General features: G+C 38.5%; 6 protein-coding genes and 1 long non-coding RNA gene across 8 annotated transcripts; 1 reads left to right on the top strand and 6 right to left on the bottom strand.

Moving 5' to 3' along the window:
• Positions 1-18721: 18721 nt before the first annotated feature.
• Positions 18722-19732, top strand: LOC135748788 (uncharacterized). The gene is made up of 2 exons (XR_010532204.2): positions 18722-18890; positions 19038-19732. It is a non-coding gene; the product is annotated as an uncharacterized lncRNA (long non-coding RNA).
• Positions 19733-32598: 12866 nt separating this feature from the next.
• Positions 32599-42826, bottom strand: LOC135753355 (myosin heavy chain, fast skeletal muscle-like). The gene is made up of 39 exons (XM_065271420.2): positions 42620-42826; positions 42395-42538; positions 42156-42312; positions 42039-42066; positions 41744-41849; positions 41518-41610; positions 41355-41418; positions 41164-41262; positions 40973-41076; positions 40750-40888; positions 40518-40636; positions 40209-40358; positions 39956-40126; positions 39568-39868; positions 39377-39447; positions 39184-39271; positions 38973-39090; positions 38771-38894; positions 38530-38666; positions 37703-37958; positions 37390-37632; positions 37121-37297; positions 36892-37037; positions 36720-36810; positions 36249-36638; positions 36044-36170; positions 35735-35853; positions 35457-35653; positions 35188-35371; positions 34904-35069; positions 34644-34768; positions 34239-34547; positions 33892-34095; positions 33689-33814; positions 33421-33591; positions 33171-33275; positions 33000-33095; positions 32787-32918; positions 32599-32690 (listed from the first exon to the last, which is right to left on the bottom strand). Exons 1-39 carry the CDS (start codon positions 42824-42826, stop codon positions 32670-32672), a joined length of 5805 nt encoding a protein of 1934 aa, XP_065127492.2. The 3' UTR covers positions 32599-32669.
• A 20104-nt stretch (positions 42827-62930) lies between these two features.
• LOC135748722 (myosin heavy chain, fast skeletal muscle-like) lies at positions 62931-73740 on the bottom strand. The gene is made up of 41 exons (XM_065266992.2): positions 73676-73740; positions 73397-73435; positions 72961-73179; positions 72736-72879; positions 72497-72653; positions 72380-72407; positions 72085-72190; positions 71859-71951; positions 71696-71759; positions 71505-71603; positions 71314-71417; positions 71092-71230; positions 70850-70968; positions 70541-70690; positions 70288-70458; positions 69900-70200; positions 69709-69779; positions 69516-69603; positions 69305-69422; positions 69103-69226; positions 68862-68998; positions 68033-68288; positions 67720-67962; positions 67451-67627; positions 67224-67369; positions 67054-67144; positions 66583-66972; positions 66378-66504; positions 66070-66188; positions 65792-65988; positions 65523-65706; positions 65239-65404; positions 64979-65103; positions 64574-64882; positions 64227-64430; positions 64024-64149; positions 63756-63926; positions 63506-63610; positions 63335-63430; positions 63119-63250; positions 62931-63022 (listed from the first exon to the last, which is right to left on the bottom strand). The coding sequence occupies exons 3-41, from the start codon at positions 73165-73167 to the stop codon at positions 63002-63004; spliced, it is 5805 nt and encodes a 1934-aa protein (XP_065123064.1). The 5' UTR covers positions 73168-73179; positions 73397-73435; positions 73676-73740; the 3' UTR covers positions 62931-63001.
• Positions 73741-78526: 4786 nt separating this feature from the next.
• Positions 78527-88765, bottom strand: LOC135748624 (myosin heavy chain, fast skeletal muscle-like). The gene is made up of 39 exons (XM_065266865.1): positions 88559-88765; positions 88334-88477; positions 88095-88251; positions 87987-88014; positions 87692-87797; positions 87466-87558; positions 87303-87366; positions 87116-87214; positions 86925-87028; positions 86703-86841; positions 86461-86579; positions 86152-86301; positions 85899-86069; positions 85509-85809; positions 85312-85382; positions 85119-85206; positions 84908-85025; positions 84706-84829; positions 84465-84601; positions 83608-83863; positions 83294-83536; positions 83024-83200; positions 82793-82938; positions 82623-82713; positions 82152-82541; positions 81947-82073; positions 81640-81758; positions 81362-81558; positions 81093-81276; positions 80809-80974; positions 80550-80674; positions 80151-80459; positions 79798-80001; positions 79579-79704; positions 79310-79480; positions 79072-79176; positions 78901-78996; positions 78682-78813; positions 78527-78585 (listed from the first exon to the last, which is right to left on the bottom strand). The coding sequence occupies exons 1-39, from the start codon at positions 88763-88765 to the stop codon at positions 78565-78567; spliced, it is 5805 nt and encodes a 1934-aa protein (XP_065122937.1). The 3' UTR covers positions 78527-78564.
• An 11440-nt stretch (positions 88766-100205) lies between these two features.
• LOC135748554 (myosin heavy chain, fast skeletal muscle-like) lies at positions 100206-110613 on the bottom strand. Its single transcript, XM_065266767.1, has 40 exons — positions 110186-110613; positions 109778-109996; positions 109553-109696; positions 109314-109470; positions 109206-109233; positions 108997-109102; positions 108771-108863; positions 108609-108672; positions 108418-108516; positions 108227-108330; positions 108005-108143; positions 107697-107815; positions 107388-107537; positions 107136-107306; positions 106746-107046; positions 106565-106635; positions 106371-106458; positions 106158-106275; positions 105956-106079; positions 105715-105851; positions 105291-105546; positions 104959-105201; positions 104689-104865; positions 104459-104604; positions 104287-104377; positions 103814-104203; positions 103604-103730; positions 103325-103443; positions 103047-103243; positions 102778-102961; positions 102512-102677; positions 102223-102347; positions 101815-102123; positions 101487-101690; positions 101271-101396; positions 101006-101176; positions 100776-100880; positions 100605-100700; positions 100389-100520; positions 100206-100278 (listed from the first exon to the last, which is right to left on the bottom strand). The coding sequence occupies exons 2-40, from the start codon at positions 109982-109984 to the stop codon at positions 100258-100260; spliced, it is 5805 nt and encodes a 1934-aa protein (XP_065122839.1). The 5' UTR covers positions 109985-109996; positions 110186-110613; the 3' UTR covers positions 100206-100257.
• A 1771-nt stretch (positions 110614-112384) lies between these two features.
• Positions 112385-117369, bottom strand: hspb15 (heat shock protein, alpha-crystallin-related, b15). Its single transcript, XM_065271470.2, has 3 exons — positions 116752-117369; positions 116602-116665; positions 112385-116077 (listed from the first exon to the last, which is right to left on the bottom strand). Exons 1-3 carry the CDS (start codon positions 117113-117115, stop codon positions 115924-115926), a joined length of 582 nt encoding a protein of 193 aa, XP_065127542.1. The 5' UTR covers positions 117116-117369; the 3' UTR covers positions 112385-115923.
• A 321-nt stretch (positions 117370-117690) lies between these two features.
• Positions 117691-130918, bottom strand: dab2 (DAB adaptor protein 2). Of its 2 annotated transcripts, XM_065271453.2 has the most exons (15): positions 130445-130918; positions 127267-127556; positions 126982-127121; positions 126651-126749; positions 126397-126528; positions 125485-125568; positions 123990-124016; positions 123825-123875; positions 123668-123730; positions 122451-123089; positions 120715-120850; positions 119977-120615; positions 119690-119895; positions 119503-119580; positions 117691-118102 (listed from the first exon to the last, which is right to left on the bottom strand). In XM_065271453.2, the coding sequence occupies exons 2-14, from the start codon at positions 127427-127429 to the stop codon at positions 119521-119523; spliced, it is 2439 nt and encodes an 812-aa protein (XP_065127525.2). In that variant the 5' UTR covers positions 127430-127556; positions 130445-130918; the 3' UTR covers positions 117691-118102; positions 119503-119520. The 2 variants fall into 2 exon arrangements, with proteins under 2 accessions (XP_065127525.2, XP_065127526.2); XM_065271454.2 differs by lacking the exon at positions 122451-123089 and having other exon boundaries at positions 130445-130908.
• Between the last annotated feature and the right edge of the window lie 1568 nt (positions 130919-132486).

The following is a 132486-nucleotide window of genomic DNA, read 5'->3' as shown; positions in this document are numbered from 1 at the left end:
ATGCTGATCTGACATCAAAATCCAATGTTGAGCTGACGTCAAGACCCAACTTTGAACTGACGTCAAGACCAAACGTTGATCTGACATAAAATCCAACATTGATCTGACGTCAAGTCCCAATATTGATCTGACGTCAAAATCCAACATTGGCCTGACGTCAAGACCCAACGTTGATCTGACATCGAAATCCAACTTAATCTGACGTCAAAATCCAATGTTGATCTGACTTTAAAATCCAATGTTGATCTGACTTCAAGACCCAGCTTTGGTGTAAACGTCAGGATCCAACATTGATCTGACGTTACACTGCAACAATGATCTGACATAAAAATCCAACCTAACCTGACGTCAAAGTCTAATATTGATCTGATGTCAAAATCCAACAGTGATCTAATTTTTAAAGGGGGGGGGGGGGGGTCAATGGTACTTAATGGATTCTGACTTATTAACACAGTTATAGAGTTGTTTCCTCATGCTAAACGTAGGCAATGTGTCAAAAAAGCAGTTGGACATGTTACAGAGTATTTCTGTGCTGAATGGACTTCGCCAGGGTTTGTACAAGTTTCGGAAAGTTTTTTTCGATTACAGGTCCAACTGACGTTTCAGGGGTTTTCTATACGTATCACTTCTTTATATGGGCACTTCCCCTGGAAAACCCCGCCCACCCGTCAATCAGCGGGAGATGCTAGAGCTTGCAAATATCTTATCACGCCACTCACCTTTGTTTAATTTCAAAACTCAACAATGGCACGAAAGATGAAGTGTGTTTTTGGATGTAAGGAGAAGAAATCCAGCCTTATGAAAACAATGGATATAGTTTATTATCCAAGGGTAGCAGCGGAGTTTTGCATGTGTGTTTGATGCGGTGGATTTTCCCAACCGGGTCATGAGTTGCACGCGGTAAGTAAGACTTCTGTTTTATGTTGGAAATAGTCGCGTGCATATTATATAAATGACACGAACCTGTAGTGAATCATAAGTTAAAACAGTGTTGTATAGTGTTGCATGACTCGTAGGGATGGGTATCGTTAAGGTTTTAACGGTATTACTACTCTTACCGGTACTGCTTAACGGTCCGGTGCTTTAACGGTATTCTTATCGGTACTTTGGCCAATGTTAACATTTGATCACGCACCTATGTTCACATGATTAAGTTAATTATGTGTCTGCATTTCATTATTACAAATTAATTTCTGCATATCATTTCTAAATAGTATACATATATTTATTAATGCACCAGTGTGAAAGCTGCAGAAAAAATACTCTAAATAGGATATTTAGGCTAAATAAATGTTTACATGCTGATTTTTCTTTATTTGGGATTTTAAAAAGAAGTAGAAAATATGTTGAATGCATAACGTTCAGCATTTCTCCCAAAAGAAATCAACAGAATTTCAACGTAAGGTAAGCAAACCAATTAGGGAGATTGTACATTTATTTTAAATGACGTGAACAATGTTGATTCAACATGGTTTTAGCATACATGCCTGACGTTGATGCGGCAACCACCAGAGATGATGGTTGAATTTTGCAGGCTGCGACCTTATAAGGACGTATTTTAAGACCGATTGCGTCACAGCAGCGCGACTTGAGGCTGTGACTTGTGTTAATATTATTCTGTTTATGTTGCGTATTTCTAAGGTTGATTAATTTTATATACTGTTGAATAGTTTAATCTACATCAACGTGTCATATTTTCTAAAATAAATGAATATTTTTCTGATTCCATATTTATTTAAATAAGTCAGAAACGTCTCCGCTGTGTCCTGCTGACAGGCACGGTGGGCGCGTGCAACAGGTGACGCAAATTATAGGTCCTCCGAGGGTTAGACTGTCTCATTTCAGTTCTCTTCGCGGACTTCTGAGGCTGCCACCTTGAAAGACAGAGTGCTCCCCTTTTAAGGTTGTATGCTTAGAAGGTCGCAGCCCTTGAATTGGGACACAGCTTCTTTCTGCACGTAATACACTTTTGAAAGATGCTTTGACAGATTGCTTGTGTTTCCGCCCTTACATGCAAACATCTTGTTGCACTTACCTGTATGACAACGAGCGTTGTCTGCATCAACTCTAGTAAAGTATAACCACACTTTTGAATGTTTTGCTCTATCCGCCATCATCACTCTTTGTATTAAGCGGTAGTTTTCGTGCTGTTATGCGTGTGCGTGCGCCGCGCTCGTTGTTGTGGTTGTGTTTGACAGACAGCCAGCCTCCGCGGCGCGCATGAGAGATCTCGCAGGTCTCACAGACAAACGTCTTAATCGCAAATTAGAAATGTTTGGTGAGATAAAATGTGCACGAAAACATTATTAAGCAAGAATACATAGTACATTTATTTTTATTTTTTTCTCCAGGACCGATAGCAGAACCGATAGCGTCAGATCTTACTGATACTACGGTCTTTCATAATTTAGCCCCGGGGCCAGTTTAATACCGGGTTTCGGTACCCATCCCTAATGACTCGTACTCGCTCCTCCCACGGTATAACTCCTCCGTCTTCATTTTTTCGTACGTTATCGGAAAGATTCGGTAAAGCTAATCTTTCTTTTATAAATCTGATTAAACTAAAGACTCTTCGGATATATAAAGGATGTCATATTACTCTATGGGTACTCCAGATTAACATCAGAAATGCAGAAACAGCGTGTGTTATGTGAGCTTTAAGACCCAGTGTTGGCCTGATGTCAAGACCTAACGTTGATCTGACATCAAGACACAACATTGATCAGAAGTCAAAATCCAACTTTGATCTGACGTCAAAATCCAACTTTGATCTGACATCAAGATCCAACGTTCATCTGATGTCAAGACCCAACGTTGATCTGACGTCGGGACCCAACGTTGATCTGATGTCAAGACCTAACGTTGGCCTGACATCAATATCCAAAGTTGATCTGAAGTCAAGACCGAACGAACGTTGATCTGACGTCAAAATCCAATGTTAATCTGACTGGAAAAAAACAATGTTGGCCTGACTTCAAGACACAACGTTGATCAGACATCAAGACCTTACATTGGCCTGACGTCAAGTACCAACGTTGATCTGATGTCAAGACCCAAGGTTGATCTGACGTCAAAATCCAACGTTGATCTGACGTCAATACAGGCCCGGCTGCAGGATGAGGCGGCATGTGAAATTGTTGAGGGGGCTTAACTTTATACCATCAATGATACCCTGAGATCTCGCTTTGGAAAGACATATTTTAAATGCAGTGGTTCATAAAACACTTCATATCCAACTGCACAGCACAGGTAACCAGAAACTCATTAATGATGATAGATCATGAGATAGACTAGTAAGTGTGGATTAAGGATGTTTAAAATCTCTAGCGTGTGGTCAGGACATAAATGGATTAAATCAGCAGATTTGCAAAGGTTTATTTATCTCCGCATATAAATTAAAATTAGCAGTGTAACTGTGCAGTATACCACATTATATTGTCATGATTTCGGTCTTACCGGCCACTTTGTCTTTGTTTCCTTATGTGTTGTGTTTTGTTTTGACAGCTCCACACGTGCGTGCCTCCCACCTGGTGATCTCAATATCGCTGACTCTTCTCACTGGCGTCACACACCTGATTCTCATTTTTGCCCATTCCGGTTTGATTTAAATTCCCCTCGTTTCCTCTGTTCTTTGCAAGTTCGTCATTGTATGTTCATGCCCACTAGCCCTGGCTAGTTCTTGTCTTGTCGTGTCTGAAACTTTGCTAATTATTATCCGTGCTCTCTGCTGCCTTTGCCCCTTCAGATTTCCCCGTTCAGCTGTGATTCTCCTGTGGATTGGTTCCCAGTAATCGCCTTCTGTCTGCTGGATTTCATCTTATCTCTGCTCTCTCGCTCGCTAGGCTGGAGTGGCAACAGCCGAGTTTGCACTCCGTCAGTCAGTGGATTTCTCTGAGCGCTGTCCAACATCAGAGCACTGTCCTGCATTAGAGCGCTGTCCAGCATCTCCACCAGCTGAAGGCGTTGTCTGTATTTATCTCTCTCTCTCTGTGAGCTCCGATGCACGATCTGTTCAGCGTGACGTCTCTCTCTCAGTGTGTGCGCATGCGCGTTTCATCCACCTCCACAATAAATTGAGCAGCAGGATCTGGAATAGAGAGAACAGGAGCAGAGATAAACCGGGACTTTAAATGATCAAAGGCCTCCTGAGCTTTAGAATTCCAGACAAACTTCTCCTTAGTGGAAGTGAGAGCAGTAAGAGGCTGAGCAACCTGACCTTAATTTCTGATGAATCGCCGGTAAAAATTAGCGAAACCTAAAAACCTTAACAAATCCTTACGGGACTCGGGGACTGGCCATTCGGCAACCGCTTTAAAGGTGCCATTTGTAATAATTGAGGTAAAAGATTTTAAAATCCCCCCGAGAGGATACTGCTGTGGCCCGCCTCTCTAGTGTTTTCTCCTCATCTCATCTTTTCACACGGACACTGAGTGTTATCTCTTCTACATACCAAAGGATTTCTAGTGTTTTCTCCATTTCTATCTACTTACACATTGAGTGTCTGTCTCCTATACATTTTGTGAATAAACACCTCTGCGCTGGGATTCCTGTGTTCTGTTGTACGTAACAGGACGAACTTGCCATTATAGATCCCGCAGAGGTTAACACACTCCGGAAGGCGCTCGCCCAGCAGGGCTCATGGTTGGGCCAACATTCTGCCCGTCTCACTACCACTTCTCAGGAGGTTGAGGATCTATCCTCCCGCATGGCTGATCTTTCCTCCCGTCTCGACCAGGTCCGTCATGACGCCTCCCAACCTAGTCAACAATCTGAGACGGAGCCTCATGCCACAGCTCCACCACCTTATGATGGCAATCCCGCCTCCTGCCGGGCGTTTTTATCGCAATGCTCCCTGGTTTTTGCCCTCCAGCCCCGCCACTATTCCTCTAAATGCTCCCGGGTTGCGTATGTGATTACCCTTCTGGTTGGCAAGGCTCGCGAGTGGGCTACGGCCGTGTGGGATGCCCGCGACCCCTGCTGCCGGTCTTTTGATGAGTTCCGCGAGGAGATGGAAAAGCTCTTCGACCGCTCAGTGCGTGGGGACGCCGCTGCGGCTCGGCTGGCACATCTGGTTCAGGGAAGACACACAGTCACCGAGTGCCGCTCTCTTTGCCAGCGAGTCTTTATGGACGAGACCACCGCTTCCCCCTCTTCCTCGACTTCACCAGCTGTCGAGCCGGAGCCCATGCAACTGGGGCGTATGCACCTGTCACAGAGAGAGAGAGATAGGCGTCTGCAGAATGCCTTATGCCTCTATTGCGGGAAACCCGGACACTTTACTAGGACCAGCTCGCTAAGAGCCGCTGCCCATCAGTGGGTCCGGGAGTCCTGGTGGGCGTCACTTCTTCTAAACTCTCCCCTGTTTCCAGTACCCAACTCCCCATCATGTTGTCCTTCGCTGGGCGTGATCATCCGTCCACTGCCCTTCTCGACTCTGGAGTGGAGGGCAACTTTATTGATGAAGCTCTGGTTCGCACCTGGGGTGTCCCGGTTTTCCCTCTCCAATTCCCCTTGGATGTCTGGTCCCTTAAGGGGCAGCAGATGGCGCGGATTACACATTGCACCTCTCCTGTGAGTCTTTCTGTGTCTGGTAATCATCATGAAGAGATTGTGTTGCACATCCTTCATGCCTCTATATCCCCTATTATTTTAGGGCATGCATGGTTGGCGCAACACAATCCTCACATTGATTGGCAACGTAATACTATTTTATCGTGGTCTCAGTCTTGTCATGTCTTGTCTTGGTTCTGCTGTTTCTGGTTCGGTTCTCTCTCATCCTCAGGTTCCGGCGGTCGATATGACCGGGGTCCCGGCGGAGTATGCTGATATCGCCCAGGTGTTTAGTAAAGCCCGGGCCACCTCCCTTCCTCCCCACCGGCCATACGATTGTGCTATCAATCTCCTTCCCGGCACTTCTCCGCCTAAAGGTAGACTTTATTCTTTATCGGGTCCTGAGAGAGAGGCTATGGACCAGTATATTAATAATGCCCAGCGTGCCGGTCTCATCCGTCCCTCCACCTCGCCCGCAGGGGCGGGGTTTTTCTTTGTTGAAAAGAAAGACGGCTCCCTGCGTCCTTGTATTGACTATAGGGGTTTGAATGACATTACTGTTAAGAATAGGTACCCCCTTCCTTTAATGTCTACGGCTTTTGAGCTCCTGCAGGGAGCGCAGTTCTTTACTAAGCTATATTTACGCAATGCCTATCATCTGGTAGGTATAAGAGATGGAGATGAGTGAAAGACAGCATTTAACACCCCTACCGGACACTTTGAGTACTGCGTTTTGCCGTTCGTGCTTTGTAACGCTCCATCTGTCTTTCAAACTCTGGTCAATGATGTGCTGAGAGACACATGATTAACAAGTTTGTCTTTGTGTACATAGATGATATTCTCATCTTTTCCCCCTCTATGCAGGAACACACTCTGCATGTCCGCCGAGTCTTACGCTGGTTGTTAGAGAATAAACTTTATGTGAAGGCGGAGAAGTGCGAATTCCATCGTAGGTCAGTTTCGTTCTTGGGTTTTGTTGTTGCTGCAGGTGAGATACGTCCCGACCCAGCCAAGATTAAAGGGACCATTTAACATGTCCGCCCAAAAAAAAATCAATTCATACTCCACACTCCAAACAGACGGGGGCAGTATACCTCCAGAAAAGTGAGTTGGTCTATTTTAATTTAGCAGCTGCAAATTTAGCAGCATATATCAAGTTTGATTTACATTAGCAACTAAGTTATCATTAGTCACAAAAAAAAACATTTAGTCTCATTAAAATTGCAATGTTTTCCGCTATGTTTCGTGCATCCATTTGGTGTTCATTATAATCGAAGACATTTCAAGCTTCTTAGCTAATGTTACATTTTAGCATCAGCTTGGTAGATAACGGGTGAAAACCGGATCAGATCCGTGGGTAGGGCTAACTATTAAACGCTAACAGCTAAGGATGCGCAATAATTTGCATGCGATAGTCATTGCGCTTCTCGTCAGTGAAGCCGGTTTCTTGATTAAAAGTGAATCGCCATCAGCTGCTTTCAGATGGAGCCATATTTACTGCACAAAGCTGTAGTTCATGTACAAGCTGAGCATAGGTTATCGCAATGCATATTATAAGTGAACTTCTAGCGAAATACTAACAGCATCTTACTTACCAATCGAAAAGAAATGTTGTCATTTCGGAGTCGAATCTCATTTCTTTCATGTCCATTAGTTGTCTCCAGCGATGAAAAGCAGTGCCAGTATTTACTCTGGTTCGGTTCCTTTATTTATCATATTTTATTTGTGATTCCGAGCGCGTTGTTCCCTTCAGCAAATGTTTGTGGTAGTGGTAAATGTCTCTTGCTTTAGCCATTCTTCCGCTCTCTTCCCTGAACTGAAATACGTCCGAAACCCCTATTGCAAGGCAGGAAGGCATCAAGGCATGTCCGAATCCATGGCTGTCCGAATTGCATTTCTCTGAGCTACCTTCATGAATCTTAAGCCAACAAGTCAGCTGCCTTAGTTTTCGGACGCAGCGGTAGTAGTAGAGGGCTGTACTCTCACACATGCGACTTATTCGTGTATTGCAGTTTGGCTGGCGGTTATGTGCGTGGCCCGCATACCGCCTCCCATGGTCGAAACTGGTATTACAACACCAGTCGGGCTGTAGCTAGTAATTTAGCATGCTAATTCAGATTGATATTTCTGCAGCACTATACCTTGTCATTTTTTTAATGACATCTTTGCCCTTATTTCTTCTCATTCTTTTGATGCGTGTAGCTAATTTTTAAAAATCTTTTACCTCAATTATTACAAATGGCACCTTTAAAGCGGTTGCCGAATGGCCAGTCCCCGAGTCCCGTAAGGATTTGTTAAGGTTTCTAGGTTTCGTTAATTTTTACCGGCGATTCATCAGAAATTAAGGTCAGGTTGCTCAGCCTCTTACTGCTCTCACTTCCACTAAGGAGAAGTTTGTCTGGAATTCTAAAGCTCAGGAGGCCTTTGATCATTTAAAGTCCCAGTTTATCTCTGCTCCTGTTCTCTCTATTCCAGATCCTGCTGCTCAATTTATTGTGGAGGTGGATGAAACGCGCATGCGCACACACTGAGAGAGAGACGTCACGCTGAACAGATCGTGCATCGGAGCTCCGTCGAGTTCATCATCTAAAATCCTTTTTTTACCATCTTATTCCTATTTATATAATAAAACTTATTAGTTTTAAATAGGAATAATTTACCGTGACGATTATTGAGCAGTACTACCACGTGAAACTATTTATTACTAATAAACACCCAGTGTTAGCATATAGCCCGCTAGCATCAACAAACGGTGGAGGCTGAAGCTAGCATTTTCCGATCTAATGGCGGATTCATCTGATATATGCTTTTCTGACCTGTCCTCACCTGAGCGGGAAGCTGTGGAGGAGTTGTTACCCGGTTTTAGCAGATCCAACGCGAGGTACAGCGCCCACTTCACCGTGTCTTCGGACGTCCACAAGCGAAAGAGGTGTGCAACGAACGAGCATTCCACGCGATGCAGCTTCACGGACCGTGAACGACTGAACGGAGACGCCATCGCCCAACATGAAAGCGATCGGGAAGCTGTGGAGGAACCGCTGCCCGGCTTTCGCAGATTCAGCATGCCCCACATCACCCTGGCCCCAGACGTTCGCAGGCGACCGAGGCGCGTCACAACCGAACACCCCACGCGATGCAGCTCCGGGGACCGCGTTTGGGTAAACAAAGACGCCATCGCCCAGCATGAAAGCGGTAAGACTCCGCTTGTTATTGTAACATGTACTACTTGCCACATGTATAGTTTAGCTTCTGCTGTTAGCATAGATGGGTTTACATGCACTAAGTGTATCGAAGTATTAAGGTTAACTGAGAAGGTTGCTGAACTAGAATCGCGCATCCGAACGCTAGTTGAGGATAGCAAAACCGCTAATGTTATTGTTGCAAATAATCTATCGAGCGAAAAGACTAATGGCTCGGTTCTGACATCAGATGCTAATGTATATATTACAAATACTGTATTGAGCGCGCATGGTGTTTATCAAAATACACATGGCTCGGTTCCAACATCAAAGTCAAGTCGGCGGTCTAACTGGGTGACTGTCAGGCGGCATAGTCATAAACGGCGTCCTTCTAAGACCCATAACGTTACGGTAATTTCTAACAGATTCGATCCCCTAAGGAGTACACCAGCTGAAACACCTTTTAAAAGTGCCCTGGTCATTGGAGATTCCAGGGATGGGCAGTATTTCAAATACATGTATTTAAAATACGTATTTGAAATACAAAATAGTATTTTGTATTTTAAAGCCTTTGAAAAAAATGAAATGTAATTTGTATTTAAATACATTTAAGATGAGTATTTTTGTATTTTTAAAATACTCAAAATACTTTGAGCCAGTCAACCAGTCAGGGTGCTGTTTTCATGCATCAACTAGTTCAGACCAGACACCAGAGTTCAGGTAAGCAAATATATCTGTGCAGCTTTTAGTGGGCAATAATTGAAATGTTGGAGTGGGAAAAAAAGCAAGGGCGATTGAATTATTGGGTGTGATGTGATTTGTGTTATTATAACTGTCGCGAAAGGAAATTCAAATTCACACTTGCACGTTGGCAGGCAGTTGCACGTTACAGTTGCACGACTGAGACAGACTGTGGAACGCTGACAAATAGGCCTACACTTTTGACTTAAAGGAAAACACCATTTTTTAATATTTTACTATGTTCTTACTCAACTTAGACAAATTAATACATAACTATCTATTTTCAATGCATTGAGGAAGAGCACTTAGTTTGCAGCATTTCGACCTCTTCACAGGAGTGATGATGTTACTGCGCCAGAGGTTGAAGTGCTGCAAACTAAGTGCTCTTCCGCCATACAATATAGTTCTCATTTTTTATTCACTTAAAAATGGTGTTTAATTTTGTGCCACCATACTTACTCGTGTAACTACTCATGTAACAGTCTTTGAATGGGGAAAACATGGAAGTTTTTGGTGGCTTCTGAATTCTTCCCTGTTTGGATCCTAAGGAATAAATGGGACTAGGTTAAATGCTAACACATTCATGACACACTCTGCAAAGATGAAGTGCACGCATTGAAAAAAGATAGGCATGTATTCATTCATCTAAGTTGAGGTAAGAACATAGTAAAATATTGAAAAACTGTGGTGTTTTCCTTTAAAGGCCCTTTTTTACACGTGACGCGGCAAGTGGTGGAATCAGCACACAGTTGCTGATTTCTTTTTAGCTTTGTGCAGTTGAAGCCTTGTTTACACTTTTGCAATTCGCATGGCTCTACTCTACGGCGTGAACCTGCTGAACCTACGGGCTCCTCAGTAAACCTACAAGACTTTTATGCTTGACGTGCTCTCCGTTGTATAATTCTGTAAATGACAGAGGGCGACTCGTGAGTAATTGTTCTCAAAACCATCAAAAAGCAGCGATGAGAGAAAGTTTGCCGATTAATTTGTCAAACACTCGTCTCGTGAGAAGTAAATACGTGGATTTCTTCACATATAAACTGTTTAGGTTGTGGGTCGATGACACATGAAAAAGTTTTTATGATGTTTTAATAAAACATCACTTAACTTGAATGGGTGTTCATAAGGCTGACATGACACATTCATAACCATGACATGTGTCCTGCTCCAAGTTTACTTGTCACTTGTATTGTATGTATAGTTGTTTGGTTTGGTGCCCCCTAGTGGCAGTTCTCCAGATAAAATAAGTGATCACATTTCTCATGCAGTCAGCTCCTGAATCTTCAGATGCCATCCTTTGTTTTGTGTTTGTAAAAGCATCATCTTTTTACTCTTAATTCATAATTTACCTGGCATCTTATTAAACGTCAAAGACTAAGATGAATCCTGACTCGTCTGTACTTTATGGATGGAGTTTGGCTGGCTGTTAAATTGCATTGGTAGTTGCAATGAGAACAGTACAGTAAAAAGATGATGATCCTACAAGCAAATCAAGTTACATGGCAGAAGATTGCAGTCACATTTGTACCATGAACCACGACAAGAAGCCTACAGCCTCTGCAGAGGAAAACGCAGAGGAAACCATGAGCGTAGTAGACCGAGCTTCTGAGGCGGGCTCAAAACGCTCCCATTCATTATGATCGTCACGAAAATCACAATTCTCACGCTCATCGCGGTCATCAAGAATGTCAGCTAGCATGGCATCAGCCACTGCACGGGCTCAAGCAGAAGCGGCACGAACTCGTGTATCGTTTGTAAAGAAAGAAAATGCAATCAAACTGGACAAGATTAAATTAGAAATGTCCCATAAACTGGACAAAGCCAAAATGGAGGCAGATTTGGAAGTCCTCCAACATGAAAAAGAACAAGCTGCTGCTCTGGCCCAGGCAGAAGTGTTAGAAGCAGCTGTAGCAGCAATTGAGGATAGTATTTCAAGTGCTAGCTTCTCTGTGTCTTCACATAGCAAAGTGGAGCGCACCAAAGACTATGTTGAAATGCAAAGCGGGGTGGAACTAAATAAGCCAAAAGAAACAGACATTCAGAATTCAAATTGCAGCAACAAACTGTATCCTGAGACCTCAGACCCCAACTGTTCTGCTCATAGTCTCATTAAAATGAATTCTGAACAGGATGCCTTCGCTGAACTGCCATCTCAGCCGCTTGATCAGTCATTTAGAGATGAAGTTAAACAGGAAATATATAATCCTCATGCATCATGTTTCTCTCAAAGGACACCTATCCCAGGATGGTCACATTCAGTTCCGTTTCACCAGCCAGAATCCTCAGGTATGCTAGACTTAGCAAAATATTTAGCACGTCGTGAGCTTGTAAATACAAGTCTTGTCAAGTTTGATGACAGACCTGAGAGTTTTAGAGCATGGAAATCAGCCTTTGTTGGAGCCACAGATGGTTTGGGCCTGACAGCCGGTGAAGAGCTGGACCTGCTTATTAGATGGCTCGGCAAAGAATCATCTGACCACGTGAAAAGGTTACGGTCAGTTTATGTCAGTGATCCCAAGGCAGCGCTACACGATGCCTGGGAAAGATTAACAGAATGCTATGGTGCACCTGAGATAATTGAAAATGCACTTCTGCAAAGGCTGGAAAATTTTCCCAGAGTTCTTAATAAGGACTTCATCAAGTTGAGAGAGTTAGGCGATCTCCTGACTGAACTACAGGCGGCCAAGCAAGATGGCTATCTGCCTGGCCTTACCTATCTGGATACTGCTAGAGGAATAAATCCCATAGTGGAAAAGCTACCATACTTCCTTCAAGAGAAATGGCTCTCTCATGGCATGAAATATAAAGAACAGTATAATGCCACCTTTCCTCCTTTCTGGTATTTTGTTAACTTCGTCTGTTACGAGGCAAAGGCCAGAAATGATCCAAGTTTCATGACTGCTGGTCCTCCTAAAAGTGAGAAATTCTTGAGCAAACAAGCACAGAGGATGCCCATTTCTGTTCATAAAATTGACGTCTCTCAAAAGGCCTACCCCAGCAAGGACTCGAGCACCAGTGATGAAAACCCCAAGATCTGCCCGGTACATAATAAACCACATCCACTGAAAAAGTGTCGTGGTTTTCGAATGAAGCCAATGGAGGAACGAAAGGCCTATTTGAAGGAACATGGTATCTGTTTTCGATGTTGTGCATCTTCTTCCCACATTGCACGCAATTGTAAAGTTGCAGTAAAGTGTATGGAATGTGACAGTGAAGACCACAACACTGCTCTCCATCCAGGACCCGCACCATGGGTCTCCAAAAGCTCTTCAGATCATGGCGGGGAGGAAGAAGAACGTTCATCGCCTCCTGTGAACAGTGCCTGTACTAAAGTCTGTGGGGAAGGATTGCCAGCTAAATCTTGTTCTAAGATATGCTTAGTTAGAGTGTATCCCAAGGGCCGTCCAGAAGCCGCTGTAAAAATGTATGCAATGCTCGATGACCAGAGCAATAGGTCACTAGTAAGATCAGAGTTTTTCGAGTTTTTCAGCATAAATAGTCAGACTTCTCCATATCTCCTCAAAACCTGTGCCGGAACTATTGAAGCTTCTGGACGGAGAGCCGATGGATTTCAGATAGAGCCTGTTAGTGGTAATATTAGCCTGACACTACCTACTCTAATCGAGTGCAACAATATTCCAGATAACAGGGCAGAAATACCTACTCCAGAGGTTGCTCAAAATCATCCTCATCTAAGAAGAATAGCCTCTGAGATTCCAGAAATGGATGATAGTGCCCAGATCCTCATGCTGTTGGGTCGTGATGCTCTAAGAGTTCATAAGGTGAGACGCCAGATAAATGGGCCTCACAATGATGCCTTTGCCATTAAGACAGATTTAGGCTGGCTTATAATAGGAGATGTGTGCTTGGGTAATTCTCACAAGCCAAGTGTGTTAAGTTGCAAGACACATGTGCTGGACAATGGTAGAACCTCGTACTTTCCCCCATGTCAAAGTCACATCAACTTGAAGGATAGCTTATGTCTCACAGCTGAAGCACAAGGTATCCCTCATATCTACAAGGGTGCATGTGCAAGCAGAGAAAATCTCCTTGGCTGTTCCGTGTTTAAACGCACAAGAGATGACGACAAACCTGCTCTGTCTGTTGAGGATCATATCTTCCTGGAGATAATGGACAATGAGTTTTTCAGAGACAGCGACAATAGCTGGGTGGGTCCTCTTCCCTTCAGACACCCTAGACCTCTTCTTCCCAATAACAGAGAGCATGCTCTTACTCGTCTCTATTCTCTTCGTCGGACTTTGCTGAAAAGACCAGAGATGAATCAGCAGTTCACAGACTTCATGCAAAGGTTGTTTGAAAACGATCATGCAGAGTATGCTGCTCCCCTAAGCATTGACCAGGAACGCTGGTATTTACCATACTTTGGGGTTTATCACCCAAAAAGCCCAACCAAATTAGAGTGGTGTTTGATTCTAGCTCTCAATATCAGGGTCTCTCACTAAATAGCGTCCTTTTGACAGGACCAGACTTAAACAACAGTTTGTTAGGTGTGCTGATTCGGTTCAGAAAGGAGCTTGTTGCTGTGACTGCCGATATACAGCAAATGTTCCACTGTTTCACAGTGAGAGAAGATCACAGAGATTATTTGAGGTTCCTGTGGTTCCGTGATCATGATCTCGAAATGGATGTGATTGAATGTAGGATGAAAGTCCATGTGTTCGGAAATAGCCCCTCCCCTGCAGTGGCGATTTACGGACTTCATCGGGCTGCCAAAGAAGGAGAGCTTATGCATGGAACTGACACCTACAACTTTGTGAAGAGAGATTTTTATGTGGATGACGGTTTGAGGTCATTTCCGACTGCTGCTGAAGCTGTCGACTTACTTCGCAGGACACAAGCATCCCTGGCGGAATCAAACTTAAGGCTCCACAAGATAATGTCAAACAGCCCATTAGTGCTGGCAGCCTTTCCACCTGAAGACTGCGCTAAAGGTGTCAAAGATCTTGATTTTGGAGATGAAACCATACCAGCTCAACGTAGTCTCGGGCTGAACTGGGAAATATTAACAGACACCTTTACATTCCACTCACCAGATAACAGCAAACCTCTGACACGTCGTGGCATTCTCTCCACTGTTAATAGCTTGTATGACCCTTTGGGCTTTGCAGCGCCTGTCACAATTCATGGTAGATTCTTGTTAAGAGAGCTGTCAAAAGGAATAGAAAACTGGGATGAGCCTCTCCCTGAAGAGAAATGCAGGGAGTGGGAAATGTGGAGAAATTCATTGCAAGACCTGGAAAGAGTTCATGTTCAAAGGACATATAGCTTGAAGTCACTCTCAAAGGCAAAATTTAAGGAGCTGTGTATATTTTCAGATGCCTCCTTCAAGGCTATTGGAGCAGTAGCATATCTTAGGATAATCCATGAAGATGGACAGATCAACATTGGTTTTGTCTTGGGTAAAGCTAAATTGACACCTCCAGACGAACCTACAATTCCTAGATTAGAACTTTGCGCAGCTGTATTAGCTGTTGAGATATCAGATCTAATCTTGGACGAGATTGATTTCGAACCAGACTCTGTAAAGTTCTTCTGTGACAGCAAAGTCGTATTGGGTTACATACACAATGAAAGTAGGAGGTTTTACGTGTATGTGCACAATCGTGTTCAAAGAATCAGGCAATCCTCAAAGGCTGAGCAATGGCATTATGTGCCTACCGAGCACAATCCAGCCGACTGTGCGTCCAGGTCTGTTCCAGCTTCTCTTCTTACAGACTCCATGTGGTTGACAGGACCAGACTTTCTTTATAAACTTTCGGAAAGTGAGCTAACCTTGCAAGAGAACTTTGAGCTGGTGAACCCAGAGACAGATTCAGAGGTTCGTCCTTTACCTCAAGCAAGCACTGCCGTCACTAGTATAACTGAGAAATTACTTAACCCAGAACGTTTTGAACGCTTTTCAACATGGAAGTCACTGTTGAGAGGAGTGACATGCTTGATCCACGTTGCCAGTTCCTTTCACTCTGAGTCTAAAGGACAGACATGCACACATATAGGCTGGCATAAGTGTCATCAGCCTTACTGCCAGAGTGAGTTAGCCCAAGCTAAAAAGGTCATTCTTCTATCTGTCCAAAAGTCTGTTTTTCCTGAAGAGTACAATGCTCTCTAATTTTGAAATCTCTCAGAACAGTCCTCTGATCAAGTTGAATCCTGTTCTGGGTGAAGACGGACTAATCAGAGTCGGGGGTCGTCTAACACATGCACCTGTGGTCAGTAATGAGAGAAACCCCATAATCTTACCTAGACGTCATCATATCTCCACCTTACTAATTCGTCACTTCCACGATCAAGTGAAGCATCAGGGACGTCTTTTCACTGAAGGAGCTTTGCGCACTGGAGGATACTGGCTGACTAATGGAAAGAGATCTATTAGTAGTGTCATACATAAGTGTGTTGTGTGCAGGAAGTTACGTGCGAGTACAGAAATTCAGAAAATGTCTGACCTTCCAGAGGAACGTCTCAGTACATCCCCACCTTTCACTTATGTTGGCTTGGATGTGTTTGGTCCTTTTTCAGTATCAGCTCGTCGTACAAGAGGAGGTCACGCAGAGAGCAAGCATTGGGCAATTCTCTTCACTTGTATGTCCACACGTGCTGTTCACATAGAGATAATTAATTCCCTTGACACCTCCAGCTGTATAAACGCACTACGGAGATTTTTTGCCATTAGAGGGCCTGTGAAACAATTTCGGTCCGACTGTGGAACTAACTTTGTAGCTGCAAGCAAAGAACTGGGATTCTCCAAAATCATGAAGGACCCAAAGATCCAAGAATACCTCACAAACTGCTCTTGCTCATGGGAATTCAATCCGCCCCATGCTTCACACATGGGGGGAGCTTGGGAGCGTTTGATAGGTGTAGTAAAGAGGATTCTGGACTCAATGTTGCTGCAGTACAAATCTCGTCCCCTTTCACGTGAAGTCCTATGCACTTTCATGGCTGAAATTTCTGCAATAATTAATGCAAGGCCCTTAGTTCCAATCTCCTCAGACCCTGACTCTCCTCTCATTCTAACTCCTGCAATGCTTCTGACTCAGAAGGTCGGTGTTCCACCATCTCCTGGCAACTTCTCAGGTAGTGACATGTTCAGGCAACAGTGGAAGCAGGTGCAGAGCCTCGCTGACAACATTTGGTATCGCTGGAGACGCGAGTATCTCCCAACACTACAAAGTCGTCGCAAGTGGACTAGTACTCAACCTGGCATTAAAGAAGGTGATCTTGTCCTTCTTAAAGACAATCAGAGCCCTCGTAATGAGTGGCCTATGGCTCTTGTGTCCAAAGTTTTTCCTAGCGCTGATGGGAGAGTACGCAAAGTTCAGTTGAAAGTTACAAAAAGTGGATCTGGAAAGGATGTAAAGTATCTTAGACCAATTACAGAGGTTATTCTTCTGTTGTCTAATGACAATTAATACTTAAATGAGACATCCTTAGGATGTCTGGCGGGGAGTGTTCTGCTCCAAGTTTACTTGTCACTTGTATTGTATGTATAGTTGTTTGGTTTGGTGCCCCCTAGTGGCAGTTCTCCAGATAAAATAAGTGATCACATTTCTCATGCAGTCAGCTCCTGAATCTTCAAATGCCATCCTTTGTTTTGTGTTTGTAAAAGCATCATCTTTTTACTCTTAATTCATAATGTACCTGGCATCTTATTAAACGTCAAAGACTAAGATGAATCCTGACTCGTCTGTACTTTATGGATGGAGTTTGGCTGGCTGTTAAATTGCATTGGTAGTTGCAATGAGAACAGTACAACATGTGAATATGAAGGAGATTTTATGGACGTTTATGACAGCTGTCATTAAGTGTCATTTGTTCAATTATGTCATTTTTATTGCAAAGATGACATTGTTTGAGATGTCTTTGTTATGACAACTTGACATTAACCCATACATCATAACTTGTCATGACAACTTGACATTAACCAAGACAACATAACTGACCACTTTTTACCAGTGATACAAATTGAATTTGTCATTAAAATGTCATTAAGTGTTAATACTCTGTTAAATAGTTTTATAACAGCATCATGAATATTCTTCAGTTCATAATGTTTATTTGACCGAGTATTAATAATATTTGACATAGTATTAACACATAATGACATTTAAATCACAGTTTAATGTAATGTTAACCCACAAACCCTTGTGAAAAATTAGCGTACTTAAGTGTATTGAAAGCATACTTTTTGTGTGCTTAAAATAATAAAAGTATACTTTTTGAGAAGTGCACTTGCTGATAATATAATATAATATAAATTAAAGACCACTTAAGCGTACTTAAATGGAATACACTTTAATGACACTATTTATTAACACACTTAAGTGCACTTTTTACAACTGCACTTTGTAAGAATATGTATTTAATTTTAACTTATATTAAGTACACTTTCATCATAATATTTATTAACACACTTAAGTGCACTTTTAAAAATGCACTTTTAAATAATGTCTAATTAAGCTTAACTTAAAGAAAGTACACTTTCATCATAATATTTATAAACACACTTAAGTGCACTTTTAAAAATGCACTTTGTAATAATATCTAATTAATTTGAACTTATAGTAAGTACACTTTCATTATAATATTTATAAACACACTTAAGTGCACTTTTAAAAATGCACTTTGTTATAATATCTAATTAATTTGAACTTATAGTAAGTACACTTTCATCATAAAATTTCACTAACACACTTAAGGACACTTTTTAAAAATGCACTTTGTAATAATATCTAATTAATTTTAAATTATAGTAAGTACACTTTCATCATAATATTTATAAACACACTTAAGTGCACTTTTAAAAATGCACTTTGTATTAATGTCTAATTAAGCTTAACTTAAAGAAAGCACACTTTCAACATAATATTTATAAACACACTTAAGTGCACTTTTAAAAATGCACTTTTTAATACTGTCTAATTAAGCTTAACTTATAGTAAGTACACTTTCATCACAATATTTCTTAACATACTTAATTACACTTTTTAAAAATGCACTTTGTCTAATTTAGTTTTACTTAAATGTAACCCTGGTTAAATAATTAAATATTATTATTTTAAAAGTGTGCTTAAATATAATAGAGACTATTCATACATCTACATTTATTTTATGAGGAAATACATGTGAATAGTTCAATCTGAATTATAAATCTGAAATGAGTAAACCAATCGGAGTGTTTAATTGTAAGCTCCGCCCCTTTTTGCCTTCGGATCGCGTCTCAGTTCATAGGAGAGATGCAGAGCGACAGAGGCACTCGATCTAACGCGAGAGTGTTTAATTTGATTAAATATGACTCCTAAGTTCATATTAATTGAAGAAATCAGAATTTAACTTGCATATATTCAATGATACAGCGTGATTGTGTGGATTGAGCACTTTTTGAGCTTTCATTTTGACCTGGTGAGTTTGTAATAATTACCAATGTTATAATTAGCCATAAAAACGCATGTCAACACTTTAAATGTCATATCATTTTATTTGTTTAATCCATACGAGACAAAATAGTGTTATATTGTGATGTTATATGGGTTGGATTGTTCATTGCAGTGTGATTATGTAAAACCACATGGTGCGTTGTGTTCACTGCTGTTCGCTGACGCCATTTTGGTTGCACGTGCCTGTGAAAGACAAAAAGAGAGAGAAACACGTGAATGGACAGGTATTTGTATAAATTGTCATTTATTATGATGATGGCACTTATGTATGTATTTTATTTGTTTCCTGTATTATGTACAATTGTTAATCGTTATTGATACACAATATTGAATGTTTTTTCCTTTCGTATGAACATTCCTTGAGCTGGATTTTCCTAATTGATGGGGAGCCTCCCATTTCGACCTGATTGGATCACGAATCTAGAGGAAAGGACAATTTTCTATTTTAAATATTTTTCTTCAGACAAGTAAGAGGATACATTTCAGAAACTGTTTCCTTATTTTGTTTGTTTACTTTATTGAACTGAAACATTTCAGAAGCACAATTCTGATAATTTAAGACTGATCAATACTCCAATTGATGAGAACTTTGAACTTGAATACTGATTTCAGTGTGTTACATATATAATTTGTACCATCTTTGTACATTGATTGTGACTGCGATTTCTGTAAATGAGAAGTAATTTAGAGGGTGAACCCATAGTATATATAGTTAATTGTATTTTCATTGTTGTTTACTATTTTTGTGATTAAGGAAAGAAAAAGAAAGGTTTCTCAATACTCAAAGTAAAATAATTTATTAATCAACTTACCTTCTGTCTTTGCTTGTTGCTCACTATCACTGCTACCTCCTCCTTCGTACGGTGCACCCTTCTGATCTTATTATTATGCCTGGTCCATAAGTAAGTGAGTTAATACCCGCTACATAAAGAAAGTACACTTTCATGGCAATATTTCTAAACACATTTAATAAAAGATCATTAGACTGATGTGACCTACCAAAGACTTGTTAATTTAAAGTTCATGCAGTTCTTTTTTAGTTGTCTGTTAAAATGTTAAAAAATAATAACTTTGAGTTTATTTTTTTCTAAGGGATGTAATTATTCAATATTGATAGTTGCTTGTTTGATTCCAATTTAACAATATTAAAATGAGTTTTTTTGTTTGGACATATACAACTCATAATTAATTTATTAAATGTACTTTTGCAAAACAAAAAATCTGATTCATAATTTGACTACCAAACTGTTTTATTGTCAGTGTAAGCATTGTGGTTTTTGTTTGTTTGCAATGCATTAAACTGAAATGAATACATTTAATTAACTAGATTTGTTTTTCAGTATTTTGAGAAGTACATAACCATATTTCACATACAATAGAAGTAGTTAAAGTACATACTGTCGAAAGATGCCATTAAATCACTTCACTGCACTGAAATCACAGTTCAACTGATTGCATTTAATTTTATATATTGGAATTTATTTGGCAAACTTGTATTTGAAACATTACATTTAATGAGTAATTAAATGTACTGTTAATATACATTAACTTATTTTTAATTTCACATTAATTGCTTGACAGTAGATTGAACAGTGCAATTTAAGTATATTGTAAAAACGCTAGAAGCAATTATGAAAGTAGATATAAAGTTGTAATAAAGTACCAATTAAGTTGTTCCAAAAAATCACTCTTAATGGCAACTTATTACACTTTATTTCAACTTAATATATGATATATGTTAAATTAATTACACTTAATGTGCATTCAGTGCGCCGAAAAGATTGCATTTAATTCACACTTAAGAGTATTGTTAACAGACATTAAATTGCATTTTAAATCACATTAATTTCATGTCATTATATTGTGTAGTGCACTTTAAGTATATTTTAAAAACACTAGAAGCAATTATGAAAGTAGATATAAAGTTGTAATAAAGTACCAATTAAGTTGTTCCAAAAAATCACTCTTAATGGCAACTTATTACACTTTATTTCAACTTAATATATGATATATGTTAAATTAATTACACTTAATGTGCATTCAGTGCGCCGAAAAGATTGCATTTAATTCACACTTAAGTGTATATACTTAAAGTGTATTATTTATGTAATAAGTACACTTTATAAAAGTACACTTAAGCACACTTTTTTTTCACAAGGGAAGCTAGGTAGTTTCTTAAGTTTGGTAATTATTGTTTATGATTTATAACAAGTTGTGTTGTATTGGTTTATGTATCAAGTTGTCATAACAAAGATATCTCAAACAATGTCATCTTCGCATTAAAAATTACATAATTGAGTAAATGACACTTAATGACAGTTGTCATAAATGTGCATAAAATCTTCTAATGTTCATGACACATGTCATGTTATGATTATGAAGGTGTCTTGTCAATCTTATGAACACCCCTTCAAGTAAAGTGTTACCAAGTTTTTTTTCTAGTTTTTTATTTCCTACAGGGCAGGGGAAAGCAAGAGGTATGTAAAATAAAATGAAAGTTTCTAGCAGTTGCACACATCTAAATGCTTTTTGGCATTCAGAAATAGACCCAGATAGATTTCAGCCTAATAGGGATACTTGCACTGAATCACCAATTTCACATGTATTTTGTGTATTTTCAAAATACAAAATACTGTATTTGTATTTAAATACATTTTTCCTCACAGTATTTTGTATTTGTATTTAAATAAATTTTTCGACACAGTATTTTGTATTTGTATTTGAAATACATTTCCATGTATTTATGCCCATCTCTGGGAGATTCTATACTCAGGAACACTAACATTGAGGCACCAAACACCATAGTCGACTGTATACCGGGAGCCAGAACGTCTGACATTAGATCCAAACTTAAAGTGCTGGCTAATGCTAAGCATAAGTTTTCTAAGATTGTTATTCACGCCGGCACGAATGACACCAGACTCCGACAGTCGGAAATCACCAAAGATACTATTAAGGAGATGTGTGAAATTGCAAAAACAATGTCAGACAATGTAATATGCTCTGGCCCCCTCCCAGCCTACCGGGGAGATGAAACACATAGTAGATTAGTCTCTTTCAATGACTGGATGTCAAAGTGGTGCCCTCACCATAATGTAGGGTTTATAGACAATTGGAAGCATTTCTGGGGAAGACCATTCCTCCTAACCCGAGATGGCCTTCATCCGTCATCGGAAGGAAGTGCTATACTCACTAGAAATCTGATCAATAGTCTTAATTCTGATATAGTCTGACTAGCCAGGGCCCAGGTCAGGAAACAGACGGATCGGCTTAACCGTCCGTCTGTTAGCTGCCGTGATGTGTCAAGACCACTTATATCCCAGCACTTCGAGTCAATCTTACCGAAATATCAGCACATTTCAACTGTATCTGTTCCCCGAACAAATAAATACAGAGCACCGCTTGTTACATCTGGTACAAATCTGATTAATATAAAATTAGAAAACAATACATTAACAGATGAACCTCGAATGTTAAAATTCGGCCTTCTTAACATTAGATCGCTTACCAATAAAGAACCTATTGTCAATGAAATAATTACAGACCAAAACTTAGATGTACTCTGTTTAACAGAAACCTGGCTTAAAGCGGATGACTACATTAGTTTAAATGAATCCACCCCACAAGACTATTATTATAAACATGAACCTCGATTAAAGGGGAGAGGGGGTGGTGTAGCTACAATATACAACACAATTTTTAAAGTAAACCAAAAATCTGAACTAAAATTTATATCATTTGAACTAATGTTTTTAAATATGGAAATAACTGATCGTAACCACAAACAGCTTTCTATTGCCTTAGCGACAATCTATAGACCTCCGGGCCACCATGCAGATTTCCTTAAAGAAATAGCAAATTTCCTGTCTGAGCTTGTAGTCACTGTAGATAAAGCTCTTATTGTTGGTGATTTTAATATCCATATGGATTAGTGTTGTGCCGATAGACGATAGTATCGTGTATCGACGATCGTCCGACATATCGCCAATGGCAGGCTTTCATGGCGATAGTCATGACGATAGTTGGCGAATGGTTGTTATTATCATCATCATCATAGTTTTGCATGCTTTTCCTCGCATGAGGGTTTGTGCTTCACTTTACGCGGAGAGCTTGTAGAGAGAGAGTTCCTTCTTGCACGCAGATGCACTTAATGCGCGCGTCTCGGACTCGTTCTAGCACCTAAATCCAGCGCGTGGATGAGCAGCTACGCTTCCCTCTGTCTCACATGCACGCGCTCTCGCATCTGTCCGAAGTCTAAACATAAACTGAAGTAGTAATCCTTATGTATTTGTGCGGTTTAATGCGTTTCATGCGAGCTGAGGCAAACTATTCCTTTTGTTTAAAATATAACCCGCTGCATATTGGCGCCACTCTCGCTTACGTGCAGATAGCTGCGCTCTGTCTGAACTTGAAGTCAGATAGTAATCCTGTTTATGATATGCTTTTCAAGGAGTTTTAGCAATACATCCCTCGTGTTTAAAATATGATTGTGTTCCGCTGGACCAGTGTGTTTAAAAAGGCACCTCTGAGAGCACCACTGCTTGACACGTGTAACCTTCTGCAACAGCACTAAACAAATGCATTTAATTATTTTTATGTGCGCTGCGTGTCTGCGCAGGTGCATGTTTTTACAGTCATTAAGTAATCGTGTTAAAAATCAGGATTATGATTTTTCCCATAATTGAGCAGCCCTATCTCTGACATTTCCTTGCACTAGAGAGGTTGTTAGCGCGCAGAGGGTTAAAACCAGCGCGTGTCCTGTTCTCGCTCTCTGGCACGCAAAGAGCGTCTGGGCTTTAATGACGCACTCAGATTAATGGCATTAGTTTTAAGAAAGATGCATTCATGACGGTGTTGCTCTTGTTCTTTTTTCCACCAATCAAGTCTTGTCATAAATGAACAAATAAATAAATGAGTAAACTACTGCCCCGCCCCCCGATACTATCGTGTATCGCCGATCTCACAGGCTGACGATAGGACGATCTCAAAATGGGGCATATCGCCCAACACTAATATGGATAACCCAAAAGATGCATTAGGACGTGCGTTTATGGATGTTCTAAATTCTCTCAATATTAGACAAAACGTGACAGGGCCAACGCATACTCGTAAGCACACATTAGACTTAATTCTGTCACTCGGACTCAATATTAATGACGTCGAAATATCACCTCAGAGTGATGCAGTTTCTGACCATTACCTTGTGTCATACACTGTACTTCTAGATAGGATCACACAAACCACAACATGCTACCGACTAGCCAGAACAATAATTTCCACCACTAAAGATAGCTTTATTAGCACTCTTCCAGACCTGTCCCAAATGAAACATGTAGCAGATAACTGTGACGATCTAGATATTGTAATAGAAAACCTAAACAATGTCTGTTCTAACACATTGGATGCCGTTGCTCCCATTCGAAAAAAGAGATTCAAAGAAAAACCGCCAGCTCCATGGTATGACCATCACTCCGCAGCCCTTAAAAAGGCAGCTAGAAAAATGGAAAGAAATTATAGAAGCACAAAGTTAGAAGTATGGCGTGCAGCATGGAAAGAGAGTGTTAAACACTACAGACAGGCTATTAAAACCGCCAGATCTACATATCTTAGCAAGCTTATAAATGAGAATCATAACAACCCTCGTTTCCTCTTTAGCACAGTTGCGAAACTGACTAGAAACAAAGAACAAACAGAAACCAATAGTAAACTTCAACACAATAGTAACGACTTCATGAACTTCTTTTCTAACAAAATTTCGGCTATTAGGGAAAACATCGTAGCTATCCAGTCAGCCACCACTCTACCCATTAGTTCAATTAACACTAGACTACCATACGAACATCTTGATTCATTTAAACCTACTACAATAGATGAGCTCTCTAAACTAGTCACATCATCCAAATCATCGTCCTGTATATTAGACCCCGTTCCCACAAAACTACTTAAAGAGGTATTCCCTGTAGTGTCAACCCCGGTTCTAAATATCTTTAACTCATCGCTAGAAATAGGATACGTTCCAACAGCTTTCAAACTAGCAGTTATTAAACCGCTGATTAAAAAACCACAGCTTGATCAAGGAGAGCTTAATAACTTTAGACCAATCTCAAATCTCCCTTTTCTTTCGAAAATATTAGAAAAGGTAGTGGCAAGCCAGTTACGCACATTCTTGACAAATAATAGTACATATGAAAAGTTCCAATCAGGATTCAGGCCCCACCATAGCACAGAGACAGCGTTGCTTAGAGTTACAAATGACCTCCTATTAACATCCGATCGTGGTGAAATCTCAATTCTTATATTACTAGACCTTAGTGCAGCCTTTGACACAATAGATCACACAATCTTACTCAATAGACTAGAAAACTATATTGGTATCAGTGGTCAGGCGCTAGCCTGGTTTAGATCATATCTAACCAATCGCTATAATTTTGTTTATGTAAATGATGAAGAGTCATATCACTCCCTGGTAAAATACGGTGTACCGCAGGGATCAGTTTTAGGTCCTATCCTGTTCTCGTTATACATGTTACCCCTAGGAGACATTATCAGGAAACATAACATAAGTTTTCACTGCTATGCGGATGATACCCAGCTTTACATCTCCTCGCATCCCAGCGAAACACACGTTTTCTAAGCTAAAAGACTGCCTTATCGATGTTAGTGACTGGATGGCACATAACTTTCTTAAGCTCAACTCCAATAAGACAGAGATACTTATTATTGAACCAAATCGCTACAAACATAATATGTCAGATTACAAATTGCACATAGATGTCTGTACTGTGGTGCCATCTTCCACGGTTAGGAACTTAGGTGTAATGTTCGACAGCAACTTATCTTTTGATAGTCATATCGCCAACGTCTGCCGCACAGCATTCTTCCATCTTAGAAATATCTAAAAAATACGCCATATACTGTCTACATCTGACGCAGAGAAGCTTATTCATGCTTTTATGACCTCTAGAATAGACTATTGTAACTCGCTACTCGGGGAATGCCATTCAAATCAGGTCAACAAGCTTCAGCTAGTTCAAAACGCTTCTGCAAGGGTACTTACTCGATCTAAGAAGTATGACCACATAAGCCCAATTCTGGCATCTTTACACTGGCTACCAGTTAAATATCGCATACAATTTAAAATATCACTAATCACCTACAAAGCTTTAAATGGCTTAGCACCCTCATATCTTAGAGAATTACTATCACAATACAATCCATCAAGCACACTATGGTCGAAAAATTCTGGTCTATTGATTATCCCTAGACTATCAAAAGTGTCTAAAAGTGGAAGATCCTTTTCCTACTTAGCCCCTAAGCTCTGGAATGATTTACCAACCGATGTCCGAGAATCAGACACAGTCGATCATTTTAAATCTAGACTTAAAACTTTTCTCTTCAACAAAGCATTCGCATAACTTGTCTAGTAAAGGTACTTAACTCGCAATAGTTATTTTCACGGAACAAAGCACTCACGGTCATAACACAGACCAACCAAATAAATAAATAAAAACCTTTTCTGCATGAACACTTAAAAATGAATTGCATTAAATAGTTTGCCACCGTTTGCCACTGAACCTGCATTAACGACGATAGTGGGGCTTCAGGCCTTAGTCAAACGGTTTGGCACATATGGTTGGGTTGCGATTTTGGTGCTTGTGTGTGTCTTGTGAATAGTATGCCATACCGACCCGTTTGCCACTGAACCTGCATTAACGACGACAGTGGGGCCTCCAGCCTTAGTCAAACGGGTTGGCACGTATGGTCGGGTTGCGATTCTGGCGCTATCGTAAGTCTTGTGAATAGTATGCCATACAGACCCGTTTGCCACTGAACCTGCATTAACGACGACAGTGGGGCCTCCAGCCTTAGTCAAACGGGTTGGCATGTACGGTCGGGTTGCGTTTTTCGCGCTTTCGTGTGTCTTGTGAATAGTATGCCATACATACCCGTTTGCCACTGAACCTGCATTAACGACGACAGTGGGGCTTCCGGCCTTAGTCAAACGGGTTAGCACGTATGGTCGGGTTGCGATGTTTGGCGTTTTCTTGTGGTCTTGTAAATGGTTAACAATATAGACCCGTTTGCCACTAAACCTGCATTAACGACGACAGTGGGGCTTTAGGCCTTAGTCAAATGGATCGTCAGGTTTCATTTTCTCTTAAAGATCGGAAGGTGACCCTTATTTACCATATATACTATAATTTGCTAAATCCTCAACTGTGGATAATATAATTATGCCGCAATAGTTAGTCTGTCTGGAACTAAGCTGAGTTAAACCACATCACTGTGTGACACTTCAATACATATGAACGGCCGCTACGCTAATACGATTTTGTTTTTCTCTCCCTGTCTCGTCCTCGACCCCGAGGACAACGAGACAAACAGACCCAGTCCCGGTAGATGTGAAAGTCGGCACACCTCTGATCTACTGGCCGTCCTTCAACCTGATGCCCAGCTGATGCCTGACCAACGATCACCGGCAGAACCCGCTTAATCTCCGCTAAATCTCCTTATCCGTTCTCCCAAGGGTTTTTCCCTCCTAGGACTTATTTTTCCTCGGATAAAAGCACGGGTTTTTTTCTCCTAGGGGGTTTTTCACCCCGGGAAGGCAGCCTTTTTGGGCTTTATTTAGCTTCCTCTTCTAGATGTTACTTTAGTAATACGTTCGTTTATAATATTGAGTCATAGCCGCAGCAAATTTAACTGCTTATGCTATCATGTATTTTGTTGTGCTATCTGTGGTTTTTCTGTGCTTTTCACTGCTTCTATTTATGTAAAGCTGCTTTGAAACAATTGACTTTTGTGAAAAGCGCTATATAAATAAAATTGAATTGAACTGAATTGGATGCTTCGGATGTCGGGGTAGGCGCCGTTTTATCTCAGCGGTCTGCTAAGGATGGCAAGGTACATCCCTGTGCCTTTTTCTCCCATCGGTTCAATCCAGCAGAGCGAAATTATGACATAGGTAATCGGGAGCTGCTGGCGGTCAGACTGGCTTTGGGTGAGTGGCGTCACTTGTTAGAGGGGACATCGGAGCCCTTCCTGATCTGGACAGATCATAAAAACCTTGAATACATCCGTTCAGCCAGGAGGTTATCTTCTCATCAGGCTCGTTGGGTGCTCTTCTTTGACAGATTTAACTTCACCCTCTTGTACCGGCCTGGTTCCAAGAATACTAAGCCGGATGCTCTCTCTCGTTTGTTCGAAAGCCCCTGTTCCGCTGGGGACGAAACCATCCTCCCGGAGGGGCGGGTGGTGGGTGCCCTGCGCTGGGGAATAGAACAGCGGGTGAGACGGGCCGGCCGGGAGGGGGAAGTGCCAGATGAGTGCCAAGCGGGTCGATTGTGGGTTCTGGATTCGCTTCGCTCTGAGGTCATCCGGTGGGGTCACGAGTCCAAGTCTGTTTGCCATCCGGGGGTTCGGAGAACATTGGCTACCGTTCGTCAACATTTCTGGTGGCCCTCCATGGGTCCCGATGTCAGATGTTTGTGTTAGCCTGTCAGGTTTGTGCCCGGAATAAGGCCTTACATCAAGCCCCTATTGGTCTGCTTAAACCTTTACCCATTCCCTCTCGTCCCTGGTCTCATATCGCCATTGATTTTTTGACCAATTTGCCTAATTCTAAGGGAAACACTGTTGTTTTGACCATTGTTGACCGCTTCTCCAAGGCGGCTCACTTTGTCCCTTTGCCCAAGCTTCCCACTGCCAAGGAAACAGCCCAAGTAATGATCGAAAACGTCTTTCGCTTACATGGTCTGCCCACAGACGTAGTTTCAGATAGGGGTCCTTAGTTTATTTCTCGTTTCTGGCAGGAATTCTGTAGAAAAATTGGCTCCACAGCCAGCTTGTCTTCGGGTTATCACCCTCAGACCAACAGGCAATGTGAACGGGCTAACCAAGATTTAGGTAGAGCTCTCTGCTGTCTGACATCCCAATATCCGAGCTCCTGGTGCCAACAGCTACCCTGGGTTGAATACGCCCATAATTCTCTCCCGGTGTCTTCTCTTAATATGTCCCCATTTGAGGCGTCCATGGGGTTTCAGCCTCCTTTATTCCCGTCCCAAGAACCTGATGCGGCGGTTCCGTCTGCGCTGGCTTTCGTCCGTCGTTGCAAACGCATCTGGAGGAAAGCTAGATCTACATTACGCCAGTTTTCCAGACGAACCAAAGCCGCGGCCGACCATCACCGTAGACCCGCGCCCCGTTTTATCTGTGGGCAGAAAGTATGGCTTTCTTCCAAGGATCTGCCTCTCCGTGAGCCTTCTGGCAAGCTGGCTCCACGATTCCTTGGGCCATAGAGCATAGTTAAGGTTATTAATCCCGTGACGGTCAGGCTCAGATTGCCCCCAGCACCCGGTTGGGTTCACCCTGTATTCCATGTGTTCAAGCTCAAGCCCGTTTATTTTTCTCACCTTAATCCCGTTTCCTCTGCCCCCACCCCTCCCACCCCTCAGCTTGTAGATGGCGCTCCCGCTTATGCGGTTAAGTCTTTACTTGATGTGCGTCGCCGGGGCAGGGGATTTCAGTATCTCTTAGACTGGGAGGGCTATGGTCCGGAGGAGAGGTGTTGGGTACCGGCCCGGGACATCCTGGACCCTGGGCTGATCGAGGATCTCCGCCGGCGACGGGGTGAGCCTCCTCATGGACCGCCCGGTGGCGGTCATGGGGGGGAGTCTTGTCATAATTTCGGTCTTACCGGCCACTTTGTCTTTGTTTCCTTATGTGTTGTGCTTTGTTTTGACAGCTCCACACGTGCGCGCCTCCCACCTGGTGATCTCATTATCACTGACTCTTCTCACCGGCGTCACACACCTGATTCTCATTTTTGCCCATTCCGGTTTGATTTAAATTCCCCTCGTTTCCTCTGTTCTTTGCAAGTTCGTCATTGTATGTTCATGCCCACTAGCCCTGGCTAGTTCTTGTCTTGTCGTGTCTGAAACTTTGCTAATTATTATCCGTGCTCTCTGCTGCCTTTGCCCCTTCAGATTTCTCCGTTCAGCTGTGATTCTCCTGTGGATTGGTTCCCAGTAATCGCCTTCTGTCTGCTGGATTTCATCTTATCTCTGCTCTCTCGCTCACTCGGCTGGAGTGGCAACAGCCGAGTTTGCGCTCCGTCAGTAAGTGGATTTCTCTGAGCGCTGTCTAACATCAGAGCGCTGTCCTGCATTAGAGCGGTGTACAGCATCTCCACCAGCTGAAGGCATTGTCTGTATTTATCTCTCTCTCTCTGTGCCCCGCCAGGATTCCATCTCAGTGACATCGGAGATTGTAGATGTCCTACAGCCTCGCTGTTTTTCCCACCACCGTTATCTCCCGAGAGGATACCGCTGCGGCCCGCCTCTCTAGTGTTTTCTCCCCATCTCATCTTTTCACACGGACACTGAGTGTTATCTCTTCTACATACCAAAGGACTTCTAGTGTTTTCTCCATTTCTATCTACTTATACATTGAGTGTCTGTCTCCTATACATTTTGTGAATAAACACCTCTGCGTAACATATATATCCTATGTCCTATGTGATTTCGCATATTATAGACGAGAGTATTCAACTGCAATAAACCTCTGCAATAAATATCCTTACTACATTATTTCTCAAAACTTTGAAAAAAAAAACTATGTTCAAAGGAACTGTATTCTTAGTTATTCAAAGATGCACACATTATTCCGCATATGATTTGAATAATAGACGAGAGAATTTATATAAAGCAATGGACATCTCATATGGCAATAAATATCCACATAGGCTATAACTTAACATAACAACATAATGAAATTAATAAACAGAGAAGGAAGCAGGATTGACATGTAAATTGGATTATTATTACCAGAAAAACAGCAATACAGTATTACTGAGATAGGCTAAATGCACCAAACACGCTGTTAACCGCAAGTTTAAATAAGCAATAAAAGTGGATAAAACATTATTATCTCTTAAAACTTTATATGACAAAAATGACATTTAAAGGAAATGTATTCTTAAAGTTATTCAAAGATGCACAAATTATTCCATATATTAATTCCTGTTTAAGAGCACGTTCGTCTCTGGCCTCGCTCTGTTATGTAATAGCTGATTGACAGGTGCGCATCCTCGTCTTTCAAACAGGTATCATTATAACCTTTATAACAATAGAGTAAACTTTATAGTTGCTTCCACTGTGTTTATCTGATATGAATAACACACGTCGGCAAATTATTATTATTTGAAAATAACTTTTATTTATTATTTGCAAATTATTATCTTATTGTAATAGATTTTTATTGCTGCTTCCACAGACATCAGGGTGTATTTTACAAACTATAGGCTATTGTTTTACCAGTGCTTATGTGTATTTAAATTTCTAAAATCTAAAAGAAACATTATGAGGTTGAAAACACTGCATAGTGTTGATATATGACAGCGCTGACTGAGCTCGTCCGACTCAGCGTCGACCAACGCGAAAGACGTTTGAATCTGGCAGTAATGTCATTCTAAATGAACATTCTAAATCCCATATGGGGATAAGGTTAAATTATTATTTAACTCAAAAGGATGAAAATTTTATTTGTAACCATGAATACAAAAATAAAACAGAGGGTGCACAAATCAGATCTGAGGGGGCAATGCCCCCTTTTGCCCCCTTGTGGTGCCGGGCCTGCGTCAATATCCAACATTGATCTGATGTCAAAATAAGTCTTGAATATGTCTCTAGACATTCATAATAAAATATAAGCTTACAACCTACAGGGTTTCTTCAGGTCTTAAAAAGTCCAAATTTGCCTTGAAGTCTGCCTAGTATTGGGCCTTGAAGTCAGATCAATGTTGAATTTTGACATTAGGCAACTGTTGATTCATGACATCAGGCCAATGTTGATCTGACAACAAGACACATTGATGTTCTGATGTCAAGACCCATGTGGTTCTGACGTCAAGACCTAACATTGATTTGACGTCAAGACCAAACATTGATCAGACGTAAAATCTAACGTTGATTTGACTTCAGAATCGAATGTTGATCTGATGTCAAAATCTAACATTGATCTGATGTCAAAATCCAACATTGATCTGATGTTACAATGCAATGATGATCTGACGTAAAAATCCAACTTTGATTTGAAATCAGGATCCAATGTTGATCTGACGTCAAGACCTAACATTGGCCTGTTTTAATGAGTTTTAATGAGTTTACTATTATTTTAAAATGAAGTGTACATTCAGTACTTACAGACTATGTTAAACTTTTAACTTTCTCATTGCAAAACAAGTTGACAAGGTTTGTCTACAAACTTTAATATCTTGTTTTAAAACCATATTAATGAAGTTAATTGAAAGACATTTCATGTTATTTCTTTTTGTTTATTGTTATTACTTGCTTACAAAGCCACAGATTGAATGCTTAAGTCAAACTAAGACTTCTAGTGGCCTGTTGTAATGCGTAAAAATTCTGCATTGTTTTTTTCCTATCTTTGTGATTTTGGTAATTGATGTGATCATTTGCAGTGTGTCGGTGCTTTGTTGCAAGTTTTAAACCACCCAAACACTATAATTGATATTTTTTGTTAAATGATTGAGGTATTTTCTAACAGAAACCTTTAGAGCTGCAGTGATATTTTATGCATGTCCACAATTTGGATAAAATGTAAAATAAACCATTTGCATATGGTGAAAAAATGATATTAAGGTATAGACCAGTTGATGATTACAAAATGTTTATTATGTTTTCAGAATAACCATTGTAAATTATAAGTCAAGCTTCTGCTGTGTTCTCTATTCAGCGGCCTCTTTGCCCTTGAAAAACAAAGAGATAATGTCAGTCTTTGATTTGTGCTGGCTATCATAATTAAAGACAATTTAAATTGACATTTATCAGTTATTAAAAGTTACCTTTCCAGCATCGCGGCTCTTGGCTCTGAGTTTGTTTACTTGAGACTCAGCAATGTCAGCACGCTCCTCTGCCTCCTCCAGCTCATGCTGCACCTTCCTCAACTTGGACAGGTGAGTGTTGGCTTGCTCGTCCTGCAAAGTTAAGAACAGTTAAAAAGGGTACTAGAGATCTCAAATGTTGGGTTCTTTATAATTCTCAAATCAGATACTTACAGCTTCTTCAGCCTGTCTCTTGTAAGCCTTGACCTTCAGCTGAAGCTTGTCAACAAGATCCTGCAGTCTGTTGAGGTTCTTCTTATCCTCCTCAGTCTGCAGGAAATACGAACACGTTAGACTAAAATATAGCCAAATTATTTAAAATTATTGTTTTTCCAGATTCTTTACCTGGTAGGTGAGCTCCTTCACTCTCCTCTCATATTTGCGGACACCTTTAACAGCATCAACTCCACGTCTCTGTTCTGCCTCAACCTCAGCTTCAAGCTCACGGACCTAAGTAAGAGATATTATTAGATTTATGTTATGCAAAGAAAACATCTTTGTTAATCAACAACATAATATGCATTATTATACTATGACATACACTTCACAACGCCTGTATCATTACTATGAAAATTGAAATGGAAAGAAAACTCACTCTGCTCTCCAGTTTCTGGAGTTGTTTCTTTCCTCCCTTCATGGCCAGATTCTCAGCCTCATCCAGACGGTGCTGCAGATCCTTAACTGTGACCTCTAGGTTCTTCTTCATCCTCTCCAGGTGAGCACTGGTGTCCTGCTCCTTCTTGAGCTCTTCTGCCATCATTGCAGCCTTTTACATAAGTACAAATATATATTAAAATAAAATGTATGAAAGTATGCAAAAAATATTTGTGAGTGTGAAACATTTAGGAGTTACTATTGCTCACATCAGTGATGGCCTTCTTGGCCTTTTCCTCTGCATTTCTTGCTTCCTGCACAGTGTCATCAACTTCACCCTGGATCTGAACAAGGTCAGCCTCAAGCTTCTTCTTGGTGTTCAGGAGACTTGTGTTCTAAAATAAATGAGGGTTAGATTAAAACAAACATATAAAATCTGTAGCATTTGGGAAAAAATTTGCTTAAAGATTACCTGGGAGTGCAGCAGCCCAACACGCTCACTGGCATCCACCAGCTCTTGTTCAGCCACTTTGCGACCTCTCTCTGTCTGCTCCAAAGCAGCTCTCAGCTCCTCAATCTCTGACTGCATCAGAGTATTTCTGCGCTCCACCATGGCCACCTGCTCTTTCATGTCTTCCTGTCCTCTCACGGCCTCATCAAGGTGCAGTTGGGCATCCTGAACATAACAATACTTTTAAAATATGCTTTTGTGCTAAAACCTTTACATAACACACTTAGTTTAGATTATACAGTAAATCAACATTCAGGCATCGAAAAGTATCTACTTAGAGTAATACCCGCCAAGCGATGGTCACATACCTTGAGTTGTCCCTGAACATTCCTCAGCTGTTTCTGGGCCTCAGCAGCCTGGCGATTGGCATGGCTCAGCTGAATCTCCATCTCATTAAGGTCTCCCTCCATCTTCTTCTTGATTCTCAGAGAATCGTTTCTGCTCCTGACCTCAGAGTCAAGTGTGCTCTGCATGGATTCAATGACTTTCTGGCTGTTTCTCTTGATCTGCTCGACCTCCTCATCCTTCTCTGCAAGCTTCCTGTCAACCTCACTCTTCAACTGGTTAAGCTCAAGCTGGACACGAAGAATCTTGGACTCTTCATGCTCCAGGGTGCCCTTTTAAATTTTTTATGACAGAATATTTTAGAATTTCAATGTTCATTAATAATGTTCTGATAAGAAATTGAATTAGTCTAATCTCCAGATACTCACTTCAGCCTCCTCCAGAGCGGTCTGAATCTCAGCCTTCTCAGTCTCTACTGCTTTCTTGGCCTTTTCAAGCTCATGGATGCTCTTACCAGTGTCACCCAACTGCTCTGTCAGATCTGAGATCTCCTCTACATGCGAGATAGGAAACACTTTTAGTATATAGTAAACAATACACATTCTGTGATTTACTAATGTTGATTTTATATTTTTGTAAATTTTAATATATTCAGATGCCTATATTCATTCAACAATTTATTTCTTACGCTGGAGATTCTTGTTTTCTCTCTTGAGTGTCTCCAGATGATCCAGAGTCTCCTCATAAGAGTTCTTCAACTTGAACAGTTCAGTGCTGAGTGAGCGAGCTTCTTTCTGTGCACCCTCCAGCTCTGCCTGGCCTTCTTCATATTTCTGCTTCCATTCTGCCAGAATCTTGGGTGAGGAAATTTCAGGGTGAAGGAAATGTTATTAAATGTAGAATGCTGAATTGAGTTTTTATTCAAGTGTTAAACAACAACTGTGTACCACACAGGGACTCAGAATTGCTTACCTTGTCAAAGTTCCTCTGTTTCTTATCAAGGTTGGCAGCCAAACCATTGGCTCTCTCCACATCAATCATGAGGTCCTCCACCTCACCCTGAAGTCTCTGCTTGGTCTTTTCCAGAGAGGCACATTTGGAGTTCACTGCCTCAATCTGTTCCTCTGCCTCCTGCAGGCGCTGAGTCAGCTTCTTCCTGTAATGCATTTCATAACCAGTAGTCAGAACAAGCAAGCAATTTTATTAACAGATATTTTATCAGGTTTTGTTCATATTCGTACTTGGCCTCTTCAAGTTCTTCTGTGCGCTGGATGGCATCAGTTTCATATTTGGTTCTCCATTGAGCAACCTCACTGTTGGCTTTAGACATTCCCCTCTGGAGCTCAGCCTTTGCCTCCTGCTCTTCCTCAAACTGCTCACGGAGGAGGTCACAGTCATGGCGAGCTGACTGCACTGCATGGGCCAGAGCGTTCTTAGCCTAGAAGATGAAATCCGATGTTGTTACCTTTGCCCTGCAATAACTGGCAAGTGTGCAATCCCAATGATTGTTTTGTTTTACCTTAACCTCCTCTTCAATCTGCCTCTTAAGCTCCTCAATTTGCTGAGTGAAAGCTTGTTTGCCTCTGGTGAGCTGAGAAACAAGAGCCTCCTTCTCCTCAAGCTGACGGCCAAACTCACCTTGTAAGATTTAGATACACATGTAGTGGATTCGTGCTATATATACTAAACTGTTTTTGAAACAAGCTCTATGAAGCAAGTGTGTAGCAAAAATTTATAAATTACAATATTTCATTTAACAGTCTAATCTAAATAGTTAATTAAACAGGACTGTTATGTGCAACATTTTTTAAACTTTGTTGTTTGTTACCATTTTCGGTTTGAAGTCTTGCTCTTTGAGTACTGAGGTCATTCAGCTGGCGAAGGTTCTCATCATTCTTAGACTTAATTTCACTAAGTTGGTCCTCCAGTGTGCGGCTCGTCTTTTCAAGATTTGCCTAGAAAAACAAAGTCATTAAATCTTTGATAATCCTAATCATATTCACATTTATTCTTCTAGAAATAACAATTTCAACCTTTGCTTTGGCAATAGCCTCCATGTTGCTGGAAAGATCATCAATCTCCATTTTGTATTCACTCTTCTCTTTCTCAAGCTTCTGCTTGACACGCTGGAGGTTGTCGATTTGCTCTCCCAGCTCAGCCACACTGTCTGCTTGTTTCTTGCGGAGAGCAGCAGCGGTAGCTTCATGCTGAAGGGTGGATTCTTCAAGATCACGACGCAGCTTCTGGAATTCAGCTTCACGCTTCTTGTTCATCTCAATCTGAGCAGCAGTTGCTCCTCCAGCCTCCTCAAGCCTCTCACTGATCTCCTCAAGTTCTCTGGAGAGATCAGCTCTCTGCTTCTCAACCTTTGCACGAGCAGCACGCTCAGCCTCAATCTCTTCCTCCAGTTCCTCAATGCGAGCCTAAAGTGACAAGAAATCAAGCACACTATAACAATCTTGAATTTCCATTTTAAACAATGCTAAAAACATCCAACTAAATACCTGAAGCTCCTTGATCTTCTTCTGAAGTTGAGCCCCAAGAGATTGTTCATCTTCAATCTTGCTGAGCAGCTGGCTAGTTTCAAAGTCTTTCCTGATATATGCAAGAAAAACCATGTATGAAAAGTCACATTACAACAAGACAGTTTTAATAACATCATGTATTTTCAATTACTTCTTCAGCTTCTCATCAGATTGCTGCTTGTCATTCTCCAGGTCCATGATGGACTCCTGGGCCAATTTCAGGTCTCCTTCAAGCTTTCTCTTGGCTCTCTCAAGGTCCATACGGAGTTTCTTCTCTTGTTCCAGGGAACCCTCAAGCTGTTGGACCACAACAGTGACCATGTTTTCAAATTAGATGTATGGAAACAATTTAGTTAAAAAAGTTTGAAAAATGAACTCACATCATCAACTTGTTGCTCAAGCTTTGTCTTTGCTTTGGTCAGAGTGTTGACTTTGTCTTCTTCTGCCTGGAGGTCATCCAGAGTTTGCTGATGTGCCTCTTGGAGGGCTTTCTTCTCCTTTGTGAGCTTGCCAATGCTCTCATCCTGAGTTGCCATTTCCTCAGTCAGGTTCTTCACCTGTGAATTTTTCATAAATGAGCTCAGAATGAAAAAAAATTGACAGAATAAAACTAAATTTATGAAATCTAATGTTAAATTATTGCTCAAACCTTATTCTCAGTGGCATGTTTCTCTTTTTCCACTTTAGCCAAGGTGAGTTCCAGGTCATCAATGTCTTTCTTCAGCTCAGAACACTCATCCTCCAGTTTCCTCTTCTTGGCTGTCAGTTCAGCATTGATTTCTTCCTCATCCTCCAGTCTCTCAGTTGTCTCTTTGAGTTTAGCTTCGAGTTGGATTTTGCTCTTGATCAGACCTTCACATCTCTCCTCAGCATCTGAGAGATTCTCAGTTTCCTAAAAAAACACAATTAGAACCAGAATCCAAAGCATTCCATTTACTGAATTTACAGTAAAGAATACTCACAGAGGCCACTTGCAGCTGCAGATCATTTTTCTCTTGCAGCAGGGAAACCATCTTCTCTTCAAGCTCCTTCTTTTTAGCCTCAGCCTTTGCCAAAGCTTCTTTGCATTTTGTATAGTCCTCTTTCATGTTTGAAAGCTCCTTCTCAGTCTCAGCACTCTTCAGCAGAGGCTTAATCTTGTAGTAAACCTTCATCCATGGCCAGTGTTTGACATTCATGAATGAGCGAATGTTGTATTGAATGGTGTAAATGGAGTCCCTGATAAACAATAATTTTATACACAAAAAATATGGAATGTCAACATGATTCTTTGTGCTGTGCATAATTTACTTTTCATTTATATTTGTCACAGACTTAAAATGGATGCTGCTTCTTAAATCTAGTAAGATGTTGTGTTGAGAATACTGTCGTATTCAGTAGATATGCATTTGTTTTTGTATAGGTCATTTTTCAATCTTAAACTGAACTAAACAATGTAATTACCAGACATGGATGTAAACTGTTTAAAGGGTAATTATGACAGTATAATTATTTGCCATTGACAATTAGATATTTAATGTAGTGTACATTTTAATGACCATTTTTAGCAATTTTAACTATATATAATATATAGATTTATGCATTTGGCAGACACTTTTACAGGATACTTTTACTTAAGTTATATTTTTTTAGCAACATGTGTGTTCCCAACGATCAACCAATGACATTTTCATTGCCAACACAATACACTACTAACTGAGCTACAGGAATACAAGAAGATACAGGTTTATAACGACTGGATTATTTAAAAAAAAACAAAGAATGTTGTATTATTTCTAACATTACTCACCTCCTCTCCATCATCGTCACAAACTCTCTCCTCATGAGGAAACCACGGCACGCAGCCTGAGTCATTGTGACCAAAGCAGCCAGTTTTTCATCACGCATCTCCTCAAGAGTACCCAGAAGACCAGCTTTGAAGAACACCTGCATTCATGAACAATAATACAAATATTAATATCTATTGCATGTGTTCAAACTAAACATCAAGATTTCTGAATCTGTGAATCCTTGTCAACCAAAATATGAACCTTTGTGTGTCCAAATCTATACTGGTCATGGTCAACATCGATGGATCCCAGGAGTTTCTCAGAGGCCTTCTTGTTGTCCATAAACTGTCCCTCAGGGATAACACTGGCATTCAGGACCTTGTATCTGTTAAACAAGTATGAAATTGCATTAGATCTCTGAATAAATTTACAAAACGCACTATTTTTATGCAATCCCATTTACCTCTGTTTGAAGTCAGCATATAGGATTCTGCTTGGGAAGCCCTTTCTGCAGATTCTGATACCTTCCAGTACACCGTTACACCTCAGCTGATGGATGACCAGGTGGTTCTCCATAAGACCTGTAAAATGGAATAAGTTAAGATTTCAGATATTTACCATCATTGCATGTTTTTTCAGTTGTCTCAATATCTTTATGTGCTTTTTGTCTTCACCTGGAGTCTTGGACTCATTGGGAATCAGGCAACGTACAAAGTGAGGATGGGTGCTCCTCAAGTTGGTCATGAGTTTGCCCAAATTCTCCTGTAAAATTATTAATCACTTTCATTTTGATGATTCAGTCAAATTTTTATCATTGCTGTAGAATTGTTGTATTATTCACTTTCATTATCTTAGATAATGACGTACCCTGAACTGAGAAGACACGGTCTGCATAGAACCACCCTTCTTCTTGCCTCCCTTCTTGGCACCACCAGTTTCTTTTTAAATATATAAAGAGAAAGACATTAAATGTAATGGCAAGGCCGGAACCAAAACATGAATAAGAGTTTTCTTACATTGACAAACATAGTTCTATTAACACAACATGTTTATATTACCCTCAACAACAGGTGGGTAGAGAGTAGCCAAGAGTTTGACAGAAGACTTCTGGTACAGCTGCAAAACAGACTCATTCAGTGGATCCTTGTTCTTGTCCAACCAGCCAGCAACGTTGTAGTCCACAGTGCCAGCATAGTGAACCAGGGAGAAGTGAGCCTCAGCCTTGCCTTTGGCAGGCTTTGGTTTCTGGAAAGCATTGCACTTGCCAAGGTGCTGATCATACAGCTTGTTCTTGAAGGTGGTGTCTGAAGCCTTAGGGAACATGCACTCCTCTTCAAGGATGGAGAAGATACCCATGGGCTATTTAACAATGAATGAAAGGTATTACTATCACAGTTATGTGTTTGGAAAAAGAGAGAAATAAAGAGATTAGAAACCAGTAGGAACCTTCTCAATGAGCTCAATGCAGGCAGCCAAGTCCATGCCGAAGTCAATGAACTCCCAAACAATGCCCTCCTTCTTGTACTCCTCTTGTTCCAGCACAAACATGTGGTGGTTGAAGAACTGTTGCAGTTTCTCATTGGTGAAGTTGATGCACAGCTGCTCCATGCTGTTGAACTGGAGAAAAATATTAACATTTACTCAAAACTGATTATGAACAATTGAAGTTTGAGAAGAGAGAAAAATAAATCATTCTTACATCAAAGATCTCAAAGCCAGCAATATCCAGCACACCAATGAAGAACTGTCTGGCTTGTTTTGTATCCAACATCTGGTTGATACGTACGACCATCCACAAGAACATCCTCTCATAGATAGATTTGGCCAAGGCGCTAACAGAGTTGTAGACCTGGAAACAGAACACAAGTTTACATTTTATTAAAACTTTCTGTACTTGGGTTATAATACTGCAATCATACGCAGAGTGTTTCACATGTACTGCACACATATATACTGCACATTATATTGAGGCAAATAATTAATTGGACATATTTTAAGGCCTACATACCTGTGGCACAGTCTGACCTTTGGTTACAAACTCATTTCCGACCTTCACTCTTGGGTAGCACAAAGCTTTGAGCATATCAGCAGAGTTCAAGCCCAAAAGGTACGCAACTTTGTCAGCGTCTGAAATTGTTCAAATTGAAGAAAAATAATTATAACTTGATGCTGTGAACACTAAATCAAAGTATTGACTTAAAATACTATTCGTGACATAAACTAAAGCTACTTATTCTCACCCTCTGTGCCGTCAGGCTCAGCCTGCTCCTCACGCTGCTTCTGCTTGAACTTCATGTTACCATGATGCAGCACTGCTCCAGTGAATTTATAGATGCCCATCTTCTCCTCAGCATTGAAGCCCAGAATGTCAATGGCAGTCTGAAAATTACAGAAAGGGATGACCTTTAGGAACTGCCATATTTATGTAAAACCAGTGCCATTAATAAAATAGCAATGACTCACATCAGTAGCAACCAACTCCTCTTTATCATCAATGCTTGCCACTGTGATCTGACCCATACTGCACATGGGGAAGTCGTAGGGGTTGGTGGTGATGAGCGTCATTTCTGTAAAATACCAGATTGCATTAATGACAGAGAAGTTTACTACATTCACTGGCATTTTAAAGCTTTAAATGAAATACGTGCACCTACCAACCAGCTCAGGCTTATGGTTGGTCATCATCTGGTAGAAGATGTGGTAGCCTCTCTCATCTGAAAGCTGGAATGTCACTCTAGACTTCTCCAGCAGATCTGTTCAGAGGATGTATTTACAGTAAATCACAAACATCTAAAGAGATACAGACAAAGACAAGTGTGCAGGATGTATGATTTAGTCCACCTACATGTCTCAATATCAGCACTAGCAAGTTTCCCACTTGTGCCAAAGTGAATTCTGATGAATTTACCCTGTTCAAAGAAACATAGTAACATTTGAGTCAGTGTTGTGCAATCACACTGAGCTTCATAAAATTCAAACAGGTGTCACTCATGTAAATAAAAACTTACGAAACGAGAGGAGTTGTCATTTCTCACAGTCTTGGCATTACCATAAGCTTCAAGCAGAGGGTTGGCAGCAATGATCTGGTCCTCAAGAGATCCCTGTGTGGATAAAGGTTATTATGGTTATTAACACTTTGATAATATTTTGCATTAGACAAATTAAATGTAAAAAAATAGGAAGTAGTTTTAAGTTTCTTTGATGAGGTACAATTTATAGTATTATATAGAGTACCTGGATTTTGCTGGACTCTTTCTTCTTGTCACCACACACTGCAACTGTAGCAAAGTACTGAATGACACGTTTGGTGTTCACAGTCTTTCCAGCACCAGATTCTCCACTGGTTTATGAGAGATGATAAGAGAGACAGCATAAGAAGTGGACATTTTATAAGCCAACATTAATATTCTTATATTCTTATTCTATTTATTTCTAACATAGGCTAGGTAAATCCATATTTCTCTGAAATCTACTTCATAGTTCGAAACTCTTTCAAGAACTCTGTGTGAACTGTAGATTTAGTACTTACGTGATGAGGACAGACTGGTTCTCTCTGTCTGTAAATTGAATGGTCATTTTGTTTAAATAATTGCTTTATTAAAACAAAACAAAAAAATCATCTTGTGATTCAAGATTCTGATCTTACCAGTAAGCATGGACTGATAGGCATTGTCAGAGACAGAGAAGATGTGGGGTGGGGCCTCCATACGCTTTTTGCCTCTGTAGGCAGACACCACTTCTGCATCGTACACTGGGAGCCACTTGTAGGGGTTCACAGTAGCACAGAAAAGTCCAGAGTAGGTCTGAAAGCAACACAGAAATGATCAGATTGCAGCCTCACAGCCATAATGAACTTGAATGCTGCTTCACTTCTGCTTAACTTACATAGATCATCCATGCTGCATAACGCTCTTTGAGGTTATAAAGCACAGAGGGTTCATTGAGATGGGTCATCATGGCCATGTCCTCAATCTTGTCATACTTGGGAGGATTCATTGGGTGGACATCATCCTCCTTAACAACTTTCTCCTATAAAAGTGATTGAGCGGACATTAGATAGTGGGTAGCGGAATGTGAATCTAGGTTTTTCAGAAAATGTGGAAACTTTACCTCCTTAGTGTCAAGGGTAATGACAGTGACTTTGCCACCATCTTTACTCTTGATTGTTCCTTTGACGTACAGCTCTTTGTCATCAACCACATAGCAGGCAGTCTTAGCATCAAAGGGTTTGTTCTGAGCCTCAACTCTCTCCTTCTCAGGCTTACGGAGGTAAATGGCAGCCTTGCCATAAACGGCCATCTCAGCATCCGTACTCATGATGGCGGCCTTCTGCTGAAATAAAAAAAAATTCATGAGGTACATGAACAGGATATAAATTACATCTTTTTAGGTCTAATCATATAATTCTACTGTATGTTGTCCAGAAATTAAGTCAAAACTAACCTAAATGTCATCATACATTTTTATACTTTTGATGATTTGTCCTAGTCTGAAGAGTATAGAATGTAGGTTATTGTGTGTCATTATTAAATATCATCATCTTACCTTTTCACACTTCCTCAAATGCTGACAAAGATCCTCACACTGTAATACACATAGGAAGGTCACTGCCACATACATGTAAATACTGTACCATTTTTAAACTATTCAAAGACTTTGAAATAAAACATTAAGTCCCAAACAACATGACTAAAAAATAGTGAAATTGCACTATTGGTGGATTTGAGACACTCCATACTGGTTTTTTTACATCTAGTTTTTATCTAGTAGTTTCCAAGTGTTTCCCTAAGTGTTTTTTTCAAAGAAATGAAAGTTCATCTTACCACACAAACTCGACTAGCTTCCGGACGCAAATGTCTCCAGGTCTGCCTCTGCTCTTTATACTGTATTGACTTTGCTAGCAATGCAGAAGTTATATATGGCTTTCTCCAAATATGGCTTTACCCTAGATGTGAGTTAAGAAAGTGATCGGTTGGACCAATTGGTACTGCTGCCCAAAGTTCAAATAGCAAAGATGTAAATAGCCAAGCCTTTAGCATATCTTGTTAACTTGTTAATGCATTTCATTTACAATGCATAATGTTAAATAATAATGTCATTTGAGAGTCATAAAGATGCTTTGCTTTTGATTGCCTTTACTAATAGATTATTATAAGGTTTTTACTTAAAACATTGTTCAATATGTTAACATGTCATTTAAAATAAATTTGGGGTAACACAATTCACTGACATTGCTTCATTTGTAGATTGTACACTCAAAAAAAATATTTTCTATTTTGTTTATTTGTATTACGTCAATGTAATAAAGCTATGTTTGAGGACATTGGCATTGGTTCAATGTCATTATTGATTAATCCAGCAGAAAGAGTTTAATTGCATCCAAAAAACATGATAAGATACAAATATATTGTAACGTAATTATTTTACATGGAAATTAGCCACACTATTAAATTACATTTAGCATATATGGTGTTTGATTAAAAAAAATACATTAGATCAATGTAATATAATCATATTTAGAAAATTACATTGGTTTAATATAATAATGTGGAAATTTGACACATAATTATATTACATACATCTGATGTGGTGTTTGATTGTAATAAAAAAAATTACATTAGGTCAATCTAATAAAGTCATCTTTAGAAAATGACATTGGTTCAGTGCAATATTTTTACGTGGAAGTTTGCCACGCAATTAAAATACAATTAAATGATGAGCAATTTTTTAGATTGTATACAAAACGAAAATGATAATATTTTTAAGTAAGTTATTTTCAGCAAATTCATGTAGTTAAATTACAATTAATTCTAACTATTAGAATAACATTCCAACTGTCCTTTGAAATAGCAGTAATATTTTATAATACAGGTAGACAATTTTTGGTATAAGCAAGTCAGTACCACTGGAATTTTTTATATAGTTTTATGTATGTTCATTTTACAAAACAATTATATCCCACTGATTGCTGTGTTCCATGTTATGACCAAAACAAAGAAATTAATTGATTAATTTATAACATGTTTTGCAGACTCTGAGTGCATGATGCCAATGAATGGCATGATGCCAATAATGGCTTGTTTTGAAAATATGCATTTTGTACACTGTATTTAGGGTTTTGGGGATAAATAGATAGATTACATTATATATTATTTTTTTAATAGATTTAAAATATATGTGACCCTGTTTTGAAAAAACGAGTCTCAAAGTTTGATTTCAGACATTAATTTCAAATTGATTTCAATCTTTGTCACCACAATATTCCAATCTTGATCTGACCTCAAGATCCAACCTTGAGAACACAAACAAACCTACCTTTGGGCAGATGTCAAAACCCAATCTTGGGAACATTCAAAACCCACGTTTGGGCAGACGTCAAACTTTAAACTTCGCTTCCACAGATGACTGACAGGTGAAGAAGCACAAATCGGCATCTTCTGCACACTGTTCAATGAGTGTTTAGCTATCTCATCTAACCACAAGGTACACCTTCTCTTCACTTCAGCAAAGGTAGACGGCCCTTTGAAAAGCAAAAGAAAGCTGATAAAAATGAGAAACCTACACTGAAATAAATTGGAGTAGGATTTAGACTACTTAACAAAATCTAAACATTTTTCACTCAGAAAATGCTAGTAAATGTAAACAAAATTATCAGCAGCTTTAACTTTATTACTTTTTTAATTTTAATCACTCTTTGTTTTAGCGATGTTTATAAATATACTATTTTTGCATTTTGATGACAAACTGTTCTACACTGAAAAGAAACTAATGTAATCTTCCTGATTTAATCACGTAAAACACAAGTCTAACACAAGCACTACTTTTCTGAATGATGATAATCACAAACATCCCAGAGTTTGTAAACCAATTGTTTGTAAAACATATTTAATGCTAACTTTACTTACAAATTCAGAAAATATTTTTTAAATGTAAACGACATGAAGGAAGTTTATTCCAAAATATAATTAATTGTACATGGTTTAGCCGCTAGTTTAGCAGCTACCAGTGACACAGAGTCAAGAAATTAAAAACCACCCACCCCCAGGTCTGCCAATTCTTTGCCAACCCCCAATGCCAATCGATCACCTCATCATCAGGGTATCAAAAGAAAACCGGTTTATCCACTTTTCATCAGCGTGTTGGGTTTTTAGCAAAATGACCCAAGAAAATAAGTCTAGTTTTTAGACCAAACATTTTAAATTTAAGTGATTTTGTGCATAAAACAAGCAAAAAAAAATCTGCCAATGGGGTAAGCAAAAATTTCTTGAAAATTTTTCTTAAACACTAAATGCAAGAATTTTTTTGCTTGTTTTATGCACAAAATCACTTAAATTTAAAATGTTTGGTCTAAAAACTAGACTTATTTTCTTGGGTCATTTTGCTAATCAAGAAAAAACATATTATTTTAAGAATGTTTAGATATTTTTATTGAAAACAAGACAAAAATACTAAGAATTTTTTTTCTTGAAAATAATTTTTGCAGTGTATAATTACAAATACCACCCATCTTTGCACGCCTTTAAATATGTATAGCAATAGCAACTCCAATTCCACAAAAGCACTAAACCCAATTAATAGCAGGTAGAAAAGAGTGAGAGTTGACACAACAAACACTGCTAGAACGTGTTATTTATTAATGCAATAAAACTGTATAATCCACACTTATGAATCCTAAAACAAGCTTCATGCAATTGGCAAAATTTGCCATTGGATTGCTGACTTATTACAAAATACAAGTGCTGCTTACATTAATATTGAAAACTGATTATTACTTACAGGAAAGTATTCACTACATTCACTGAACTAAACTAGTGTGATTACAGTAATAGAGATTTTTAACATTATCTGTCAAGTGTGTTGTTATACAATAAACATATATTTTTCTGTAAGCAGATCTCCTCGATTGTTTGATTTTGCTTGAAGAGAAATGATAAGTTTTGAAACAGACAATCAACGAAAAATCTACGAATCAGATACACTCGTAGCGACAGAGCAAAGAGTGCAATTCGTTTATTGCAGCTTTATCACCATATTTTGTGTTTTTGACTCAGCTTTATCAAGGGGTATCCATCTAAACTTGTGTTTTGAAAGCAGTTCTGCTTACCGCAGGCACTACACTCACTTCTCCCTCGTCTCTCTCTCCCTCTCCTCACTGACCCTTTGCGTGCTGGTGCTGCCAGTGCCACCACCGCCACCATCATCATCACCAGCGACGCGAGTTGAAGGTCCTGCTGCCGCAGAAAACATTTGTGTTTTTTAACACATTTTGCAGCGTCTGCCAGAAGAGTCTGCTTCTTTTTGTCGCGCAGTTTTTCTTGCGTTTTCTCTCTCTCTCTCTCTCTCTCTCTCTCTCTCTCTCTCTCTCTCTCTCTCTCTCTCTCTCTCTCTCTCTCTGTTTTGACACGTGAACTGACTGACGATTCACGCTCGCTTGCACAGAGATCAAAGCGGTGATTGGGCCAGCTTAATGTCATAAAAAAAAAATAACCAATGGGCTGCTGCTTAAATGTGAGTGGGCCGGTATATATAGGAAAAGAAAGGATGATGACTGTGCTGGTCAGTCATTGGGCCAGCTTAATGTCGTTTAAAAAAATAACCAATGGGCTGCTGCTTAAATGTCAGTGGGCCGGTCTATCTAGAAAAAAAAGACGCTAACTGGGCTGCTCAGACAAATATAGTATGAGATGTATCGGCCCAAAAAGTACGTCGGCCCACCGGGAAACTGCCCGGTTTGCCAGATGGCCAGTCCGCCCCTGCAACATATAATACTATAACAACATATAATATTAATTAAACTTCACAATTTTCAATGTCCATGCGGACGAACATATTTTACTTTCGTTTTTAAGTTAGGATCACACGTCGATTAACAGTGGTAAAATATTCTCACATTAACATATTTATATATATATATCTTTTTTTACTAAATATTACTATTACTGTCTTTTTTTAAACTTATAAATAATTCATAATTTGAACAAAAATAATGATGGGTTTAGTTCTGATATTGTATACTTTTATAAAGAAATACATGTTGTATAATTACATTTATAGAATATATTACACTTATTATAAGGTTTGTACTGTAAAAATACTTTATTTGTTACAAACAAAAGATAAAGAATTTACAAACATGCGGAAAGCCATTTCAGCACTTGGACCGCGAAATGTTTTTTTTTAAGCATTACTTAAAATGTTTTCTCATCTCACCATATCCACAGGTGCAGAGTCATTATATACAATAAATCCGTTGGGTAGCATTTAAAAAAAAAAAAACATTTAAAAGAAGATGTATTTGTTTAAAGCAAAGCATTTATTTACTTAGCTACAGAAGAAGCAGCTCTTTAAGCCTTCTAACGTCTCATAATTGGTCATCATTTATGTCCAAGAGAATCAATAATAATCTGTTACATTTTATTTTTCATATTAAAAAGCGTTTTTGTGCTGCTGCCCATCCATGTATGTGATAAACAAACCCGCGTTGTCATTCCGTTACTATACGCATATTATCAACGCGCTCTTTACTCTAGCAGAAAAAACTTGCGTCGCGCATTGCGCCGGTTGTATGATAGAGAGTCCACAGTCTCTCATGAGCTAGAGGACGAATGTCCAGGGAGTTCAGTATTTCTGTGTGGGCATGTATCAGCGAAAGGTGCCTGAGTCTTTTCTGGGTCATGGTGCTGCGTACACTGTAAAAACATATTGTGAAATTCACAGTAATTAACTGGCAGCAATTGACAAGTAACTTACTTTAGAAAAAGCACAGTAAGTTACTTGTCAATTGCTGCCAGTTAACTACTGTTTTTTTTCTATAGTAAGTTACTTGTCAATTGCTGCCAGTTAAATACTGTGATTTTGCCGTACTGTAAGTTACTTGTCAATGGCTGCCAGTTAACTACTGTGATTTTTCCGTACAGTAAGTTACTTGTCAATTGCTGCCAGTTAACTACTGTGATTTTTCCGTACAGTAAGTTACTTGTCAATTGCTGCCAGTTAACTACTGTGATTTTTCCGTACAGTAAGTTACTTGTCAATGGCTGCCAGTTAAATACTGTGATTTCTTTTCCACAGTAAGTTACTTGTCAATGGCTGCCAGTTAACTACTGTGATTTCTTTTCTACAGTAAATTACTATTGTCAATGGCTGCCAGGTAACTACTGTGATTTTTTTCCACAGTAATTTACTGGCAGTCATTGACAAGTAACTAAGCAGAGATTATATGTTTTTAATATATAGTTCATTGTGGTTTTCCCTACAGCATTTGATTGGTTAGTTATTTTCTGTAAACATTCATCAATGTTAAAATAAAGTTGTAACGGCCAGCCTTAAAGGTTGAGTTACAATTATTTAAAAACTCAAGACTGTTAAAAGAAGGAAATACAAAAAACAAATCTAAAAAAATATAAAAGTCCAAGCGTGTTAAAAGTCCAAATGTGCAAAGTTTCCACTGTGTATATAAAATCCAAGAAAGTGATATCCAAAGTCCATAAAACGTAACTGGACAGGTAAGCCCAAATACACAAACTCCACAACCCAGCAACCGCTTGTTTTAGCTATAGCGTCAGCTAACCATGTGCTCCTGCTCCTTCCTTTTATACAAAGTTCCATGTGATGTGACCCCTCACATGACAGGCAGACGAAGCAAAATAAAAGACATACACACATAAAATAGCAAAAGGATAAAATGGCTAAGAAAACATGTAAAACTAATTTAAACTCAAATATACATAAGTCACAATATAATGAGTGGTAAAACATGTATCTTGTGTGATCATGTCACAACGTTAATGATCTAATTTAAATATGCTAAATTACAAAACAATACAATAAGTTTTCTGATTTGAGGGAAAATGCTACTGTTTCACAGATATATACTAAATTAAAAAAAATTTTTTACAGTCAAATACATTCAATAAATGCATGCTAACATTTGTAAAATAACATTTTAATTTGGATGAAAAGTATGAATTCCCAAGAAATGTATCTTAAAACATCTTAAACTTTTGTTACAATCTAAAAATATCTAAATATAATTCAGTACAATCTGTAAATAAAACAAAATCATTAATTATAAATCAAAAGTACACTTCAAGTAAACTGTTAAAGTTTCCTCCAATTTTTATTAAACACAATATTACTGTGAAGTATAATAACTGAAATGCAAAAAAATTTATGTCTACAATATTTTCACTCCAAAATAAATAGTTCTAGTGCACAACACAACCATTGATTCTAAAAATGATTCTAAATTCAGAATCCTAATTTTACAGTGTATAAGTAACATTAAAATATGCCCAAAAAGGTCAGTGAAACCATACCACAACAGACAATGTTAAGAGATTGAAAAGCTGTTTTCATTTAAATTGCTAGTAATCTACTGGATCCTACAGTATGAATAAACATATTTACAAGATTTACTAAAAGTTAGAATTTATGTTTAATTCTATTCAACATGCTTAAACACATTATTGTTTAATTTACATTAAACGTGCCTGTATTGACATTTAAGTACGAAATAATATCAGCTTTGAGTGGACTAGTTATCAGATGTTTAAGTGAATCACCAAAACATGACTCCAAACAATGGACCTTTTCCAATAGATTATGTATCATATATGTGAACAAAGTTATTTATTAAGTTATTTATACACACTTCACTTTGATGAAACTGTGCAATTTTATTTCCTGTGTGCAGGTTTAGCCACTGGTAAAACTCTAATGGGCATGACTGCTCTCCATTCAGATGGCTTATGTGTTTTCATGTCTCACCAGCATATGGCCAAGATGATTTCAGTGTAATACTGTTTAAAGTATCTATTAGCCTACCATGTGTATTTTCTCTAAAATTAAATATTTTAGCAGCAAAAGAAGTCACAGAAGAAGAAGCTAAGCAAGTTAACCCACAAACGAAGAAGAAACAGCAACTTGTTGTGTATAATTTGAGAAGACCAGTAATGATGGAAGTAAATAAACATCGACTTTTGATGCAATTTGAGTTAAATCACTCCTCACCTTGGCTCATTTTTGTTTTCACCATCACAAACGGAAATACCTATGACACAGTTTTTTTTACCTGACGGGAGGGGTTCTGGTGGACCAAGCTGACGCGCTGTAGATAAACGCACGTCAGTATATCTGATGCGCTGTTAAAAATTTTGTGAGGTGCGCGTCAGGCTACGCAGAGCTATGCACAGGCTACGGACCTATGCACGACTATAAATCGCCCTTTAAACTGACATACTGGGTGCATCCCAATTCAGGGGCTGTGGCCTTCCAAGGCCGTATCTGAAGGCAAATGACATCACCGGGCTGTGACGAAGGCTGTCACAATTCGAAGGCTCATTCATATAAAAGCCTCTTACTGTGGCCTTTTCCCCACTGATTCCGAGTTAGGGCTGTAACGCTATAGCTTGTCCCATTATAAAGACCTGCCTGATTATGCATCAAAAATCATAATCATTCAAAATAAAAAAATCATTCAAAATATTCTTTATTATCATGAAAATACCTGAAACTATTTGAAGAACAGCAATATAAATATTCTTGTAGACATTTCCTGGAACAGCGTTTGCAATGCTAGCCTACTTCTTCTGTGGCACAAAGTTAGTTTCTGCACGAGAGCGCCCCCTGGCTTTTGGATGTGGCGGCATTTCACCGTAATTCATGCAAATCAGCCCTACCGAGGATCCATAGATGTATCCTTCACAGCCTTGGCTATCCCAAAATTCAATATGAAGTCTGGGTATTTTGAAATAAACATTCAAAACTGTAGTTAAATAAAATTGTATATTTTGCTAATTAAAGGTCCTTGTGTCTGTTTTACTATTATAAATGATGTAAATTAATATTATTGCTGCAATGTTGTGTGTTGCATTTTGCTTTTGTATATTTCTAAGGTTGGTGAATTTTACATACTGTTGGATAGTTTAATCTGCATCAATGTGTTATATTTTCTAAAGTATACAAAGAACAATTCCCGCACACTATCTGCTTGCTGAAAAAATGTATTTAATGAAAGTTGCGTTGCAACGTCTCGATCAACTGATCTTCATCAGGCAACTGATGAAGATCATGTTGCTCTTCATGTTGCCTGATGAAGATCAGTTGATCGAAATGTGCAACGCAACTTTCATTAAATACATTTTTTCAGCAAGCAGATAGTGTGCGGGAATTGTTCTTTGTATATTTTGAGACTTTTTGTCGTCTTATCCTACGCACCCATCTATTGACTTCAGGTGTGCGACGCTAATTTGTTTGAATATTTTCTAAAGTAAAATAAAAAAATCTGCCACCATATTTATTTTTAAAAGTCTGATAGGTCTCAGCTTTTGTGTCCCAGTGACAAGCGTAGTGGGCGGGAAAAGCAAGTGATGCCCCCGTAGGCTAGACCGTCTCATTTCATTTCACTCCGTGGCGTTTAGAGGCTGCTGCCTTCAAATATTGAGCCTTGCCTTCAAAGTCCGCGGCCTTAAAAGGATCCAGACCCTAAATTGGGATGCACACTTAGTTTGTTCAAACTAAACCAGTGCTCACACAGCAGTCATTGGCCAGTTTACTGAATGACAGTCATATTAACCAATTATACTCAAAGCAACATGACGAGTCAGCCAATACAATTTGGTAACACTTTTTTTCGATAGTCCACTTTAGACATTTTACTAATTATAAGTAACTTTGCAACTATTTATCCTACCAATCTTTACCGTATTAGTAGACTGTCTGCTTAATATCTATTCACACTTTATTGTGATGATATTGTGATAAGTATCTTTGCAGGTGCATGTCAACTTATTCCACTAACCCTAACCTCTTCCCTAACCCTAACAGTCTACTAATACTCTAAGGACAGTTAGACAGTTAGTTGAGATATAGTTGCAAATTAGTGAAAGTTGGTTCACATAGTTGAAAACTTATTTATAGTTGTATAAGTATTAAGTGTAACCTACAATTTATTTCAGTGTGGTAGCATATTTAATGGAATGTTGTGTGTACCATATTGTAGACAAAACAATAATCATAGTGACTTTCTCCTTTAAAGAAATAGAAAATAAATCTAATTTGTCATTACTAGCATAATACTCAAATATAATATAATAAATATACTTTAAAAAGGAATTCCCAACAAAGATTATTGAAGAAATAATTTTCTTCAGTTTATTTTGTGTATCCTGAATAAGATTAGACATCAGCATGTTGCTAACAAAAATTGTTGTTGACTGGACTTAAATACATTTACTGTAAAATGTGCTGTAACACATCATGAAGTTTGATTTCTCAGAGTTTTTAAAAATAAAACTCAATCGGGTTTAAATGTCAGGAGTTCCTGTCGGGATGAAAGTAACACTTGTTACTCTTCTCCTACTGTCAATACTGTTGCATTATGTTGAAAATGTATATTTTTTTATTTGATTTAATTTTATTGTGTTCAAACTGTTAAAAATGTTTTTTTTTTCAACAATTCAAGTTTGTACTGTCAGGTTGCTTTAGAAACATTTGATGAAACCAAAATTTAACCGAAAATACATATAAACAAGATCATAGTCATGTTTATTTACTAAAAACAAGTGTAACACAAAAATCTATCTTGTTCTGTTCTGCTTTTGAGCCACCTATGTGTTACTTTCGTCCCTGCTGACAGAGTCTAAGGCCATTTTGTTTCCAAAATTTCACCTGGAATTCATAGTCCACACTTGAGTTACTGATCACAGCAAAAACAGCAAAAATATATCTGTTTAAAACTTTATCTTTTAAAATTAAGTTTTTCTGAAAAATTGTACTTTCGCCCCTGGTCACCCCTACTGTGAGTCTCTACAGTACAATGTTGGTTACTGTGAGTCAGGGACGGATTGGTAATCTGTGCGTTCTGGAAAAGTCCAGAACGGCCGTTCAAAGGAGGGCCGTCGCCCGGCCGTCGGCAAAAAAGTCTAATAATAACACAATATGAACAGCCAACAGCAGGGGCACTAATACGATCACTTATATGGTGCTACGTGTAAAAAAAACGAGGAAGAAGAGTCTGCCTACTAGCTAGCCGTGATTGGTCCACGGATTCTTGGAATTCGCGAGCCTGAGCATCCACAGCCTGGTCATGATGAGGGACTGACAGAGTTAACTTCACATCAGCAAGAGTAAGTGCCAGTAGTAGCAGGACACGTGACATTATAATATAATATACACGATATAAAAATAAATAAAACTTGCGTGAAAATTAACGTAATGCGAAACTACTGTTAGAGAGAGACGTGATGAGAGTGTGCCCGCGCGCGTGCGTGTGTTAGAGAGAGAGGCGCGGGCGCGATTGAACAGTAGAAACTTAAAAACAATGCATACTCCGTCATTTTGTTCATATGGGACATCATTCATTTGTATACAGTCGAAATAAAACAAAACATTGTGCTTTTGTCAAAGTGTAAACTCTTGTCAAACTGTATTATCTACAACTGTCATCCTAACCAAAATCACACACACCAAAGCAAAAAATATTTATCCAACCCCATTTAAAAACATGGGTGGACATTCATCGAATTGCATTGGTTTTCATTTCTTTCATTGACTTTATTGTATATGAGAGGTTGTAGTGAGCTCACATATTCTGTTACAATGAAGACTTTTGAATTAAATGGGAAAATATCAGGCATGCATTGCTACCACTCTAAACGTGCTAATAAGAAAGAGGGCTAAATAAATGACCAAATTTTAGTTTAAACAAAAAAATCCTAGCTTACACTTTCTGTCTATCTTCCATCAGAGTGCAGTTTTTCTTTGTCTTTCATATTTGTGTTTAGTATTGTGCAATTGGCAAAGACCTGGTGGTTGTTTGTGAAAGCTTTACAGACAAAATGTATAGGGCCTCGCCATTTTCATTATTTCACAAACTTATTATACATCAAAGTGTAATTTGACATTCACAAAATATTAAATAAACTTGTCTGATAGTCTGACAGTATTGTGTCATAGTATCAGGACATCCTTGTGTCTGTTGCGCACAGGCTAGGGGCGAAATCTGGCCGGATGATGGGCCTATTTGGGAGAAAGTCCAGGGCTGTTTTTTAGCCCCAGTCCGTCCCTGCTGTGAGTCTCTACAGTACAATGTTGGTTACTGTGAGTCTCTACAGTACATTGCTGGTTACTGTGAATCTTTGCAGGATATTTTATTTACTGTGATTTTCTACAGCACATAACTTTTTACTGTGATTTTTACAGTGTAAAAACACTACTGTGATTTCACACTGAATGCACTGTAATCCACTGTGAACTTTATTACAGTTATTTGCTGTGCATGAACACAGTTAATTACTGTAGATTTCACAAGCATTTTTTACAGTGTACCCATGTCTTCAAAAGACGCAAGGCAAAGAAAGTGCGCTCGGATGAAGCAACGGATGGGTAGGCACAGACAGTAATGAAATTAAAATCCAAAATACACATAATAACCTACGTGTGTCAAAAATAATTTCCTAAAATATTCATAAGTAATATATAAATTGTGCAAAATATTTTTACTTAAAAAATATCTTTCTTGCCTTCCCGCGGCCATGCGTCAAGGTCTGAAGGAAAAGGATACCTGCCCGGATCCCACGCACGCAGATACCCTCAGAAACGGCAGATTTATTCCCTCACCCGCATGTGCATATTTGTTGAAGCCTGCGTGATGTTTGCTGTGACAGTTTTTAATAAAAATATAAAAAATCTATTAACAATAATATATTTATATACAAAATAAACTAAATAAAAAAGATATTATATGCCGAATGAGCATGTAAGCATATGTTTTCTTGTTCGCTCCACGGGTTTAAACGCCGTTTTTTCTCTAAAGAATAATGTTTAAACTTTATTGGTGGTGGTTGAGAATAATTTATATTGCAGAATAATGTATATTGCATTTTAGCGCAATATAAATGTATCATATTGTTATTCTTAATATAAAAGAATACTAATATATATTTTACAACATTTTTAACTTTAAAACATACATTTAAAGATGCTTAGTACAATAGCTTTGCTTCTGACAACAATTTTCTGTAATAAATCAGTAAATCAATCACAAAATGTGTTGACAGTGGCGAATAAAATGCTTGTCAATTCAAACAAAGCGAAATGTGTATAAAACCGCTTTAATTAGCAATAATTAAACTGTGCTCTTTTGCATACCTCTACTTTTCTCATGTCTTTCTTTATACCACCTTTATCTTTTTAAAATCTTGCTACTTTTAGAAATAATTTGTTTGCATTTTTTGTATACTGCACACTTTATTTGCATCAACTATACCAATAATAACATTTTTTATGTTTTTCTTTCAATAAAGATAAACATATTTATTATTGTCTAAACTTAACACTTTGTTTTTTAATTTATAAATTAGATTTTATATAAGTAAGTTTTAAAAAGTGGTGACTGCGAAGTCTGAGATATCTGGAAGGACCTATAATATACGCCTATAATATTTGTACATTTTAAATTAAAATGTCTGTTCTATTTCTAGCCATTTATTTTGGTTTGACCAACTAAAAAATACATAAGTGACATTAAGAGATTTTATAAAGTTACTTTAATCCATTATTTTAGTGATATTTACAAAGCCACTGAATATTTTTACAGTTATGAATTACGGCTGAAAGGATTAAAAAAAATCATAACACTGACTGCTTATATGCGCAAGAAAGGTATTATTAAAGGTATAATAAATATAAATATGTAAAACTAAATAAAGATATCATATGCCCACTGTACATTATGTAAGCATAGGCCTATGTTTTCTTGTTCGCTCTGCGTGGGTTTAAACGCCGTTTTTCTAAAGAATAATTTTTAAACTTTATTGGTGGTGGTTGAGAAGAATTCCTCTTTCCATATGTAAAGCATTTTAACGCAATATACATGTGTCTGTCATATTATTGTTCTTAATATATTAAGAACAAAAATACTAATATATTTTTACAACATTTTTAACTTTAAAACATGTATTTTTATACCACATTAATCTCTTTAAAATATTAATACTTTTAGAAAAACTGACATAATTATTAATATTATGAACAAACAATGAAATCAATGGTGTCAAAATTCGACAACACAAATAATTAAGATATTCATTGTAAATAGAGTTAAGTGTATTAGGCTCACACTAAATTCTCTGTTGCACTTAGTATTAATGCCCATTGCACGTACAGTCATCTTAATAGATGTATGCGCTGTTATGCTGGCAAGAAGGGGTTGACGTCACTTTGCTGTTTTAATAGAAATGTTAAATATTCAGCAATGCCCTTATTAACTTCTGGAAACAACCGCAATGACAACACATATAAAAATTTAGTTTTTTATGCGCCACCTGGTGGATTTTCTGTGAAGCGAAACACATTAAGGGAACAGGGAAAGTGGCTCCCCCGAAAACACTTGCAGAATTCTGCGAGACTCCGCAAGATGATTTGGCGAATGCCGCCGGGAGAAAACGCGCATTTTTAAAGGCCACATCTGCCCTTCTCGACTCTGGAGCGGAGGGCAACTTTATTGATGAAGCTCTGGTTCGCGCCTGGGGTGTCTCGGTTGTCCCTCTCCAATCCCCTTTGGATGTCAGGTCCCTTGAGGGGCAGCAGCAGATGGCGCGGATTACACATTGCACCTCTCCTGTGAGTCTTTCTGTGTCTGGTAATCATCATGTAGAGATTGTGTTGCACATCCTTCATGCCTCTCTATCCCCTATTATTTTAGGGCATGCATGGTTGGCGCAACACAATCCTCACGTTGATTGGCAACGTAATACTATTTTATCGTGGTCTCAGTCTTGTCATGTGTCTTGTCTTGGTTCTGCTGTTTCTGGTTCTCTCTCATCCTCAGGTTCCGGCGGTCGATATGACCGGGGTCCCGGCGGAGTATGCTGATATTGCCCAGGTGTTTAGTAAAGCCCGGGCCACCTCCCTTCCTCGCCACCGGCCATACAATTGTGCTATCAATCTCCTCCCCGGCACTTCTCCGCCTAAAGGTAGACTTTATTCTTTATCGGGTCCTGAGAGAGAGGCTATGGACCAGTATATTAATGATGCCCTGCGTGCCGGTCTCATCCGTCCCTCCACCTCGCCCGCAGGGGCGGGGTTTTTCTTTGTTGAAAAGAAAGACGGCTCCCTGCGTCCTTGTATTGACTATAGGGGTTTGAATGACATTACTGTTAAGAATAGATACCCCCTTCCTTTAATGTCTACGGCTTTTGAGCTCCTGCAGGGAGCGCAGTTCTTTACTAAGCTAGATTTACGCAATGCCTATCATCTGGTAGGTGTAAGAGAGGGAGATGAGTGGAAGACAGCATTTAACACCCCTACCGGACACTTTGAGTACTGCGTTTTGCTGTTCGTGCTTTGTAACGCTCCATCTGTCTTTCAAACTCTGGTCAATGATGTGCTGAGAGACACATGATTAACAAGTCTGTCTTTGTGTACATAGATGATATTCTCATCTTTTCCCCCTCTATGCAGGAACACACTCCGCATGAACGCCGAGTCTTACGCCGGTTGTTAGAGAATAAACTTTATGTGAAGGCGGAGAAGTGCGAATTCCATCGTAGGTCAGTTTCGTTCTTGGGTTTTGTTGTTGCCGCAGGTGAGATACGTCCTGACCCAGCCAAGATTAAAGCGGTTGCCGAATGGCCAGTCCCTGAGTCCCGTAAGGATTTGTTAAGGTTTCTGGGTTTCGCCAATTTTTACCGGCGATTCATCAGAAATTAAGGTCAGGTTGCTCAGCCTCTTACTGCTCTCACTTCCACTAAGGAGAAGTTTGTCTGGAATTCTAAAGCTCAGGAGGCCTTTGATCATTTAAAGTCCCGGTTTATCTCTGCTCCTGTTCTCTCTATTCCAGATCCTGCTGCTCAATTTATTGTGGAGGTGGATGCTTCGGATGTCGGGGTAGGCGCCGTTTTTTCTCAGCGGTCTGCTAAGGATGGCAAGGTGCATCCCTGTGCCTTTTTCTCCCATCGGTTCAATCCAGCAGAGCGAAATTATGACATAGGTAATCGGGAGCTGCTGGCGGTCAGACTGGCTTTGGGTGAGTGGCGTCACTTGTTAGAGGGGACATCGGAGCCCTTCCTGATCTGGACGGATCATAAAAACCTTGAATACATCCGTTCAGCCAGGAGGTTATCTTTTCATGAGGCTCGTTGGGCGCTCTTCTTTGACAGATTTAACTTCACCCTCTTGTACCGGCCCGGTTCCAAGAATACTAAGCCCGATGCTCTCTCTCGTTTGTTCGAAAGCCCCGGTTCCGCTGGGGACGAAACCATCCTCCCGGAGGGGCGGGTGGTGGGTGCCCTGCGCTGGGGAATAGAACAACGGGTGAGACGGGCCGGCCGATAGGGGTCCTTAGTTTATTTCTCGTTTCTGGAATTCTGTAGACAAATTGGCTCCACAGCAAGCTTGTCTTCGGGTTATCACCCGCAGACCAACAGGCAATGTGAATGGGCTAACCAAGATTTAGGTAGAGCTCTCCGCTGTCTGACATCCCAATATCCGAGCTCCTGGTGCCAACAGCTACCCTGGGTTGAATACGCCCATAATTCTCTCCCGGTGTCTTCTCTTAATATGTCCCCATTTGAGGCGTCCATGGGGTTTCAGCCTCCTTTATTCCCGTCCCAAGCATGCGGCGGTTCCGTCTGCGCTGACTTTCGTCCGTCGTTGCAAACGCATCTGGAGGAAAGCTAGATCTACATTACGCCAGTTTTCCAGACGAACCAAAGCCGCGGCCGACCGTCACTGTAGACCCGCGCCCCGTTTTATCTGTGGGCAGAAAGTATGGCTTTCTTCCAAGGATCTGCCTCTCCGTGAGCCTTCTGGCAAGCTGGCTCCACGATTCCTTGGGCCATAGAGCATAGTTAAGGTTATTAATCCTGTGACGGTCAGGCTCAGATTGCCCCCAGCACTCGGTCGGGTTCACCCTGTATTCCATGTGTCCAAGCTCAAGCCCGTTTATTTTTCTTACCTTAATCCCGTTTCCTCTGCCCCCACCCCTCCCACCCCTCAGCTTGTAGATGGCGCTCCCGCTTATGCGGTTAAGTCTTTACTTGATGTGCGTCGCCGGGGCAGGGGATTTCAGTATCTCTTAGACTGGGAGGGCTATGGTCCGGAGGAGAGGTGTTGGGTACCGGCCCGGGACATCCTGGACCCTGGGCTGATTGAGGATCTCCGCCGGCGACGGGGTGAGCCTCCTCATGGACCGCCCGGTGGCGGTCATGGGGGAAGTCCTGTCATGATTTCGGTCTTACCGGCCACTTTGTCTTTGTTTCCTTATGTGTTGTGTTTTGTTTTGACAGCTCCACATGTGCGCGCCTCCCACCTGGTGATCTCATTATCACTGACTCTTCTCACCGGTGTCACACACCTGATTCTCATTTTTGCCCATTCCGGTTTGATTTAAATTCCCCTCGTTTCCTCTGTTCTTTGCAAGTTCGTCATTGTATGTTCATGCCCACTAGCCCTGGCTAGTTCTTGTCTTTTCGTGTCTGAAACTTTGCTAATTATTATCCGTGCTCTCTGCTGCCTTTGCCCCTTCAGATTTCTCCGTTCAGCTGTGATTCTCCTGTGGATTGGTTCCCAGTAATCGCCTTCCGTCTGCTGGATTTCATCTTATCTCTGCTCTCTCGCTCACTCGGCTGGAGTGGCAAAAGCCGAGTTTGCGCTCCGTCAGTCGGTGGATTTCTCTGAGCGCTGTCCAACATCAGAGCGCTGTCCTGCATTAGAGCGCTGCACAGCATCTCCACCAGCTGAAGGCATTGTCTGTATTTATCTTTCTCTCTCTGTGCCCTGCCAGGATTCCATCTCAGTGACTTCGGAGATTGTGGATGTCCTACAGCCTCGCTGTTTTTCCCACCAACGTTATCTCCCGAGAGGATACCGCTGTGGCCCGCCTCTCTAGTGTTTTCTCCCCATCTCATCTTTTCACACGGACACTGAGTGTTATCTCTTCTACATACCAAAGGACTTCTAGTGTTTTCTCCATTTCTATCTACTTATACATTGAGTGTCTGTCTCCTATACATTTTGTGAATAAACACCTCTGCGTAACATATATATCCTATGTCCTATGTGATTTCGCATATTATAGACGAGAGTATTCAACTGCAATAAACCTCTGCAATAAATATCCTTACTACATTATTTCTCAAAACTTTGAAAAAAAAAACTATGTTCAAAGGAACTGTATTCTTACAGTTATTCAAAGATGCACACATTATTCCGCATATGATTTGAATAATAGACGAGAGAATTTATATAAAGCAATGGACATCTCATATGGAAATAAATATCCACATAGGCTATAACTTAACATAACAACATAATGAAATTAATAAACAGAGAAGGAAGCAGGATTGACATGTAAATTGGATTATTATTACCAGAAAAACAGCAATACAGTATTACTGAAATAAACTCTGAGATAGGCTAAATGCACCAAACACGCTGTTAAGCGCAAGTTTAAATAAGCAATAAAAGTGGATAAAACATTATTATCTCTTAAAACTTTATATGACAAAAATGACATTTAAAGGAAATGTATTCTTAAAGTTATTCAAAGATGCACAAATTATTCCATATATTAATTCCTGTTTAAGAGCACGTTCGTCTCTGGCCTCGCTCTGTTATGTAATAGCTGATTGACAGGTGCGCATCCTCGTCTTTCAAACAGGTATCATTATAACCTTTATAACAATAGAGTAAACTTTATAGTTGCTTCCACTGTGTTTATCTGATATGAATAACACACGTCAGCAAATTATTATTATTTGAAAATAACTTTTATTTATTATTTGCAAATTATTATCTTATTGTAATAGATTTTTATTGCTGCTTCCACAGACATCAGGGTGTATTTTACAAACTATAGGCTATTGTTTTACCAGTGCTTATGTGTATTTAAATGTCTGAAATCTAAAAGAAACATTATGAGGTTTGAAACACTGCATAGTGTTGATATATGACAGCGCTGACTGAGCTCGTCCGACTCAGCGTCGACCAACACGAAAGACGTTTGAATCTGGCAGTAATGTCATTCTAAATGAACATTCTAAATCCCATATGGGGATAAGGTTAAATTATTATTTAACTCAAAAGGATGAACTTTTTATTTGTAACCATGAATACAAAAATAAAACAGAGGGTGCACAAATCAGATCTGAGGGGGCAATGCCCCCTTTTGCCCCCTCGTGGTGCCGGGCCTGCGTCAATATCCAACATTGATCTGATGTCAAAATAAGTCTGGAATATGTCTCTAGACCAGGGATGGGCAACTTCGGTCCTGGAGGGCCGGTGTCCTGCAGAGTTTAGCTCCAACCATAATTATACACACCTGAAGCAGCCAATTAAGGTCTTACTAGGCATACTAGAAACCTTTAGGCAGGTGTGCTGAGGCAAGTTGGAGCTAAACTCTGCAGGACACCGGCCCTCCAGGACCGAAGTTGCCCATCCCTGCTCTAGACATTCATAATAAAATATAAGCTTACAACCTACAGGGTTTCTTCAGGTCTTAAAAAGTCCAAATTTGCCTTGAAGTCTGCCCAGTATTGGGCCTTAAAGTCAGATCAATGTTGAATTTTGACATTAGGCAACTGTTGATTCATGACATCAGGCCAATGTTGATCTGACAACAAGACACATTGATGTTCTGATGTCAAGACCCATGTGGTTCTGACGTCAAGACCTAACATTGATTTGACGTCAAGACCAAACATTGATCAGACGTAAAATCTAACGTTGATTTGACTTCAGAATCGAATGTTGATCTGATGTCAAAATCTAACATTGATCTGATGTCTAAATCCAACATTGATCTGATGTTACAATGCAATGATGATCTGACGTAAAAATCCAACTTTGATTTGAAATCAGGATCCAATGTTGATCTGACGTCAAGACCTAACATTGGCCTGTTTTAATGAGTTTTAATGAGTTTACTATTATTTTAAAATGAAGTGTACATTCAGTACTTACAGACTATGTTAAACTTTTAACTTTCTCATTGCAAAACAAGTTGACAAGGTTTGTCTACAAACTTTAATATCTTGTTTTAAAACCATATTAATGAAGTTAATTGAAAGACATTTAATGTTATTTCTTCTTAACTTGCTTACAAAGCCACAGATTGAATGCTTAAGTCAAGCTAAGACTTCTAGTGGCCTGTTGTAATGCGTAAAAATTCTGCATTGTTTTTTCCTATCTTTGTGATTTTGGTAATTGATGTGATCATTTGCAGTGTGTCGGTGCTTTGTTGCAAGTTTTAAACCACCCAAACACTATAATTGATATTTTTTGTTAAATGATTGAGGTATTTTCTAACAGAAACCTTTAGAGCTGCAGTAATATTTTATGCATGTCCACAATTTGGATAAAATGTAAAATAAACCATTTGCATATGGTGAAAAAATTTATTAAGGTATAGACAAGTTGATGATTACAAAATGTTTATTATGTTTTCAGAATAACCATTGTAAATTATAAGTCAAGCTTCTGCTGTGTTCTCTATTCAGCGGCCTCTTTGCCCTTGAAAAACAAAGAGATAATGTCAGTCTTTGATTTGTGCTGGCTATCATAATTAAAGACAATTTAAATTGACATTTATCAGTTATTAAAAGTTACCTTTCCAGCATCGCGGCTCTTGGCTCTGAGTTTGTTTACTTGAGACTCAGCAATGTCAGCACGCTCCTCTGCCTCCTCCAGCTCATGCTGCACCTTCCTCAACTTGGACAGGTGAGTGTTGGCTTGCTCGTCCTGCAAAGTTAAGAACAGTTAAAAAGGGTACTAGAGATCTCAAATGTTTGTGGGTTCTTTATAATTCTCAAATCAGATACTTACAGCTTCTTCAGCCTGTCTCTTGTAAGCCTTGACCTTCAGCTGAAGCTTGTCAACAAGATCCTGCAGTCTGTTGAGGTTCTTCTTATCCTCCTCAGTCTGCAGGAAATACGAACACGTTAGACTAAAATATAGCCAAATTATTTAAAATTATTGTTTTTCCAGATTCTTTACCTGGTAGGTGAGCTCCTTCACTCTCCTCTCATATTTGCGGACACCTTTAACAGCATCAACTCCACGTCTCTGTTCTGCCTCAACTTCAGCTTCAAGCTCACGGACCTAAGTAAGAGATATTATTAGATTTATGTTATGCAAAGAAAACATCTTTGTTAATCAACAACATAATATGCATTATTATACTATGACATACACTTCACAACGCCTGTATCATTACTATGAAAATTGAAATGGAAAGAAAACTCACTCTGCTCTCCAGTTTCTGGAGTTGTTTCTTTCCTCCCTTCATGGCCAGATTCTCAGCCTCATCCAGACGGTGCTGCAGATCCTTAACTGTGACCTCTAGGTTCTTCTTCATCCTCTCCAGGTGAGCACTGGTGTCCTGCTCCTTCTTGAGCTCTTCTGCCATCATTGCAGCCTTTTACATAAGTACAAATATATATTAAAATAAAATGTATGAAAGTATGCAAAAAATATTTGTGAGTGTGAAACATTTAGGAGTTACTATTGCTCACATCAGTGATGGCCTTCTTGGCCTTTTCCTCTGCATTTCTTGCTTCCTGCACAGTGTCATCAACTTCACCCTGGATCTGAACAAGGTCAGCTTCAAGCTTCTTCTTGGTGTTCAGGAGACTTGTGTTCTAAAATAAATGAGGGTTAGATTAAAACAAACATATAAAATCTGTAGCATTTGGGAAAAAATTTGCTTAAAGATTACCTGGGAGTGCAACAGCCCAACACGCTCACTGGCATCCACCAGCTCTTGTTCAGCCACTTTGCGACCTCTCTCTGTCTGCTCCAAAGCAGCTCTCAGTTCCTCAATCTCTGATTGCATCAGAGTATTTCTGCGCTCCACCATGGCCACCTGCTCTTTCATGTCTTCCTGTCCTCTCACGGCCTCATCAAGGTGCAGTTGGGCATCCTGAACATAACAATACTTTTAAAATATGCTTTTGTGCTAAAACCTTTACATAACACACTTACTTTAGATTATACAGTAAATCAACATTCAGGCATCGAAAAGTATGTACTTAGAGTAATACACGCAAAGCGATGGTCACATACCTTGAGTTGTCCCTGAACATTCCTCAGCTGTTTCTGGGCCTCAGCAGCCTGGCGATTGGCATGGCTCAGCTGAATCTCCATCTCATTAAGGTCTCCTTCCATCTTCTTCTTGATTCTCAGAGAATCGTTTCTGCTCCTGACCTCAGAGTCAAGTGTGCTCTGCATGGATTCAATGACTTTCTGGCTGTTTCTCTTGATCTGCTCGACCTCCTCATCCTTCTCTGCAAGCTTCCTGTCAACCTCACTCTTCAACTGGTTAAGCTCAAGCTGGACACGAAGAATCTTGGACTCTTCATGCTCCAGGGTGCCCTTTTAAATTTTTTGTGACAGAATATTTTAGAATTTCAATGTTCATTAATAATGTTCTGATAAGAAATTGAATTAGTCTAATCTCCAGATACTCACTTCAGCCTCCTCCAGAGCGGTCTGAATCTCAGCCTTCTCAGTCTCTACTGTTTTCTTGGCCTTTTCAAGCTCATGAATGCTCTTACCAGTCTCACCCAACTGCTCTGTCAGATCTGAGATCTCCTCTACATGCGAGATAGGAAATACTTTTAGTTTATAGTAAACAATACACATTCTGTGATTTACTAATGTTGATTTTATATTTTTGTAAATTTGAATATATTCAGATGCCTATATTCATTCAACATTTTATTTCTTACGCTGGAGATTCTTGTTTTCTCTCTTGAGTGTCTCCAGATGATCCAGAGTCTCCTCATAAGAGTTCTTCAACTTGAACAGTTCAGTGCTGAGTGAGCGAGCTTCTTTCTGTGCACCCTCCAGCTCTGCCTGACCTTCTTCATATTTCTGCTTCCACTCTGACAGAACCTTGGGTGAAGAAATTTCAGGGTCAAGGAAATGTTATTAATTGTAGAATGCTGAATTGAGTTTTTATTCAAGTGTTAGACAACAACTGTGTATCACACAAGGACTCAGAATTGCTTACCTTGTCAAAGTTCCTCTGTTTCTTATCAAGGTTGGCAGCCAAACCATTGGCTCTCTCCACATCAATCATGAGGTCCTCCACCTCACCCTGAAGTCTCTGCTTGGTCTTTTCCAGAGAGGCACATTTGGAGTTCACTGCCTCAATCTGTTCCTCTGCCTCCTGCAGGCGCTGAGTCAGCTTCTTCCTGTAATGCATTTCATAACCAGTAGTCAGAACAAGCAAGCAATTTTATTAACAGATATTTTATCAGGTTTTGTTCATATTCGTACTTGGCCTCTTCAAGTTCTTCTGTGCGCTGGATGGCATCAGTTTCATATTTGGTTCTCCATTGAGCAACCTCACTGTTGGCTTTAGACATTCCCCTCTGGAGCTCAGCCTTTGCCTCCTGCTCTTCCTCAAACTGCTCACGGAGGAGGTCACAGTCATGGCGAGCTGACTGCACTGCATGGGCCAGAGCGTTCTTAGCCTAGAAGATGAAATCCGATGTTGTTACCTTTGCCCTGCAATAACTGGCAAGTGTGCAATCCCAATGATTGTTTTGTTTTACCTTAACTTCCTCTTCAATCTGCCTCTTAAGCTCCTCAATTTGCTGAGTGAAAGCTTGTTTGCCTCTGGTGAGCTGAGAAACAAGAGCCTCCTTCTCCTCAAGCTGACGGCCAAACTCACCTTGTAAGATTTAGATTCACATGTAGTGGATTAGTGCTATATATACTGAACTGTTTTTGAAACAAGCTCTATAAAGCAAGTGTGTAGCAAAATTTATAAATTACCATATTTCATTTAACAGTCTAATCTAAATAGTTAATTAAACAGGACTGTTATGTGCAACATTTTTTAAACTTTGTTGTTTGTTACCATTTTCGGTTTGAAGTCTTGCTCTTTGAGTACTGAGGTCATTCAGCTGGCGAAGGTTCTCATCATTCTTAGACTTAATTTCACTAAGTTGGTCCTCCAGTGTGCGGCTCGTCTTTTCAAGATTTGCCTAGAAAAACAAAGTCATTAAATCTTTGATAATCCTAATCATATTCACATTTATTCTTCTAGAAATAACAATTTCAACCTTTGCTTTGGCAATAGCCTCCATGTTGCTGGAAAGATCATCAATCTCCATTTTGTATTCACTTTTCTCTTTCTCAAGCTTCTGCTTGACACGCTGGAGGTTGTCGATTTGCTCTCCCAGCTCGGCCACACTGTCTGCTTGTTTCTTGCGGAGAGCAGCAGCGGTAGCTTCATGCTGAAGGGTGGATTCTTCAAGATCACGACGCAGCTTCTGGAATTCAGCTTCACGCTTCTTGTTCATCTCAATCTGAGCAGCAGTTGCTCCTCCAGCCTCCTCAAGCCTCTCACTGATCTCCTCAAGTTCTCTGGAGAGATCAGCTCTCTGCTTCTCAACCTTTGCACGAGCAGCACGCTCAGCCTCAATCTCTTCCTCCAGTTCTTCAATGCGAGCCTAAAGTGACAAGAAATCAAGCACACTTTAACAATCTTGAATTTCCATATTAAACAATGCTAAAAACATCCAACTAAATACCTGAAGCTCCTTGATCTTCTTCTGAAGTTGAGCCCCAAGAGATTGTTCATCTTCGATTTTGCTGAGCAGCTGGCTAGTTTCAAAGTCTTTCCTGTTATATGGAAGAAAAACCATGTATGAAAAGTCACATTACAACAAGAGTTTTAATAACATCATGTATTTTCAATTACTTCTTCAGCTTCTCATCAGATTGCTGCTTGTCATTCTCCAGGTCCATGATGGACTCCTGGGCCAATTTCAGGTCTCCTTCAAGCTTTCTCTTGGCTCTCTCAAGGTCCATACGGAGTTTCTTCTCTTGTTCCAGGGAACCCTCAAGCTGTTGGACAACAGTGACCATGTTTTCAAATTAGATGTATGGAAACAATTTAGTTAAAAAAAGTTTGAAAAATGAACTCACATCATCAACTTGTTGCTCAAGCTTTGTCTTGGCTTTGGTCAGAGTGTTGACTTTGTCTTCTTCTGCCTGGAGGTCATCCAGAGTTTGCTGATGTGCCTCTTGGAGGGCTTTCTTCTCCTTTGTGAGCTTGCCAATGCTCTCATCCTGAGTTGCCATTTCCTCAGTCAGGTTCTTCACCTGTGAATTTTTCATAAATGAGCTCAGAATTTAAAAAAATTGACAGAATAAAACAAAATTTATGAAATCTAATGTTAAATTATTGCTCAAACCTTATTCTCAGTGGCATGTTTCTCTTTTTCCACTTTAGCCAAGGTGAGTTCCAGGTCATCAATGTCTTTCTTCAGCTCAGAACACTCATCCTCCAGTTTCCTCTTCTTGGCTGTCAGTTCAGCATTGATTTCTTCCTCATCCTCCAGTCTCTCAGTTGTCTCTTTGAGTTTAGCTTCGAGTTGGATTTTGCTCTTGATCAGACCTTCACATCTCTCCTCAGCATCTGAGAGATTCTCAGTTTCCTAAAAAAACACAATTAGAACCAGAATCCAAAGCATTCCATTTACTGAATTTACAGTAAAGAATACTCACAGAGGCCACTTGCAGCTGCAGATCATTTTTCTCTTGCAGCAGGGAAACCATCTTCTCTTCAAGCTCCTTCTTTTTAGCCTCAGCCTTTGCCAAAGCTTCTTTGCATTTTGTATAGTCCTCTTTCATGTTTGAAAGCTCCTTCTCAGTCTCAGCACTCTTCAGCAGAGGCTTAATCTTGTAGTAAACCTTCATCCATGGCCAGTGTTTGACATTCATGAATGAGCGAATGTTGTATTGAATGGTGTAAATGGAGTCCCTGATAAACAATAATTTTATACACAAAAAATATGGAATGTCAACATGATTCTTTGTGCTGTGCATAATTTACTTTTCATTTATATTTGTCACAGACTTAAAAGGGATGCTGCTTCTTAAATCTAGTAAGATGTTGTGTTGAGAATACTGTCATATTCAGTAGATATGCATTTGTTTTTGTATAGGTCATTTTTCAATCTTAAACTGAACTAAACTATGTAATTTCCAGACATGGTTGTAAACTGTTTAAAGGGTAATTATGACAGTATAATTATTTGCCATTGACAATTAGATATTTAATGTAGTGTACATTTTAATGACCATTTTTAGCACTTTGAACTATATATAATATATACATTTATGCATTTGGCAGACACTTTTACAGGAGACTTTTACTTAAGTTATATTTTTTTAGCAACATGTGTGTTCCCGACGATCAACCAATGACATTTTCATTGCCAACACAATACACTACTAACTGAGCTACACGAATACAAGAAGATACAGGTTTATAACAACTGGATTATTTAAAAAAAAACACAAAGGATGTTGTACCATTTCTAACATTACTCACCTCCTCTCCATCATCGTCACAAACTCTCTCCTCATGAGGAAACCACGGCACGCAGCCTGAGTCATTGTGACCAAAGCAGCCAGTTTCTCATCACGCATCTCCTCAAGAGTACCCAAAAGACCAGCTTTGAAGAACACCTGCATTCATGAACAATAATACAAATATTAATTTCTATTGCATGTGTTCAAACTAAACATCAAGATTTCTGAATCTGTGAATCCTTGTCAACCAAAATATGAACCTTTGTGTGTCCAAATCTATACTGGTCATGGTCAACATCGATGGATCCCAGGAGTTTCTCAGAGGCCTTCTTGTTGTCCATAAACTGTCCCTCAGGGATAACACTGGCATTCAGGACCTTGTATCTGTTAAACAAGTATGAAATTGCATTAGATCTCTGAATAAATTTACACAACGCACTATTTTTATGCAATCCCATTTACCTCTGTTTGAAGTCAGCATATAGGATTCTGCTTGGGAAGCCCTTTCTGCAGATTCTGATACCTTCCAGTACACCGTTACACCTCAGCTGATGGATGACCAGGTGGTTCTCCATAAGACCTGTAAAATGGAATAAGTTAAGATTTCAGATATTTACCATCATTGCATGTTTTTTCAGTTGTCTCAATATCTTTATGTGCTTTTTGTCTTCACCTGGAGTCTTGGACTCATTGGGAATCAGGCAACGTACAAAATGAGGATGGGTGCTCCTTAAGTTGGTCATGAGTTTGCCCAAATTCTCCTGTAAAATTATTAATCACTTTCATTTTGATGATTCAGTCTAATTTTTATCATTGCTGTAGAATTGTTGCATTATTCACTTTCATTATCTTAGATAATGACGTACCCTGAACTGAGAAGACACGGTCTGCATAGAACCACCCTTCTTCTTGCCTCCCTTCTTGGCACCACCAGTTTCTTTTTAAATATTTAAAGAGAAAGACATTAAATGTAATGGCAAGGCCGGAACCAAAACATGAATAAGAGTTTTGTTACATTGACAAACATAGTTCTATTAACACAACATGTTTATATTACCCTCAACAACAGGTGGGTAGAGAGTAGCCAAGAGTTTGACAGAAGACTTCTGGTACAGCTGCAAAACAGACTCATTCAGTGGATCCTTGTTCTTGTCCAACCAGCCAGCAACGTTGTAGTCCACAGTGCCAGCATAGTGAACCAGGGAGAAGTGAGCCTCAGCCTTGCCTTTGGCAGGCTTTGGTTTCTGGAAAGCATTGCACTTGCCAAGGTGCTGATCATACAGCTTGTTCTTGAAGGTGGTGTCTGAAGCCTTAGGGAACATGCACTCCTCTTCAAGGATGGAGAAGATACCCATGGGCTATTTAACAATGAATGAAAGGTATTACTATCACAGTTATGTGTTTGGAAAAAGAGAGAAATAAAGAGATTAGAAACCAGTAGGAACCTTCTCAATGAGCTCAATGCAGGCAGCCAAGTCCATGCCGAAGTCAATGAACTCCCAAACAATGCCCTCCTTCTTGTACTCCTCTTGTTCCAGCACAAACATGTGGTGGTTGAAGAACTGTTGCAGTTTCTCATTGGTGAAGTTGATGCACAGCTGCTCCATGCTGTTGAACTGGAGAAAAATATTAACATTTACTCAAAACTGATTATGAACAATTGAAGTTTGAGAAGACAGAAAAATAAAGAATTCTTACATCAAAGATCTCAAAGCCAGCAATATCCAGCACACCAATGAAGAACTGTCTGGCTTGTTTTGTGTCCAACATCTGGTTGATACGTACGACCATCCACAAGAACATCCTCTCATAGATAGATTTGGCCAAGGCGCTAACAGAGTTGTAGACCTGGCAACAGAACACAAGTTAATATTTTATGAAAACTTTCTGTACTTGGGTTATAATACTGCAATCATACGCAGAGTGTTTCACATGTACTGCACACATATATACTGCACATTATATTGAGGCAAATAATTAATTGGACATATTTTAAGGCCTACATACCTGTGGCACAGTCTGACCTTTGGTTACAAACTCATTTCCGACCTTCACTCTTGGGTAGCACAAAGCTTTGAGCATATCAGCAGAGTTCAAGCCCAAAAGGTACGCAACTTTGTCAGCGTCTGAAATTGTTCAAATTGAAGAAAAATAATTATAACTTGATGCTGTGAACACTAAATCAAAGTATTTTTCAACTATTTTTGAAAATACTATTTGTGACATACACTAAAGCTACTTAGTCTTACCCTCTGTGCCATCAGGCTCAGCCTGCTCCTCACGCTGCTTCTGCTTGAACTTCATGTTACCATGATGCAGCACTGCTCCAGTGAATTTATAGATGCCCATCTTCTCCTCAGCATTGAAGCCCAGAATGTCAATGGCAGTCTGAAAATTACAGAAAGGGATGACCTTTAGGAACTGCCATATTTATGTAAAACCAGTGCCATTAATAAAATAGAATGACTCACATCAGTAGCAACCAACTCCTCTTTATCATCAATGCTTGCCACTGTGATCTGACCCATACTGCACATGGGGAAGTCGTAGGGGTTGGTGGTGATGAGTGTCATTTCTGTAACATACCAGATTGCATTAATGACAGAGAAGTTTACTACATTCACTGGCATTTTAAAGCTTTAAATGAAATACGTGCACCTACCAACCAGCTCAGGCTTATGGTTGGTCATCATCTGGTAGAAGATGTGGTAGCCTCTCTCATCTGAAAGCTGGAATGTCACTCTAGACTTCTCCAGCAGATCTATTCAGAGGATGTATTTACAGTAAATCACAAACATCTAAAGAGATACAGACAAAGACAAGTGTGCAGGATGTATGATTTAGTCCACCTACATGTCTCAATATCAGCACTAGCAAGTTTCCCACTTGTGCCAAAGTGAATTCTGATGAATTTACCCTGTTCAAAGAAACATAGTAACATTTGAGTCAGTGTTGTGCAATCACACTGAGCTTCATAAAATTCAAACAGGTGTCACTCATGTAAATAAAAACTTACGAAACGAGAGGAGTTGTCATTTCTCACAGTCTTGGCATTACCATAAGCTTCAAGCAGAGGGTTGGCAGCAATGATCTGGTCCTCAAGAGATCCCTGTGTGGATAAAGGTTATTATGGTTATTAACACTTTGATAATATTTTGCATTAGACAAATTAAATGTAAAAAAATAGGAAGTAGTTTTAAGTTTCTTTGATGAGGTACAATTTATAGTATTATATAGAGTACCTGGATTTTGCTGGACTCTTTCTTCTTGTCACCACACACTGCAACTGTAGCAAAGTACTGAATGACACGTTTGGTGTTCACAGTCTTTCCAGCACCAGATTCTCCACTGGTTTATGAGAGATGATAAGAGAGACAGCATAAGAAGTGGACATTTTATAAGCCAACATTAATATTCTTATATTCTTATTCTATTTATTTCTAACATAGGCTAGGTAAATCCATATTTCTCTGAAATCTACTTCATAGTTCGAAACTCTTTCAAGAACTCTGTGTGAACTGTAGATTTAGTACTTACGTGATGAGGACAGACTGGTTCTCTCTGTCTGTAAATTGAATGGTCATTTTGTTTAAATAATTGCTTTATTAAAACAAAACAAAAAAATCATCTTGTGATTCAAGATTCTGATCTTACCAGTAAGCATGGACTGATAGGCATTGTCAGAGACAGAGAAGATGTGGGGAGGGGCCTCCATACGCTTTTTGCCTCTGTAGGCAGACACCACTTCTGCATCGTACACTGGGAGCCACTTGTAGGGGTTCACAGTAGCACAGAAAAGTCCAGAGTAGGTCTGAAAGCAACACAGAAATGATCAGATTGCAGCCTCACAGCCATAATGAACTTGAATGCTGCTTCACTTCTGCTTAACTTACATAGATCATCCATGCTGCATAACGCTCTTTGAGGTTATAAAGCACAGAGGGTTCATTGAGATGGGTCATCATGGCCATGTCCTCAATCTTGTCATACTTGGGAGGATTCATTGGGTGGACATCATCCTCCTTAACAACTTTCTCCTATAAAAGTGATTGAGCGGACATTAGATAGTGGGTAGCGGAATGTGAATCTAGGTTTTTCAGAAAATGTGGAAACTTTACCTCCTTAGTGTCAAGGGTAATGACAGTGACTTTGCCACCATCTTTACTCTTGATTGTTCCTTTGACGTACAGCTCTTTGTCATCAACCACATAGCAGGCAGTCTTAGCATCAAAGGGTTTGTTCTGAGCCTCAACTCTCTCCTTCTCAGGCTTACGGAGGTAAATGGCAGCCTTGCCATAAACGGCCATCTCAGCGTCCGTACTCATGATGGCGGCCTTCTGCTGAAATAAAAAAAAAATTCATGAGGTACATGAACAGGATATAAATTACATCTTTTTAGGTCTAATCATATAATTCTACTGTATGTTGTCCAGAAATTAAGTCAAAACTAACCTAAATGTCATCATACATTTTTATACTTTTGATGATTTGTCCTAGTCTGAAGAGTATAGAATGTAGGTTATTGTGTGTCATTATTAAATATCATCATCTTACCTTTTCACACTTCCTCAGATGCTGACAAAGATCCTCACACTGTAATACACATAGGAAGGTCACTGCCACATACATGTAAATACTGTACCATTTTTAAACTATTCAAAGACTTTGAAATAAAACATTAAGTCCCAAACAACATGACTAAAAAATAGTGAAATTGCACTATTGGTGGATTTGAAACACTCCATACTGGTTTTTTTTACATCTAGTTTTTATCTAGTAGTTTCCAAGTGTTTCCCTAAGTGTTTTTTTCAAAGAAATGAAAGTTCATCTTACCACACAAACTCGACTAGCTTCCGGACGCAAATGTCTCCAGGTCTGCCTCTGCTCTTTATACTGTATTGACTTTGCTAGCAATGCAGAAGTTATATATGGCTTTCTCCAAATATGGCTTTACCCTGGATGTGAGTTAAGAAAGTGATCGGTTGGACCAATTGGTACTGCTGCCCAAAGTTCAAATAGCAAAGATGTAAATAGCCAAGCCTTTAGCATATCTTGTTAACTTGTTAATGCATTTCATTTACAATGCATAATGTTAAATAATAATGTCATTTGAGAGACATAAAGATGCTTTGCTTTTGATTGCCTTTACTAATAGATTATTATAAGGTTTTTACTTAAAACATTGTTCAATATGTTAACATGTCATTTAAAATAAATTTGGGGTAACACAATTCACTGACATTGCTTCATTTGTAGATTGTACACTCAAAAAAAATATTTTCTATTTTGTTTATTTGTATTACGTCAATGTAATAAAGCTATGTTTGAGGACATTGGCATTGGTTCAATGTCATTATTGATTAATCCAGCAGAAAGAGTTTAATTGCATCCAACAAACATGATAAGATACAAATATATTGTTACGTAATTATTTTACATGGAAATTAGCCACACAATTAAATTACATTTAGCATATATGGTGTTTGATTAAAAAAAATACATTAGATCAATGTAATATAATCATATTTAGAAAATTACATTGGTTTAATATAATAATGTGGAAATTTGGCACATAATTATATTACATACATCTGATGTGGTGTTTGATTGTAATAAAAAAAATTACATTAGGTCAATCTAATAAAGTCATCTTTAGAAAATGACATTGGTTCAGTGCAATATTTTTACGTGGAAGTTTGCCACGCAATTAAAATACAATTAAATGATGAGCAATTTTTTAGATTGTATACAAAAAGAATATGATAATATTTTTAAGTAAGTTATTTTCAGCAAATTCATGTAGTTAAATTACAATTAATTCTTACTATTAGAATAACATTCCAACTGTCCTTTGAAATAGCAGTAATATTTTATAATACAGGTAGACAATTTTTGGTATTAGCAAGTCAGTACCACTGGAATTTTTTATATAGCCTGTCATGTTTATATGTTAGTACAGGTTTATGTTTTATTTTATTGCTTTGGTTGATTGGTTTGCATTCTGTGGACACTCATGTATACTTAAGTATCAGATTTCTTGAACTGCCCAATATGCAGAATAATTTGTGCCTGTGTATGGTAATAGCTACTAGATTTTTCTAATATTGGCTTCAGTACTATTGCATGATGGTCCTTGTTGATGTTTTTGTAGTGTAAATTCAAAACAAAGATACAGTCAACATGAGACTGTTATTAATTTTATATATAATAATAGTTTATATTTATAAGAAACCCTGATGCTAATCTTTTGCTACTTTTATGTTTAAAAAATGCTTTTTTATTTGTTTGACCAAGATTATTTATCACTTTATTTGTTCTTGTTTGTGTTAATCTGCTTTATTGATGTTATTGTTTTATGTATGTTCATTTTACAAAACAATTATATCCCACTGATCGCTGTTTCCATGTTATGACCAAAACAAAGAAATTAATTGATTAATTTATAACATGTTTTGCATACTCTCAGTGCATGATGCCAATGAAATAATGGCTTGTTTTGAAAATATGCATTTTGTACACTGTATTTAGGGTTTTGGGGATAAATAGATAGATTACATTATATATTATTTTTTTAATAGATTTAAAATATATGTGACCCTGTTTTGAAAAAACGAGAGTCAAAGTTTGATTTCAGACATTAATTTCAAATTGATTTCAATCTTTGTCACCACAATATTCCAATCTTGATCTGACCTCAAGATCCAACCTTGAGAACACAAACAAACCTACCTTTGGGCAGATGTCAAAACCCAATCTTGGGAACATTCAAAACCCACGTTTGGGCAGACGTCAAACTTTAAACTTCGCTTCCACAGATGACTGACAGGTGAAGAAGCACAAATCGGCATCTTCTGCACACTGTTCAATGAGTGTTTAGCTATCTCATCTAACCACAAGGTACACCTTCTCTTCACTTTATAATGAAACACTAGAAATAAACAATACCTTATGCAATTTAATGTCATGACAATACGAATTAAGGACTTGCTGCTCTGATTTAAAACTTTAAGTTAAAGGCCTTTAATTTGGAAAATGTGAATGAATACTTTTTCAGACCTGTATTAAGTGTAATACACTATATTTTACAAGTTACTGTCAATTGAAAGTAGTTACATTACAATATTACTGTCTCTTATACAACCTTTAGTTGGTGTAGCAGACAAGTCGCCATTAGTAGTCTTTACTAAAAAGTATTAGTTACTAGGTTGAACAAAGTTAAGTAAACTTATTTTTTATTTGATTTAATTTGTAATATCAATTGCTCTGTCCAACATCTCCACTTAGTTAATTAAGATCAAAGATTTTTTTTTCTTTACTTGGTTTTATAAATGGTAATATAAACGTGATTCTCAACATAAACACATTCAAAACTATGTTAGTACTGTGGAGAGAAATACATAAAATCTGCTGAACATGGATCATATAAGAAAACACCTGAAAATTTACTTTACAAAATTTTTATTTACAACAAAACAACATCAATAATATAAGAGCTTAAACCTTTATGACATTTTATTAACAAATATTTAAGTAGTAAAATTTCTTATTCTGTTTTTATTCTGTGAAAAAGCTGAAAATAATTAAAATATTCAGGCGCTAAGGATTATGGGTATTCCTCACAACATTTACTAATCATTTTAAGTTCAATTTACTTAAATGTTTTAGTTTAAAGAATTTATCAAAGTGACCACATAAGTATGACTCTGCATTCTAAGTTTAATGCTGCTTATAAATCCAGAAGGGTTATGTGTAGGCCCCCAAGCCAACTAAAATCATAATTTTATAAGCACAAGGAAGGCGTCTAGCATAATACAGTAACAATCATGTGAACAATTTTCACATACTCATTTTGTACTTAATATACAATTCATATAAAAAAATCTTCTATAGTACTCTTAAGAACATCTAAGTATACTTATCTGTTATATTTTGAGGCACCATGAATATGAACTAAAATGTGCTGAAATGTATTTTAAACATTTATTTAGGTAACTAAATAATTTATTTTAATACAGAGTAAAAGCACATTTAGTTCATATTCATGATGTCTCCAAATAGCACAGATAATAACACTTAGATGTTCTTAAGATTATATTAAGAAGTACTAAAGAAGATTTTTAGTATAATAAGTACAAAATTTGTTTGTAAAAATAGAACACTTTAAGTTAATAATAAAGGCCAATTAGCACTGGTCAGAAAACTACCAACAGACACCCACAGACACCCACATTCTAAAGTCTCATTTACTTTGATCCGACAACTGCCAACATGTGTTTCACACTGGTCAGACAGACTCCAACAGACGCGTCTGTTGGTGTCTGTCTGACCAGTGCGAATTGGCCTTAATAAGAGTGGACAACTTTTTCACCAGGGGGTTCATTTACGGCTGGAGCTGATAAACCAAGTTCACATAACATCCCCAGATGTGTTGTTGATCCGCTTATATTTTATCAAGGATGCATCAGGAGATTACTTATGTGGACGTTTGACAGCTTAGTTTCCCAAAATGCATTTCGCATCAAAGGCAATGGAGCTTAAAACCTGCACAATATTCGAAATAGTACTCTTTCTGTGTCATAAAATGTAGTTTTAAGAGCAGTATAATGTATTACATTTTGGAAGTAAGTTGCCCAACTCTGGTTATTGTTCCCTTTTCTACCTACCTGTTGTTGCAAATGAAGTTGTATTTGAGACTGTCAATTAATCAACTAAGTTATTTAATAATTACCACTTCATATTCCTTCATGTTTTTAATATAAACACTGAATAAAATGTGAATGTTTACACTTACAAAGGCAGAACAGCTGAAACGTTTGTAACTTGCATCTCCTGTTCTAGTTAATTGTATTAAAGAGATAGGTCTCATCACCTTATCAGGTGGTAGAGCGCGGAAAACGCTTAGATTCATTAGAAAACTAACATTTTTTTAAATGCATAGGTTTAATAATAAAGAAGCATCCCAGTGTAAGACCTCAAGAAACTTTTTCAAATTCATGGCAAAGAGTAGCTACTTTAAAAAAGCTAAGACAGTATTGATTTGTTTTAGATGCTTTTGGTAGCAACATAATTCCTGGAGCTACAGTTGTGTTATTTCATAGTTTTAATGAGTTTACTATTATTTTAAAATGTGAAACAAAATGATAAATGTTTCCAAACCAACTGAAGTGTACATTCAGTACTTACAGACTATGTTAAACTTTTAACTTTCTCAATGCAAAACAAGTTGACAAGGTTTGTCTACAAACTTTAATATCTTTTTTTTAAAACCATGTTAATAAAGTTAATTTAAAAGACCCTAAATGTTATTTCTTCTTAACTTGCTTACAAAGCCACAGATTGAATGCTTAATTCAAACTAAGACTTTGTCTTTCTAGTGGTCGGTTGTAATGCAATTTAAAATTCTGCATAGTTTTATGCTTGTCTTTGTGATTTTGGTAATTGATGTGATCATTTGCAGTGTGTTGGTGCTTTGCTGCAAGTTTTAAACCCCCAAACACTAAAATTGATATTTTTTGTTAAATGATTGTGGTATTTTCTAACAGAAACCTCTAGGGCTGAAGTTATATTTTATGCATGTCCACAATTTGGATAAAATGTTAAATAAACCATTTGCATATGGTGAAAAATGATATTAAGGTATAGACAAGTTGATGATTAAAAAATGTTTATTATGTTTTCAGAATAACCATTGTAAATTATAAGTCAAGCTTCTGCTGTGTTCTCTATTCAGCGGCCTCTTTGCCCTTGAAAAACAAAGAGATAATGTCAGTCTTTGATTTGTGCTGGCTATCATAATTAAAGACAATTTAAATTGACATTTATCAGTTATTAAAAGTTACCTTTCCAGCATCGCGGCTCTTGGCTCTGAGTTTGTTTACTTGAGACTCAGCAATGTCAGCACGCTCCTCTGCCTCCTCCAGCTCATGCTGCACCTTCCTCAACTTGGACAGGTGAGTGTTGGCTTGCTCGTCCTGCAAAGTTAAGAACAGTTAAACAGGGTACTAGAGATCTCAAATGTTTGTGGGTTCTTTATTATAATTCTCAAATCAGATACTTACAGCTTCTTCAGCCTGTCTCTTGTAAGCCTTGACCTTCAGCTGAAGCTTGTCAACAAGATCCTGCAGTCTGTTGAGGTTCTTCTTATCCTCCTCAGTCTGCAGGAAATACGAACACGTTAGACTAAAATATAGCCAAATTATTTAAAATTATTGTTTTTCCAGATTCTTTACCTGGTAGGTGAGCTCCTTCACTCTCCTCTCATATTTGCGGACACCTTTAACAGCATCAACTCCACGTCTCTGTTCTGCCTCAACCTCAGCTTCAAGCTCACGGACCTAAGTAAGAGATATTATTAGATTAATGTTATGCAAAGAAAACATTGTTCTAAGTAAACATCACTATACTATGACAAACACTTCACAATGCCTACATCATGACTATGAAAATTGAAATGGAAAGAAAACTCACTCTGCTCTCCAGTTTCTGGAGTTGTTTCTTTCCTCCTTTCATGGCCAGATTCTCAGCCTCATCCAGACGGTGCTGCAGATCCTTAACTGTGACCTCCAGGTTCTTTTTCATCCTCTCCAGGTGAGAACTGGTGTCCTGCTCCTTCTTGAGCTCTTCTGCCATCATTGCAGCCTTTTAGATGAGTACAGATACACATTCAATTAAATGTATGAAAGTATGCATAAAATATTTGTGTGTGTGTAAAACATTTAGGAGTTACTGTTGCTCACATCAGTGATGGCCTTCTTGGCCTTCTCCTCTGCATTTCTTGCTTCCTGCACAGTGTCATCGACTTCACCCTGGATCTGAACAAGGTCAGCCTCAAGCTTCTTCTTGGTGTTCAGGAGACTTGTGTTCTACAATAAATGAGGGTTAGATTTAAACAAACATATATCAAATCTGTAGCATGGTTTCTTACTGTATTGAGAAGAAATCTGCTTAAAGATTACCTGGGAGTGCAGCAGTCCAACACGCTCACTGGCATCCACCAGCTCTTGTTCAGCCACTTTGCGACCTCTCTCTGTCTGCTCCAAAGCAGCTCTCAGCTCCTCAATCTCTGACTGCATCAGAGTATTTCTGCGCTCCACCATGGCCACCTGCTCTTTCATGTCTTCCTGTCCTCTCACGGCCTCATCAAGGTGCAGTTGGGCATCCTGAATGTAACAATACTTTTAAAATATGCTTTTGTGCTAAAACCTTTACATAACACACTTAGTTTAGATTATACAGTAAATCAACATTCATGCAACGACAAGTATGTACTCAATATATAGTAATACCCCCCAAAGCGATGTTCACATACCTTGAGTTGTCCCTGAACATTCCTCAGCTGTTTCTGGGCCTCAGCAGCCTGGCGATTGGCATGGCTCAGCTGAATCTCCATCTCATTAAGGTCTCCCTCCATCTTCTTCTTGATTCTCAGAGAATCATTTCTGCTCCTGACCTCAGAGTCAAGTGTGCTCTGCATGGATTCAATGACTCTCTGGCTGTTTCTCTTGATCTGCTCGACCTCCTCATCCTTCTCCGCAAGCTTTCTGTCAACCTCACCCTTAACCTGGTTAAGCTCAAGCTGGACACGAAGAATCTTGGACTCTTCATGCTCCAGGGTGCCCTGTTAAAATTTTTATAACAGAATATTTAAAATTTCAATGTTCATTAATAATGTTCTGGTAAGAAAGTGAATTAGTCTCCAGATACTCACTTCAGCCTCCTCCAGAGCGGTCTGAATCTCAGCCTTCTCAGTCTCTACTGTTTTCTTGGCCTTTTCAAGCTCATGGATGCTCTTACCAGTCTCACCCAACTGCTCTGTCAGATCTGAGATCTCCTCTACATGCGAGATAGGGAACACTTTTAGCATGTAGTGAACAATACACATTCTGTGATTTACTAATGTTGATTTTACACTTGTATTTTGTAATTTATTCAGATTGACTATATTCATTCAGCAATTTCTTTCTTACGCTGGAGATTCTTGTTTTCTCTCTTGAGTGTCTCCAGATGATCCAGAGTCTCCTCATAAGAGTTCTTCAACTTGAACAGTTCAGTGCTGAGTGAGCGAGCTTCTTTCTGTGCACCCTCCAGCTCTGCCTGACCTTCTTCATATTTCTGCTTCCACTCTGACAGAACCTTGGGGGAAGAAATTTCAGGGACAAATAAGTATTATTAGTTGTAGAAGGCTGAAATTAGTTTTTATTCAAGTGTTAAACAACGACTATATATCAAACAAGGACTCAGAAATGCTTACCTTGTCAAAGTTCCTCTGTTTCTTGTCAAGGTTGGCAGCCAAGCCATTGGCTCTCTCCACATCAATCATGAGGTCCTCCACCTCACCCTGGAGTCTCTGCTTGGTCTTCTCCAAAGAGGCACATTTGGAGTTCACTGCCTCAATCTGTTCCTCTGCCTCCTGTAGGCGCTGAGTCAGCTTCTTCCTGTTATGCATTTCATAACCAGCAGTCAGAACAAGCAAGCAATTTTATTAAAAGATATTTTATCAGGTTTTGTTCATATTCGTACTTGGCCTCTTCAAGTTCCTCTGTGCGCTGGATGGCATCAGTTTCATATTTGGTTCTCCATTGAGCAACCTCACTGTTGGCTTTAGACATTCCCCTCTGGAGCTCAGCCTTTGCCTCCTGCTCTTCCTCAAACTGCTCACGGAGGAGGTCACAGTCATGGCGAGCTGACTGCACTGCATGGGCCAGAGCGTTCTTAGCCTAGAAGATGAAATCCGATGTTGTTACCTTTGCCCTGCAATAACTGGCAAGTGTGCAATCCCAATGATTGTTTTGTTTTACCTTAACCTCCTCTTCAATCTGCCTCTTAAGCTCCTCAATTTGCTGAGTGAAAGCTTGTTTGCCTCTGGTGAGCTGAGAAACAAGAGCCTCCTTCTCCTCAAGCTGACGGCCAAACTCACCTTGTAAGATTTAGATACACATGTAGTAGATTAGTGCTATATATACTAAACTGTTTTTCAAACAAGCTCTAAAGCAAGTGTGTAGCAAAAATTTATAAATTACCATATTTCATTTAACAGTCTAATCTAAATAGTTAATTACACAATACTGTTATGTGCAAAAAATATTAAACTTTGTCATTTGTTACCATTTTCGGTTTGAAGTCTTGCTCTTTGAGTACTGAGGTCATTCAGCTGGCGAAGGTTCTCATCATTCTTAGACTTAATTTCACTAAGTTGGTCCTCCAGTGTGCGGCTTATCTTTTCAAGATTTGCCTGGAAAAACAAAGTCATTAAATCTTTGATAATCCTAATCATATTCACATTTATTCTTCTAGAAATAACAATTTCAACCTTTGCTTTGGCAATAGCCTCCATGTTGCTGGAGAGATCATCAATCTCCATTTTGTATTCACTCTTCTCTTTCTCAAGCTTCTGCTTGACACGTTGGAGGTTGTCGATTTGCTCTCCCAGCTCGGCCACACTGTCTGCTTGTTTCTTGCGGAGGGCAGCAGCGGTAGCTTCATGCTGAAGGGTGGATTCTTCAAGATCACGACGCAGCTTCTGGAATTCAGCTTCACGCTTCTTGTTCATCTCAATCTGAGCAGAAGTTGCTCCTCCAGCCTCCTCAAGCCTCTCACTGATCTCCTCAAGTTCTCTGGAGAGATCAGCTCTCTGCTTCTCAACCTTTGCACGAGCAGCACGCTCAGCCTCAATCTCTTCCTCCAGTTCTTCAATGCGAGCCTAAAGTGACAAGAAATCAAGCACACTATAACAATCTTGAATTTCCATTTTAAACAATGCTAAAAACGTCCAAGTAAATACCTGAAGCTCCTTGATCTTCTTCTGAAGTTGAGCACCAAGAGATTGTTCATCTTCGATCTTACTGAGCAGCTGGCTAGTTTCAAAGTCTTTCCTGTTAAAAGGAAGAAAAACCATGTATGAAAAGTCACATTACAACAAGAGTTTTAATAACATCATGTATTTTCAATTACTTCTTCAGCTTCTCATCAGATTGCTGCTTGTCATTCTCCAGGTCCATGATGGACTCCTGGGCCAATTTCAGGTCTCCTTCAAGCTTTCTCTTGGCTCTCTCAAGGTCCATACGGAGTTTCTTCTCTTGTTCCAGGGAACCCTCAAGCTATTGGACCACAACATTGACCATGTTTTAAAATTAGATGAATGAAAACAATTTAGTTAAATAAAGGTTTGAAAAATTAACTCACATCATCAACTTGTTGCTCAAGCTTTGTCTTGGCTTTGGTCAGAGTGTTGACTTTGTCTTCTTCTGCCTGGAGGTCATCCAGAGTTTGCTGATGTGCCTCTTGGAGGGCTTTCTTCTCCTTTGTGAGCTTGCCAATGCTCTCATCCTGAGTTGCCATTTCCTCAGTCAGGTTCTTCACCTGTGAATTTTTCACAAATGAGTTCAGAATTTAAAAAAAATTGACAGAATATAACAAAATTAATGAAATCTAATGTTAAATTATTGCTCAAACCTTATTCTCAGTGGCATGTTTCTCTTTTTCCACTTTAGCCAAGGTGAGTTCCAGGTCATCAATGTCTTTCTTCAGCTCAGAACACTCATCCTCCAGTTTCCTCTTCTTGGCTGTCAGTTCAGCATTGATTTCTTCCTCATCCTCCAGTCTCTCAGTTGTCTCTTTGAGTTTAGCTTCGAGTTGGATTTTGCTCTTGATCAGACCTTCACATCTCTCCTCAGCATCTGAGAGATTCTCAGTTTCCTAAAAAAAACACAATTAGAACCAGAATCCAAAGCATTCAATTTACTGAATTTACAGTAAAGAATACTCACAGAGGCCACTTGCAGCTGCAGATCATTTTTCTCTTGCAGCAGGGAAACCATCTTCTCTTCAAGCTCCTTCTTTTTAGCCTCAGCCTTTGCCAAAGCTTCTTTGCATTTTGTATAGTCCTCTTTCATGTTTGAAAGCTCCTTCTCAGTCTCAGCACTCTTCAGCAGAGGCTTAATCTTGTAGTAAACCTTCATCCATGGCCAGTGTTTGACATTCATGAATGAGCGAATGTTGTATTGAATGGTGTAAATGGAGTCCCTGATAAACAATAATTTAATACACAAAAAATATTGAACGTCAACACAATAGTTTTATAGTTTCTCAACATGATTCTTTGTGCTGTGCATTACATTTATATTTGTCACAGACTTTAAAGGGATGCTGCTTCTTAAATCTAGTAAGATGTTGTGTTGAGAATACTGTCGTATTCAGTAGATATCCATTTATTTCTTTATAGGTGCTTTTTCAATCTTAAACTGAACTAAACAATGTAATTACCAAACATGGATGAAAACTGTTTGAAGGGTAATTATGACAGTATAATTCTTTGCCATTGACAATTAGATATTTAATTCAGTGTACATTTTAATGACCATTTTCAGCACTTTGAACTCATTGAATCATTGAAGTAGGAAAATATACATTTATGCATTCGGCAGACACTTTTACAGGAGACTTTTACTTAATTTATATTTTTTTAGCAACATGTGTGTTCCCGACGATCAACCAATGACATTTTCATTGCTAACACAATACACTACTAACTGAGCTACAGGAATACAAGAAGATAAAGGTTTATAACAACTGGATTATTTAAAAAAAACACAAAGGATGTTGTATTATTTCTAACATTACTCACCTCCTCTCCATCATCGTCACAAACTCTCTCCTCATGAGGAAACCACGGCACGCAGCCTGAGTCATTGTGACCAAAGCAGCCAGTTTCTCATCACGCATCTCCTCAAGAGTACCCAAAAGACCAGCTTTGAAGAACACCTGCATTCATGAACAATAATACAAATATTAATATCTATTGCATGTGTTCAAACTAAACATCAAGATTTCTGAATCTGTGAATCGTTGTCAACCAAAGTATGAACCTTTGTGTGTCCAAATCTATACTGGTCATGGTCAACATCGATGGATCCCAGGAGTTTCTCAGAGGCCTTCTTGTTGTCCATAAACTGTCCCTCAGGGATAACACTGGCATTCAGGACCTTGTATCTGTTAAACAAGTATGAAATTGCATTAGATCTCTGAATAAATTTACAAAACGCACTATTTTTATGCAATCCCATTTACCTCTGTTTGAAGTCAGCATATAGGATTCTGCTTGGGAAGCCCTTTCTGCAGATTCTGATACCTTCCAGTACACCGTTACACCTCAGCTGATGGATGACCAGGTGGTTCTCCATAAGACCTGTAAAATGGAATAAGTTAAGAGTTCAGATATTTACCATCATTGCATGTTTTTTCAATTGTCTGAATATCTTTATGTGCTTTTTGTCTTCACCTGGAGTCTTGGACTCATTGGGAATCAGGCAACGTACAAAGTGAGGATGGGTGCTCCTCAAGTTGGTCATGAGTTTGCCCAAATTCTCCTGTAAAATTATTAATCACTTTCAGTTTGATGATTCAGTCAAATTTTTATCATTGCTGTAGAATTGTTGCATTATTCACTTTCATTATCTCATATAATGACGTACCCTGAACTGAGAAGACACGGTCTGCATGGAACCACCCTTCTTCTTGCCTCCCTTCTTGGCACCACCAGTTTCTTTATAAATATATAAAGAGAAAGACATTAAATGTCTAGGGACAAGGCCGTAATGAACCAAAACATGAATAAGAGTTTTGTTACATTGACAAACATAGTTCTATTAACACAACATGTTTATATTACCCTCAACAACAGGTGGGTAGAGAGTAGCCAAGAGTTTGACAGAAGACTTCTGGTACAGCTGCAAAACAGACTCATTCAGTGGATCCTTGTTCTTGTCCAACCAGCCAGCAATGTTGTAGTCCACAGTGCCAGCATAGTGAACCAGGGAGAAGTGAGCCTCAGCCTTGCCTTTGGCAGGCTTTGGTTTCTGGAAAGCATTGCACTTGCCAAGGTGCTGATCATACAGCTTGTTCTTGAAGGTGGTGTCTGAAGCCTTAGGGAACATGCACTCCTCTTCAAGGATGGAGAAGATACCCATGGGCTGTTAAACAATGAATGAAAGGTATTACTATCACAGTTTATGAGTTTGGAAAAAGAGAGAAATAAAAAGATATAAAAACCAGTAGGAACCTTCTCAATGAGCTCAATGCAGGCAGCCAAGTCCATGCCGAAGTCAATGAACTCCCAAACAATGCCCTCCTTCTTGTACTCCTCTTGTTCCAGCACAAACATGTGATGGTTGAAGAACTGTTGCAGTTTCTCATTGGTGAAGTTGATGCACAGCTGCTCCATGCTGTTGAACTGGAGAAAAAAATTAACATTTACTCAAAACTGATTATAAACAATTCATCTTTGAGAAGAGAGAAAAATAAATCATTCTTACATCAAAGATCTCAAAGCCAGCAATATCCAGCACACCAATGAAGAACTGTCTGGCTTGTTTTGTGTCCAGCATCTGGTTGATACGTACGACCATCCACAAGAACATCCTCTCATAGATAGATTTGGCCAAGGCGCTAACGGAGTTGTACACCTGGCAACAGAACACAAGTTAACATTTTATTAAAACTTTCTGTACTTGGGTAATAATACTGCAGTCATACGCAGAGTGTTTCACATGTACTGCACACATATATACTGCACATTATATTGAGGCAAATAATTAATTGGACATATTTTAAGGCCTACATACCTGTGGCACAGTCTGACCTTTGGTTACAAACTCATTTCCGACCTTCACTCTTGGGTAGCACAAAGCTTTAAGCATATCAGCAGAGTTCAAGCCCAAAAGGTACGCAACTTTGTCAGCGTCTGAAAATGTTAAAGTTGAAGAAAATTCATTATAACTTTATGCTGTGAACACTAAAACAAAGTAATTTTCAACTTTAAAGAAAAATACTATTCGTGACATAAACTAAAGCTACTTATTCTCACCCTCTGTGCCGTCAGGCTCAGCCTGCTCCTCACGCTGCTTCTGCTTGAACTTCATGTTACCATGATGCAGCACTGCTCCAGTGAACTTATAGATGCCCATCTTCTCCTCAGCATTGAAGCCCAGAATGTCAATGGCAGTCTGAAAATTATAGAGAGGCATGAACTTTAGGAACTGCCATATTTATGTAAAACCAGTGCCATTAATAAAATAGAATGACTCACATCAGTAGCAACCAACTCCTCTTTATCATCAATGCTTGGCACTGTGATCTGACCCATACTGCACATGGGGAAGTCGTAGGGGTTGGTGGTGATGAGCGTCATTTCTGTAACATACCAGATTGCATTAATGACAGAGAAGTTTACTACATTCACTGGCATTTTAAAGCTTTAAATGAAATACGTGCACCTACCAACCAGCTCAGGCTTATGGTTGGTCATCATCTGGTAGAAGATGTGGTAGCCTCTCTCATCTGAAAGCTGGAATGTCACTCTAGACTTCTCCAGCAGATCTATTCAGAGGATGTATTTACAGTAAATCACAAACATCTAAAGAGATACAAAGACAAGTGTGCAAGATGTATGATTTAGTCAACCTACATGTCTCAATATCAGCACTAGCAAGTTTCCCACTTGTGCCAAAGTGAATTCTGATGAATTTACCCTGTTCAAAGAAACATAGTAACATTTGAGTCAGTGTTGTGCAATCACACTGAGCTTCATAAAATTCAAACAGGTGTCACTCATGTAAATAAAAACTTACGAAACGAGAGGAGTTGTCATTTCTCACAGTCTTGGCATTACCATAAGCTTCAAGCAGAGGGTTGGCAGCAATGATCTGGTCCTCAAGAGATCCCTGTGTGGATAAAGGTTATTATGGTTATTAACACTTTGATAATATTTTGCATTAAACAAATTAAATGTAAAAAAATAGGAAGTAGTTTTAAGTTTCTTTGATGAGGTACAATTTATAGTATTATATAGAGTACCTGGATTTTGCTGGACTCTTTCTTCTTGTCACCACACACTGCAACTGTAGCAAAGTACTGAATGACACGTTTGGTGTTCACAGTCTTTCCAGCACCAGATTCTCCACTGGTTTATGAGAGATGATAAGAGAGACAGCATAAGAAGTGGACATTTTATAAGCCAACATTAATATTCTTATATTCTTATTCTATTTATTTCTAACATAGGCTAGGTAAATCCATATTTCTCTGAAATCTACTTCATAGTTCGAAACTCTTTCAAGAACTCTGTGTGAACTGTAGATTTAGTACTTACGTGATCAGGACAGACTGGTTCTCTCTGTCTGTAAATTGAATGGTAATTTTGTTTAATTAATTGCTTTGTTAAAAAAAATCATCTTGTGATTCAAGATTCTGATCTTACCAGTAAGCATGGACTGATAGGCATTGTCAGAGACAGAGAAGATGTGGGGAGGGGCCTCCATACGCTTTTTGCCTCTGTAAGCCGCCACCACTTCTGCATCGTACACTGGGAGCCACTTGTAGGGGTTCACAGTGGCACAGAAAAGTCCAGAGTAGGTCTGAAAGCAACACAGAAATGATCAGATTGCAGCCTCACAGCCATAATGAACTTGAATGCTGCTTCACTTCTGCTTAACTTACATAGATCATCCATGCTGCATAACGCTCTTTGAGGTTATAAAGCACAGAGGGTTCATTGAGATGGGTCATCATGGCCATGTCCTCAATCTTGTCATACTTGGGAGGATTCATTGGGTGGACATCATCCTCCTTAACAACTTTCTCCTATAAAAGTGATTGAGCGGACATTAGATAGTGGGTAGCGGAATGTGAATCTAGGTTTTTCAGAAAATGTGGAAACTTTACCTCCTTAGTGTCAAGGGTAATAACAGTGACTTTGGCACCATCTTTACTCTTGATTGTTCCTTTGACGTACAGCTCTTTGTCATCAACCACATAGCAGGCAGTCTTAGCATCAAAGGGTTTGTTCTGAGCCTCAACTCTCTCCTTCTCAGGCTTACGGAGGTAAATGGCAGCCTTGCCATAAACGGCCATCTCAGCGTCCGTACTCATGGTGGCGGCCTTCTGCTGAAATAAAAAAAATAAATGAGCTACATGAACAGAATAGAAATGACATCTTTTTAGGTCTAATCATATAATTCTACTGTATGTTGTCCAGAAATTAAGTCAAAACTAACCTAAATGTCAATATAAATTTGTATACTTTTGATGGTTTGTCCTAGTCTGAAGCGTACACTCTAAAAAAATTGTGCTAAATAACACTTAAAGCTTGTAATCATAGGGGAACCATTATATAGCACATATAAATCACCTATGAAGAACCAACCAGGGGTGATATAGCACCACTGCACAATATGGTTCTACACAGGTGCTACACAGGTACTAAATAGGGGCTATATAGCACTTAAAATGGTTTTCCTATGATTACGAGCCAGTGAACCACTTTTAGTGCTCTTTAGCACTGTTTGTTTTTAGAGTGTATAGAATGTAGGTTATTGTGTCATTATTAAATATCATCATCTTTACCTTTTCACACTTCCACAGATGCTGACAAAGATCCTCACACTGTAATAGACATATAAGGTCACTGTCTACATACATGTAAATACCATGCTCATTCATAAACTAAGATTAAAAGTCTTTGAAATTAAACATTAAGTAAAAAAAAACATGACTAAAAAAATTGGGAAATTGCACTATTGGAGGATTTGAGACACTATACTGTTTTTTTCTATAATCTAGTTCTTCTTATCTAGTAATGAGTGTTTCCTTAAGTGTCTTTTTTAAAGGAGTTAAAGTTCATCTTACCACAAAAACTTGGCTTGTCTTCTGGACGCAAATGTCTCCAGGTCTGCCTCTGCTCTTTATACTGTATTGGCTTTGCTAGCAATGCAGAAGTTATATATGGCTTTCTCCAAATATGGCTTTACCCTGGATGTGGGTTAAGAAAGTGTTTGGTTGGACCAATTGGTGCTGCTGCCCAACGTTCAAGTAGCAAAGATGTAAATAGCCAATCCATTAGCAGATCTTATATTAATATATTTTATTTACAATGCATAATGTTAAATAATATTATAATTTCTGTGACATAAAGATGCTTTGCTTTTGATTGAACTTTAAAAGCTTTTAATAATAGATTATTATGATGTTTTAACCTCAAACATTGTTTAATATGTTCAACATGTAATTAAAACAAAAATTTGGAGCAACAACATTTTTTTTTTACTGACATTGCTTTTTTAGATTGTATGCAAAAAGAAGATAATATTTTTTACCAATTTGTGTAGTTAAATTACAATTAAATCTAAATATCAGAATAACATTCCTGCTTTGAAATAGCAGTAATATTTTATACAGGTAGACTATTTTTGTTATTAACAAGTCATTACCACTGGAAATTTTTATATAGCCTAGCCTAAATGTTTTGTAAATGTAATGCTGTGCTTTTTATATGTTAGTACAGGTTTATGTTTTATTTTATTGCTTCAATTGATTGGTTTGCATTCCGTGGACACTTGTGCATACCCAAGGATCAGATTTCTTGAACTGCCTAATATGCAGAATAACTTGTGCCTGTGTATGGTAATAGCTACTAGATTTTTCTAATATTGGCTTCAGTACTATTGCATGACAGTTCTTGCTGATGTTTTGTAAAATGAAAAGAAAGATGCAGCATGAGACTGTTGCTATTTTTATATATAATAATAATAATAATTTATAATAAAATCCTGAAGCTAATCTTTTGCTACTGTATGTTTTAAAATAAGTACTGAGGTTTTAATTAGTTTGACCAAGATTATTTATCACTTTAGTTGTTCTTGTTTGTGTTAATCTGCTTTATTGATGTTATTGTTTTTTATAAGTATTATGTTAATTTTACAGAACAATTATATCCCATTGATCACTGTATTGCACATTATAACCAAAACAAAGAACAACAAAATTAATTTATTAAACTTTAAAATAAAAACCTTTTACTAACCTGTTATGTATTATACCATGTTTTTGCATAGTCTCAATGCATGATGCCAATGAAATACAGTATGCCTTGTTTTAAAAAGATGCATTTAGTACACTCTATTAAGGGTTTTGGGAGTAAATAGTTATTATATATGATTTATTTAAAATAGATTTTAAATATGTGACCATGTCTGCGAAAACCAGGTCCAAGTCTGACAATCAAATTCTGAGATAACAAGAATAAAAGTTTCACATTGATTTTAATCTTTGACATGACTCACTCGGTCCTTAAAAAATATATCATATTTTCACAGAATGTTCTTTACATTACGTAAAAAAAGACTACTTTAGCTGGGTCACATATAAAATCACATGTGTCCAGGGGCGTCGTAAGGGGGGAGCTTAGGACGATTCTAAGGGCTCATTGACTTTTGGGGGGTCCAGCCAACGACCGTGCCACATGCGAAGCCCCCTTAAACTGGGCCCTCTTAACTCCGCCCCGTCCTTTACTCTGCGTTTTTAGCGCCTTCTTCAATCCACGGTCTCACAGTGCGGAGTGAACTTCAAAAGAGAACAAGGTGTGTGTATTTACTGCTATTTGCTATGACATCCGCATATGTGCACTTACTATAAATGCAGTTAACATAATGTAACGCTGGAGCAATACAATACAGTTTTCCTTTTCACTGTTCACCCCAGTATTTTTTTTTAAACAAGGTGATTTACGTTCCATGTTTTATGTTATGATTTTTACGCGAAGTCAGTCCTTATAAGCTGTTTTAAATAACTGACAGAAACTATCAGTTCTATTAGTTACACACCCCAATGTTTTGTAACACAATATGCCACGGAAGTATTTTTATGCAGAATCGAGGTGATTGTGATAAGATATGCAACGAAGGCTAAACTAATCCAGTAATATTAAAGCGTCTGTAATCTGCTATAGTTGTCCTTCATTTCATTTTAGAATCCCATTGGTAAAAAAAACGTTCTGAAGAATCATTTAAGAGTATAACGATAGCTATTTTCTCGAGTTCACTCTTTCAATGACCTGTCGTTATTTTTGCTTTACTGAAGCTGCTGGTGTGTGAGACCTGTTGTTCACCGTATAAAAATGCTAATAATTATAATACAAGCTTTGGTCAAACATTTTAGACCTAGTCTTATTTAAGGCATTAGGTCAATTTTTAAAAAGATGTATTGTTGTTGTTTGCTATTTTTAAATGTTACAATATTTTTGGTGTGTGTAACAGCTCAAGTATGTCTGAAGACTGCCTGTGCTTGCCTGTGAAAACTAAAGTCTCAAATCTTATTGTGTGATAAAGAGCATCACAGTTTGATTTCAAGCAATATTTCACTAAGATTTCAATCGCTGACATGACATTACTCAGTCAGTATTAAAGATATTAAGTTTACATTTCATAGAATGTTCTTTACATTATGTATTTTATGTAGTAAACCACAAATAAATACTTCAGCTGGGTTTTCACAGGCAGGGTCACAATTATATTTAATCTTTGTATAATAATGTTGCATTTTCTCAGCATATTTGATTATTGTGCTGAATTTTTTAATTAAATTTACATTTGCACAATAAATCATCTTAGCTGCAGATATTGTAGATCCCTATTAATACTGATTATTGTGGTCAAATGGGTAGGGGGCCTCATAACCTCATATTCTTTCTTTCATAGGGCCCAAAATTGCTAGCGGCGCCCCTGCATGTGTCAAATCAACAACTGCATGTTATAGATTAATGTAATTGCACAAAGTACATACATTGAAAAAAATGTAAACGAAAAAAGTTGATTTAAGATAAATATTAAAAGTATTGGAAATATTTAAAGGAAGTGTAGTACTTCCTAAACAATAACGTGTATATATATGTAAACCACAATATTTTTCAAAGATAAAAAGTGACTAAAATGAAGCTTGATTTAATTTATTGAATTATATTTATTGAGCAATTCATGTCTTCTATTAGTGTGCAGTGCAATAACACATCTAAATTAAACAAGCCAGAGTAATGTTCAAAACATCTCTGTTAAGTGCAGATTTTTTAAATACAAGTTACAGTAAAACAAATTCTTACATCCTAGGATCACTGTCCACCTTCTTTCAAAAAAATTTCTTTTAGCAACATATGGTTTTCAGACAATTCAATATCCTCCTGTTCTTCTCTGTCCATTCCTGTTAAAAAGACAAATTCTGGAAAAAACTAAACTCCTATTTAACATCTCAGACAAAGTAATTACGTTAACCTCCCTTCAGGATCTTTGAAGTTAGGAAATACTGTCTCAGTATAAAGGGTATTCTGTTAACTTGTATTCTTCTGTAACTATTTGCAATATACCATGAAACTTTAAAAGACTTACAAGTCTACAGTTCTTTAAAACCTACTGTATAAACGCCTGTGTTTGCATTTAAACACTCATTAAACACATTACAAAATTTACAGAATGAAGGATATGTATACCGAGTAAACAACAGAGAAGCATTCTCAAAGTGAATGATGTCCGTATGGCCAGAAATAAACCAGCTCTGCTTCTTAGCACATGTTTACAGCTGTTCAGTCCTACAACCTTGCATTTTGTAGTTTGAGAATGTTTGCTGAGGGAAACTTATAAACTTTGGTAAGAGGAGGACTGCGATCACAATTGAGCAGCAACAGTCATTAAAAAAAACATTGGATCACGTTGCGTTTCATATGAAGTTTCAGTTCTTTAATCGTAACATGGGAGAGAAGCTCAGTCCAGCGCAAGATGCTTTATTCCAATATTTACCATAGTGGAATAAATAAATGAACGCACATGAATGACACAATAAACATGCATATATGAACAAAGACTGCCAATATTTTTGTTAAATTAATAAAGTTAAACAAAAATAATTATTAATTTATTTTTACCTCACATACTGTTTTTGATTGAAATACACTGAAATACATCACTTCCGGTCAGCATATCGCATGCGGTGTAGTCGCACAAGTTAAAAAATTTTAACAGATCCAACGCTCCAAACGGATCCGAAAATTACGCATCCGCAGAGGGTCATCACTTCAGGCAGCCCCTTTGCGACTCTCCATAGGAAATTAATGACTTCCGGTTCATCAGCCATCGTTTTTCGTGTGCAGTGGAAAGACAACTGAGCTAAAACTCTTGCAGAGCAGTCTAAAATGTCAAAAACAAGTTGGCAACATGCGTATCTGCGCATTGTCGTATTAATGTGATATGAAAAGTTTACTTTGTTAAAACATTACTTTTTCCGCCTTGTCCATTTCCAAACGTTAAAGCTACATATGTTTAGTTTAATCTGATATAAAGGAGAACACGCACAATTACTAAGGTAAAAAACAGTATTCAGACCGAATGTCAATATTAGACTAAAATGTATACCCACATTACTCCCAACACAAATAGTTTTATTTGTAAAAAGTAAAGAGTCCCTTAAACATAAATCAAAGAACTTAATTTTTGTTTCTTGTGGCACTTTTGGCTAAAGCAGTAAGTTCTGACCTAGGTACCATTAGGGCTGGACCAGAATATTCGAATGGATATGGATCTCCGGACGGAGAACCCGGCAGCGCGACCAGTGAGCCAGAGCGAACCCCTGAGCCCTGCGTCGCCGAAATCCCGGATCCCACCCCCGACCAGGTGCGAGAGCCGAGTTGTCCAGGATTCACCGCAGGAGCTGCTGAGGATGTCGAGGAAGACATCCACCTCCACACCGCTGAGGGTGAGCACATTACTTCTCTTGGGGCAATTTTTTCGGACTGTGCTGTGGGCATTTCTCCTTCTTCGTCGGCTCCGCTGGTTCCGTCCAGCTCCCCCTCTTCATCACAGTTGGTCCGCCCGCCCAGCCTCCCACTCCCGCCTCCTCTGCCTATCTCAGCCAGTCTGAAGCCACAGCAGCCATCACAGCGATACACCCCTTCTCATCCTCAGCGCGTCAATGCCGCTGGTTCGATTGAGCCGTGGCATGCCTCTCTGCCAGCTGCTTTCGGGGAGATCTCCAGTTCTCTGCCTCCGCTCCCTGAGACCAAGAGGTCGCCTCGGGCCGTCGGACCAGTGGCTAACTTCAGGTCTCTCCTCCCTCCCCTTCGTCGGCTCCCGTCTCTACAGCGACGTCAACAGGCATCGTCATCACTTCGGCTCCCCCCTGGTTGGTTTTCGTCCTGTCCTCGCCTCCAAGTTTTCCTCGCTCCCCAAGTGTCTCTCACTCCACCCTTCCGGCTTGTTGGGCTCCTCCCTCCTATGGACGTTCTTGGGGTTCCTCTGCTCTGGCTCCGCCTCGTAGCCCGGTTCACCTCCAACGTCTTGGTCAGGAGACCCACCAGCTCTTCCCCGCCCCTCCGGTTCCTCGGCTCCCCCCGGGTTCTCTGCTCGCTCGCCTACACCCTGGATCCTCCACCAGTCATCATCGCCATTGTCCGTCCCCAGGGTGAGCAGGAAGAACATCACTCCACCCTCCACGTGACACGAAAACACTGTAGATCACTGATTGGTCTGAGAGAATTGTCACTACTAGCGTCATCGCTTTAATGTAAAAGATTAGCTTTACCTTCGTGCTCGCTTGCGCTGTCTCGAGTAAACCTGTTGTCATCTGTGCTTTGCTGTAAGTTCCCAAAACTCCCTTTTAGCAATGAACAGGTTGAGAATCAGGAACACCTCAGTAGTTTTTCCAGACTTGCAGTTTGGGGCGACACATTAGCGACGCGCACGTCCGCATATGCTTGAATGCAAGCGTCAACCGCCGCCACGGGTGTTTGTAAAGAAACTGTCATGTGAGACAGAGGTAGTGATAAACGCGATGATACATCTATTTGTGGTGGTCAATTTTTATTTTGTGGCAGACTGAGAAATATTCAATTTTTTCAATTCAATATAATTTTATTTATATAGCGCTTTTCACAATTGTTAATTGTTGCAAAGCAGCTTTACATGAGTAGATGTAGAGGATAACACTGAAAATCAAGAGATAGTATAAGAAGTAGAATATAGCGGCTAAGGATAAACCGTACAAGCGAGCGTATTAATAATGTAACGTATACAGTAAAGTGCTAAGTTAAGCCAAAGTTGGCTGACTCTCCCTGGGACTAAAAACCCCCTAGGAGAAAACCCAGTGGGAAAAACTCCTAGAAGGACAAAAAACCCTAGGGAGAAATTAATATTTATATATATAGACACGGTAGGGATAGGAAGCGGGTAAGTGGATTAAACTGGTTCAGCCGGTGGTCGTTGGTCGCGCATCGGCTGGGCATCACGTTGAAGGACAGCCAGTAGATCAGTGGTGCGATGACCTTCACAGCTACAGGAACTGGGTCTGTTTGTCTCATTGTCCTCGGGGTCGAGGACGAGACAGGGAGACAAAAACAGAATTCTATTAGCGTAGGGGCCGTTCGCATGTAATGCAAATGTCATACATTATAGTGGTTTAATTCAGCTCGGTTCCAGACAGGCTAACTATTGCGGCAAGAGTAAATTACCCATATGAGGTATGTGAGTGCTTTGTTCTAGACAAAATAACAACTGTGGTAAAAAGTACATTTACTGGACAATCTATGTGAATGTTTTGTTAAAGAAGAATGTCTTAAGTTTAGATTTAAATTGCTCGACTGTGTCTGATACTCGAACATTTTTTGGTAAATCATTCCAGAGCTTAGGGGCCAAGTAGGAAAAGGATCTACCACCTTTAGACACTTTTGATATTCTAGGGATAATTAAGTAACCAGAATTTTGTGATCGTAGTTTACGTGGTGGATTGTATTCTGATAGTAGTTCTTTTATATACGAGGGCGCTAGGCCATTTAAGGCTTTGTAGGTGATTAGTAATATTTTAAATTGTATGCGATATTTAACTGGTAGCCAGTGTAAAGATGCCAGAATTGGACTAATGTGGTCAAACTTTTTAGATCAAGTAAGCACTCTTGCGGCGGCGTTTTGAACCAGCTGTAGCTTGTTTACCTGATTTGCATTGCATCTCCTGAGTAATGAGTTACAATAGTCTAATAGTCATCTGATGCAGACAGCATATGGCATATTTTTTAGATATTTCTAAGATGGAAGAATGCTGTGCGGCAGACGTTGGAGATATGACTATCGAAAGATAGATTGCTTTCAAACATTACGCCTAAATTCTTAACCATGGAAGATGGCACCACCGTGCAGCCATCTATGGGCAACTTGTAATCTGACATATTATGTTTGGAGCGATTTGGTTCAATAATAAGTATCTCAGTCTTATTGGAGTTTAGCATAAGAAAGTTATGTGCCATCCAGTCCCTAATATCACTAATTCAGTCTGTTAGCTTAGCAAAATGGTGGGTTTCAATAGGATGTGACGAGATGTAAAGCTGGGTATCATCCGCATAGCAGTGAAAACGTATGTTATGTTTCCTGATAATGTCTCCTAGAGGTAACATATATAACGAGAATAGGATAGGGCCTAAAACTGATCCCTGAGGTACGCCGTATTTAACGGGGGAGTGATAGGACTCTTCCTCATTTACATAAACAAAGTGATATCGATTGGTTAGATACGATCTAAACCAGGCTAACGCCTGACCACTGATGCCAACATAGTTTTCTAGTCTATTGAGTAGGATTCTGTGATCTATTGTGTGAAAGGCTGCACTAAGGTCTAGTAATATAAGGATTGAGATTTCACCACGGTCGGATGTTAATAGGAGGTCATTTGTAACTCTAAGCAGCGCTGTTTCTGTGCTATGGTGCGGCCTGAATCCTGATTGGAACTTTTCATATGTATTATTATTCGCTATGAATGTGCGTAGCTGGCTTGCCAATACTTTTTCTAATATTTTAGAAAGAAAAGGTAGATTTGAGCAGAGGTGGAAAGTAACGAATTACATTTACTCACGTTACTGTAATTGAGTAGTTTTTTTGTGTATTTTTACTATTTTGAGTAGTTTTTAAAATCTGTACTTTTACTTTTACTTAAGTATGTTTTATTTAAAGTATTGTACTTCGCTACATTTTAAATCATATCCGTTACTGAGTAAAAAATATTTTAAAAAGCAAGGTGATAAAGACGCGCAACGGATGTAAATGGGCGGGGCCCGGGGGAACGCGCAAAAAGAAACATGGAGACGGACGAGACAGACGTGCGCTAATGCAGACTCACCTGTACTCAGTTCAAATCTTATGAAAGAAACCCCTGGTCATATTTAAGCGACCACTTTCCACTGACACGAAGCGAGTGTTTCATTTCTATGAAAGGTAGGATTCATGCTCCGAAAGTCCGAAATTGCACGACGCATTTTTAATACCATGCGCATTATCTTCCGAGGTCTTGCAGCTTCGCGTCAAGTCAAACACAACTTCAAAACGTCCTCGAATGCGCAGGTCATTAGACATTGCAGAGAGCGCGCGCGAGAGAGAGAGAGAGAGAGAGAGAGAAAGAGAGAGAGAGAGAGAAAGAGAGAGAGAGAGAGAGAGAGAGAGAGAGAGAGAGAAGAATAAAGGTCATCAGGTACCCAGGTCAGGGAAGTAAGAAGATAATAAACGTGTCAAATGAATATAGACATGGCACTCATGTCATTATATGCTCATTTAAACTATACATAGTTTAATAAAATAATGTATGTTACCAGCAATACATCAATTACAACCTTACTATAGTGATTGTATTTAGCTGCTGACCACCTTCAAAAGTGCATAACTCACATGTAAAAATCATTAAACAATTCCATAAATGTTTCTTACTTTAAAAAAGCTTACTTTTTGTTATTGCACTTTAATTGTAAAGATGTTCCTACAATTAAAACCAACTACCGGTAGTTTGAGATGTATATTCCCTTGTCGTTTTTGTACTAAACTAGAATCCTCCACCTCTTCCCGCTGTAAAAAAGTAACTTTTACTCTGAGTAAAGTTAAAATGATTTATTTTTTACTTTTACTTGAGTAGATTTTTAGACAAGTAACTTTACTTTTACTTGAGTACAATATTTTATTACTTTTTCCACCTCTGGACTTGAGATTGGTCTAAAGTTATTAAGATCTCCCTGGTCAAGGTTTGGTTTTTTAATGAGCGGTCTAATAACTGCTAGTTTGAAAGCTGTTGGAACGTATCCTTCTTCTAGTGATGAGTTAAAGATATTTAGTACCGTGTCTGACACTACATGAAATACCTCTTTTAGTAATTTTGTGGGAACGGGGTCCAATATACAGGACGATGATTTAGATGACGTTACTAATTTAGAGAGCTCTTCTATTGTAGTAGGTTTAAATGACTCAAGATGTTCGTATGATAATCTAGTGGTAAATGTACTAAATAAATTTATTTATTCTCACATGATGTCACAGCAGTAGGCAGTGCAAATATAATGACACGCCTATAATCCCTCCCACTCCGAAGTGTTACTAAACCAGATGAAAAGGCTAACCAAGCCAAAGTGAGGTGAGCTGACCCGGACCTGACCCAAACCAAACCTTGGGTTATTATGAAATGGAAAAGCGCCATTAGAGTACTTATTTCAAATTAGCAGGGGCAGTGCATTTATCTCGGGGTACAGTGTGCTTTTGGAGGACTGAGGTGGAAGATTTATTTCTGAAGTGGGAGCTGTGGAAGATGGAATTTGTAAAATAAAACATGATGGTCACTGCTGCCGTAGATACTAACAGTCTATTCTGTTATTCTGCTGTTTGATGTACTTTTGTCATGTCTATCAGAATCTCCTTCTCCACCACAGATTGAAGTCATGAAATAGCCATTCCTCTTAACACAGCCCAACCTCAGATTACTTTGAACCAATGCATAAAAAAAATACAAATAACATCTTTGTCTAAATTCTGATGGACAAGACAGACATTTGATGGCCACTGCAAAACCCTTGCCCATGCCTAGGGCTCCGCTCAGGGGCACTCCTTTAAGTTATACATATCTCTTCTAATGTTATTTTAGTTTATACTGAGCCATACTAACATATTACATATCACAAATATTGTAACACCAGTCCTTCCAGAAAAAGGTTTTTTTTGTGATTGTTGAGGGCAAAAATCCTTGATCTTTCTTAAAAAAATGCGATGGAATATGTGAGATATTTATGCACTTTTATGGGATGAAATTGCGGGAACTTGAAAAAATGGTGGGAACTTGCAAAAACTGTTTGAATCTTTTGCAGCTTTACAATGCTGTTCACGTCACATAATCACGTCACTTTATAACGTTCCCATGGCAACAGGGGACATGGCTGCGTTTGTGTAAGGTAAATGCAATATTTTTCAACTTTTTACTAAGACGTGTGATTTTTGCAACAAAAATGCGGGGATTATGAAATCATGGAAGCCCCGCATATTCTGCGCACGGAAATCTGAAATGTATGCTGCGAAAGTGCGGGGTATTTGAAAAATGTGTCCCCTGCATAAATATGCAGACTTTTACTGATTATGCGTTAAATCATGCGATCGCATATTTGCGTTTTTCTGGAGGGACTGGTGTAACACAAATAGATAACATTTAACAATTATTGAGTAAAAAAACACACAAGACACTGCTACATTTTAAACTTTATTTAGCATTATTTCTCAGAGTTTCAGAGATGTAGAGTAAATTGTGGGTGGTGTTTGTCACTCAGCTGCCTCTTTACCCTTAAAAAAATGATAAACAAGTATATTGGTTAATAAAATAATATAGACAATAGAACATTTTATCAAGGTATAAAGCAGCTTGAAAAAACACGCATTTATGGTAATAATACCTTTCCAGCATCGCGGCTCTTGGCTCTTAGTTTGTTAACTTGAGACTCGGCAATATCAGCACGTTCCTCTGCCTCCTCCAGCTCATGCTGCACCTTCCTCAATTTGGACAGGTGAGTGTTAGCTTGTTCCTCCTGCAAAATCAAGAACAATTATATAGGGTAGAAATTATCTGAAATATTCATGAGGTCTTTATAATTTGCAAATCAGATACTCACAGCTTCTTCAGCCTGTCTCTTGTAAGCCTTGACCTTCAGCTGAAGCTTGTCAACCAGATCCTGCAGTCTGTTGAGGTTCTTCTTATCCTCCTCAGTCTGCAGGAAACACGAACACGTTAGACTAAAATATAGCCACATTATTTAAAATTATTGTTTTTCCAAATTCTTTACCTGGTAGGTGAGCTCCTTCACTCTCCTCTCGTATTTGCGGACACCTTTAACAGCATCAACTCCACGTCTCTGTTCTGCCTCAACCTCAGCTTCAAGCTCACGGACCTAAATAAGAGATATTATTAGATTAATTTACTTTGAACACAATTATATTAACATTATTACAGAATGCATTTAATTCAAAATGTTTATATCATGACTACAATATTGAAAAGTAAAGGAAAGCTTACTCTGGACTCCAGTTTCTGGAGTTGTTTCTTTCCTCCCTTCATGGCCAGATTCTCAGCCTCATCCAGACGGTGCTGCAGATCCTTAACAGTGACCTCCAGATTCTTCTTCATCCTCTCCAGGTGAGCACTGGTGTCCTGCTCCTTTTTGAGCTCTTCTGCCATCATTGCAGCCTTTTAGATAAGTACAGATACACATTAAATTAAATGTATGAAAGTATGCAAAGAAATAGTGTTTGTAAAACATTTAGGAGATGCTATTGCTCACGTCAGTGATGGCCTTCTTGGCCTTCTCCTCTGCATTTCTTGCTTCCTGCACAGTGTCATCGACTTCACCCTGGATCTGAACAAGGTCAGCCTCAAGTTTCTTCTTGGTGTTCAGGAGGCTTGTGTTCTAAAATAAATGAGGGTTAGATGAAACAAACATATCAAATCTGTAGCATGGTTTCCTACTGTATTGGGAAGAAATGTGCTTAAAGATTACCTGAGAGTGCAGCAGTCCAACACGCTCACTGGCATCCACCAGCTCTTGTTCAGCCACTTTGCGACCTCTCTCTGTCTGCTCCAGAGCTGCTCTCAGCTCCTCAATCTCTGACTGCATCAGAGTGTTTCTGCGCTCCACCATGGCCACCTGCTCTTTCATGTCTTCCTGTCCTCTCACGGCCTCATCAAGATGCAGTTGGGCATCCTGAAGATAACAACAGTTTACTATAAGCCCTTGTGCTTAAACTTACCTACAATATTATCCAATGTATATATCAATACTTTAAAGGATTCCACTCTTCAAATGTAGTTAAAGAGAAGTCACATACCTTGAGTTGTCCCTGAACATTCCTGAGTTGTTTCTGGGCCTCAGCAGCCTGGCGATTGGCATGGCTAAGCTGAATCTCCATCTCATTAAGGTCTCCCTCCATCTTCTTCTTGATCCTCAGAGCATCGTTTCTGCTCCTGACCTCAGAGTCAAGTGTGCTCTGCATGGATTCAATGACTCTCTGGCTGTTTCTCTTGATCTGCTCTGTCTCCTCATCCTTCTCTGCAAGCTTCCTGTCAACCTCACCCTTCACCTGGTTAAGCTCAAGCTGGACACGAAGAATCTTGGACTCTTCATGCTCCAGGGTGCCCTGTTAAAAATTTTATAACAGAATATTTTAGAATTACAGTGTTGTTGATTAATAATGTTCTGATAAGAAAGTGAATTAGTCTAATCTCCAGATACTCACTTCAGCCTCCTCCAGAGCGGTTTGAATCTCAGCCTTTTCAGTCTCTACTGCTTTCTTGGCCTTTTCCAGCTCATGGATGCTCTTACCAGTCTCACCCAACTGCTCTGTCAGATCTGAGATCTCCTCTACAGGTAAGAAAGAAAATGTTATTATTATATAATGTACAGTACAAAAACTGTGGTTTACCAATGCAGATTTCATATTTGTACATTGTAATTTATTCAGGTTGATATTCAGGTTCCATTAATAAATTTAGATGACTATATTCATTCAACAATTTCTTTCTTACGCTGGAGATTTTTGTTTTCTCTCTTGAGTGTCTCCAGATGATCCAGAGTCTCCTCATAAGAGTTCTTCATCTTGAACAGTTCAGTGCTGAGTGAGCGAGCTTCTTTCTGTGCACCCTCTAGCTCTGCCTGACCTTCTTCATATTTCTGCTTCCATTCTGCCAGAATCTTGGGGGTAAACATTTTATGGTCAAGGAAATGTTATTAATTGTAGAATGCTGAATTGAGTTTTTATTCAAGTGTTAAACAACAACTCAGAATTGCTTACCTTGTCAAAGTTCCTCTGTTTCTTGTCAAGGTTGGCAGCCAAACCATTGGCTCTCTCTACATCAATCATGAGGTCCTCCACCTCACCCTGGAGTCTCTGCTTGGTCTTCTCTAGAGAGGCACATTTGGAGTTCACTGCCTCAATCTGTTCCTCTGCCTCTTGCAGACGCTGAGTCAGCTTCTTCCTGTTATGCATTTCATAAATAACAGTCAGAACAAGCAAGCAATATTATTAACAGATATTTTATTAGGTTTTCTTCATATTCATACTTGGCTTCTTCAAGTTCCTCTGTGCGCTGGATGGCATCAGTTTCATATTTGGTTCTCCATTGAGCAACCTCACTGTTGGCTTTAGACATTCCCCTCTGGAGCTCAGCCTTTGCCTCCTGCTCTTCCTCAAACTGCTCACGGAGGAGGTCACAGTCATGGCGAGCTGACTGCACTGCATGGGCCAGAGCGTTCTTAGCCTAGAAGATGAAATCAGATGCTATAACCTTTGCCCTGCAATAACTGGCAAGTGTGCAATCCCAATGATTGTTTTGTTTTACCTTAACCTCCTCTTCAATCTGCCTCTTAAGCTCCTCAATTTGCTGAGTGAAAGCTTGTTTGCCTCTGGTGAGCTGAGAAACAAGAGCCTCCTTCTCCTCCAGCTGACGGCCAAACTCACCTTGTGAGATTTAGATTCAATGTATTAGATTCAAAGTATCTACTTTTTTAAAATAAGGTCTTTGGTGTATGTCTGTAGCATGTTTTGTTCAATTAGTCTAATCTCTACATTTTAAATTACTGTCAACATTCTGTTATTGTTTATGATTGTAGTTTGTTACCATTTTCGGTTTGAAGTCTTGCTCTTTGAGTACTGAGGTCATTTAGCTGGCGAAGGTTCTCATCATTCTTGGACTTAATTTCACTCAGTTGGTCCTCCAGGGTGCGGCACATCTTCTCAAGATTTGCCTGAAAACAACAAAATCATCTTCAATAATATTACTTATATTCACGTTATTTGCAAAAATTCTTCTAGAAATAAAATTTTCAACCTTTGCTTTGGCAACAGCTTCCATGTTGCTAGAAAGATCATCAATCTCCATTTTGTATTCACTCTTCTCTTTCTCAAGCTTCTGCTTGACACGCTGGAGGTTGTCGATTTGCTCTCCCAGCTCGGCCACACTGTCTGCTTGTTTCTTGCGGAGGGCAGCAGCGGTAGCTTCATGCTGAAGGGTGGATTCTTCAAGATCACGACGCAGCTTCTGGAATTCAGCTTCACGCTTCTTGTTCATCTCAATCTGAGCAGCAGTTGCTCCTCCAGCCTCCTCAAGCCTCTCACTGATCTCCTCAAGTTCTCTGGAAAGATCAGCTCTCTGCTTCTCAACCTTTGCACGAGCAGCACGCTCAGCCTCAATCTCTTCCTCCAGTTCCTCAATGCGAGCCTACAATGGCAGGTAATCAAGCACACTTTAACAATCTAAAATTAACTATTTTAAACAATGATTAAAAATGTCCCACAAAATACCTGAAGCTCCTTGATCTTCTTCTGAAGTTGAGCACCAAGAGATTGTTCATCTTCGATCTTGCTGAGCAGCTGGCTAGTTTCAAAGTCTTTCCTGTTAAAAGGAAGAAAAACCATGTATGAAAAGTCACATTACAACTAGACAGTTTAAATAAAATCATGTATTTTCAATTACTTCTTCAGCTTCTCATCAGATTGCTGCTTGTCATTCTCCAGGTCCATGATGGACTCCTGGGCCAATTTCAGGTCTCCTTCAAGCTTTCTCTTGGCTCTCTCAAGGTCCATACGGAGTTTCTTCTCTTGTTCCAGGGAACCCTCAAGCTGTTGGAAAACAACATTGACAGTGTTTTCAAGTTAGATGGATGAATACAATTTAGTTAAAAAAAAAAAAGTCAACTAACTCACATCATCAACTTGTTGCTCAAGCTTTGTCTTGGCTTTGGTCAGAGTGTTGACTTTGTCTTCTTCTGCCTGGAGGTCATCCAGAGTTTGCTGATGTGCCTCTTGGAGGGCTTTCTTCTCCTTTGTGAGCTTGGCAATGCTCTCATCCTGAGTTGCCATTTCCTCAGTCAGGTTCTTCACCTGTGTAATTTTTAATAAATGAGCTCAGAATTAAATTTTGTTAACATGATATAACAAAATTAATTAAATCTAATGTTAAATTATTGCTCAAACCTTATTCTCAGTGGCATGTTTCTCTTTTTCCACTTTAGCCAAGGTGAGCTCCAGGTCATCAATGTCTTTCTTCAGCTCAGAACACTCATCCTCCAGTTTCCTCTTCTTGGCTGTGAGTTCAGCATTGATTTCTTCCTCATCCTCCAGTCTCTCAGTTGCCTCTTTGAGTTTAGCTTCGAGTTGGATTTTGCTCTTGATCAGACCTTCACATCTCTCCTCAGCATCTGAGAGATTCTCAGATTCCTAAAATAATTTATATCATTTGAAAAAGACACAATTAGAACCAGAATATAAAGTCTGCATTTACTGAATAAACAGTAAATAATACTCACAGAGGCCACTTGCAGCTGCAGATCATTTTTCTCTTGCAGCAGGGCAACCATCTTCTCTTCAAGCTCCTTCTTTTTGGCCTCAGCCTTGGCAAGATCTTCTTTGCATTTTGCATAGTCCTCTTTCATGTTTGAAAGCTCCTTCTCAGTCTCAGCACTCTTCAGCAGAGGCTTAATCTTGTAGTAAACCTTCATCCATGGCCAGTGTTTGACATTCATGAAGGAGCGAATGTTGTATTGAATGGTGTAAATGGACTCCCTGATCAAATAATATGAAACATAATGATGGACAAGGTCATTAGCAATTGCAATCAACACAAAAATCCTCAATATACCTGTGGTCTGTGTTAGTATCATCCAATTTAAAGATCATGCATATTTGCCACAGGAATAGCAGAAGTATATGTAAGACATATAATATTAATACCTCCTCTCCATCATCTTCACAAACTCTCTCCTCATGAGGAAACCACGGCATGCAGCCTGAGTCATTGTGACCAAAGCAGCCAGTTTCTCATCACGCATCTCTTCAAGAGTACCCAGAAGACCAGCTTTGAAAAACACCTGCATTCATGCACAATAATACAAATATTAATTTCTATTGCATGTATTCAAACTAAACATCATGATTTCTGAATCTGTGAATCCTTGTCAACCAAAATATGAACCTTTGTGTGTCCAAATCTATACTGGTCATGGTCAACATCGATGGATCCCAGGAGTTTCTCAGAGGCCTTCTTGTTGTCCATAAACTGTCCCTCAGGGATAACACTGGCATTCAGCACCTTGTATCTGTGACACAAGTATGAAATTGCGTCAGATCTCTGAATAAATTTACACAACTCAGTATATTTATGCAATCCCATTTACCTCTGTTTGAAGTCACCATAGAGGATTCTGCTTGGGAAGCCCTTTCTGCAGATTCTGATACCTTCCAGTACACCGTTACACCTCAGCTGGTGGATGACCAGGTGGTTCTCCATAAGACCTGTAAAATGGTAAAAGTCAAGAGTTGAGATATTTGCCATCATTGTATGTTTTTTTTTAACTGTCCTAATATCTTCATGTGCTTTTTGTCTTCACCTGGAGTCTTGGACTCATTGGGAATCAGGCAACGCACAAAGTGAGGATGGGTGCTCCTCAAGTTGGTCATGAGCTTGCCCAAATTCTCCTGTAAAATTATATATCACTTTTAGTCTGCTGATTCAGTCTGAGTTTTTTTCATTGCTGTAGAATTGTTGCATTATTCACTTTCATTATCTCAGATAATGACGTACCCTGAACTGAGAAGACACGGTCTGCATGGAACCACCCTTCTTCTTACCTCCCTTCTTGGCACCACCAGTTTCTTTTTAAATATATAAAGAGAAAGACATTAAATGTAATGAATCAAATTATGAATAAGAGTTTTCTTTCATTGACAAACAAATCTCTATTAACACAACATGTTTAAATTACCCTCAACAACAGGTGGGTAGAGAGTAGCCAGGAGTTTGACAGAAGATTTCTGGTACAGCTGCAAAACGGACTCATTCAGTGGATCCTTGTTCTTGTCCAACCAGCCAGAAATGTTGTAGTCCACAGTGCCAGCATAGTGAACCAGGGAGAAGTGGGCCTCAGCCTTGCCTTTGGCAGGCTTTGGTTTCTGGAAAGCATTGCACTTGCCAAGGTGCTGATCATACAGCTTGTTCTTGAAGGTGGTGTCTGAAGCCTTAGGGAACATGCACTCCTCTTCAAGGATGGAGAAGATACCCATGGGCTATTTAACAATGAATGATAGGTATTACTATCACAGTTTATGAGTTTGGAAAAAGAGAGAAATAAAAAGATATAAAAACCAGTAGGAACCTTCTCAATGAGCTCAATGCAGGCAGCCAAGTCCATGCCGAAGTCAATGAACTCCCAAACAATGCCCTCCTTCTTGTACTCCTCTTGTTCCAGCACAAACATGTGATGGTTGAAGAACTGTTGCAGTTTCTCATTGGTGAAGTTGATGCACAACTGCTCCATGCTGTTGAACTGGAGAAAAAATTAACATTTACTCAAAACTGATTATAAACAATTCATCTTTGAGAAGAGAGAAAAATAAACCATTCCTACATCAAAGATCTCAAAGCCAGCAATATCCAGCACACCAATGAAGAACTGTCTGGCTTGTTTTGTGTCCAACATCTGGTTGATACGTACGACCATCCACAAGAACATCCTCTCATAGATAGATTTGGCCAAGGCACTAACAGAGTTGTACACCTGGCAAAAGATCACAAGTTTACATTTTATTAAAACTTTCTGTACTTGGGTTATAATACTGCAATCATACGCAGAGTGTTTCACATGTACTGCACACATATATACTGCACATTATATTGAGGCAAATAATTAATTGGACATATTTTAAGGCCTACATACCTGTGGCACAGTCTGACCTTTGGTTACAAACTCATTTCCGACCTTCACTCTTGGGTAGCACAAAGCTTTGAGCATATCAGCAGAGTTCAAGCCCAAAAGGTACGCAACTTTGTCAGCGTCTGAAAATGTTCAAGTTGAAGAAATTCATTTCGACATCATGCAGTGAAACCTTTTCTTCTACATGCAAATAGAAACATGGATCTCTTACTCTAAATCAAGGTTTTTTTCAACATGTTAAAAAAGTAGTTTCTATCAAAGTATTTTTGAAAATACTATTCGTGACATACCCTAAAGCTACTTAGTCTCACCCTCTGTGCCATCAGGCTCAGCCTGCTCCTCACGCTGCTTCTGCTTGAACTTCATGTTACCATGATGCAGCACTGCTCCAGTGAACTTATAGATGCTCATTTTTTCCTCATTACTGAAGCCCAAAATGTCAATAGCAGTCTGAAAATTATAGAGAGGGATGACCTTTAGGAACTGCCATATTTATGTAATACCAGTGCCATTAATAAAATAGAATGACTCACATCAGTAGCAACCAACTCCTCTTTATCATCAATGCTTGCCACTGTGATCTGACCCATACTGCACATGGGGAAGTCGTAGGGGTTGGTGGTGATGAGCGTCATTTCTGTAACATACCAGATTGCATTAATGAAAGAGTAGTTTAAAACATTCACTGGCATTTTAAAGCTTTAAATGAAATAATTGCACCTACCAATCAGCTCAGGCTTATGGTTGGTCATCATCTGATAGAAGATGTGGTAGCCTCTCTCATCTGAAAGCTGGAATGTCACTCTAGACTTCTCCAGCAGATCTGTTCAGAGGATGTATTTACAGTAAATCACAAACGTCTTAAGAGTTACAGACAAAGACAAGTGTGCAAGATGTGTGATTTAGTCCACCTACATGTCTCAATATCAGCACTAGCAAGTTTCCCACTTGTGCCAAAGTGAATTCTGATGAATTTACCCTGTTCAAAAAACATAGTGACATTTGAGTCAGTGTTGTTCAATCACACTGAGCTTCATAAAATTCAAACAGGTGTCACTCATGTAAATAAAAACTTACGAAACGAGAGGAGTTGTCATTTCTCACAGTCTTGGCATTACCATAAGCTTCAAGCAAAGGGTTGGCAGCAATGATCTGGTCCTCAAGAGATCCCTGTGTGGATAAAGGTTATTATAGTTATTAACACTTTGATAATATTTTGCATTAGACAAATTAAATGTAAAAAAAAAGGTAGTAGTTTTAAGTTTCTTTGATGAGGTACAGTTTATAGTATTATATACAGTACCTGCATTTTGCTGGAATCTTTCTTCTTGTCACCCTGCACTGCAACTGTAGCAAAGTACTGAATGACACGTTTGGTGTTCACAGTCTTTCCAGCACCAGATTCTCCACTGGTTTATGAGAGATGAGATACATAATAATAAGACCTTTAGAAGTTCTATGAGAAGAATATATTACTGTTTTCAACATCTTTTAATAAAAGTAGATACATACGTGATCAGGACAGACTGGTTCTCTCTGTCTGTAAATTGAATGGTAATTTTGTTAAAGTAATTGCTTTGTTAAAAAAAAAATCTTGTGATTTTAAGATTTTGATCTTACCAGTAAGCATGAACTGATAGGCATTGTCAGAGACAGAGAAGATGTGGGGTGGGGCCTCCATACGCTTTTTGCCTCTGTAAGCCGCCACCACTTCTGCATCGTACACTGGGAGCCACTTGTAGGGGTTCACAGTGGCACAGAAAAGTCCAGAGTAGGTCTGAAAGCAACACAGAAATGATCAGATTGCAGCCTCACAGCCATAATGAACTTGAATGCTGCTTCACTTCTGCTTAACTTACATAGATCATCCATGCTGCATAACGCTCTTTGAGGTTATAAAGCACAGAGGGTTCATTGAGATGGGTCATCATGGCCATGTCCTCAATCTTGTCAAACTTGGGAGGATTCATTGGGTGGACATCATCCTCCTTAACAACTCTCTCCTATAAAAGTGATTGAGCGGACATTAGATAGTGGGTAGCGGAATGTGATTCTAGGTTTTCCAGAAAATGTGGAAACTTTACCTCCTTAGTGTCAAGGGTAATAACAGTGACTTTGGCACCATCTTTACTCTTGATTGTTCCTTTGACGTACAGCTCCTTGTCATCAACCACATAGCAGGCAGTCTTAGCATCAAAGGGTTTGTTCTGAGCTTCAATTCTCTCCTTCTCAGGCTTACGGAGGTAAATGGCAGCCTTGCCATAAACGGCCATCTCAGCGTCCGTACTCATGGTGGCGGTTTACTGTGCCGATGAGAGGATCATATAAATTAATTATCCTTATTTTACAACATACTTTTTTTGTCGGGTACACGTGTGTGTAGTATGAAAGGTATGCAATCCACACACTATGCACTTAGACAGCTTACAGCAGTGCACATCTGTGGTGTTTAATTTTAAAATAACACAAACAGTAAACACTAATAAATGTACCTTTCTACCTTCCCACAGGTAACGATGTTTTTCCAGCAGCCCTGTAATATACAAAATTGTACAATTACAAAAAGAAAATAAAATATTACTTTATGTATATTACAATAAGAAATCGTTCATTAACCAGAATAAATGCATTAGCTAACATGAACTAACAATATTTTAAGTTATAATAGTAATGTTGAAATTTAAAAGCTGTAAAACGTTTGGTAATTCTTAGTTCATAAACAATATACATACATCAATCGTCATCATTAATTCAAGCATTAACGTTTAAAGAAACTCACCAAATCTCTCACGAACTTGGCTGTCTTCTCAACTGGCTCCAGTGCTTGTCCACGCCTCATATATATTCGCTTTGTTCTGCAAAGCAAGCAGGAGTTAAAAATGGCTAACTAATGTCTTTTACGGTTACATGTAAGTCAAGGATCGATCACTTGAAACACTTGGTGCTGGCAATCATTCAGATGTGCTTCCATTCCAGGATTAGTCCGAGCGATTAACACGGAAACACACAAAATCTAATTAACTGTGCCAGATGGAAATATACCGTCTTTGTTTTCTTTGACTTAGACAAAAGAAAGGCTTACGGAGTGCAACAGTATAGACTACTTTTTTCCACATTTGTTTTATACATCTATCTCAATGTCATTGATAAAGTGTTTAACTACTGTTTAAAAGATTCATTGTGATAATCATTCAACACTATTTTTAAACATGTCAATTGATGTATTTTGATACATCAGTGAATCTGAAACTGGATTCATCACATAGGGATTAGTTTTTCTGATTTAATCTAACCTTTAAATGTCAAGGAGATATTTGTAGAACTACTTGACTTTGTCATCAATTTGCAGCCTCATCACTAGCATATTCTTCTGGTACACAAGGTAAATGCATTTACTGCGATGTTTTGACACAAGCACATTTTATAGAACACAGTATGTGAACGGGAAAAAAATTATAAACTTACACTATTTTTAAGAGTGATTATTGTCAACTTAGATCTTATATAAGGCCATAGATATGTGGTAAGGTGTTAGTAAATTTGGAATGGACATTGAAAGTTTAAGAGAGAGTTGAAGATTGGTGAAGACGTGTGGTTGCAGTTGGTAGTGTCAAATTTAGATTTTGTAAACTGTGCATACTGTGTATCTTATTTATGTTAAATATAAAGTTTGCTACTGGATCATGTATTTATTTCTCTGTTCTCTTTACATCCTCATCCGATGTGAAACAGATATCAACACTAGCATAACATTTGTCTGATTTTATTGCATGTGACCCTAAGCTCAGAACATTCTTAGCATGCATAGCCTTTAGTTGGTCAAAGCTGTAAAAATGTAAAAGGTAAGCTGAGGCTAGACACATTCAAATCAAAAAGTTTTTTATCATATATTTATGTAGTCTTATAGCATTACATTTGTCTATGCGTAATTGAATTTACATACAACATTCAAACAATTATTTATTACAGTAATGTATATACAAATAAATAAAAAAACAGCGTAGAGATCTAACAAGGGAATTATTAAAAGACTTATCACATTTGATCTTACTTTTACTCAATACCAAATTTGTGTCGTTTCACTGTAATTCAAAGCCAAAGCAAGATGTAAGGAAGCCAATTTCTGATAAATTTGACAAATATTTATTAAATGGAATACCTTGCAATATTGTTGAATAGCTATTAATGTCTGATTTTTATCCACACTTACACATGCTGAAACCGCATTAAATGCACCAATCAGAATTCTCAATATCTAAGATGTATTCCATTCAAGCAACACTGTTACTCTGTCTTTCTTGTATTAATACCATAAGATTAAAGACAAGTGAACATGTTGACAGTCAACATATTTTGGACTATTACTGTGCTGTAAATCCTTAATGACTCATTTCATTTGCTCATACCACAGAGTGTGGATACAGACCCCCATTACATGAAGGTATTCTCACTATTTCAACACGCCCACTTCTTCCTGAACAGCTTCTGAGTTGTAACGTAATTGGAGATACCCTGCAACATATTTTTGGCATGTCCAGCTTGTGTGTACTTGTGCAAGTTAAATGATCTTGCCAAGTGGCGGTTCATAGTGTTACAGTGGTACGATATAAATTTTAGTATCCAGTTCCAGCCCTTCATTTAATGTGAAGTGTACTGACAGCAGTAATTAAAGTATTTTTAATAGGCTTGGCTCTGTATAATACATTTTATTCATTCATTGGTCAAGTCATTACCAGTCACTGGAAATGCATACCATGATAAATTCCATTGTAACAGATGTTGTTTTATTATGTAATACAGTACCAACAAAACTAACTGAAGCTTAAAATACATGGTATAAATAACAAAAAGCTGTTTAGTTTCCCAAGTAAATAAATTGGCAAAAAATTAAACTTTGACCAGAAAACATTTTTGTTTTTTATCTATGAAGATAAGCACATACGTATGGATAATAATTCCCACTGCATACATTGTGTTTATGTAACAGAGGACAAGTTAATCTTTGAGAACAGAATTTACATCTAAATTATGCAATAGCACGAAAAACAATTATTTGTACACTGTAAAAAATGCAGCATGAAGTTAAAACAACTTGGTTTTGCAAGTTAATTCAACCTACTATTAAGTTTGAACTTATAAACTTATAAAAACAAGTTGAAATTGTTAAACATATTTTCATGTTACTTTAACTTAACTAATTATGTCTTTATCATTTTTTTTGCAGAGTACAGTAGCCTATGCACCTCTTCTTTACCACCCATAGTGTAACTGAGACTATCTGACATGAGCAAGGATGAAAGCAAATACGAAATGTGGAACAGGTTCAAAAATAGTTGTGGAAAGCTGCTTCCAACTATATGATCATCCCAAGAATGAAACCAAAGAAGGAACCTTGACACACAAGCTGTATGGGTTTCGAAGTTGCAAGAACAGAGAGTCTTGTCAACACCATTGCTTTTTCTAGGCGCACCAGCACCACCTAGAGACCAATGGGTCTCAACCTTTATCACTTCACTATTACACAAAACAACATTCGAAGACCCGCACTTACTCAATTTCTACCCAATATAATGTTTCAGAGCTTGGCATGACTAAACAGATGTATATTCATTACAAAAAATTATTTATTTATCTTATTTTAATGTTGTTGTTTTGTCCATTTTGAATAAAACACTGATCAAGAGGAAGTATCCTGAAGTGTCATTTGATTACGTTTTTATACATAATTTAAATAATGATATATATTGTAATTTGTATATTGTTATATTTGTATATTTATGTTTGATTTTTATTTTATATTAGTAAACCAAATTTACCCTTTCAGGAGAACATTTTTGTAAAGTTTTTCACATGTAACCCCGTGAGAAAATGTAAAAGGCGATCATATGTTTTTGCTTACGTGATAATTCACTTGGCTTTTCTATATAAATAAAAAATACTCTTTTTAGTAGATTCCCATCTGAAGTATTTATTTTTATTGCCTAATTAATTACCATCTTGGTAAATTCCTAAGACAATATAGGGCTTAAAAACTAAACAATAAAACATATAAACCGCAACTGTTTTATTGTTTAATGGTCATGCAGTCAAAGTAATAACATTTACATTTTAACATTAATTCGACGCTTCATCTTAGGGAAGCAATAACATGAGAACTGCTTTAGCCTACAAAGTTACATTGGGTCTCATTAACTAATAATTGCGTAGGTTTTTCTTATGTATACCTATGATATGCCACAATACGCACACTTGGACTTCTCACGTAAACTTTCCGCCTGTTCTTGTTTTACGTTAGTGAATTTGGAGCGTTCTACACAGAGGCGTCATGCCCATTCAAACTGAGGGGGCACCTGCCCCCTTGGTTTTTTTGAGCCAATGGATTTTGCATCCAACCTCAAAATCAAATAAACGTCCATTAATCTGTTATTTGACTTTTAATCTGTTAATATGCACAATATTATACATTCTGTGCTGCATCCTTGTCACTTTTCGGAGATTTTCGCCGTTTTGATCGTGTTTTGATCATGTTACATTACTTTTATTCTGGCGGCAGCTGGCGCTGCAGTCAGAGCGCAGCCGCAGACGTCATCAGTGTCTGGGCGCGCTCACGAGCTCTCTGCTGTTGCTGGCTTGCTGCTGCATTTGGCTATCTGAGGAATTAAAACGTGTTAGAAACGCACACAACATTTCCAAACCCCAGTACGGTAATGTGCAGTTAACCTTCTCTGTGTAGAAAATGTATGGTTTTAAATGTGACCGTCTCAACGTTATATTAGCAGAGATTCATCTTCTTGGCACAACGCCAAAGTTCGCCAAAGTTCACGCGGGCGCGGAATCTCACATGCTCACATGAGGTAAAATTTAATGCAAAAATCCGTTCCTCTAATAATTTTATCTAAACATATTTTTTAAAATCATTATTGAACATTAAAATCAATCACGTGGCTATAGCTTATGTAATTTTCGTTGTTTATATACTTTATGGATTTAAAATTACATTAATTTTATATGATAATGTAGTTGTTGTGCAAAATGCATTAATTACACAATTAAACAAGCCATTAAGACTTAAATAAAACATGCCGTTTCAGATGTGAATATGATGCAAATGTGTCATTATTCCGATTGAATAGTATTTGATATGAAAGTTAGTCATCACTTTTATTTTGGAGGTTTTTGCATGAAAGCAGGGGTTTTCAGATTGTTAGAAATGTAAGTGCCATGGAAAAGACTGAAAGCTCTATAATATTTCGTTTGATGTCTGTATATGCACAAATTTCTGTGAGCTGTTGACACTGTGCCCCCTTAAAAAAAATTGGTGCATGACGCCCCTGGTTCTACATGGTAATTTGCATAAAACACGCCCAAACTAGCTCCATATAAGGGCTTTCCGCAGAAAAGTTTAGAGCAGGTTGTCATAGAAACAAAACTACGAAGGAGGATTAGGACCAAGCTAAAAATAAAATAAAACCATCTCGACATTAAAGTCATTAAAATGCGAGAATAAAGTCATTATTTAACGAGAAAAAAGTCAGAATAAATATAATTTCAAGAATAAAGTCGTTATTTAACGAGAATAAAGTCGCTATTTAACAAAAATATAGTCGACAGGAGATCAAGTGATTGACGTTTAGACTTCTCATTACATTTACTTGACCTTTACATAGGCATTATGCAGATGTTTTCATATAGAGATTTAAAACGTGAGGAAGGAAAGTGTGAAGATGTGTCATTACGTGCATCTTCTTCATGTGTAGAAAAAATAAGTAGGCCATAATAATATGTATATAATAATAAAATAGATCATGTATCTGTATATGTAATACAGAAAATATTATAAAATATACACATTTAAATTTTATATATCAACATTATCGTACACATTATAGTTAGTATTTGATTATAGTGGTTTTATAGGTTTTCTTGAATTGTTTTCATTTAGAAGACATTTTGATACGAAAGCTTTTGTTGAATCACGTTTTGTTCGTGAAAACATCCGTAAGCACATCTGACGCATACATTTGTGCGTACGCATGCTTAGTGAATGAGACCCATTGATTTGACAAAGTTTCAACATTTCTTACAAAAACTGCAGAGCTCTCATCAGAACAATGACTTAATAATAATATTATCATGTTAAGCCATTAGAAATACATCTACAATGTTAGTTATAGTGTTAAGAGAACGCATATAAAACAAGACAGGTGAATACATTTTCATAATCCATAAGTTAGTCTTGTGCAGATTTTTTCATCATGTGAACAGGGATGACAGTCTCTTCAAGAAGGGCAACTTTAGAGCCAGTTAATGGGGCCTCTATTGAGAGAATCCCATCTGGAGACAGCATGGAGCTCATCTGTTTTAGGTCTAAGTCAGGTGGAAGCCTGATGAATTACACATGAAAAATTTAATCAGCCATGAGTAATGATGTAATACAGATCCCAACATTTTGTATAGTCCCAGAAAATAAATATAGAAGCGGTCACTGGGAGGGTATCTCTCAAAAAATCCTAATATGCACCATTTAGGTGTAGTTATACACCTGTGAGGTATGCACTCTTTAGATACAAATGTATACTTTTTGGAAGGGTACCGCCCCAGCAACAGCATTTATACCTTTTATTTATAAGAGTAGTTGTAATTACAAAATGCAAAGGTTCACAATGTTCTGCTACACTGATTGAAAAAACACAAGTTGTAACAAGCAAAACAAGTCTGAAAAACAAGTAAAATGTATTTAATTTATATTTTTATAATTACTTTATCTTAAAAAATTTATGTTGACTTGATATCATTTTCACAGTGTATTGTCTCATTGCAAAGAAGTAAATTGACTATTTAAATATGAAAAGAAAAATGAGACAATCAATTTACTGAAAAAACTTAGGACAAAACCTAGAGTTCTTACTTGTATTTTCTTGTAAAGCTTCTGGAGATCAATCTGTTGTTTTCCTGCCTCTCCTCACAATTACCTTTTAAAATAAACAAAAATAGAAAAGCCTAAGTTTGAAACCTCTGTAAAATAATCTTTTCAACTTAAAAAATACAGCCCCCTGACCTGTTATCTCCAAATATCCCTCCTTGGTTTTGATGCTAATCTCCTCTGATGAGTATGGATGAACATTGAGACAGATTTTCCAGCTTTGCTGTCCTTCTTGTTTACACACGGCACCAGAAACCTGTCCTTGGGATCCAATGTATGGTGTAGGCAAAATCTCCATGCGCAAAGTGCTGAAGAGTGGCAAGCGCAAACATTCAGGCCAGGTGGATGCCCCCAATCGCTTCCTGGCCGACTCTATCCAGCTAACTTCATCGGGTTCAAGGAAACAGGGAAGCCCGGTGCTTCGGTCAAAAAGATTAATTTGCGTCCTCTCCTCAAAAGGGTCCCGGCAACCATTACGTTGAAATAAAGGACGAGGCATGTTTACACCTAACTTCAGTAGGAAACACTTTGGTTTTTCAAGTTTAAATATCTCCTTAAGTATCTATTCAGCAACAGTAAATTAGATTTGGTAACTTATGGGAAGCTACAGAAATGCGTCACTCACTATCATTTATACTACGACTCTATTTAACATTCATCCCGAACATCAACAAAAACTGTGCCAGTCTGAAACATGGACGGAGGTGAAAGATTTGCCCTCACACAGTGCGATGCCATCCTGTCTGTAATAATAGAGCTGACGGGGTAATGGCAAATTCTTGGTAAATGAAAATGGGTGCACTGGCAACAGTGTTGTTTCATGAGTGTCCTTTGTAGTGTGGTCACATCTTGGCACTCTTTCGTTTCCCACGGTAACAAAATGTGTTGTAGAACAGCATGTGCTTACAGCCTTTATGAGCCCTCAGTCCTGTAAACAACATTTAGAGCCAAACAAAATCTTATACGAAGATAACACCAATGATTTTAAAATATACTGAATTAAAATAAACTATCAACCACTATTAACAAAGGTTTGCGTGAATGCAGCAAGTCAAACTCACAGACACAATGCCATAGATTCAGTCATTTTCTTTAATGACAAATCATTAGCTTAAACATTTTACTTTATTATAAATGCTTAGGATATTTGCATACAAAAAAAAAAAATCACGGTCACAAACATTACCCATCATTCTTTTGACATACTTTCACAGAACCATACTTCAATTACCCCACTGTGCATATCAAGTTTGAAACTAGCTGATTTGCTTGGGATAGAAGAGAAGGGCTGATCTGTGATCAGTTATAAAGCACAAAAAGAGGTTTCAGCAGATATGAGTAGGAATGAGAATAGTGAAGCACAGAATACAGGCGAAAAGGTTTAAGTGCACATTGTTTTCCATGAAGTGGAATGCCAAAAACAACTCCATATTCCTTTGCCGACCTCTTGCTCAACAGCATCCGATAGATGAAAGTGTGCTGAAAACTGAAAAATATATTTACAAGTACGTTAGAAAAAAAGAACCATACAAAAATTATAAAGACATATAAAAATGCATGATTTTTACATGAAACAGAAAGTGTGGCCGGTCCCCACAATTCAAATTGATAATAAAATCATACTAAATTATGTTTATTTGAAAATATAAAAATATAGAAATTTTGATTACGCTGTAAACAAAAAGGTGCTAAATTTTACTAAAAATGATTTCTCTAAAAAAGAGATTTATTTAATCTTTGGTGTCCTTGCGAAAGAGTAATCAGACCAATCAGACGATGGAAGGGAGGAGTTCACAATGACGGGCAATTTCACATTTCTGGCGTGACGCTCGAGTCTGTCCCAAAATACGACTCTGGTGCACCCACATGGACTCGCATCAAGGGTCCCAAAAGTCTGCACTACATGATGTCATCAAAGTGTGGACTCTGAGGAGGACCACAAGTCCGGAGTGTGCCATTTGGGACAGGGCGATAGATAATTTTTTATAACATGTCAAATTGCCATTTTGTAGGTGTAGGTTTCCTTTTCAAATGCAAATGAGTTGATTTCTGCACTAAATGGCAGTGCCGTGGTTGGATAGTGCAGATTAAGGGGCGTTATTATCCCCTTCTGACATCAAAGGGGAGCCAAATTTTAATGACCTATTTTTTCACATGCTTGAAGAGAATGGTTTACCAAAACTAAGTTACTGTGTTGACATTTTTCACATTTTCTAGGTTGATAGAGGCACCGGAGACCCAATTATAGCACTTAAACATGGAAAAAGTCAGCTTTTTATAATATGTCCCCTTTAAGTGCTATATCTATATCTTTGGTGCTATAGCACCTAGGGCTGGGGAAAAAAAATCTATTTTTCCATAAATCGTGTTTTAAAACGTGGTCGATTAAAAATCGATTCTCAAAGAGCAGAATCGATTTTTTTTTTTTTTCGCAAACATTGAACGGAGGAATGGAAGCATTTTAGATTTCGCAAGCAAGAAGTGTTGTGGCTTTTAATTTCTTTTTATTAATTACCCACTTGTAAACTGCTGTTCACTGTTCTTTTTTATTAATATAGTATGTGTATTAAATTGAATTGAGTTGAATCGAGAATCGAGTATAAAAACCTACCTGAGAACCGGAATCGAAAATTTTATCGAGAATCGGAATCAAATCGATTTGATAGCTTGTGAATCGAAATCGAATCGATCTGGAACATCTGAATCGATACCCAGCCCTAATAGCACCACTTATGCTTTTACACATGCTATATAGTATATGTTATAAACAGTAGTAAGTGGTTCCCTATGATTACGCATCATTTTTTGGAGTGTAGGGGATGGGATAGAATATTTTGGAAAGTTCCCACAATGTATAATAACAAATATGTGCGTGCGTTTTCTCACCACAGGTGCTTAAGATTCTCAGGCGAACGGATTTCCCCCAAAAGGGTCTCCAAAAACATTTGCAGAGGCTGGAGTGCTCTGGGACAGAAAACAAGCAAAGGAACACATAACATTCCATCATACGGTCACACATAAACCAACAAGTTGATTTAAGAAGTATGATTTTAAAAAAGATATTTGCACATACTGTGTTCATGGGGGGTGCTCCAAATGGGTCACTTCCAAAAGTTTCATCAAAAATATTCGACCCTGCTGGAAGAGTTGGGTTTGTGGGTGCAGGGACCAGATTAGGAGTGAAGGCGGCATCAAAAAGCCCTGCTGCTGGCGCTGGGGTTAGACCCGGAAGTACTCCAACCGCAGGGGAGGACTGCTGAGGGAAAAGTTTGGAAGACCCTGGAAACAGTATGATGAATTTTAATGCAGTTAAATAGTTTACCAAATACAATAAATGACATCATAAAATTAAATGTGTACCATTTGAGCTAACTGGGATTTGGTTAATGTCAAAATCATCATGGTCTGCCACCTCCTGAGCCAAGCCAACTTTGCTGCTAAAGTACTGGTCAAATGAGCCATTGGTGCTTGGGCCAGTTTCTTGTTCAACTTTTTGGGGCTTGACCATCTGGAAATCTTTGAACATGTCTTTTCCAATCTTCTTTTCCTTCTCCCCAAGAGGGTCTAAAGCAGTGAAGGCACTTTTGACTGCTGGTGGTTCGTCTTTCACCGGAGGACGGGGTGGAGGACGAGGGGGGATAACTGTACCCTGCTGCCCGCCCATCATTGCATTAGGTGGCATCATGGGAGGAAACTGGTTTAATGGGAATGGGTTGGCCATAGGACCAGAGTTAGGCCAGGTTCCAATTGGTGCCGTGGTTCCTGGTTGACCCCAAGCCTGCGTGGCAGCTGGTGCACCAAAAGGTGAAGCTGCTTGTGGCCCCCAGGCAGCTGCAGGCAGACCTCCAAAAGCAGGGGGCTGAGGGAAAGCTGGTGCCCTTGGAAGTGTTATTTGAGGAACACCACCCTGAGGAGGAAACATCATGGGTGCCTGACCCCACGGAGATGAGGTTGTTCCAAGAGTTTGAGCGACATTAGCAGGGCCAAGAGACAGCGAACCTTCAGAAACCATAACAAATGCATACATGTACTACATTAAAGACTAAAAAGTTTAAAACCAGAATAAATAAAGAAAATAAATGACATATACAGTCATACCAAGACCAGGGATGGTAGAGGTTGATGTGGTGTTGAATAGGTCAGCTGGAATGGATGAATTTTGGTTCACAGGCAGAGACTCATTTTGGGTAGACGGAGCGAAGGCATCAGCTCCGAACAGATCATTTCCAGGTGACTGTGGAGACAGAATGTTATTATAAATCAATTTCAGAAATGTATCTAAAGCTAAATTAAAATGCCACAAGAGAGACAGCATTTAATTCTGTATTATGTGCAGGATAGTGCAAATCAAAAACAAATATAAATAGCAGTGGCTAGTTGACATTTTTAATGTGTGACTTGCATAAAACTTCCTTTACATTCAAAGGAAGGCACATGCAAAATTAAAAGTATGGTGGTTATAGCCTAAATGTCAGTAAAGTTATTACTAAAAGGTGCCTGTAAAGAGCTGCATGCGGTTCAAGGAAATATTATACCACCATATACAGTTTTGGCTAAAAGTGATGTCCAATTTTAAACAGATGACACCTTCGTGCTTTATTTAAATATTTGAATAAAATATGCATTAAAAAAGTGCATCCATGTTGCATTGGTGTGTTTGGAGTATAAACAATGACTACGAAATATTACCACAGAAGAGAATCAACAAATATCTAAATACAATTTTATCGGTTTTTAAGTATGATCTACCCATGAGTTTTTTGTTTTCTATGCATTTTTTGTATATTCGAATAAAACCCAGATCCCACAATACATTGTGGTTTGCCTTGACAAATAAATATATATATATATATATATATATATATATATATATATATATAGTCCAGTAAATACCAAAAGTTGTTTTGTCCATTTTGGTCCATACACCTTATATTTTTATGGGTTAATGGGTTAATTCAAAAAATATGCCCAATTTCCAGCTCCCCTAGAGTTAAACATTTGATTTTTACAGTTTTGGAATCCATATAGCTGATCTCCGTGTTTGGCGGTACCACTTTTAGCATAGTTTAGAAGCACAATCTATTGAATCTGATTAGACCATTAGCATTGCGCTTAAAAAATAAACAAATTTGCCATATTTTGCCATGTCGTAACATTACTGCAGGAGGCGCAAAGATATTACGCACTACCTGAAAATAGTCCCCTGCTATTGAAAGTTACCAAGAGGACTATTTTGGGGCAGTGCATAATATCATTGTGCCTCCTGCAAAATATTTTCAAAACAAGTGGAGTGTCCCTTGGAGCATTGAAACCAAATCCCCCCCACAACAATTTTAGCCACTACTGTATCCTTCCTGATGCATCCAGCTTTTTATAAGAAGGGTCAAATTCAAGTGGCAAGTTAAGTCGAAGTTGCATTAAACTTGGTACCTTTTCTAACCCCTATAGACTGTGACATAATAAGGACAACATCCATGACAAACCCAACACCGACTTTCATTCAGAGTGACTTTCAAACAATGTTCTTAAGAGGCGGACTACAAGGACTCTTCTTACCATAATATTGATAAAATTACATCATGCATGCATTCTCCAGCACCACTCAAAGTACTTCCCTTTAAATATTAACACTATCAAATATTCCTGTAAACATCTTAGTACAAGATGTACCCAGCTGGAGAAGTTTTAATAAATATTTTTATTTTATTTAAATGTACAAATCTAAAAGAATGCTTAAGTAATTTCTGGTTGTTTATGTTGTACAACACAGTCCTTGTAGTCTCTCTAAACCTCATCAAGAACTCTGCTAGAAGTTTCTGTTTTGAAATGTTCACCTTCTCTCTCCTCCGAATGCATCCAGACTTCAAGCTTTGAGGTGGAGGGCAAAGGGCCATCAACCCTCCATTTTGAGCATTTTTATAGATGTGCGAAGTTTCAAACAATGGGATGGATTTGCTTGGTCCATTAAGCGAGAGGGGACTTTGCAGGACAGAGGGATCCGATTTGAATAACCCGTTTACCATAATTGAGTTGTTTAATGAAGTACTAAAAAAAGGATTCTGGCTTAGGATGAGATTGCTTGCAGCATTCACATCGCTTAAAGCCATTTTCTTTTCTTGGGCATTTAGATTTGTAAATGACAAATGGGCATCAAATAATTCATTAAGGTGCTTAATATTTGAAGTGCAGTCTTTACCCTGACTTAATTCGGGCCCGTTTAAAATGAAACTAGAAAGACCAGAATCTTTATCAGAAGAAAAGATTGAATCTGATTGATCAGCAAAGGCAGAAAATGGATCATCACCGAAGGGATCTGGATTAAGAGAAGGGAAAAGATCTGATGTGGGTGTGTAGGGTCTGTCAGTCTGTGTATTGCTGAGGGTAGACGGGTATGAGACGAAAGGATTTCCTTTAGGATTGAGTTGATTGTCATCAATTGCAACAGCAAAGCTAAGCAGCAGGACACTGTCAGGCTGATTTTCAGAGGAAATAAGAAAACATTAGATATGAAAAAGACAGATTCAGTTAATCATACAGAAAGAAAACAGTCAAATGTTTTTTGTTATGAAGGAATTAAGAAAGGTTTGGCATTTACAACATGAAGATTTTCAAATGGCCTCAAGTACACGTAATAGGATATACACATTTAACAGACTCCATAAGTTCTCTTTGGGGGCCATCTACTGGCCAAATGGTTAAAACCAATATTACGAAATAGCAACTCAATAGGAGCATTTAATGGTCTTAAGCCATGAACAACATCCTATACAAATACATGAGACCCTTAAATGAGAAGTGAGAACAGACAGCCAGCTTTTGCTAATGTGTTAATGAAAGATCATATGGCATGTTAAGAACTAAAAGCTCAATATCAGATTGTGTAAAAGTTAGTCTTTAGAAGAAAGGAAGTATAAAAATGTATACATTTAATATCAACTGACTATTTATGAATCTTGTAGTATTTGGGCGTTTCATTTATTCTAGTCTGACTATTTTCTAAATTAAAAAGACTAGACTGCATAAGTGTGGTACATTGAATAAGAAAAGTTACCGTAGGAGAGTGAATGTCAGGTGGGGTGGACATATCTCCAAACAGGTCAATTTGCTCAATAGTCTAAAAAAAACATAACATAAAAAGTTCAGGCTTGGATGCAAAGATGCATGTCTATAACGTGTATGTAAATCATTTAGAAATAATGATCACTTACTTTTACAGCATTGGATTTGCCATCCACAGTGAGTAAGGCATCACCACCATTCTAATGACCAAAAATTTGAAGAATGTGAACTTTATGGAATACACACACACACACACACACACACACACACAAACACCAAATAGTAAAGCACTACCAAAAACTGCTCATACCCACCTCAACCACAGAGTTATTTGCTTCACCCTGCAAAAACATAAAAAGTAGATAGGGAATTATCATTTTGAGGTGAACTATACCTTTTAATTTTATCTTAAATCACTTACCCCCGTGTCTTTAACCACCAAGTGCTCTGATTGTCTTCAGAACACATTTCTAGATATTTTTAAGTAAAACCGGGAGGCTTCTGTGTGATCCATTGACTTCAGTTAGTTTCACAATTATTTTCCCTAGAAAAGAATGAAAGGCATCGCCAACAACGTCCATGTTCCATCAGTCGTTTGTTAATAATATTAAGAAGCAATGAGAACACTTTTGTGCCCAAGAAAACCAAACAAACGATTAAATTTAACAATTTATTCTTCTCAAAGTCATTTAGTGCGTGTTCACGAGCAGACTACGGCACATGCTGCTGACGTCACCTGCTAACGTAGTTGCCAATGTTTTTTGTTTTTTCCCCCGCTTTTTATTTATTTAAGCCAATATGCAAACATTGTAAACAATACTTAAACAGCCCGTATAAATGCAAAATTTACTTGGCAGCATATTTTGTATGCTGGCAACTACGTCAGCAGCATGCGCCGTAGTCTGCCCGTGAACTCGCACTGAACAACCAAGCAGGAGAACAAATTGTTGAATAAAACTGTTTGTTTTGTTTTCTTTGCACACACAAATGTTCTCATCGCTTCATAATATTATTATTGAACAGTTGATGGGACCTTTTTAGGCGATGTCTTTCATTCTTTTCTGGGGGAAAGAGTTGTGAAACGGACTAAAATCAATGGGACAGACAGAGGCCTACCAGTTTTCATCAAAAATATCTAAAAAGACAATTGGACTTGGTTTAGAACGACACATAGGCCAAGTGATTTATGAGAAAATTATCATTTTGGGGTGAACCATCCCTTTAATTTAGTATCCTTCCACAGTGACATCATTTGCATACTATACTACCTTAAACAATAACAAAATGCAGTATTTACTCAGACAGTAAATTGGGAGCCAAATGTTTTATTTTAATTAAGTAATTAACACTAAGGTCACTCATAATATTAAAACCCTGATTATTTGTTATACTATTATACCACGGGTCTGTTGAATTCTGTATTCTGATTGGCTGAGTGGGTATTCATTAATTTCTGATAACCGCACGCCTAACTTGTCAAATGTCTTAAAAATAGGCACCAGAGCAATGTTTGTGGTAACTGTGGTATCCGAGGAATAATTGACTCCGGTCCTTTGAATTATTTGAAAATAATGCACACCCGCGTCGTGCCGCACTGCACCTTGGGTGTGCATTATTTTCTTATAATGCAATGGCCAGTCGTCAATTATTGCTTAAATAATTTTTTTATAATCCTACAGAGAAAGGCAGACGTGACTTTCTTTGTCTTTGGCGTGAGATGGGAAACACCAAATGCATTCTTACATTTCCATACCAAAGTAACTCTATAAGAAAGATTATTCTATACATTTAAATAATTAAAAAATGAACCTTCTGTGCAGCTTCTTGCTCCTTCTTCCTCGTGTTAAAGATCAGCTGAAACAGATCCTTCAAATCAGTGACCAGAGGCTCGGCCTGTAGGATGATTACAAGCAACATAGTACATGAGCGCTGCTCTTATGCTTTTGACTACATATCATCCTTTCAAAATTACATTTAGGTGCAGTTTTCCGGACAGGGTTTAGATTAATCCATGACTAGGCCTTAGTTATATATTATGACATTTAAGTAGTTTTTACAAACATACCTTACCAAAAAACAGTGGTGTGCATCTTGAGAAAAAACAATGGCACCTAACAATGGTTAGGAAATGTTAGTGCAAGATGTTTTTAAATTAACTCTTTCCCCGCTAGCATATTTCATGATTTTCACAAAAGTTTAATGCCTCCCAGAAAATGCTCTTCTTTAAATATATAAACATGTACAATATTAAATTAAAGAAACGACCCCTCTGCTTTCCAAAAAAAAGATTCACCCTACCTTCATTAGTTCTCTTTTTATCACCTCTCAAATATGGGTAGGTTTCTTCCAACACCAAATTTTGAGAAAAAAGATGAGATAATTACATTTGTGTGAGGGACTTTTGACACCCCTGCCCTAGGGCGATACTTCCAGGTTTAATAAGTTGCAGAAGAGCCACCTGGTGGATAATAGTGGTATTGCCGATTGACGAGATAACTTGTTAAAGGCGGGTAAAGGGTTAAAAAAGCTTAAACATCCATTTAGTCTTGGACTAGGATATGCCCTGTCTGGGAAACCACCCCTTGGGGTATAACTTATGTGCCAAAAAACAAACAGCAAACATTTTCAAGCAAGTTTCAAGCAAACCTATCCCACCACAAATTCATGCTCATATTTTAATTGGCAAGATTAACTGTTTGTATATAATAGTCTTTATTTGACCTGTTGAGCGGTCTTGATAGCAAAGAACTGGTGCTGCCCCTCTGCTCCACAAACATATCCAAATGCCCGGTTATCAGTGACATCACGAGCGATGAAGGAGATCTTATTCACCACATGTTCATGTTCAATCACCTGAGGGTTGGGAGGAGAGAAACTTGGTTAAAGTCTAATACATGAAAATCCATGTTCTCAATTTATGGATTTTACAAACATGCTGGAGATACTTGAGTGCATTTACTTATGATGGCACTCACCCCAATTTTCTCATCCACAATTTTGATTCCTGTTAGAGAGATGTTCACCCAGATTCTTTGCTTGTGTTTGCCCTGAGAACGAGCAGCTATTGCCATGCCCTGTAAATGTATGCATACAAACTTCATATCCATTAACTATACTTACACACAATATATATATACGTAAATGCTACTACCATTTGGCATCAATGACCTCATTATCTCTTCAGCTATCAGTTGCCTATCTAATCATATTACAGGTGGTGGTCATTCAAACCAAAAACAGACACTGAACAGGTCTGAAAGTCAAAATAAGTCACAAAACGGAAAGTAGCCATTTTGGCATCAGCACCTTAAGTTTCATCATGGAATCCTGACACATTTTATCTCCTCTGGCTTCTGCGACATCATCCACACCAATAAGCTTGGCTTTATATCTCACACCATCACCTTGAAACCTGGTCAGAAGGAACTCATCTGTCTTCTCTGGGACTGTGGAGAAAATACAGTAGACACGCTCACACTAAAAATATATGTTGCATGTTAGCTGCAGACAACATCAGCATATAAAGAATGATATATATATATATATATATATATATATATAGGAGCATGATATAAAGAATACACACAGTACCTTTCTTCCTATCTCTCCAGAATAAAGTCTTGGTCACAGGTGTAGCAGTTGTTGCGTCAGCTGTTGAGTCAGTTGTGGAGGTGGATGAAGTTGGTTCAGTGGCAAGTTCTGATGGGGTAGCAGGTACTGTGGTAGCGGGCTCGGCCTCAGGTGGACGTGACATGGCAGGTGTGTTTTCACGGATAATTGAAATTAAATTAATGTTAGGACAAAATCCAGCCCAGGAGACAAAAAACAAGGAGGCAAACGCAGGTAGGATGTTCAGAAAACACACATTCTCAGCACTGTGCCTGGACAGGAAGAGAAGGGAGATAAGAAACCAAAGATTTAGTAGTTTGCAACATACAAAAAACAAAAAGCAAGACCATTATATTAGTTTTCCGTTATGTTTAAGACAAGGATATACATACATCAGGTTGCAGTTTGCACCAATGATAGTGTTTCTAGTCAATGTACAATGACTCTTGTTATTTGAAACATTGAAAAACAAAACTGCGGAATAACTTAACATGGGCCATGGACTCTGTCAGTGACAGAAAGTTAAAGGAAAGAAAGGAAAAAGTGTCAGCAGAAAAACACTTCCTGCTTTGTAGGCAAATAACTAAAAAAAAGCACAAAAAAAAACTCTCTCAGTTGCTTAAATACAAGATTTACAGGAAAATGTCCTAACGTGGAAAAAGCCTGCAGCAGGAATTCTCACATTCCATCTCTATGCCAATTCTTTACATTATTCAGCAAACCTCCTAATTTCCCCATAGAGAATTAATGAAGTCAAGTCGATCAATCAATTGATCAATAAAAATCCAAATACTTTTTCATTTTTTTATCACAAAACAAGCTTTGTTTATAGATAAAGGCGGTTTACGCTAACACTTAGCAGATGAATAAACTTCTGCAACGAGTTTAATCAGCGTTTTTAAAGAAAGATAAAAAGATAATTTGATTAAAATTGTCAGAAAGACATACCTTATCAACAGCCTATGGATTTTTAACTGTGCATTTCACAGTATGAAGTGGAAAGTGCAAGAGAGAGCAAAGGTGAGCTGATCAAAGGTTGAACAATTAAAACTTGTTAATGTTATTCCACAAGCTCATCAGCACTAACACACAAATTTCAACCTCGTGATTCTTAACCCTACCTAAATGATCTCCTGAAGACATTCAATTATTTTTACCTACTTAACATTTGAAAAGAAAATCCCCATTTTCAATAGTTTGCATACTTTTATTGGGCTAGTTATCAAAAAATGATTTTGAGTTTACTTGACTGTAGCGGCAAACAAAATCAACAGGACAGCTGGGTTGACAAATCTGTCCGAAAACAGAGCCGACAAGTTTAAGTGTCTTTCCATTGGGGATTACACATATGCAGGTCCATTGCCATTATGACACACTTTATTTGCAGCATTAAAAAGTTTCATGATTAACCCAAAGTTCGGCAGTCATATGACAGCTAATGGCCATGAGGAGCATGTGCATTAAACTCTCTAATTTCAAGTATCATTTAATCACTTCAGTCAGGAGAATAAGGTTTATGGCACTAAACAGCTGACAGACACGCACGTGATTCCAACATATATACAAAGCTTATCAGCAGAGTTTTGATTACACGTATGAAAAGCGGAAAACAGTGGCAAGATTGCTGTAAGATAACAGTCATTATTGCCTTGTGGCCGGGGTTATACAGTGTAAAAGGTTCTGCAATGCATCCGCCGTAAAACAAGGTGAGACAAGTGAGATTTTTGTGCAATATGAGAACTGCAGGAAACAAATTAGTACTGCCAAAATCATGAGTGTGACCTTTTTAACAAGCAATCAACCAGCGTGCTTCCTCCCTCGCTCGCTCACTCTAACACACTCTATAAAGTACTGATAAAGCTTAACAAAACCATAAAATCTTGCTGTCAAGTGCACATTTAAAAGCTACTTAAACATGAAATGTTAAGGACAAAAGAAAGACCTCACTACATTTATAAATTCTATCCCACAATGCACATCCACTGGAAACCACAAATCAAACAGTAAGTTTGATATCTGATTTTTCATTTCCCTTATTCACTTTGTATAAGGAAAGGAAACGTATAAGAAAACTGATTAAAAAAAAATTACAAGAACACAGTTTTTGTAAATGCATACATTGTGTGACTAACAAACATAATGCAATTAACACTTCATTTTACTGACCATTGGTCGTCCATCCCCAAAACCATAGTTAAAAAAACCACACTAATACAGCTTTGAATTATTTAATTTAAATGCATTTACTATGTGATTTCCATCTCCCTATTGCACATTAGTCTAACAGTGTTGTCAACTAAGGCACAAAGGACTTTTGACAGTTTGTTTGCTTCTTATCTGCACTTTTTAGATCAGAATGTCTTAGAAGGGATCTAGCTGATTACTTTCAGTGAAATTCCCAATGTGATGGCATGTTTACAGCTGAAGACTATCCTGGCTGTTCAGTAACTTAAATGGATCCGAAAGTCACAACAAGTTTCATTAAAACAGTTGATTCAGCAACAACTGAGGGTGTTCATAAACTGAGGCACTAAGTTCACATCAGCACTCTTCCAAGCTAGTAAAACGAGTCAAGTTACATTGTAACCATGAGGGATTTTGGGATTTTGCTAACAAGGTTCAATACATCACTAATATCATATGAGCACTGGCAGTGTTGAACAGGCTGGAATAAAAGTATGAATTAAGAAAAGCACACTTTAGTATACAGTGACACAATATTTCTCACCTTTCCTGCCTGGTTTATCATAAAAAGTTTGAAAGAGCTTCTTAATGGAAATTTCATTAATATAAAAAAAAAAGATAAAAAAGTTTGTTTCATTTTATAGGTTATCGTCCATATTTAAACAGGGTTTATGTTGTTTAATTACAGAAAAAATAAATAGTTCTGTTGGCTCTTCCATGACAATTTAAGTATTCACTTGTTTGTTTTAAGGAGAGCACGCGGTCACGTTCAAATTCCTATAAACACTTGCAAGTAGTCATTCGTACATGCCCATTAAAACCATTTTTAGAATCTTCATTTTCCATTATATCGTCACAAAGCAATTGAAAATACAAACTTAGGCCGAAATTATATATAAAATCAATTATATAGATACAGTCTAGGTACGCCGCTTGAAAAACATTTAAGGATGAATTGCCAGACTCCAATACTTACCGCAATTATGCATTCTTGACGTCCATACCTGGAAAACTGACGGCAGACAAAGTTTGTTCAGATGAGCCTTCTTACACTTTCAAAGAATGTTAAAGGAAAATCACAAGCGTAGTTCAGTCTTGCTCTTGTCAGCCTCCTCAAACTGCTCTTGCGACAAACTGACTGAGACTCGAGCGCCTCCCACAGGTACCGCATGGGCCCACCTGAACTCCAACTTTATAATCTCAACTGTTGCCTTATTGCGTTTGAGACAACGTGGAGGAGGTGTTAAATATCCTACCTTCGACCACAATGCGTTTCAATCGATCACATTCACGTCACGCCACAACATTAAATGGTTTGAATTTAGAAGGAAGATCTACAGAGGAGACTTTGTTTATTGTAATTTCGTAGTGTGAGATGCGGCTACTTAAAAGTTTGTTTTTACATTTTGTAATGAGGTTTGTGCTAACCTCACTAGAAGAATCCTAGTGTGAGTGACGTCAAATGACGCAGCTCCGTAAATCGGGAGTGATTGATCACGAGTTCACAGCTGTTCGGTTTGAAGTGCCGTTCCAGACGTCGAGTTTGAGGTGGGCAAAATCCAAATTCCGAGTTGTCTCGAACGCAACATTACTATCTAATGTAGTGTCACCTGTTCTGATGATCTACTAACACGCTAGTTTTGAAGACTAAAAAGTTTCACTTGGATTGTGGATACAATTTGTATAAATAAAATTAATTGGACAAAAAAGGCTAGAAATAAAAATAATAGGACACATTTTCTTGATATGAATTTTATATTAAAGGTTATATACATAGCACTGGTGAATACTGGGACATGTTTGAGAAACCAGGAAAGGGCCTTTCATCCTTCCTTTGTACCACTGCTCTGCTGACACTGTTGAAAGGAAATAAGATGTTTGTGAAAACAAAGATGGGGGTTTAGAGATGATAGAAAGAACAGTTTAAAGGGATAAGCTGTGTCAAAGGCCTAATTTATTAAGGGTAATGTATGCCTCATGATAGATTTAATGTATATAAATAATCTGTTACATACAGTATAACATTTTAACCTTTTTAGCACAGATTTTTTTTTTACAACAAATAAATGCAAGTTATTCAGAAATGGTATGTATCCGAAATTTCACTTACTCAGCTTCCTTAATGGAGAAATAGGATGCTGCTTTTTCTACACTTTTTATTTTGGAATGTTGAATTGAGAAATTAGAACTGAGATGGATATGAGAACTGAAAAATTACCAAAATCAATGTCACATATCCTGAAAGCTATCCGCGTCCAAAGTATGCTTTAAAATGAAATTGCTCTCACATTTGCAAAGTGCAGATTGAGTAATAACAGGATTTTCAGATGATCTGCTACAGTATTAAAAGTTAAAAGACTAAAAACTAGACGAATACCCAATTTTTTATTTCACCAAATGTGTGAAGGAAGTGAGTGAAGTCTTCAGATTATTTGGCTTGATATTAGCTTAATTCATAGAAGGCTCCATTGCAGTAAAAGTCTACATGTAATAATGTCTAATCAACAGGAAAAAGCTTGGCAGAGGGCTGCATTATGCATAGTGCAGTTCGTGTCCCCTCCACCTTCCTGAGTGAGCCAGTGGAAGTGTCTGAAACATTAAAAAGTGGTGTTCTCAGCACATAGCTGCAGTGTAAAAGACAGGATCTATGTCCATGGATCTCCACTTTTCCAGGGCAACACTCTTTGACCTTTCACAAAGAAACCGTCAGAGAGGTATTGTTCTGGGAGATGGCTGAATTTGATGAATTTTTTTGCTCAGAGAGAGGAAGGCAGCTGACTTGGCATAGATGAGGCTGTTGATAGGTCATAGAAAACTATCCTTGGGGGGTACTACATGCTTTAAATTAGGATGAACATTTATAAGGATTTACCAATCAAATATACACATTCTCAAGGGCCTATAGCCAGTAAATGAAACTGTTAGTTCCCCGATGGTGTTTAGGGGTATGGAAGGGATGTAATGATGATTATACACCTAACCCCAGCTGCTCCCGACGAGCTGGATGGCGCCTTGCAT

The sequence above is a fragment of the Paramisgurnus dabryanus genome, chromosome 5, assembly GCF_030506205.2.
Source record: "Paramisgurnus dabryanus chromosome 5, PD_genome_1.1, whole genome shotgun sequence".
Lineage (NCBI taxonomy): Eukaryota > Metazoa > Chordata > Actinopteri > Cypriniformes > Cobitidae > Paramisgurnus > Paramisgurnus dabryanus.
The sequence above is the reverse complement of the archived record's forward strand: the minus strand, read 5'-3'. Positions and strand labels throughout refer to the sequence as shown.

What these genes read in the sequence shown, in the direction of transcription:
- LOC135753355 (XM_065271420.2), bottom strand. Translation starts at nt 42,826, where the DNA reads ATGAGTACGGATGCTGAGATGGCCGTTTATGGCAAGGCTGCCATTTAC. An exon ending in TTACCCTTGACACTAAGGAG is followed by an intron (nt 42,539 to 42,619) that starts GTAAAGTTTCCA and finishes TCACTTTTATAG; the next exon opens with GAGAAAGTTGTTAAGGAGGA. An exon ending in AGAGCCGCGATGCTGGAAAG is followed by an intron (nt 32,691 to 32,786) that starts GTAACTTTTAAT and finishes TTGTTTTTCAAG; the next exon opens with GGCAAAGAGGCCGCTGAATA.
- LOC135748722 (XM_065266992.2), bottom strand. Translation starts at nt 73,167, where the DNA reads ATGAGTACGGACGCTGAGATGGCCGTTTATGGCAAGGCTGCCATTTAC. An exon ending in AAGACTTCAAACCGAAAATG is followed by an intron (nt 66,189 to 66,377) that starts GTAACAAACAAC and finishes AAATCTTACAAG; the next exon opens with GTGAGTTTGGCCGTCAGCTT. An exon ending in CCAAGAAGGCCATCACTGAT is followed by an intron (nt 63,927 to 64,023) that starts GTGAGCAATAGT and finishes CTTATGTAAAAG; the next exon opens with GCTGCAATGATGGCAGAAGA.
- LOC135748624 (XM_065266865.1), bottom strand. Translation starts at nt 88,765, where the DNA reads ATGAGTACGGACGCTGAGATGGCCGTTTATGGCAAGGCTGCCATTTAC. An exon ending in ATGACAACTCCTCTCGTTTC is followed by an intron (nt 87,367 to 87,465) that starts GTAAGTTTTTAT and finishes TTCTTTGAACAG; the next exon opens with GGTAAATTCATCAGAATTCA. An exon ending in ATAGATTTGGACACACAAAG is followed by an intron (nt 84,602 to 84,705) that starts GTTCATACTTTG and finishes TCATGAATGCAG; the next exon opens with GTGTTCTTCAAAGCTGGTCT.
- LOC135748554 (XM_065266767.1), bottom strand. Translation starts at nt 109,984, where the DNA reads ATGAGTACGGACGCTGAGATGGCCGTTTATGGCAAGGCTGCCATTTAC. An exon ending in AACCAGTCTGTCCTGATCAC is followed by an intron (nt 109,103 to 109,205) that starts GTATGTATCTAC and finishes CTCATAAACCAG; the next exon opens with TGGAGAATCTGGTGCTGGAA. An exon ending in AAGATTCCAGCAAAATGCAG is followed by an intron (nt 108,864 to 108,996) that starts GTACTGTATATA and finishes TTATCCACACAG; the next exon opens with GGATCTCTTGAGGACCAGAT.
- hspb15 (XM_065271470.2), bottom strand. Translation starts at nt 117,115, where the DNA reads ATGCCTCGTCCTTTATTTCAACGTAATGGTTGCCGGGACCCTTTTGAG. An exon ending in GGGATATTTGGAGATAACAG is followed by an intron (nt 116,666 to 116,751) that starts GTCAGGGGGCTG and finishes TTATTTTAAAAG; the next exon opens with GTAATTGTGAGGAGAGGCAG. An exon ending in AGCTTTACAAGAAAATACAA is followed by an intron (nt 116,078 to 116,601) that starts GTAAGAACTCTA and finishes GTAATTCATCAG; the next exon opens with GCTTCCACCTGACTTAGACC.
- dab2 (XM_065271453.2), bottom strand. Translation starts at nt 127,429, where the DNA reads ATGTCACGTCCACCTGAGGCCGAGCCCGCTACCACAGTACCTGCTACC. An exon ending in ATTCCATGATGAAACTTAAG is followed by an intron (nt 126,750 to 126,981) that starts GTGCTGATGCCA and finishes ATACATTTACAG; the next exon opens with GGCATGGCAATAGCTGCTCG. An exon ending in GCATTCGGAGGAGAGAGAAG is followed by an intron (nt 120,851 to 122,450) that starts GTGAACATTTCA and finishes CTGTCTCCACAG; the next exon opens with TCACCTGGAAATGATCTGTT.